At 46.9% G+C, this 127,500-nt stretch overlaps 8 protein-coding genes and 1 long non-coding RNA gene across 24 annotated transcripts in view; 4 read left to right on the top strand and 5 right to left on the bottom strand.

Annotated features, from left to right (window-relative positions):
- LOC134038300 (uncharacterized) overlaps positions 1-3,188 on the bottom strand; it is a 5,057-nt gene extending 1,869 nt beyond the window's left edge. Inside the window, exons 1-3 of the mRNA XM_062483767.1 lie at positions 3,032-3,188; positions 838-997; positions 484-532 (exon numbers count right to left, since the gene is read on the bottom strand). Of these exons, the coding sequence (XP_062339751.1) occupies positions 484-532; positions 838-992 (204 nt within the window). The 5' untranslated portion in view covers positions 993-997; positions 3,032-3,188. The remainder of the gene's footprint in view (positions 1-483; positions 533-837; positions 998-3,031) is intronic.
- Positions 3,189-14,027: 10,839 nt separating this feature from the next.
- On the bottom strand, positions 14,028-18,077 carry LOC134038316 (uncharacterized protein K02A2.6-like). Its single transcript, XM_062483768.1, has one exon. It carries the CDS (start codon positions 18,075-18,077, stop codon positions 14,028-14,030), a length of 4,050 nt encoding a protein of 1,349 aa, XP_062339752.1.
- Positions 18,078-20,970: 2,893 nt separating this feature from the next.
- Positions 20,971-64,765, top strand: LOC134014802 (nascent polypeptide-associated complex subunit alpha, muscle-specific form-like). Of its 4 annotated transcripts, XM_062454027.1 has the most exons (10): positions 20,971-22,164; positions 22,258-22,341; positions 22,662-22,846; positions 23,546-23,640; positions 23,719-23,828; positions 23,868-23,900; positions 24,217-24,397; positions 25,240-25,381; positions 25,885-25,958; positions 26,543-26,588. In XM_062454027.1, exons 1-10 carry the CDS (start codon positions 20,973-20,975, stop codon positions 26,565-26,567), a joined length of 2,121 nt encoding a protein of 706 aa, XP_062310011.1. In that variant the 5' UTR covers positions 20,971-20,972; the 3' UTR covers positions 26,568-26,588. The 4 variants fall into 4 exon arrangements, with proteins under 4 accessions (XP_062310011.1, XP_062310010.1, XP_062310009.1 ...); XM_062454026.1 differs by lacking the exon at positions 26,543-26,588 and adding an exon at positions 64,724-64,765 and having other exon boundaries at positions 23,719-23,900; XM_062454025.1 differs by lacking the exon at positions 26,543-26,588 and adding an exon at positions 48,030-48,068 and having other exon boundaries at positions 23,719-23,900.
- On the bottom strand, positions 26,642-34,510 carry LOC134014960 (CD9 antigen-like). 2 transcript variants are annotated; one of them, XM_062454184.1, is made up of 9 exons: positions 34,353-34,510; positions 33,938-34,074; positions 32,867-32,969; positions 32,389-32,486; positions 30,973-31,047; positions 29,651-29,755; positions 29,338-29,427; positions 28,604-28,687; positions 26,642-27,646 (listed from the first exon to the last, which is right to left on the bottom strand). In XM_062454184.1, the coding sequence occupies exons 2-9, from the start codon at positions 34,001-34,003 to the stop codon at positions 27,575-27,577; spliced, it is 693 nt and encodes a 230-aa protein (XP_062310168.1). In that variant the 5' UTR covers positions 34,004-34,074; positions 34,353-34,510; the 3' UTR covers positions 26,642-27,574. The 2 variants fall into 2 exon arrangements, with proteins under 2 accessions (XP_062310168.1, XP_062310158.1); XM_062454174.1 differs by lacking the exon at positions 26,642-27,646 and adding an exon at positions 27,657-28,241.
- On the bottom strand, positions 26,642-84,056 carry LOC134014944 (CD9 antigen-like). 3 transcript variants are annotated; one of them, XR_009929047.1, is made up of 10 exons: positions 83,901-84,055; positions 83,450-83,586; positions 82,420-82,522; positions 82,150-82,247; positions 81,426-81,500; positions 81,013-81,117; positions 80,683-80,772; positions 79,781-79,864; positions 78,225-79,480; positions 26,642-27,255 (listed from the first exon to the last, which is right to left on the bottom strand). XR_009929047.1 is itself a non-coding variant. In XM_062454161.1 (10 exons), exons 2-9 carry the CDS (start codon positions 83,513-83,515, stop codon positions 79,292-79,294), a joined length of 810 nt encoding a protein of 269 aa, XP_062310145.1. In that variant the 5' UTR covers positions 83,516-83,586; positions 83,901-84,056; the 3' UTR covers positions 49,305-49,366. The 3 variants fall into 3 exon arrangements, 2 of the variants coding, with proteins under 2 accessions (XP_062310145.1, XP_062310133.1); XM_062454161.1 differs by lacking the exon at positions 26,642-27,255 and adding an exon at positions 49,305-49,366 and having other exon boundaries at positions 79,292-79,480; positions 83,901-84,056; XM_062454149.1 differs by lacking the exon at positions 26,642-27,255 and having other exon boundaries at positions 77,788-79,480.
- On the bottom strand, positions 49,974-71,536 carry LOC134014928 (CD9 antigen-like). 4 transcript variants are annotated; one of them, XR_009929045.1, is made up of 10 exons: positions 71,404-71,535; positions 70,946-71,082; positions 69,830-69,932; positions 69,430-69,527; positions 68,184-68,258; positions 67,767-67,871; positions 67,443-67,532; positions 66,635-66,718; positions 66,014-66,262; positions 49,974-50,060 (listed from the first exon to the last, which is right to left on the bottom strand). XR_009929045.1 is itself a non-coding variant. In XM_062454115.1 (10 exons), the coding sequence occupies exons 2-10, from the start codon at positions 71,009-71,011 to the stop codon at positions 50,153-50,155; spliced, it is 828 nt and encodes a 275-aa protein (XP_062310099.1). In that variant the 5' UTR covers positions 71,012-71,082; positions 71,404-71,536; the 3' UTR covers positions 50,090-50,152. The 4 variants fall into 4 exon arrangements, 3 of the variants coding, with proteins under 3 accessions (XP_062310099.1, XP_062310120.1, XP_062310108.1); XM_062454115.1 differs by lacking the exon at positions 49,974-50,060 and adding an exon at positions 50,090-50,332 and having other exon boundaries at positions 66,236-66,262; positions 71,404-71,536; XM_062454136.1 differs by lacking the exons at positions 49,974-50,060; positions 66,014-66,262 and adding an exon at positions 64,823-65,665.
- Positions 84,057-85,354: 1,298 nt separating the features above from the next.
- Positions 85,355-97,220, top strand: LOC134014905 (E3 ubiquitin-protein ligase TRIM21-like). Of its 3 annotated transcripts, XM_062454102.1 has the most exons (10): positions 85,355-85,445; positions 89,776-89,841; positions 89,975-90,713; positions 90,994-91,116; positions 91,275-91,304; positions 92,298-92,321; positions 93,631-93,654; positions 94,997-95,023; positions 95,648-96,491; positions 96,531-97,220. In XM_062454102.1, exons 9-10 carry the CDS (start codon positions 95,691-95,693, stop codon positions 96,639-96,641), a joined length of 912 nt encoding a protein of 303 aa, XP_062310086.1. In that variant the 5' UTR covers positions 85,355-85,445; positions 89,776-89,841; positions 89,975-90,713; positions 90,994-91,116; positions 91,275-91,304; positions 92,298-92,321; positions 93,631-93,654; positions 94,997-95,023; positions 95,648-95,690; the 3' UTR covers positions 96,642-97,220. The 3 variants fall into 3 exon arrangements, with proteins under 3 accessions (XP_062310086.1, XP_062310072.1, XP_062310080.1); XM_062454088.1 differs by having other exon boundaries at positions 95,648-97,220; XM_062454096.1 differs by having other exon boundaries at positions 85,378-85,445; positions 89,744-89,841; positions 95,648-97,220.
- Positions 97,221-98,063: 843 nt separating this feature from the next.
- The window catches only part of LOC134014849 (RNA binding protein fox-1 homolog 2-like), a 36,645-nt gene continuing 7,208 nt past the window's right edge, over positions 98,064-127,500 (top strand). For 2 of the 5 annotated variants that reach the window (XM_062454028.1, XM_062454051.1), the window contains exons 1-7: positions 98,066-99,121; positions 117,015-117,222; positions 117,415-117,581; positions 118,628-118,681; positions 119,301-119,393; positions 126,328-126,415; positions 127,466-127,500. The exon at positions 127,466-127,500 is cut by the window's right edge and continues 22 nt beyond it. In XM_062454028.1, coding sequence (XP_062310012.1) covers positions 98,870-99,121; positions 117,015-117,222; positions 117,415-117,581; positions 118,628-118,681; positions 119,301-119,393; positions 126,328-126,415; positions 127,466-127,500 — 897 coding nt within the window. In that variant the 5' untranslated portion in view covers positions 98,066-98,869. Of the gene's footprint in view, positions 99,122-110,512; positions 110,611-117,014; positions 117,232-117,414; positions 117,582-118,627; positions 118,682-119,300; positions 119,394-126,327; positions 126,416-127,465 lie in introns of those variants that run through there. The other 3 variants (XM_062454043.1, XM_062454035.1, XM_062454058.1) reach the window with 3 other exon arrangements.
- LOC134014967 (uncharacterized) lies at positions 120,602-121,167 on the top strand. The gene is made up of 3 exons (XR_009929050.1): positions 120,602-120,922; positions 120,955-120,990; positions 121,027-121,167. It is a non-coding gene; the product is annotated as an uncharacterized LOC134014967 (long non-coding RNA).

The following is a 127,500-nucleotide window of genomic DNA, read 5'->3' on the forward strand; positions in this document are numbered from 1 at the left end:
TAGCCAATGAAATGCTGTACAACCACTCCATCAACAATAATCAATTTCAACAAGGTAAGAGATGTCCTGCGAACAAAGCAGAGGTAATTTATGGAGCCGGTTTATGTGCCCTGAAAGGCTATTCTGTCACAACATGTGTGAGGAAGGTTTTTGGGCCTGAGGACAGTGAGAAGATGGAATGAACATTGTTAGGATGTGAAGTCGACATTCCACCGGTGCTCAGGAATGTCTCTGTCACTAGAACCTTCTTGTTGAAAGAGAGGCTGGAATATAACGCACGCGGGGGTATGTCGGTGTGCAGGTGAGCTGTCACACAGGACGTGAAATACACAAGCGCAGGCTCTGACGTACACACACCACACACACACACAAACATACCTCAGAGACAGAATGATGACCCCCACGTGGGTCAACCTGGCTATCAGTCACCACAGCTTATGACAGACAGCTCAACAATGGGACCCAGACACAACAACCAATCACAGAGCTGAAGATCATCCGAGGAGCCAATAGCAGCAGTTCTAGTTCAACACTGCACACACATTCAGCAGGTATCAGGGTCTTGAGGATATTCACAGGTCCAACTTGCCTCAAATAAAATCAATATACTCCATCTGACCGTCACCACCCCAATTGTAGTGGAAATTACATTTAAATCCTTTTCAAATACGAATCTGGGCTTGGTTGTTCTTGTCAAAGGGCGGGGAAAATATTTTTTGGGCGCCTTCCCACCTAGCGCTAACATTCCTGACAGAAGTCAATGAAACGCTACATGATACTGCTCTGGTTGTAGAAATAGCGGCTGAATAGAATAATAAAATGATCTCTCCTACTCACTCTCTCAGTGTGTGTGGGTGATACGCTTGGAGGAAACAGGATGTGGGGAGGCAACGAATGTGATGTCGAGTACTTACATTGTCGATGGTGGCGACCAGCAGCAGGATAATGCCGGCGACGTGTAGGAGGAAAATGAGGGCTAGAAGGACCAACATGTTGACTGGGGGAGAGAGAGAGAGAGAGAGAGAGAGAGAGAGAGAGAGAGAGAGAGAGAGAGAAGAGAGAGAGAGAGAGAAGAGAGAGAGAGAGAGAGAGAGAGAGAGAGATGAGAGAGAGAGAGAGAGAGAGAGAGAGAGAAGAGAGAGAGAGAGAGAGAGAGAGAGAGAGAGAGAGGAGAGAGAGAGAGAGAGAGAGAGAGGGAGGTTTGTTATTAAAAGGCATGGAGAGAGGATATGGGAGAAAGAGAGCCTAAGTCAAAAGGAGCTTTTCAGGCCTTCTTGTCTTCTGTTTGGCACTGTGTGTGATAGTAGGTGAGGGGCATGGCCCAGACAGGGACACCAGGTTTAGTGTGGAAGCTAACATATACTCCAGTGTCAGACTGGGCTCCCGTCAGTTGCAGGACTGAGAGAGATGGACTTAACGACAACAAGATTTGTAGTATAAAACCCCCATACAAACACCCTATTGCCGCAGGCATCCTAAACCACACACACACACACACACCCTGAAAAGGTGGGTGGTGAGGTGCTAGATAGATATATATCATGGTTTTAGGGAAGAGAGATTAGTAAGAGTAGGTTGTTTGTAAGATAGTGATCCGTCACACCACAGGCTCTAAAAAAGAGAGACAAAAGGGATAGTGAGAAAGAGGAATAAAGAGTGAAGTAGTTGGTGGGTGGATGAGTTGGAACTTGTCTTCGGCTTGCTACAATCCGCGCCACTCCTTGAAATAACTACAGAGAATACCTAGCAATCCCCACCCAAACGCCATACCTCTTTGTGTTAACAAACACACACCAAACAAATCCTAACATAAGTAATGCAGAACAAACATTGTTTTTTTTTTGCACACAAAGGCATATCCACCAAATCCTATCGTTTTAAGGAAGTACAAACCAGACTTAGAGATAACTGGTTTCTTCATGCAGGCATGTTGGGAGAACAACTTTTTCCACTAGGATCATATGATTTAGGGGTTATGTTTATATACTAAACCTCATACTACGATGGAGTGGAACTGGGTGTGGAGGAGCAGAAGGAGGGGGTGGAGGAGAAGAGGGGTAGAGGGACAGAGCGGAGGGGTGGAGCAATGGAGAAGAGAAGGGATGGATGGAGGGAGGGAGAAAAAGGGCGGAGATGTGGGTGGAGGAAGGAGGTGGGGGTGGAGTTAGAATATCCGGTATGAACCAGACCTCTGGGACCAGGGAGTGGTCTGAGGGTCGTACAACTACTTCCCCAGGTGTGACCCCGCCTAAAACAGACCCCCCCCCCCCCCCCCGAACCAACACAGTCTCATATACATTTTAAATTACTGTAATTGCGAAGGCGCACTACTTAATTAACTCAGCTATGTTTAGATATTCTGTTTACACAAAAGGCATTCTGTGTCATTTCTCGCCTTTTGTAGTCCTGAGAGGACCAAACAAGTCGAGTTTCTGTCATACGCTTCTGAGATACTGGGAACTTTTTCATCAAATCTATTTATTACACCCTCCTAACCCTCCAGGACTTTCTCTGAATCGCACATATTTATATAATGTGGGATGCGGGCTAACTCACACACGCCCTCACACCCCCTCACACACCTTAAACACCGAAGCACATGACAAACTGGATGTCTCTATCTGCTGTCTACCATACCTTAAAAAGCTCAACTAACATGAGAAATTTGAGAATGATTCATTTTTTACTTGATGTAAAAATATTTAAAAAGTTTATAGCATCAACACACACAAGGATCTCAATTCACGATATACATTTTAAAAACAATTCCATCTTGAATGCCACCAGACATAAAACACTACATTATACAAACACATGTTATTGCTGACTATGGGTTCATTGTACCTTTCCAATCAACATACTGAACCTGATGGACATATAACATCACAAATCAATTAACAACCTTGTTTAACTGTGCACAACTTCAAGTTTCAAACTTCAAAGTTTGATTGAAAGTTTGATTCAAAGTTTGATTGATGTATATAACTTAAATTTAGAGAGGTTTTGGGAGAGAAGAGACATTTGTACTTACTTGTTTGATTCGCTGCCTGTCTGTTGAGAAGCCTTAGTCCTCCTTCTCTCTGGGTTCCACTTGTGCGACTCAGCCCGCCCCGTGCAGGAACGCACAAACACTCTCTCCACCACACCTCCACCCACTTCTGCTCCTCCCACCCCTCTCCTGTCCACACCCCAAAATATCTCACTCCTCTGTCTTCCTCTCTGCCCTCGCTTTCTCACACACACCCCACTCTCTCTCTCTCTCTCTCTCTCTCTCTCTCTCTCTCTCTCTCTCTCTCTCTCTCCCTCTCTCCCTCTCTCCCTCTCTCCCTCTCTCCCATGGAAGGACAGTCAGTATGAAAGAATGTTGCTGAGAGAGAGAGGGAGAGATATAGAGAGAGGTGGGAGTATTTGAGTGCAATGACTCCAGTCTGAAAGAGACAGAGAAAAAAAACTGAGAGAAAGAGAGATAAAGAATGACAGACACATAAAGAAGAAGACAGAAAGACAGAGGGAGAAAGCCATGAGCAGATTCTGCCTGTTATAAATCATGCTGGATGTGATTACTGGACTGTACTCCGCTAGTGGCAATGCTAGGCAGGACTAGACTACCACTTGGACACGTCTAGCCCATGTGCCCAAGGACGTCCCCAGAGCCAGAGACGACAATGATCCTCTGACACAATAGGACTCAATGGACCCCTCCCTCCACACCTGTGCTGCAGGGACAGGATGTCTGTCCCCAGAGGATTGTTGAAGGGTTCCTTCAGTAAAGAGTTTAACACCCAGAACATGACAGGAGGAGTGAGATAGGTGGGCCAGAAGGCAGTTTCAAAGAGTGCAGCTGCTGTTGCCTCAAGGGAGACGGCAGGCTAGCGTTAGCATAGCTGTTCTTTGTCAAGCACACAGGTCAAATCGCTGAAATGACTTGTAGGGAAGTCATCTTCTTGTTAAAGAGATGGTGTTTGGTTTAGTTATCTGTTTGTACCTGACAGACAGGGTCATTGGTTTCATGTTCCAGTACTAACTTTATCCGGTGCACCCTGTGTTTGTTTTTGTGTTGAATACCTGGGATTCACCTTGTACTGTGTTCGACTGGATTGGTGTCAGACCTGTCCTCTAGGCTAGTCTGTTGATTCTTGGCTTCACTGTACTAGATCAAGTGCACTTGATGGGTGCACTTGATCTAGTACAGTGTTTGGCAGTTTGGGCCAACTGTGATCTCCTCTCCAGCCAGTCACTGTGGGTGAATCTTGCCCACACTAACAGAATCTCAGGGGTTGGAGCCCAGACAGGAAATCTGTGGAGGACCATCGCACCAATGAGAGATGCTCTGAAAGACTGCCGGCCAATGGCCTCTGCCCTAGCCCCAAGGGGGAGGGGCATGAGTATGCTGACTTCCACAAAAGACAGTGACAGATGTGTAGCTCCTCAGTATAATGATCAAACATAAAGCATAACCATGGTAACCAATTGATTGCCAAACACTTGGTATGACTCAAACAAGCATTCACAACACGTAGCAACCAACCAGCAGGCAGGTCACCTCTCTCGCCAGCATAGCCATTCAATAATCGCTTTCAAATTATGAAAAACAAAAACAAAAAAAACATCAATATTTATTCAGTCAATCTTTCACTGTTTTATGATATACTGTATATATTTTATCATCAATCTTGGCAAACGTCTAGATACGAGATCCATAAATCACAACTGCCAGGCTGACACACCCATGTGAGACGTGAGGAGTGCGATAAGGAGAGAGACAGAGGAAGAGAGAGAGAGAGGAAGAGAGAGAGAGAGGAAGAGAGATGGGGGGGGGGGGAGAGGGGGGGGGACAAGAAATCTTGTCGAACCTGATTGTGTTCCAGCCTTGTGAGCCTCGCCCTTCAAGGTGTGGATGAGCCTGGTCCCAGCTCTGCCTCACACACACCTGGGCCTGAGAGCACCGTGGTGCAACATCACGTTCTCTGAGGTTTCCAACCGATAATCTTGCATTTCTGAGGTCAGTGGTCTCAACACTGGCTTGTGTACGTCTAGAACTTCCCCTCACCTCATCTGCACTAACATACTGTACTTTACTGAATAAGATTCATCTGCAACCTTACACCGAACTTGGATGTAGAACAGAGGGAGACTATCATCTACATTCGACAATTGTGAGAAATTAGTTCTGTTGTATTTCTATATGGATCTCAATGTGCTGCTGTTAATCACTACCGGGGCCATAGGAAGAGGCGGGGGAAGGGCGAACCCCAGGACTGGCCCAAACCCCAGGGCCTTGCGTCTCCAGACAGGATGGATCACATGCCCTGTGCAGCTTTAGAAGGGGAACCAATGGGCTGGCCTCTTCGACAATCCAGCCTTTGTCTGGCTGGTCTAATCAACACTGGAAAGACCAGCATGTAAAGAGAACCTCAGTGCAGTTGTGACAGAGTGTGAAATGTCAAGTGTTGTGTGCACAGTAATAAAGTGTCCTCCTCTGCTAAATAATCCCCGTCCTCTTTTCCGGCTAATCCGGTTCAGGGCGGTTCTGAATAAACGTGTCACCTTGCCCAGCGTGGGTCTCAGAGACTCGAGAAAGAGAGGTGTTCAGTTTAGGCATTGAGAAACGCCGGCCAGTCGACTGCGAGGATGTCCTGAGTCTGGGTGTCACAGGGACAGAGTATTTCCACAGGCCTGTGTGAAAAGGTGCCAGCGGCGTGCCCGCATGCCATTGGTGCCGACGTGAGCGCAGACACACACGCCTGCCGGTGCCCCTGCAGCTGGTCACGGTGCTTATGTGTTTGACTGGTCAATATGCTAACGTGGCTAACTGGTCACAATGCTAACATGACTTACTTGTCACGATGCTAACATGGCTAACTGGTCACAATGCTAACGTGGCTAACTGGTCACGATGCTAACGTGGCTAACTGGTCACTATGCTAACGTGGCTAACTGGTCATGATGCTAATGTGGCTAACAAGGTCTGTCTGCCTCTGTGGTTGACTGGCTTATTCTGTCTCATTCCCTCTGTGTCTGACATGTCTGAATCCTAGATTTTCCAAATAACCCAGACTTCATTATGGGATTTACTGGGTGGTTCTAAGCAAGGGGTGGGGTGGAAGGGGGAAAATGTCATCACATAGTTTGTGTGTAACAACATACCCACAGTAGACTAATTGTAAACCTCAGTGATCCAGCTGATCCTACCACTCCCATTTGGAACTGCTTTGTCGGTTTCTGTCCTAGGTATGTCACAGTGATTGCAACACACACACACACACTAACTTGTATTACAACATGCACAGGTTTAAGTATGCACGTGTGCACACACACGCACACACACACACACACATCAGTGTGTGGTGAGCTAGGCAAGCCACACCACAAGTAACAGATAGCATAGTAGACAAGAGAGGGAACAGGGATTGTTACAATTACCAAATGAAAGTGTCACTTTATGCAATTATTTATGTATCCAACATCCAATTGTATGCATGTCAAGTATTGATCAAAATCCAAAATATACTTTCAGAAACTGTATTACATTTAGTCATTTCAGTACATTTAGTCATTTGCAGACGCTCTTATCCAGAGCGACTTACAGTAAGTACAGGGACATTCTCCCCGAGGCAAGTAGGGTGAAATACCTTGCCCAAGGACACAACGTATTTATTTTTTGCACGGCCTGGAATCGAACCAGCAACCTTCTGATTGGTAGCCGGCTATCTGGTGGTTCCCAAATCTGGTGGTTCCCAAAATTAAGAAAAAAACAGCTGGAGGTAGGGCGTTCTCATATAGAGCGCCTCTTCTCTGGAATAAACTACCCGTCTCAATTAGGGAGTCTGATACTGTTTCGACTTTTAAAATTAGGTTAAAAACGTTATTGTTTAGTCAATTCTACGACTGTTAAAGGTAAGTATGTTACTAGTTGGAGGCAACGGGGGACGGGTTGTTTCCATCCTTATTCTTTAAGTATAACTTATTTTAGAGTTCTCTTCCCCTGGAACAGATTTCATGTTCCAAATGAGGGGGGCTGTCGCTGTCTTGGTGTGTGGGGTTGCATCAAATTCCCCTTTTTTGCTCTGTTAAATTGCTGCACCAGTCCACACTTGACCGGTGGGGATCTCATTCTATTATGACTGTAACTGTTAGCTGCTCCTGGCATTCTCTAATCCCTGCTCTCCTCTCTCTGTCCCCCCCCACACACATCCCTTGTGGTGTGGGGGGTTTGAGTTGTCAGCACCTGCCTGGTCGTCGGTCAGCCAACGCTGGACCTGGTCGCGAGTCTCCCGGTCCTGTCCTACATCTATAAAGTTGAATAATGGATTTTGGTGTTTTAAAAACCCATCGACACTGTATGACTATGTTTAGCCTGTGTTCTGCTCCTCTCTCCCACCAACCGTCTCTGGAGGAGGGGATCCCTCTCTGAATTGCTCCTCCCAAGGTTTCTTCCATTTTTTTTCTCCTGTTGAGTTTTTCCTTGTCTTCCTTGAGGGTTTAGGTTGGTTGAGGGGCAGTTCTATGGGCATATGTGAAGCCCTCTGTGACATGCTTGCGTGTAAAAAGGGCTATACAAATAAATTTGATTTTGTTTTGATTTAGCCCGATTCCCTAACCGCTCAGCCATCTGACCCCCAACGACAAATTCAGCCTAATAACATACATAACTGTAGAATGGCAAATTACCTAATCTGGATTTGACTTCAATGTCACTTCCATTTGAATAGCTGCTTGTTTGAATCACTCCATAATTCTGAATTTGATTGCCACTAAAGGTGGGTGGGTATTTGCATGTAACTTTCCCCCCAAGGTTACCTGAACAGAACCAAATACACTGTATATGAACCAAACCTGGGTCTGTAACAGAGATAAATCACATGAGAACATTTTAAAATCCCTGACGTATGTTTGAATCGTCTCCCAGTTGGCTCTTACTGAATCTGTTGGCTCAACTGCAGCGAGTGAGGTGAAACAAGCACACCCAAGTATTTGACAGGGAAAACAGTAATGGGCCAAATTGTGCTGTATTGTAGATGAAACCATGTACATTTCCTTGGATTTATTCAACAGTGGCTTCACATGAAATCATTTATGCTTAGTTCTCAGATGTTCACATGATAATTTAATACTCCACAGTTTGGTCACGAAATGCCTAGAACACAAACAGCTATGCTAACAGTTATATATTCAGTTTAAGAGTTCTCTTAATACTCTCTCAGACAGGGGGACTTCCAACACAGTTTTGTAAAACAAGTTGTTTTTCACTCTGGTGTTGGCAACTACATAGAAACCCCAAATGATGAAAGGAACAAATATGTGATTTGTCTAGTAGATGTGTTACCATGGCAATGTCGATCCTTGCCTGTCTGGTTTAATGAAGCTTGGGTCATACGGACTGCCTACTAACTTGCCTGGGCCTACGGTGTTGAAAGTAGCTGCAGATGGCAGCTGGCAGATGTGTTTCCACTAGATGTGATTATAACATCATGTTGTGAAAAGGCTATTCTAAGGTATTTTTCAGTTCAACCAGAAGGACGACTGTAAGTGAAAATGTGCGTCTGTATCGATGAGACTCTGGGTGTGACTAACCGTGTGCGCTTGTGCCTTTATTGTTGTGGCTTTCCAACCGCTGTTTGGATTCAACAAAAGAGACCGTCTCGCGTAGAAGTTGAGCCCGTTTCCATGGTGACCGGTCAGAGTTATTTTCTGGTCATTTCCCCTCCCTCACTTACTACTTCCCAGTCTGAGTCACTCTTTTTTTTAGACCTCGCATTTTTGCTGCGTTTAGCTCTTGTTGGCACATGATCTCTTCCTCTAGAAACTGTTTGAGCTGAGCCCTTCCCTGTCCAGGCCACCACCCCACCCGCCCACTAATGTAAGGGGCCCCTCCCCCTGGCTGTTTTCTCTGAATGAAACCCAGACAGGATGAATTTACTCCTGAAACAAAACATTGGAAAGAAAACAACTCTGCACTGTTACTAGGCAACTCCAAATGTGAGTCATCACTCTGCCGCGCCCATCAGTTGCAATCCCCCCCCCCCCCAGCCCCCCCGGTCCTTTCTACTATGAAGAGTGCTAAAGAGTTGGGTTGAGACATTCAGGAATTGTACCTGCCTATCTAGCCACCAATTTAGAATAGAACGTCTGCATACAGTATAAATATGTATATTTCTAGGAATTTAAATTCTCTCACCTTTATTGAGAAACTGGAATTATAGTTTGGCCATTGCGTAAGTAGTGCACCACAGAATGTGATGGAGGGCCTTGTGGATGGATGTGGACAGCCCACAGTGGGCCTAAAGATCACATGAACCCCACGTCGTAAGATCACATTTCGGCCCTGGTAGAGAGAAGAATTGAAGATCAACAACTACACCTTCACTGTAGGAGTGGCTTGGGCTGAGGCTTGATACAATGCTGCCCTCTAGTGGACAACACAGTCAAACTCAGGCATGATATTGCACTGTAGCTGCTGACCATGCAGCCTGTGAGATGAGATGGCCGTGACTGTCAGTATCACTCGACTTGCATAATAACAGGATTAATAAAGCACCCTTCCTGGATTAGACCTTTTGACCCCATACTTAACTGCATCATAGCATCTAATCCAGCTCTACATCTTTTAATGTCAAAAGTACTTAGTAACTCAACTATAACATTCCTATACTTTGGATTTATAGACTATTTACTCTCAATATACCAAAATATAATTGACATTTACATTAACATTACATTACATTTATTCATTTAGCAGATGCTTTTATCCAAAGCGACTTCCAAGAGAGAGCTTTACAAAGTGCATAGGTCACTGATAATAACAACAAGATAGCCCCAAAAACATTGCAAGTAGCCAAAACATGAAGCATATATTGTGAACAACCAAAAAAGTGCCAAAGGGAAGAACCATAAGAGCATGTAGTTAAAGAAGTTACAATTAAACAACATAAACCGCTATAAATGCAAGTGTACCTGTAGAAAAACAAGCAACAATAATAAAAACAATATATCACAGCGAGTACAAAAATTTAAATCAGTTACCACAAGAGCAACAAGTCTCTAAGCAAGAGTCATTGTGATCCTTGAGGAAACTAACATCGGGTCAAGCAAACCATTCCTAAGTACCGTTGTACTCCCGGAAAAAGTGCGTCTTGAGCCTTTTCTTGAAGGTGGAGAGACAGTCAGTGTCTCTGATGGAGGTGGGGAGTTGATTCCACCACTGGGGGGCCAGACAGGAGAAGAGCTTGTGTTGGGACCGGGCGGTCTTGAGCGGTGGGACCACCAGGCGGTTGTCTGAAGAAGACCGTAGGTGACGGGTGGGGGTGTAAGGCTGCAGGAGAGACTTGATGTCGTCGGGTGCAGTCCCGTTCACTGCTCGGAAGGTCCGTACCAGGGTCTTGAATCTGATACGGGCTGTGATAGGTAGCCAGTGGAGAGAGATGAGGAGCAGGGTAACATGGGAGCGTCTGGGTAGATTGTAGACCAGGCGGGCCGCTGCATTCTGAATCCTCTGAAGAGGGCGGGTTGCACATGCTGGGAGACCAGCGAGCAGCGAGTTGCAGTAGTGCAACTTGGAGAGGACAAGTGCTTGGGCTAGCAGCTGGGTGGAGTGCTCAGACAGGTATCTCCTGATCTTCCGGATGTTGTAGAGGGTGAATCTACACGACCGGGAGACTGCAGCAATGTGGGCCGTGAGGGAGAGTTCGTCATCCATGGTAACCCCAAGGTTCCAGGCAGAGGATGAAGGGGTCACCGTCACAGATCCCAGGGTGATTGAGAGATCGTGGGAGATGGAGGGTTTAGCCGGGATGATGGCTAGGTTGGGGCGAGGTTCAGCTGGAGGTGGTGCTCGGTCATCCAGGCGGAGATGTCTGTGAGGCAGGCCTCAATCCTTGCTGAGATCCCCGGATCGGTCGGGGGGAACGACAGGTACAGCTGCGTGTCATCAGCGTAGCAGTGGTAGGAGAAGCCATGGGAGGTGATGATTGGTCCAAGTGAGGTGGTGTACAGAGAGAAGAGAAGGGGTCCAAGGACGGAGCCCTGTGGGACACCAGTGGAGAGCTGGCGAGGGCCTGACAGTTTGCCTCCCCAGGAGACCTGGTAGGATCTTTCCGACAGGTAGGATGAGATCCACTGGAGTGCAGTGCCAGTGATGCCCATCTCAGAAAGTCTGGAGAGCAGGATCTGGTGGTTAACCATATCAAACGCTGCTGAAAGGTCCAGCAGAATGATGACGGATGACCTGGAAGCCGCTCTGGCAGACTGGAGGGCAGTGGTGACTGAAAGGAGGGCAGTCTCTTGAGAGTGGCCAGTCTTGAAGCCCGATTGATTGGGGTCAAGCAGGTTGTTCTGAGAGAGAAAGTTTGACAGTTGGTTAGATACAGCACGTTCAATTGTTTTTGAAAAGAAGGGTAACAGTGATACTGGTCTGTAGTTCTGGAGGATGGCAGGGTTAAGGGAGGGTTTTTTTGAGTAGAGGGGTAACTCTGGCCTGTTTGAAGGCAGAGGGAAAGGTGCCGGAGGTAAGAGAGGAGTTTAGGACATGGAGAAGAAAAGTTATGATGGAGGGGGAGATGGTTTGAAAGAGAGGGGAGGGGATAGGATCAAGGGGACAGGAGGTGGGGCGATGAGAGAGAATGAGGTCAGAGATCTCTGCCTCGGACAGGGGAGAGAGAGTTTAGACATATAGTTGGGTCAGTCATGGAGGGTGAGAGGGTAGGAAAGGTGGGTTTAGGGAACCGACTGCTAATGTCGGCGACTTTTTTCTCAAAGAAGGAGGAGAAGTCGTCTGCTGTCAGGGTGGAGGGGGAGGGTGGGGGAGGTGGGTTAAGAAGGGTGGAGAAGGTAGAAAAAAGGCTCATCCATGCTCTGTTCAACAGGATCAGACTGTGCATTCAGTTTTTACATTCATTACTCTCATCACTTCAGTGTACATTTTAAACTGACAATTACACCCAAGACTGTAAATAAAGTACATGGAGAGAGAACTATCATATATGTAGCTACCATATATGTAGGCCTCTCTGCAACCCCGTCTGTGGCAGCAGTCAATGTGTCCTCATCATCATCATCATCATCATCATCATCATCATCATCATCATCATCATCATCATCATCCTGTGATGAAAGGTATTGTTTCAGGATAGTCACCACTACTATGCATAATGGAGTATTGAGTGGCCTACTTACAAGTGGTACCGTTGTGCAAAGGCTTGCAGGAGGCTCAACCACTCGGATTACACCATCAGTGACTAGAAGTGGACCAGAGTGGAAAATGAAAACACATTCACACACATACTTACATCTTATGTAGGCACTTGTGTCCTGTGGGGTGATTGGCTCTGATGAGCTTCCTCCAGGGATGCCTTCAGCCACTGGACGGCCAATGTTGTGGCTCAGAGCCAGCTCTTCTGCAGAGGTCAGAGGTGCTGGTGGTGGCCCTCCACCCGTTTTGCGTGCCTCTGCCTTCTTTCTATTTGCTGAATTGAACTCAGTGTTAATTTAAGCAAGATATCAGGCGACAGGACATTGTGTGTTTCCGCCACTACAGGATAAAATAGGCAATGAGGAGATTCACTTTGTATGTCAAATATGATACCAAAGTGATGGAAGCTACAATCATGAACCTATAGGCCAAAAGGCTAAATATGCCTTACCTGTTTGTATTACGTTTTTATATTTCATTTTCAGTTGTTGCCAAGTGCGCTTCACGCCTGTGGGATTGCACCTATATGAACATTGTATTTGATTAAATTACAATTCCAACACTTTTTCACCTGTAATATTAACGGACATTAAATGTTCGATTTATGGACTAAATTCAAACTTACGCATTGACTCGATCAGCAATTCTTTCCCACGCCAATTGTCTGTCCTTCGCAGCTACAGCCGTATTACTTTTTTTCCGAAATATGTGCTCGGACTCGCCATACGCACGGATTAAAATTTCCAATTCCATTGCGGTGAAATAGGAAGCCCTTTTTTTGTCGCCTTTTTCCATGGTGAATCCTAGTATCGGAGCTCCATAGATGTTGGCTTTTAGTAGAACTCGTGCACGCGCTAAACTCAGAGTTGACGTACTCTGAGTCGAATTAACTAATTCATATCAGGTGTTCTAGAACCGAATTTTCGGAGTTTCCCATGTTAGAGTAACTCAACTCTGAGTTCAGGGTTAATCTCAGAGTTTGTTAAACCCGCTACCTGGAATACCCCCCTGATGTGTGTCCAAAGGGGTTGTTCGTTCACCAGTCCTCTAAACATCTTGAATCCCAGAATTAATCAGTCGAGATTAATTAAATAGTGGGCTTGTATTCAAAACTCTACGATAACTGTCATTGGATCTCCAGTAAACAATTAAATTCGCACAACTAGATAAAATAGTAAAGAGTAGGCTAAATGATGTCAGATCAGAGGCCACGATCATCTAGAATGTTGTAGGATCGGGGAGGATTGTATATGTGATAACGTAGTGTCCATTAAATGAGGATTCAATCCAGATGATCATGTTCAGTATTTAATATAAGAACTCACAGAGGTTGTAGATGACAGACATCACTCAGGTTGAGACTGCTTGATCTACTGTCAAGGTCTTGACCTTCAGGGTTAACTGTACCTCCTGCTGGAGTGGGGTGGTATTGCAATAGTATCTATATGAACCAGATCACGATACCACATTCCTCCCCCCTTAAGAGTAAACTACTCTGGTGAGCTTCAACATTAACTGTGACCTTAACTGCTCACTATATACTATAGACAGTAACAGTCTGAATATCCATCCTGTATGCTTTAACTATCAAAATAATCTACATAAAATCATAACACTATTGACTATCTTAAAATAGTGTTCCGATGTAACTCTTAATTGAAAAGTATAATTAGCCTATACATCAATGGCAATGTTTACAGGTGTTGTGCTTTGTTTTGTTTGTTTTTTTTGTTGTTTTTTTTTTAAACATCAGAAAACAATAACTAGGAAGGTGGGTGGACTACCATCCTTCCAGTGAGTGCCAGAGCGCATTCTTGCTCTTGCTTGAGGGAGCTCACTACTAGTTCACAAAGTCTCTCAGATGAGTTGGAGTCTTTTTTGTGCGCTCAGAGCGTCGCAGCACCGGTGGTGAGTCTGCACTCGTCTCTGGCGGATCAGCTGGAGGGTGAACCTGGGCTGTTTCAGTGGGCTCACTCCCTTCAGTGGGCTCACTCCCTTCTCCTCTCACTGACGCTGGAACAGCAGAGTCTCTGGTCAAAGCCTCCGCTGCGTTCTCTGGAACCTGAAGACTCATGGGCTCCAGTGTCATGTCCGGCATGGATGTCTCTGTCATCGACGGGTGACGTTTACGGATCTGGTCCACGTGACGTCTCATGACGCGTCCATCTCCTGTCTGCACTGTGTAGGAGACAGGCCCTGTGTTCATCTCAATGACGGCTGGGACCCACCTTGGTCCGTGACCATAGTTTCGGATGTACACGTCGTCACCAGGAGAGAAGCTTCTCCATTTGCCGTGTAAGTCATGTTGTGCTTTCTGTTTGAGTTGTTTCTTTTGAATCTTTGACTTCACATCGGGCAGCAGAAGATCCAGTGTGGACCGCAGTCTCCTAGACATCAGCATTTCAGATGGAGACAAGCCAGTCGTACTTTGGGGTGTTATTCTGTAATTGAACAGAAATCTTGCTATTTTGGTTTCCAAAGTATCTCCTTTTGTTTTCTTAATTCCTTGTTTGAACGTTTGCACGGCTCTTTCGGCTAGGCCATTTGATGCCGGGTGAAAGGGTGCAGATGTTATGTGCTGTATACCGTTCTGTTTCAGGAATGATTCAAACTCTTGGCTTGTGAAGCATGTGCCATTGTCAGATACTATTGTCTGAGGCAGGCCATGTGTGCTAAAGCACTGTCTGAGTTTTTCAATGGTGACTTGGCTTGTTGCATTACTTGTTGGATACACGTCAAGCCATTTTGAGTGTGCATCGATCACGATAAGAAACATCCTGCCTAAGTGAGGGCCGGCATAATCAACATGCAATCTACTCCAGGGTGTCTCTGGCCACTCCCAGGGATGGAGAGGAGCTGCAGCTGGAGCCTTTTTGTTTTCCTGGCATGTGTGGCAGGACTGTACTTCTCTTTCTATGTCAGCATCCATACCTGGCCACCACACGTATGAACGTGCCAAGCCCTTCATCCTGGAGATGCCTGGGTGTGTGTAGTGTAGATGTTTTAAAAGGGTGGCCCTCCCCTTCTTTGGAGCAACCACTCTCGCTCCCCAGAGCACACATCCATCTCTGACACTGAGTTCAAGCCTTCTCTGGCTGTAGGCCTTGAACATTGAAGCCACCTCCTTTGGCCAGCCATGCAAACACCACAACAGCACTTGTGATAATATTTCATCTTTCGCAGTCCACTGCTTCACTTGGGCTGTTGTGATTGGTGGGTCTTCCACCACATCCAGCATGAGGACCTGTCCTGTGTCATCCTCCTCTTCAATGTGTGGCAGTGGTAGCCTGCTCAATGCGTCTGCGTTTGTGTGGTCTTTGCCTGGCTTGTACACCATATTGTACTCGTACGCTCTCAGAAGTATTGCCCACCGTTGCACTCTTGGTGACCCCATCTGTGGCACCGGCTTCTTTTCATGGAAAAGCGAGATCAATGGCTTGTGATCAGTGCTGATCGTGAATCTTCGTCCATAGATATACTTGTGAAATCGCTTGATTCCGAATATGATGGCTAACCCCTCCTTGTCGAGCTGTGAGTAACGCTGTTCAGCTGGTGTCAGTGTGCGTGACATGAAGCCTATGGGTTTTTCACTTCCGTCTTCCATGATGTGTGACAGCACGGCGCCGACTCCGTACGGTGAGGCGTCGCATGCCAGCACAAGTTCTTTGTCTGCTGAATAGTGAGCCAGGACTTGTGCTGATTTCAGCAGCTGTTTAGACAAACAAAACACATCTTCTTGTTCTTTCTTCCAAGTCCACTGAATGTCTTTTCTTAACAATCTGTGTAATGGTGCTAGACGTGTGGCGAGATTAGGAAGGAACTTATTATAGTAGTTTAAAAGGCCAAGATATGCTTTCAGCTCAGTCACTGTGGTTGGAGGTGGAGCTTCCTCGATGGCTGTTACCTTGCTCAGCACTGGGTGCAGGCCTTCAGCATCAATCTTGTGACCCAAGTACTCAACCTGGTCTTGCAAGAATGCACACTTGCTTCTGCGCAGTCGCAGTCCTGCCTCTTCCAGTCGCCTGAGTACCTCCTCCAGCGTGCTCAAATGCTCTACAGTGTCTCTTCCAGTCAGTAAAATGTCGTCAAGGTAAACAGCTACTCCGGGCAGGCCTTGCAACAAACTCTCCATTGTTCTCTGAAATATGGCTGGAGCAGATGAAACTCCGAACGGGAGCCTATTGTAGGTGAAAAGGCCTCTGTGTGTGTTTATCGTTAGGTATTTCTTGGAGTCATCATCCATCACGATCTGCTGATAGGCGTGGCTTAAATCAAGTTTGGAGAACCGTGTCCCTCTTGCCAGTGTATTGAACAGGTCTTCTACACGAGGAATAGGGTATTGCTCTAGTGAGGAGGCGCTGTTTACTGTTAGTTTGTAATCGCCACATATTCTAATGGAGCCCTCCGGCTTCAACACCGGAACAATTGGCGCCGCCCACTCAGCGTACTTGACAGGTGTTATGATGTCCTCTTTCAGGAGCCTATCTATCTCCTCTTCTACTTTCGCCCTCATGGCATACGGAACTGAGCGGGGCCTATAGAACTTTGGACGGGCATTCGCAGACACACGGTTTGTTGCCTTCATGCCTTTTAACATGCCTAGTTCTTTTTTGAAAACATCCTCATGCTTTGACAGTACTTCCTGTAGCTCATGTGCATCTGTTTTTACATGTTTAATTTCATCCCACTTGAGCTTTAAAGCCTCCAGCCAGCCTCTACCTAACAAGCTAGGTCCAGTGCCCTTCACCACCACTAGGGGTAATGTCTTAACTTGCTGAGCATAGTTTACTTTTACTTCAGAAACTCCCACTACTTTGATTTTTTCTCCCGTGTATGACTTCAGAGACATTTTGCTTTCATTTAATTTGGGGCGTTTCTTTTCTTTCCACATCTCATTGAATTTATTTTCATTCATAATGCTCACACTGCATCCTGTGTCTATTTCGAAGTGTACTTTCTTTTTATTCACTTCCACGTTGACTTCGAATGGTTTAATTCTCTGCATGGAAGTTTCTGTATTCAGGCATGCCAGTATGAATGCTTCTTCGTCATCAGAGCTATCATCATCATTTTGTCTCTCACACACGTTGTGTGACCTGTGTGGACGGGGTTGAAAGCGTGCGCGCCGCTCTGCTCTGTGTGCTTTGGTTTCACTGGGACGGGCATCATCCTTACTTTTATTCCTACAAGCCTTAGCGATGTGCCCTACTCTCCCGCAGAAATTACACTTGGCATCTTTAAATCTACATTCGGCTGCACTGTGCCTTCCGTGACAACGATAACAATCTCTCTCTTTGTTTCTCCATTCTCCTCTTGTCTCATTTCCCTCCGTTTTCATGCTGTTACATGCTACGGCCGCCTTTTGTAGGTCTTGGGCATTTTTACTTGCAGTTTCTGCAGCTACTGCTATCTTAAATGCTTTTTCAAACGTCAGGTTTATTTCGGAGAGCAGACGTCTTTGAATCCGGTCGTCATTCATACCGCACACAAGACGATCTCTTAACCTTTGCTCCAGTGTAGTGCCAAAGTTACATTCATGAGCTAGTCGTCTGAGCTCCGCTACATATGCACTCACAGATTCCGTAGGCTGACGTGAACGCGAGTCAAACACATATCTCTGCACCATCTCGCTTGGTTTAGGATTGAAGTGCTCTTTCATTACTTGTTTTAACTGATCGAATGTTTTCGCAGATGGCTTATATGGACTCAGCAGGTTTCTCATGAGCTTGTACGTTGCTGGACCGACCACGCTGATTAGGATAGCCCTCTGTTTCTCTCCATCATCGATCCCATTAGCTTCAAAAAACTGATCAAGAACCTCGCAGTACTCTTCCCAAGTCTGCTCTTTTGCATCAAAAGTTGACAGGGTGCCTATCATCATCGTAGTCATCTTTCCGTTTTGCTCGTTACCTCCAGTCCAATAGCACTTTGCACGTTCCTACCGTCTGCTACCTGCGGTCATCCCGACGCATCCGACTTCAATCAGGCCCTTTTTTTCTCCATCCAGTATCCTCGTCGCCAATATGTGATAACGTAGTGTCCATTAAATGAGGATTCAATCCAGATGATCATGTTCAGTATTTAATATAAGAACTCACTGAGGTTGTAGATGACAGACGTCACTCAGGTTGGGACTGCTTGATCTACTGTCAAGGTCTTGACCTTCAGGGTTAACTGTACCTCCTGCTGGAGTGGGGTGGTATTGCAATAGTATCTATATGAACCAGATGATCACGATACCACAGTATAGCTACGGCCTCGTTAGACAATTAACTTACCAATTAGTCTACTAATTGAAGATGAGTGCCAGGTGTTTCCTGAGGTAGCCTAACAAACTGTACAAAATACTACTGCTTCCCATGATCTCGTCCCAGTGTATTGATACAGGAGATGAAACTGAATCTGACAATGAGATACGCTAAAGGTATCCTTCTCTTGCACATTCTTATTGTAACGCTGAGTGCACTAAATCATGTTCAATCCGCACAACATAACCCGCATTCAAACATTCAAAAGGTTACCCATTATAACAGATGGGATGAGGACACTCGTACGAAACAAATCATCAGATTTGACAAATCGAAGACAACTAATACAGGGATTCACAAGATGAAACCACCAAGAAGACTGTTCCAAGAGGCATGGTCAATTCCGACCCCCGGAGACTGTCAAAACGGCCAACACATGGCTAACGTAATTAGTCATGGCTCAAGAAAGTACAATCGAAAATCGGCATCCTTTGGTGACCAACCGTTCAACCGCGACAATCGAGGTAAGAGGAGTAAATTTAATTTCTTAGCAATTCAAAAGTGAATCGTAATAGTGGAAACATTGTGCAATTTAATCGATGTAGATTTGCCGAGACACCTTGGCACGAACGAACATAAATAATACTTTAATTCAGACTCGGCATCCTCACGTTGGTCTGGCTATATTAAATGTAGTTATTTTATTTATTTTTTCAGGGACATTGCACAATTAAAAGGTAATAGCACAAGTTTGCAGCAAAATCAACCCAGAGCAGCAAATGCCAATACACATAAAATACATGAAAGCCAATTAAGCCTTTAAACTGACGTTGCGTCTCCCTCTGTAGTGAGAACCTAACGCCATTTCTAAATTCGTTTTGAGAACGTAAAGCCATTTCTAAATTGCCAAGTGAGTTAGTTAAATGAATAAACACTTCAGTGTATACATCCAAATTACCGCAAGTCTGTTTTTGTTGTTGTTGTCTTTATTAAGGTAACCATGAAGTCTGGGTGCGAACCAACGACCAGACAAGCCACCCTGAGAAGAGAGGGCTAGGGCTGGAGCCACCTGTGGTGGAGTGTGGAGAGGATTCCATGACCCTGACAGTCAGAGGAGGCAGAGCCTCACTCATGGTAGACAGAGGTGAGAGGAGGAGAATAAGCAGCTGGCCAATGTTCAAACAATTCTTTGATGTTGATCAAAAGTCTCACTCCACATGACCTTCGGTATATTTCACTCATAGTTTATTCTCTCCTCTCTCTTGCTCCGCCATCTTTGAATCTCGCCATCCCACCACCTCTCGTCCTCTCCCTCCTCCACCTCCTTTGCTCGTTCGCCCCACCCCCACCCCCCTTCTCTCTGGCTCTCTTGCTTTCATCCTCTCGTTCAGCCAACACATCAGGCTTACCTCTCTCCCGGCTGCCTCCTCAGTGTGGTTACTCGGTGAAGACCAACTCGAGGGACCTGAGCTTCCAAGTGCCATACAACGCCTGCCACGTCCAACAAGAGGTTGTTGTTCCCCAATCCCATGTTTCCCCCCCTCCTACATAACCACGGTTTTCCCTCCTTTAATGAGCAGTGTATGTGCTGTAAACAGGACGGGAGGCATGTTCTTCCCCTTATCTGGAGGGGCATCCCAGTGGAGATGTCCTGCCCGGTCTCGGAGACCCAAACTCAGCCCCGCACCCGGCCGTCTCCCACCCTGGCCCATGTGGTCCAGTTCCTCAAGTCCTCGGTCTGCTGCGCCTCTCGTGGGTTGACCTTTACCCTCCCTGGACAAGGGGCTACAGCCGAGCTACAAGTCAAGGGTAGGACCGTTTATTCACAGTGTAGCGTATCAATATTGATCCGTAAATGGGTCAGACCAGGCAGTTTCCGCATTTCAACTGTCGGGTGTGTCAGCTTGGGGTGATCTCCTTCAGTGTTGTCATGTTCCCCTGCAGTGAGAGGGGAATGGCTCCCTCTGCTGCCTCTGGCCTGGCAGTGTGGCTACAGTCTCAACAGGCAGCATGGAGGAGAGATATTAGTGTCTGCTAGCTACACCGCCTGTGGTGTCCTAATCAAGGATGTCCAGCACACCCTGGCCCTTCGGATCAGAGAGGAAGTGGTGACCCTGGTCTGTCCTGCTGGTCTCTCAGACGAGGCACCTGCCATCCCGGTTCGCCAACACCCAAACATGGGGCCGTCCAACCCGTCCTCAGAGACATTGGTAGCCAGGGCCCAACCTTTCTACACCCACACCTCCAGCACTCCTCCCCTCCAACCTCGTCCCCACATCTATCACTTCTACCGTCAACATCAAAGGCCCCTCAGTGAGTCCTACTGGGCCTCCTACCCCACCAATGACCTACTCCCGCACCCTAGACCCGCCGTGGGTCCAGCTGGGGCAGAAACTGGTTTTAAGCCGCCCACCACTTCTCCTCCTACCCCTAGTCGAGACTCCTACCCTGAGGCCCACACCACACAGACATCCACCTCCATCCTGCACTCCTTCGCGCCAGTTCATCCCCGGTCCGCTCCCCTCCAGACCTCTGACATGGAGCTTCACCCTTACTATCCCTTTTACCATCACCCCAAAATCCCTGTCCCATTCCCAGAGCCAGACCCAGACCCAGCTGAAGAACCCGGACCTGGAAAAGAGGCCGTCCCCAGTAAAAGAGCAGTGTGGATCGACCCGCCTGCCCCCATCTCCAGCCCACCTACCTCCCGGACCGTGACCATCTCTTACCCCAACGTGCCTCGGCCCCGCCCCAAGGCGGGTCGGTTTGTCCCACCGCCTTCCCCCCAGCTCAACCACCCCCCCAGAGCAGACTTGCACAACCCCTTCCGCCCCCTGGGCAAACGGATTGAGGAATCCGCCCCTGCAGACGCAGGCTATGAGTCACGCCCGGGAGGCCGCCTCAGATGGTTGCCGTGGTTGCCAGATCCTCGTCTAGCCGGTCCGCCCCCCTCCTTTCCCCCCTCCTCTGATCCTCCCCAAATCCTAACTGGAACCTCTCCTCTCCCCTCTCCATCCCAACCCCTTGTCCCTCTATATCACCCCCCTCCTCCTCCCAACTACCTTAATTCCCCTCTCTCCAAATCAGCTACAAGTAACACCCCCCAGCAGGACCCGAACCCTGCGACACCCCCCCCTGCTCCCTCACCTGACTCCCTGCCTCCCCCCTACCCCTACATCTACCACCCCTACTACTACCATCACTACTACCATGGCGGTAATCCTTACAGGACACCCCTACCTGATGACATTCTCCCTCCTCCATCTACAACACCGGGGACAACTCCATCTCAGACCCCCGTCCCTACTGTTACCATGGCACCCCGTCACCATTCAGTCTCCCCACGATCTGACTATAAATCCAAAATGGCGTCCGGTGACTCTCATATTCCTCCAAGGGTTGGTCCTCTACCTGACAAACCTCTCCCCATGGAATCTCTGTTAGCTCCTGATATCCAACCTGATCATCCTCTGTACCCATACTACTACTACTACCACCAGTACTACCAGACCAGAGAACCTACACCTGACCAGGACCGGGGCAGTACACCGATGCCAGTGCTGGAGCTCTCTAAACCCCCCCTGGATCTTGACCAACCGGTCACCCCTCCCTCAGGTCCGAGCCTTAAAGGCATGTTGTATTCTCAGCCCAGCCCTCCCATGTCTCAACAGCCGCCTGCCAATCTTCACCCAAAGTTCCTAGGCGATGAGAAGGTTACTGGAAAGGCAGGTGAGCCGTGTTGACACAAAGCGAACAATAAACAAACATGTTCTTTGAAGAATTTCATGTTTTTCCTTATTCTCCATCTCGTCTTCTGTTCAGATTTCAGTTCCGTGTCTGACACACAGACTCCCTGTGGTCTTGGCTCCATCTGCAGTGGCCCTGTAGAGACTTACACTGTCAAAGGTGAGGCTCTTAACCACCGATCAATGGCATAACTTGACGCAAGAATACATACAGTCACAAAGTGGTGAGGGTCTACTTTTTTCATGAGGATATATGGAATAGACTGGAATACAGCAATACAGCTCAGTGTTGTTTAGTGAATACAGGCCTTGGTGGGTTTAGTATTAATGTGGTGTGGGGAGATGCAGCAGGACATGTGGTGGTAACTCCTGAGGGAGGAGGGCAGAGTTCAGAGGAACTGTAGCTTCTCTGCTCAGGCCTCAGCTTAGTATCTGGAGGGAATGTCAACCGTGTGTGTGTGTGTGTGTCCAAACCCTCAGGGTGTACAGCAGGACGTCACTTTGTCTTTGTGGTGCCTAGTACCCTGGTGGAGTCCACTGTGACCCCTCCCCTGTCCCTGAAGGCCAGTAACGTGTCATGCACCCCCCAGAGGGTGATGCGCACTGACTCCACCTTCTCTGACGTCTACACTGTACCCCTCCACGGCTGTGGAGTCCAGAAATATGTAAGACATTTACCAAGTTAGCTAGCTACCTAACCTAATTCCTGATCCCCTAATTGGCCTAACTCACCAACTTAATGAAGCCATTTCATCTAGACTGCTACCTTGCCTAAACTACCGAACCTTGCTAACTTAGCTAAGCAACTTCACCTTAATAGCAACATCACTAATGAGCTGTTTGTATAAATGGCTGCCTCATCCTATGATCTATGTTTCTAGTTGTTCACTGTATTTAATTGAGCCTACAGTTACAATTATTCATTGTATGACTATTGTAAGTAATTGGATACTTGCATGGTGGATTCTCCACACACAAAGCTAATATATTAAAGATCCCATGGCATGATGTTTTTGGATGCTTTTATGTAGGCCTTAGTGGTCCCCTCATACTGTATCTGAAGTCTCTTTCCCGAAATTCAGCCTTGGTGCAGAATTACAGCCACTACAAGCAGTCACACAATGAGCTTTCCTCAGGATGTGCCGTTTCAGCTTTCATTTTCTCTAAGGCGGAGAAGAATACCCAGGGCTTGGTTTACACCTATCACAATTTCTAGCCACTGGGGGACCAAAGGCAGGCTAGGGGAACTCGTATTAATGTTAAATAACCTCCTAAATTGAAGTTTTCATGTCATGGGACCTTTAATGCTAATCTGATGGTAAATTAAAATGTTGCCCTCTCGTGCACCTGCTGCTGACGGTTAGGAGGCAGGGCAGACGGTTGTCCACCTGTTGGAGGTCAGAGGTCTCCAGGCTCCGCCTACTGAGGCCGGCGGCACACACCAGGAAGCTCCTGTCAGGTACAGCAACGATCCTTCCTCCCGCACTCCGGTCCACAGGGATCCCCCACCAGAACTGTGTGTTTGTGTGTGTTCCAGACTGATGGTGGAGTGTATGGGGTCTCCCGGGTTCCCAGGGAAGATCACCATCAGGAGGATGAGCCCATCTCCGCCTCCTCCAGTCCAGACGCCGAGCAGGGCTAGCTTTAGCTCCATGGCTGTCCCGACTCCGAGCAGGGCTGGCTTAGGCTCCATGGCTGTCCAGCTGCGCATAGCCACAGGTACCATGTCTTTGGTGTTCATCTCAAAGCTCTTTGCGATGGCTGGTTGGACAGACTGGGTAAGCTGGGTCCTGGATCCCAGCCTCATGAGGTTGTCCAGAATTGTCACTGGAGCTCTAACGGTTATAACAATTCCCCCTGGTGATGAATAAAGTTACATTTACATTTAGTCAATTATCAGACGCTCTTATCCAGAGCGACTTACAGTAAGTACAGGGACATTCACCCCGAGGCAAAGTACTTACCTACTCTACCCTACCCTAAAATACTCTACCCTACCCCACTCCACACTACCCAACGCTTCCCTTCCCTACAGATGAGCACTATGACAGCTTCCTCCCAGAGCCCCACCTGCCCCTGGCTCTGCTCCTGGGCCGGCCCCTGTACCTGGAGCTGGTCTTGCTGAACCCCCCCGAGCCTGGCTCTGTGCTGCTCGTCCACCACTGCCTGGCCTACACACACTCTCCTCACACCGGCTGGATGCTCGTCTACGACGGGTGGGTGATCCTACCACAACCCAGATTTAGCTTGGGGTCCGGTCCCAATGGTCGTACTTGTAGGGGGTTAAATATTGGCCACACAACCAAAACTAATTCCCTTAAAGGAAGATGGGAATCTGAACAGTGTATTAACATGAACCAAATTATGCCAATACCAATGGAATTAGTTATTTGACTTTATGGGTTAAATCAGAGCAAGAATGGTCAAAGGTTAAAATGAAAAACGCATATAATAACATTGAAATCAATTACAAGGCAAACATTTTACAAAATGAAGGTTAACAACCCTTAATCGCTACCATGATTATTGTAAATCAGACGGCAAGAGGCGAGCAGAGAGAATGAGTACGAGGACAAGCCAGAGCTGAGGAGGTCTCAGGAGATCAAGGATCCACAGGACAATGCGTTACAATTCCCTTTATACACAAGGACAACCAATCAGACCACTTATTGATCCTTACTTACCAACATATGACGAGCAATGCTACAGGAAGTTACACAATGGAATGTGAGAGCCATCAAGTAGAGACCCCGTCCAGCGACTCCAGATTTTAGCATATGAGAGGTGGGGGCAGGGGGACAACCAGCCTTGCATACCTACCCTCGTTCTCTTGACTTGAGAGGAAATGCTTGATCTGACATGGTTGGAAGGGTGACAGCTGTGTGGCGAAGCAGACATTTTCAACCTTTCCAGTTGTGGTAGATCGAGTACAACCTGAAGGGATGAGGCACTGTTGAACTAGAACAACCGTTTGACATTTAAGAGTGCCGTAGGCTGTACTGGGAAGTGTACTAAACAGAACTATCCTGTTTGTTGTGTGTGTGTGTCCCATGTTTAGCTGTCCCAGAGACGGAGCACTCCCGGCCCCTCCCCCAAGCGACACCCGGAGGCTCACAGTCACCGCCTTCCAGGCCCTGTCCACACAGAGACCCCTCCCCCTCCAGACAGGAAGTACTACCCCCCACCCAGAGAACCCCGAGGTGAAAAGACTCCCAGCAGCATCTCCCCATGGGAGGACCAGTCTAGTGTAGACCCCATGGGAGGACCAGTCTAGTGTAGACCCCATGGGTGGACCAGTCTAGTGTAGACCCCATGGGTGGACCAGTCTAGTGTAGACCCCATGGGAGGACCAGTCTAGTGTAGACCCCATGGGAGGAGCAGTCTAGTGTAGACCCCATAGGTGGACCAGTCTAGTGTAGACCCCATGGGAGGAGCAGTCTAGTGTAGACCCCATGGGAGGACCAGTCTAGTGTAGACCCCATGGGAGGAGCAGTCTAGTGTAGACCCCATGGGAGGACCAGTCTAGTGTAGACCCCATGGGAGGACCAGTCTAGTATAGACCCCATGGGAGGACCAGTCTAGTGTAGACCCCATGGGAGGAGCAGTCTAGTGTCGACCCCATGGGAGGAGCAGTCTAGTGTCGACCCTATAGGATGGCCACTGGGTATATGCAGTGTTATATAACGGTCTCTCTCTGCCCCAGGTCCACTTCCTGTGCTCCACCGAGGTGTGTTCCCCCACAGACAGGGACTGCTCTGTGGGCTGCATCGCTGTCAGGTATGTGGAACATGGATTCTTTTAGGTGGCGTTGCAACTGATACTGGAATTTAACACCATTCATTGATAAGCATGTACTGAGTGGAGGAAACCATGTGACCACCTGACTTGTATGGTTATTGCTCTGACTGTTCCATTCTAAGGCCTCTGACTTGTATGGTTATTGCTCTGACTGTTCCATTCTAAGGCCTCTCTGACTTGTATGGTTATTGCTCTGACTGTTTCATTCTGAGGCCTCTCTGAAAACTGGATTTCAAGAACCTTCTATATGTCACAGATGGTAAAGGATCTCAAAGTTTGAATAACAAGGATGTAACTTGACAAGGGCCCAGTAATCTCCCTCCGGTTCTGAAATGACATCACCTGGTGATTGAGAATATTTTACTTAGATGGACGTAGAAGGCCCGTTACACAAACTGTCAGGATATAGTAAGCTTAATACCACCTCAGATAAATGCAACAATTACAATAAAATGTGGAATATATAAAACCTTCCACGGTTACCCCACACTACTGAGCATGTTTACTGTCCATGTCTTGAGGCTTAATGTGGTAATGCTGCCGTGTGTAATTTTGTTTTCTAGGACCAAAGCTGCACCGTTGAGCTGAATAAACAGTAAATTGATGATGTGTTAATGTGTTTTTACTGAAATATTCAGTCAAGAAATGAAGCAAGTCGGGGCTAAGAGAATTGTATTTTTATTTTGAACAGACTATGCATCAGACTCAGTAGTACAATGCATACAGTAGAAATACCTACAACAGTGCAAAAACAAGCTTTAGAACACGATATTCTACTCGACACTTGAACTTCCTTTGGTCGTTTCAGAGTAGAACCTCTGTCTCATCAGCAGTGAACAGTCTCAGGCCAACAAACACGGCCAGAGGGGAAATGATAATGGAGGTCAACAACTAAAGCCCCCTACCTGGTGTGACACTGCTTCTGTTCTGAGGGCCACACTTGGGGCTCCAGAGGCCCTTAACATGAAGTGTTTATTTAGTCAAACTCTCAGTTACGAGGCCGCTGGCCCAGCGCTTGGCCGTGGTCATTATGGGAATGAGGGAAAGAGATTCTCTGGAACAGAAGCCCTTGGGTTTGGTTTGGGTTCTGTAATGTGAGACTAGGCGTGCGTATGGAAGAGCATACATATGAATATTGAGGAGTTATGATGTTTAAAATGTAAGTAGCGTCAGATGGCTGAGCGGTTAGGGAACCTGGCTATTAGTCAGAAGGTTGCCGGTTCGATTCGGGCCGTGCCAAATGACGTTGTGTCCTTGGCCAAGGCACTTCATCCTACTTGCCTCAGGGAATTGTTTCTGTACTTACTGCAAGTCGCTCTGGATAAGAGCGTCTGCTAAATGACTAAATGTAAATATAAGTAAGCTAATATTAGCTTACTTATATTATTAGACTTGAATTGACTGCTATTCAAGTGGAGGGTACACAGGTGCTTTTGTTGAACATCCAAAACAATATAAAAGCAGACTCCTAGCCATCTATAACAGTTCACTTGTAACAAACAAATATACCAAAATATATTATACACTGCAGTACCTGTTTGGATCCATTTATATATGCATGCTTCCTGTATAGCAGCATCACAATCTGCATTACATTAGTAACTGGAGAACTGCTTTGTCCTTTTAATCTCCTTCACAAGGATAGAACTGCATACCAGCACTATGGCCTAGGAAAGGAGGGGGTGAAGGAAGGATGTTAGGAACAGGGTTTAGGAGGGGGAGGAGACCAGGAAGTGGTTAATGCCACATTTCATTTCAGGGTCTTAATGCAGGGTGGAAACTGGTCACAAAAATGGATGCCACTATAAACACGACCAGAGACGTGTGACGGTCGCAGGTGCAGATACACAACGCAGCCGAGACAATGCCACCAAACCCAGGATACATTTGTATCAAGTTAGTATTTCCCCTTGGGGACAATAAAGTCTAAAGTCTAGTAAGCACTGAAAGATCACCACGTTATTCCCACAGTTCACCTCCAGTCCTTTAATTCAGACTGGAGTAAAAGACAAGCAGGAAGACGAGTATATAAAGCAGACATACTGGAGAGAGAGAGAGTGAGTGCCTGCTTAGCAGCACACCGAGACATCAGCAGACGTGGCCAGTGTCAGAGGGGGGAAGACCACAGGGTCTTGGTATGGGTGGGGGTCAGGGTGGGGAGGGGAGGTTGGTGGAGGTAGACAGGATCGTGTAGGAGGGAGAGGGGGTTTGGGAGCGCTTGATTTCCTTGCGGAGTTGGGAGCTGCACCCCAGAGCCAGGAGCTGAGACGGAGGAGGGTTTAGAGGGACAGCAAACGAGAGCCAAAGGATTGGGTGCATTAGATATGAACCCCATGTGGTCAGGAGGGATTTAACACCAGAGGAGAAGTGGGGGAGGGAAGGAGGAGACATGGTTAAGTTCTCTGTCTGGTTTCACGCATCACATCCTCTACCATTACACAACACTCACTGTCCTCTGGACAAAAGGAGGAAGAGGGAACTAGCATGGGTCTGATGTGCCGTGTAGAGTAGTGTGTAGTGTGTATGTACAACACACCTCACAAAAAGGTTGTGCGTGTGTCTAAGTGGGACATGCCTATACCAGGAGTACTGTGTGTGGTTGGGGGAGGGGTGGGGATTCTTACCAGCAGAGCAGCTGTACCCAGGAACAGGCCCAAAACCAACGGAGCCTTGTCCTTAAACAGGTATACGATGGCTGGGGGACAGGCCTGGGGGAGGAGGGTGGAGGGAACATGTTAGGTTTCTCAGTTCAGAAGCTGAAAGTTTTTCACCCCCTAGCAGATACAACAGCATGTCCAGAAAGCCCGTTCAAATGATGGCACAGTCCAAACTAGAGCCCGACCGATTTATTGCCTGATATTAGGCATTTTCCAAACTATCGGTATCGACAAAACACTCTTCAACCATGTTATGAGTGTTGGCGTTGCATAGTTTGGGTCAGATGGCTGAGCGGTTAGGGAGTCGGGCTATTAATCAGAAAGTTGCCGGTTTGATTCCTGGCCGTGCAGACCCTACAACCAGGTGATCCAGCCAGAGTCGGGCAGTGTTAGGGAAATCTGTTTGTTTTGTTACGCGTTTCTGGATTATTTTTTGTTTGTTTGTTTTTAAAATGTATATCGGACAATATATCGGAATATCAAATCTCAAATATTTGTATCGATATCGGCCTTAAAAATTCTTTATCGGTCAGGCTTTAGTCCACACATGGTTTCAAATCACGGATGAGTACCAGGAGAACATTTCACTGTCCCAAGTGTCTCCTTCCAGAGCAAACTTTACTTGCACTACGAATGAGACATTCGAATTGGAGACCCAACATTCAATGACGTTTTCTACAGTGCATTACATTCATACTCACAGGCATAGTGAAGAATCCGGTGAAGCTGTGTTCGGGGCACGTCTTTTTGACCAGAATGTCCAGGGCTCCCACCAATCCACAGCACTGGAACTACGACGTGATGGAGCGGGACAGACAGACAGCATGTGTTACTGAGTTTTCCAACTCTTGAATATGCCAAAACTGCACATATTTCTATTGTATTCTAGATGCCAATCACACTGTACAGGTGATAATGTATACAGGAAGAATATTATTCAAATTTTTCTGTGAAGAGTAGGTTTGGAAGTGAAAGACAGAATTTTCGTATGTGTGTGACGGGATGTTTGTTTACCCAGTTCTGCATCAGGGTCAGAGTGACCGTCATGCTAGGGTCACCCCCCGTATTCAAATACTTTGCATACACCGTCGCGTAGAACATGGCCATCTGCTCCCCCACCTGGTACAGAGAAGTATCTTTACACACATAGCAACACTCTTCAGAAGGTAGACCAAGCCAATAATGTAGAACTGGAGCCTGTTCTCCGTACGTCGCTAACTCAGTTAGCTGGATTTGATTGTTGACGATTTGTCATTATCTGGGATTGTTCGGTTCTTCGAAGCTCATCCTGGACTTGCTGTCATAGCAACAGGTCCATAAGCTTAAACATGTAAACACGATTAGATTGAGGCTTTACAAGCAGAGGTGATACAGGAAGTCTGTCACAGACATGTCTTGTCCGTTTTTACTACAGGAACCTGTTGCAGAAGGTGCAAGAATAATTAGCAGAATTTAACATGAAACCGAATTAATTGCTCATTGCGTGATAGATAGGCTCCTTAAGCACAGCGTGATATGCTAGCCTATACTTTTTGAGAGGATAGCCTATCGTTTTTTGTGAGGATGTCATTTACATAATACATTTGTTGAAACCACATCATATGACATTAAAGATGATAAATGAAAATATGAAAGTATGAAAATAAAAAAAACATAGGCCTAGCTTACTGTAATAAGCGATAAAACGCGTGGTCACTCTACATTTAATTTGGTCTGCTACTTTTTGCCAGCCCTCTTTCTTGGATTTTGCAGACTTTGAGGTGTTCTCTGGCGTTCTGATAAAATCTTCAAATTCGGAGTAACCTTCGAGCAAGCTGTTGCTCTGTTGGCTCTCTTGCGGAAAAAACGGGGCGCTCATTTTGGCCACGGTGAGCAGCCATAGACTTATGTGAGCAGCCAATAGCAGCGTTGCTGATCAAGGTTTCTACTATCAATACATACCCCCTTTTAGACCAACGTATAACTCAATCCAGCTATACTAAGCATAAACAACAAGTGTGTTCGAAGAACCGAATTAGCCAGATCATGATAAGCAAGATGATGTCATCTTGGATGTGTCATTTGATCTCGGATGTAATAAGCGACGTACGGAGAACGGGCCCCTGGTCATCAATACAAAAGTATGTCTTGATTCCATCCCATGAAAGACCTGAACAAACGAAAGCTTTGGTTGCGAGTTGCGTCAATATTGAGCTCCAGCGCTGCAATAGTCAACAAAGGAATGCGTTCTGCATCCGTGTTGGGCTGTTTGCTCAACATGACCTCACTGTCTCCTACCCTCCTCCATCCTACCCTCCTCCATCCTACCCTCCCTCTCTTCTCTTTCTCCCACTCACCTCATCACTCCTTATGAAGGCAATCACTCCTGCTCCGATCACTAACCCACATACGATGGACAGAAAGATGGCAAACTGGGAAAGGGGGATAGAGAGAACTTCAGTATTGTGACAGAGAGCCATGGACACACACTCACGGGTCACCAGACCACTCCAATGTTTCACATGTGGTGAAGAGGTCTGTCATTAACCACTGATCCATTAAAAATAATTCAAGATTACAACTAATGATTACCTTTATACTGTTTTGAATGTTCTGAATATAATAAACAATGTTTGATCTACACCTCATGAGAACATGACCCTTGGTCATGTCCAAAAGAGAAGAGATCTATTGTGAGGGTTGTTTTATTATGTTCCTTTTTTGTTCGTCTTCTTTCTTTTGGTTTTGGTTCAGGTTCTAGTTTTCCACTGTCTAGTATGACGTTTCTTTGTCCCGTGTTGTTCTGGCTGTCATTTGGTTGTATTGATTTCACCTGTTAATCGTTAGCGTGCTTATTTGTCAGGCCCTTAGTTTGTTTCATTGTGAGGTATTGTTTGTGTTAGCGACATACTGAGAATATATATATTTGGATTGAATTAGTGTTATAGACCTTTGCCTTGTTTCTTTGACCTTGTGTTGTGCCTAGTCCTTTGGATTATTTCTGCCTTGTGGATTACTGACCTGTTTCAGTTTGACTACAATTTTTCCTTGTCCTTTGTGTGAAATAAACACCTTTTACTCTGCGTCTGGGTCCTCTTCCCTTTCTGGGATCTACCTGGGATCTACCTGGGATCGTGACATCTATGAATTATGTTGCTTGTGAGATGCGACTAGGAAATGTCTGTGACACTAGATTGTAGGTCAGAGAACACAATGTTACCAAAGTGTATAATGCCATGCAACTTTAAACAAGGAAAATTGGAGGAAAGTCAAGGCCATTTCTAGGAGCCCTATCTAAAGATTAAACAAAACTATGTAGCACCATGGATGTGGCCTCTTCTCTCTGTGCTTGCGAAGACTATGTTGACCCCCCTGAAGTTTCTAGTGAGAGTAAAACCTCCCATATTGTGATACTATTTAACTGCCCTTCATTCCTGTATTCTTTGTTCAGACCTCAGAGATGCTCAACTTCAGACACCTGCACCTTACAGATCTGTAATAAATACTTGGATTTTGTCTTGAACTTGTACTTGGCAACTGACTTCATTGACTTTCACAGGGTACAAAAGAGACTTCATCACTAGACACACAAACATCCATGAATCTCTCCTCTGTAAGACCTCCATGTTGACAGTAATGACAAGTAGCTAATCAGCCAATCACGCGCAGAACTCATGTGTTTTCTGGGGCAAAGTGTCGGTGTGTGCCTACGTGTGCAAACGATAATGTGAAGCTGCTGTGTGGCTGCAGCTGCTTGTCTGCTCTGGTCTCACCACTGTCAGGGCGCCGCTGTTCTCGCTGCAGGCGCCGCAGTCTCCAAACAAGGCCACCACCAGTATCACTGCACCCAGGACGATCAGCACAATCACACCTGAGAGGGAGAGACAGAGGTGGGAGAGAGAGAGAGGGAGACAGAAGGGGAGAGAGATGGAGAGAGAGAGAGGTGGAGAGGGGGAGGGAGAGATGGAGAGAGGGAGAGAGGTGGAGAGGGGGAGGGAGAGATGGAGAGGGGGATGGAGGGAGGGAGATAGATGGAGAGGGAGAGAGAGAGAGAGAGAAAAAGATGGAGAGAGAGGGGGGGATGGAGGGAGAAAGAGATGGAGAGAGGGGGGGGGGGAGGGGGGAGAGATAGAGAGAGAGAGAAAGATTGGAAAAACAAACCAGGTGGTTTCAAAGTCAAAATATACTTCAACTTCCTCTTTGCTGCATTTGATGTCCCCTTCTGTTAATACCGGAGTCCCAGTAACTCACCAATGACAAACTGCTGTGTGTTGAAGTTGTCGTCGAAGAGGCCTTGCGTGTCGGCGCCAAACCGCAGCCACAGACCCAGGCCCAGCATGGCAGCGCCAATCAGCTGCACCGCGGGGAAATAAAACCACTCAGATTCAAGTCTGTGCATGAGACATGGGTGTGTAAACCTCGCCACGTTTATTTTCCCAGGTTAACCCTTTCACAGTTCACAAGTCAACGACAATTAACAACGCCAGTGGGATAGGGAACCTAAGCTTATGAATCTATTTTTATTATTATATGTCAGTTTACAATGTGTTTGATAATGCGTGTGTCAAGATTTATAATCTGTTGCTCAATGCTGGCCACTGGCTTTAAACATGCACAGTTGACCCTGGCTTCAGATGTTGTGTGAAGCGTTAGGAATGCCATTTTACATAGAGGCTTGAGAAAGACAACAGCGTTTATAATGAGACATACTGACTTCCTAGTGAGCCAAACTTCCTTTAAAGTCTTTAGCAACAACCGGGGAGATGCAGTGTTAGGTGTTGAGTCAAGATGTTTAATACTATTCTCAATGTATTTAGAGACTGCAACGTTTGTTCAGGCTGTAGGGCTGACAATCAGCCATTCCATGAGTTCTGAAGTGAATAGGTTCCGTGTGTGGTTCTTAAAAGCAACCGAGAATATAAGAGAATACACCCGGATAGGTATGGGGGACGAAACCTGAGAATGTTGAATAGGACTTCCTTTTCAGAAGAAAAAGTGGCAGCAGAGAAGAATAAAAAATCCCACGGAGAGATCTCTGTGTGTGTGTTTGTATTATGGCAACCTCTGGGCCATGGAGCCCGAAACATCAGGAATGAAACCTAAGGAGAAACGAAACTGTTCCCACGTTGGCCCAACTCTAACCCAAAAAGATTCTGTAAACCAATAAGATACTTTGCAGTCTTGCAATGCATATTATAGTTGACACTTTAGCATTAAAAAAAATGTTGTTCGTGGACAAATGACTACAAACCCTCACTTTCCCCTTTCCCAAGCATGTGCGCATTTTGACAGTGAGAAACAAAATGACTGTAGCCTACTTACGGCGAACACGATGTTGAAGATGATGAGAATAACCTTGCACAGCTGTCCGCACAGATCCAGAGCCATGATGTCAATTTAACCCTAGATTTACTCAGAAAAACAGACGGGTAGACGGACTCTTCGCACAAGGTTACAGCCTGAGATATGGAACAACAAATAGCACAATGTTAAGGCTGTTACTTTACGGTTCATATAAAGGCATTTCGATCATAGATGCTGAAGCGCGATAACAGTCGGTTTTGGCATCATAATATATTGTAAAGCATCAACATGGACATTTGAAAAATCTAATAAACATTTTGATAGACTTAACTGTGTCGATTCTAATACTTATGTATGTACCCAGTCCATTACAAATGAGAAGCAAATGCTATACAAATAGCCTAAATGTGTAGTTATCTATGACATAGCCTACCGTCTATGCTCCGCGTTGAAATGCAACACGTTGAACTCCAAACTACGACTGGTATAACAGTTTCCAACAATAGAATTTCACTCTCTTACAGGACAATTATTTTGTATGAAAAGACCGACCCTTTAGATCGACCGGAGCAGTTCATTGGTTCATGGTATTGAGTGATGGGGAACAACTTCAATGGGAGCATACGGTCACACTTGCGCAATTAACGGAGTTTGAAGTGCAGAGAACCGATTTTACAGAAACGAAACTTAGGCTATTCAAAATAATTTCCATGAAAGCACATTGGACACAAAATCAGAATTTTGTCGTTTATTCATGACAAGAACACGGAATTACCTCTGTAATTAGGCCAGATAGCCTATAGTTAACTGGTTGTTAACAAGAAGATTAGTATAGAATAAAAGGAGAATTTCCCCTTGGAAGCAGGGATGCATTTATATTGATAATAGTATAATTTAAAAACACATGCAACCGAATGCAATAACCTTGTCATCTGGCTACAAGACCTAATGTTGTTTCTTTATTGGGTGAAAGTACTTTGTACCCCAGCACTCAACAACACACACATTCTAAGAACACATAGGCCTACACCAGAATGTACCCGGGTCTACCGGTACCCAACACGGTATTTCCCAACACAAAAACAAGAAGAGTTGTTTGTCTTTAATAATAAAGTTGTTCTTAAGTAGCCTACCTGAGGACCAGACAGAAGCCTACCTGAGGACCAGACAGACAGCAGCCTACCTGTGGACCAGACAGACAGCCTACCTGAGGACCAGACACAGTAGCCTACCTGAGGACCAGACAGACAGCAGCCTACCTGTGGACCAGACAGACAGCCTACCTGAGGACCAGACACAGTAGCCTACCTGAAGACCAGACAGACAGCAGCCTACCTGAGGACCAGATAGCAGCCTACCTGAGGACCAGATAGCAGCCTACCTGAGGACCAGATAGCAGCCTACCTGAGGACCAGACAGAGTAGCCTACCTGAGGACCAGACAGTAGCCTACCTGAGGACCAGACAGACAGCAGCCTACCTGAGGACTAGACACAGTAGCCTACCTGAGGACCAGGCAGACAGCCTACCTGAGGACCAGACAGCAGCCTACCTGAGGACCAGACAGACAGCAGCCTACCTGAGGACCAGACAGACAGCAGCCTACCTGAGGACCAGATAGCAGCCTACCTGAGGACCAGACAGCAGCCTACCTGAGGACCAGATAGCAGCCTACCTGAGGACCAGACAGCAGCCTACCTGAGGACCAGACAGCAGCCTACCTGAGGACCAGACACAGTAGCCTACCTGAGGACCAGATAGACAGCAGCCTACCTGAGGACCAGATAGCAGCCTACCTGAGGACCAGACAGCAGCCTACCTGAGGACCAGATAGCAGCCTACCTGAGGACCAGACAGCAGCCTACCTGAGGACCAGACAGCAGCCTACCTGAGGACCAGATAGCAGCCTACCTGAGGACCAGACAGCAGCCTACCTGAGGACCAGACAGCAGCCTACCTGAGGACCAGATAGCAGCCTACCTGAGGACCAGACAGCAGCCTACCTGAGGACCTGTTTTCTTTTTCAAATCTGAAGCAGCAAACGTGCTGAGGAATTTGGCAAAAAGTAGGCCATGCCTTCCTTTTTCAATGAACAAACTTTCGGCCGCATTGAAACAGACTTCCGGGTGCACTGAAAATCACCTCTCCCACCTTCTCTCTCCCCCACCTGTCGTTTTCTCTCTCTCTCCCCTTCTCTCTCTCTCCCCCACCTGTCGTTTTCTCTCTCTCCCCCCTTCTCTCTCTCCCCCACCTCTCGCTTTCTCTCTCTCCCCCTTCTCTCTCTCTTCTTCTCTCTCTTTCTCTGTCCTCCATACCTCTGTTGGTCCAGATCATTTTACTTTCTCTAATAAATGAATGAATTACTAATTAACGTTTCAAATGTTAATGTGTTTATTGTCATGACATCTGTATTCTAAAGCACAAATGATAACTGTATGTGTACAAGTGTTACATGGGGTAGCACAAGTGACGAGTTTATGTGTATGAACAGGTTTTTCAGTAGTTTCGCTCTAGATGGCCTCTCATATTTTCAGTATTTTCGCCCTAGACAGTCTCTCATACCGACAGTCTCTCATACCTCTCATAGGGAAACTCCCTTCCCTTTGAGAGGGACCTACCTCTGTTTCTCTCTGTCTTTCTCTCTCTTTCATCCCTTTCTCTACTTGACATACATGTTCCTCATCCCCTCCGTCTCTCTGTTCTCTGGTGATCCAGACCCCAGTCTGACTAACCCCCGAGAAAGAGAGCATAAACACCTGGTCTCAGAGGAGAGGAGGAGAGTGTTGTGGAAAAAAAACATCAATACTGTTGTAATTATGAAGATGGTTAATGATTATGGACTTAAAGATATTTGTAATCACTCTTTGGTATATGCTATATTATTGGAAACCATATTATTACAAGTTATATTATAGGAAACCAGATGCAAAGCTGTTTGCTGATTATTGTTATTCCTAAACAATAGTAGGAGACATGAAGCCCAAAAATAAGGTTTAAATAATTAAAGGAAGAGTGGGGGAGAGGAGCATGTGTATGCTTTCATAAAGGACCAGGACGCATAGCTGTAACTTATGAGACATATTTGTGGCCTTACGCCCAGAAGCCTAATGCAGCTGGCTGTTCAAGGTCAGAAAGAGCCTAATTGGAAGAATTGTCTATGTAGGGAAGTACCTGGTTTGAATCCCCTGAGACAAGGGATCCGCTTTGTAAGATTACCTAATGTCTACGAAACCAACAAATATCGTACCATATTAACATACAATGGGGAGAAGACTATATAAGTTAAATTGTCCGGAGAAAACTTCAGTCTGATCCCGGGATCAGGCTCACGTTCTATTGGGAATCTTTGTTACCTGAGAACCAATAAAACACTTTGCATCAACCCTGCTGAGTTCCAGTGCTGTTTTTAAATTCTGAGAATTGACTGAAGATGTACAGAACTTTTGTTTCATCAAGAGGAGGAAGAGAGGAGAGAGGAAAGAGGAGGAGAAAGGAGAGGAAAGAGGAGACAAGATAAGATATTCCTTTATTCGTCCCACAATGGGGAAATTCGGGCATTGGAGCAGCAAAGTGGATGAAGTATACATAGAAATTTACTAAGTTAGTACGAGATATAATAAAAAAGATATAAAAACACCAGTTGCATATGGAGGCCAAATATAAATAAACAAATATAAATATTGCACAGTAGTTATTGCAGTTTACACACAAAATCCTTACTTGTCACACAATTTCTGAAACCTGACACTCAAACACCAGAACCACACATCAAATCTGCAAAACCATACCCACATTTTTGGCCTTTGACTCAGTTTTCAATTTCATAAAACACTTTTTGCAAAACACAACACACAATTCTCCACGTAACACACAAAATTATAACAGGAAGCATCTTGATTTCCTTTTTCAAACACAACCAATCAAAATGCCATACTAATTCATCAGTGCCTCACACTAACTCCTCACATGTTCAAACACTCATTGCTTTACTCAACACCAACTAATCATGGCTTTAGAATAGGCCTATAAATAGCCTAATTTGAGTCGATTTACAGTGGTGGGTATAATTTGAACCTTTACTGTAGAAATGATAACAGGTATGTAACAATCTACTGTGATGTTCACATGTTCTAATGTACACATAATAGCTGTTTCAGCACAACACATGGTATACTATACACATATTTTACTGTAGCACCCATGCATCCATTGACTGCAGTGCACTGCATGATTGGTCACAGTCTGGTGGATTACTGTATCATACTGTGCAACAGTACAGTTCTGACAATATTTCTGACAATATTGTAGAAAATAGTATATATTACTGTATGCTACGGTTCATGGCACACACACACACCATTCCGTAATCACCTTTTTCAAAATTAGGTTTGGTTTCTGTCCTACTACACTTTCTTTCATTCTGTGTAATACTGTATTCACAACCACAAATGCTTACAGTAAAAAAAAAAGTTTGGTTTCAATCTTGTTTTTGTGTTTACCAATGAATTTTTCAACATCTCTGCCAATACAGAAATGTACATAGGAGCTCATGAAAAAAGACTTTTAGGTTTTGAATAACTGTGTGTATATAATATATCCAAAAATGTAACATTATGGCAAAGGTGTTTGCAACGTAAGACAAATGTTTGCTTTTGAAACGTGTTGGGATATTTTGAATGCAGTGCTTCATTTTGCAAGAGATGCGAGGCATTTTGCATTTTGTGTGTGCAAATCTTGGATTTGTGTGTAAAGTTTTGAAAAAAAGAGGAAAAGTTAAAAAAAGTGTGTCCATAAGTTATTTATTGTGTGTCCTGTGTGTGTTTGTGTGTGTTCTATTTAGAGCAGTGCCGGTTGTACAGTCTCACAGCACTTAGGGTGAAGGAGCCGGTCGCCAAAAAAGCTGCTCAGTGCAGAAACAGTGTCCTGCTAAGCGTTCCCTCAACAAAAATACAATGTTCTACCGTCAACATCAAAGGCCCCTCAGTGAGTCCTACTGGGCCCCCTACCCCACCAACGACCTACTCCAGCTGGGTCAGAAACTGGTTTTAAGCCGCCCACCACTTCTCCTCCTACCCCTAGTCGAGACTCCTACCCTGAGGCCCACACCACACAGACATCCACCTCCATCCTGCACTCCTTCGCACCAGTTCATCCCCGGTCCGCTCCCCTCCAGACCTCTGACATGGAGCTTCACCCTTACTATCCCTTTTACCATCACCACAGATGGTTGTCCACCTGTTGGAGGTCAGAGGTTTCCAGGCTCCGCCTACTGAGGCCGGTTGGTTGATCAGACTGGGTCCTGGATCCCAGCCTCATGAGGTTTTCCAGAATTGTCACTGGAGCTTTAACGGTTATAACAATTCCCCCTGGTGATGAATAAAGTACTTACCTATTCTACCCTACCCTACCCCACTTTACCCTAAAATACTCTACCCTACCCCACTCCACACTACCCAACGCTTCCCTTCCCTACAGATGAACACTATGACAGCTTCCTCCCAGAGCCCCACCTGCCCCTGGCTCTGCTCCTGGGCCGGCCCCTGTACCTGGAGCTGGTCCTGCTGAACCACCCCGAGCAGTGGCGGTTCTACATTGAATTACACCCAGGGCGAGACGCCCTTCGCGCCCCCCCCCCCCCCCCCCCATCAAATCAAAAGGCTGTTATGGTAAGACCGATTATGTTCTATACAGCTAAAACAGCCTGGGGTCAAAATGACACCAAACATAATAGGAGGGTTACATAAACATGCCCTTACACGCTAAATGTCTGTTATTACATGCTATATTAATATAACTTTTAGCTAGGAACACTTTTAGTTATGACGTTAAACTATACTTTGTCACGAAATATAGTTGTAGCAAATGTTCGTCTTTGAAATTTGAAAATTCCGTTGGCTAATTACAGGGCCTAACCTAAATAATGAAAATAAATAATAACTGAACTTGTAACAGTTTTGTTGCAAAGCAAACTATTATGGTGAAATGTTATCACGTGTTTGTTGAGTTAAAACCGAAATATTGTTGTTGCATAGCAAGCATCATAGCAAAAAGGCTAACAAACGTAAGAGTTAGCCTATACCCACCAATTAACATTAGCCCTTCATTCATGACATGGATACCGTAATAATCATACAGAGACATATTTGCATACCTTTATCTTCTTCTCGTTTCTCCTCTTCTTCTTTTCTTTTTTTTCGAAATTGGGCACCTAATGGCTTACTTGACCTTTTCCTGTCCATCTTCTTTGACAGTCAACAGATTTCCCATCCCCCCAACACTATCACTCACGACCAGAAGTCAAGACTAAACCAATTCTCCTTGGTGACCACAATCGTTTTGTGTTACATATTTGTGAGAATGCTGTTAAGCATTCTCACTATTGTTTTCCTGTTTCTCTTTATTATTGTGAGAATGCTGTTAAGCATTCTCACTATTGCTTTTCAACTTCTCAGTTCTTCCGCCGTCCATTCTCACTATTGCTTTTCAACTTCTCAGTTCTTCCGCCGTTTTTTGGCCTTTAACTCGTTCTGCGTACTTTAACCGATTCCTACAACTTTTGTATCAAAACGTTCAGCTCCTTCAGGAGATGATGGCTATGACTTTTGGTATTTCTCACTTTTATACTTTTTAAGACATTAAGGTTTTTGTGCAAATTATTCTCCCATTAAAAGTAATGGTAAATCCTTTCAAATCATTAAAAAGCTTCCTCCTCTTTCAAACGTAACTACTTCAGCTTACTTTCAGCTAGAGACACCATTCAACCTTTAAAATGTTCACAAGACATTCAGCTATTCACAAATGATTCAGCTTTTTCAAATGTTCAGCCAATTTTGAATTATGACAGTTTGAAATACATTAAAATGTTTGCTCCTTCTTGATTTTTATGAACAAGCAGCAAGCAGAGTGCTCTTTTTCTGATATTCAACTAATTTGTCAAACAAATTCCTCTAACGTTCATATAGTTTAACTTACAGAAACAAGTTATACCTTAAAATGTAGGAAAAATTGTCCTCTTTCAGCCAATGTAACTACTAAAGAGCTCACATTTACAGATTTTCAGCTATGAGCCTTGAAGCGAGAGCAGCCTTTCAAATTCTCTCACTAACTTCAATGGAGAGGTGAGTAAAATCAGTCAGAGAAAGCAAGAAGGAACAAGATTTTGAAACTGCCGATAGAGTCGTATTTCTGACCGCACAGACATATAAAGGACATCTCTGGTTTCGGCAGAGTCTTGGGTCTCGGAAAATATCCTTATATTTTGGATTGGACGTATAGTTTTGCGTCTAGGTCAACTTGTTTGAGGTGTGGATGCTAGGTAAATGTTCGTTTTTCTCTCTGCCTAGCTCGTTAGCTATCACAGCTGCGCCATCACCGTGGCAACCAAACAAACAAGCACCAGGAAAGCAAAAGGAACACGTTTTTGAAACTGCAGGTAGAGTCGTATTTCTGACTGCACAGACATATAAAGAATATCTCTGGTTTCGGCAGAGTCTTGGGTCTCGGAAAATATCCTTATATTTTGGATTGGACGTACAGTTTTGCGTCTAGGTTATCTTGTTTGAGGTGTGGATTCTAGCTACATTTCTCTTATTCTCTTCCTTCAGCGCGTTAGCAATCATAGCTGCACCATCACCGTAACGACAGACACGCACCACTCAGTCTCTCACACAGGTGATTGGTACGTTTACTTGACCATGAGAAACACGATTACTAGCAATTGTCGGTTTATGCCAATAATACGATTACTCCGTTTACATGTGTAATTAGTTATGCGATTACTCAATAAACACGTCTACATGATTCTTTTTTATTAATCGTTGTATGCTCCACGGACAAAACTTGCACCATCATCCTTCTGCAACAAAGTGTCGCCGTCTCTTCCTGTATGGCCCTACTGCTGTGTGTTCCATTCCATCAACACATTGAATCCAACTAAGAAAGCCGAGTAAACACACTCAATGGTAGGCTACATCTGCTACTGCTATTACTATCCCAACTATAATTTCATCTGTTAAAACGATAATATTCTTGTTACGACTAGCTAGCCTACTTCTTCTTCTGTTTAACAGTTCAGCTTTCAGCTTCTCCCACATTGTAGGCTATTTTAGCTCTTAGCTTTGTTAAGATGATGCAGTTCAGCTTCCACACTGCCTCTTTTGTGTCACTCACACATTTTTGAAATTAATTTCAGCTTGCGGGTATTTTCTCATTTCTCACTTTTATACTTTTTAAAATATTAAGGTTTTTGTGCAAATTATTCTCCCTTTAAAAGTAATGGTAAATCCTTTCAAATCATTGTTGGAATGCTGCTCCAGCCCCTTTCAAAAATACCTTTCGATTGCTTTGAAGCTTCAGCTTATAACTTTCTACTAAATTTTCACTATTTCAGCTTTTTTAGCATGGTCAGCTATCCCCATTCAGGTTTTCAGCATTCTCACTGCTGTTTCGCAGGAACAGCCTTTTCTAGTTGTGAGAATGCTGTTAAGCACTATTGCTTTTCAACTTCTCAGTTCTTCCGCCGTTTTTTGGCCTTTAACTCGTTCTGCATACTTTAACCGATTCCTACAACTTTTGTATCAAAACGTTCAGCTCCTTCAGGAGATGATGGCTATGACTTTTGGTATTTCTCACTTTTATACTTTTTAAGACATTAAGGTTTTTGTGCAAATTATTCTCCCATTAAAAGTAATGGTAAATCCTTTCAAATCATTAAAAAGCTTCCTCCTCTTTCAAACGTAACTACTTCAGCTTACTTTCAGCTAGAGACACCATTCAACCTTTAAAATGTTCACAAGACATTCAGCTATTCCCAAATGATTCAGCTTTTTCAAATGTTCAGCCAATTTTGAATTATGACAGTTTGAAATACATTAAAATGTTTGCTCCTTCTTGATTTTTATGAATGAGCAGCAAGCAGAGTGGCACACTCTGCTTGCTGCTCTTTTTCTGATATTCAACTAATTTGTCTCTAACGTTCATATAGTTTAACTTACAGAAACAAGTTATACCTTAAAATGTAGGAAAAATTGTCCTCTTTCAGTCAATTTAACTACTAAAGAGCTCACATTTACAGATTTTCAGCTATGAGCCTTGAAGCGAGAGCAGCCTTTCAAATTCTCTCACTAACTCCAATGGAGAGGTGAGTAAAATCAGTCAGAGAAAGCAAGAAGGAACAAGATTTTGAAACTGCCGATAGAGTCGTATTTCTGACCGCACAGACATATAAAGGACATCACTGGTTTCGGCAGAGTCTTGGGTCTCGGAAAATATCCTTATATTTTGGATTGGACGTATAGTTTTGCGTCTAGGTCAACTTGTTTGAGGTGTGGATGCTAGGTAAATGTTCGTTTTTCTCTCTGCCTAGCTCGTTAGCTATCACAGCTGCGCCATCACCGTGGCAACCAAACAAACAAGCACCAGGAAAGCAAAAGGAACACGTTTTTGAAACTGCAGGTAGAGTCGTATTTCTGACTGCACAGACATATAAAGAATATCTCTGGTTTCGGCAGAGTCTTGGGTCTCGGAAAATATCCTTATATTTTGGATTGGATGTACAGTTTTGCGTCTAGGTTATCTTGTTTGAGGTGTGGATTCTAGCTACATTTCTCTTATTCTCTGCCCTCAGCGCGTTAGCAATCATAGCTGCACCATCACTGTAACAGACACGCACCACTCAGTCTCTCACACAGGTGATTGGTACGTTTACTTGACCATGAGAAACACGATTACTAGCAATTGTCGGTTTATGCCAATAATACGATTACTCCGTTTACATGTGTAATTAGTTATGCGATTACTCAATAAACGCGTCTACATGATTCTTTTTTATTAATCGTTGTATGCTCCACGGACAAAACTTGCACCATCATCCTTCTGCAACAAAGTGTCGCCGTGTCTTCCTGTATCGGCCCTACTGCTGTATGTTTCATTCCATCAACACATTGAATCCAACTAAGAAAGCCGAGTAAACGCATAGGCTACATCTGCTACTGCTAATAGTATCCCAACTATAATTTAATCTGTTAAAACGATAATATTCTTGTTACGACTAGCTAGCCTACTTTTTCTTCTGTTTAGCAGTTCAGCTTTCAGCTTCTCCCACATTGTAGGCTATTTTAGCTCTTAGCCTTGTTAAGATGATGCAGTTCAGCTTCCACACTGCCTCTTTTGTGTCACTCACACATTTTTGAAATTCATTTCAGCTTGCGGGTATTTTCTCATTTCTCACTTTTATACTTTTTAAAATATAAAGGTTTTTGTGCAAATTATTCTCCCTTTAAAAGTAATGGTAAATCCTTTCAAATCATTGTTGGAATGCTGCTCCAGCCCCTTTCAAAAATACCTTTCGGTTGCTTTGAAGCTTCAGCTTATAACTTTCTACAAAATTTTCACTATTTTCAGCTTTTTTAGCATGGTCAGCTATCCCCATTCAGGTTTTCAGCATTCTCACTGCTGTTTCGCAGGAACAGCCGTTTCTAGTTTTATTAGCCATTTCACACAATTAAAAAAAACTAAAATGTGCAGGAACTTTAGGCCTATATTTATAATATTATGAATGAAATGTGCGTTATTTGGAAGAAAGTCGAGGTGCAACTGACTTTATCCCACTAATTTAGAGTATTGCACTATACAGTGGACCCCCCCCCCCCCCCTTGTCCGTTCCATTTGGGAGACCCAGTCAGATGAGCTGTCTGTCCCCCTCCCCTTTTTTCACACAGCTTCTGTGCACGGCACCTTCTCAGCAAGCAGGGGTGCCTGCAGCTGCCTGAAGGGGGCGCCAATTTGCCAATTCCCCACACAGTGAAATGATAGAAAAGACAAAACCGCTTCGCAGCGCAGAGATTTTTATTTATTTATTTTATGCTCGTGCGCCCCCCACGTGACATGAAAAAATGCCGCCCCGGGCAGCTGCCCAGTCCGCCCGTGCCTAAAACCGCCCCTGCCCCCGAGCCTGGCTCTGTGCTGCTCGTCCACCACTGCCTGGCCTACACACACTCTCCTCACACCGGCTGGATGCTCGTCTACAACGGGTGGGTGATCCTACCACAACCCAGATTTAGCTTGGGGTCCGTTCCCGATGGTCGTACCTGAGACCCCTCCCCCTCCAGACAGGAAGTACTACCCCCCACCCAGAGAACCCCGAGGTGAAAAGACTGGTTGAATCCCAGCAGCATCTCCCCATGGGAGGACCAGTCTAGTGTAGACCCCATGGGAGGACCAGTCTAGTGTAGACCCCATGGGAGGACCAGTCTAGTGTCGACCCCATGGGAGGACCAGTCTAGTGTAGACCCCATGGGAGGAGCAGTCTAGTGTAGACCCCATGGGAGGAGCAGTCTAGTGTAGACCCCATGGGAGGAGCAGTCTAGTGTAGACCCCATGGGAGGAGCAGTCTAGTGTAGACCCCATGGGAGGAGCAGTCTAGTGTAGACCCCATGGGAGGAGCAGTCTAGTGTCGACCTCATGGGAGGACCAGTCTAGTGTAGACCCCATGGGAGGAGCAGTCTAGTGTCGACCCCATGGGAGGACCAGTCTAGTGTAGACATTACATTACATTGTCATTTAGCAGACGCTCTTATCCAGAGCGACTGACATTTACATTTATGCATTTAGCAGACGCTTTTATCCAAAGCGACTTCCAAGAGAGAGCTTTACAAAAGAGCATCGGTCACTGATCATAACAACGAGATAGCCCCAAACATTGCGAGCAGCCAAAACATGAAGCATACATGGTGGAAAACCAAATAAGTGCCAAAGGGAAGAACCATAAGAGCATGCAGTTAAACAAGTTACAATTGAACAACATGAAACTCCCCACAAGAGTGCAAGTGTGTACCTGTAGAAAAAACAATCAACAGTAAAAATATTTCACAGCGAGTACAAGAATTTGAAACCGTTACAACTAACCAACAAGAGCAACAAGTCTCTCAATACGAGTCATTGTGATCCTGGAGGAAACTAACATCAGGTCCAGCCAAGCATTCCTAAGTGCCGTTGTATTACCGGAACAAGTGCGTCTTGAGCCTTTTCTTGAAGGTGGGGCGACAGTCAGTGTCCCTGATGGAGGTGGGGAGTTGATTCCACCATTGGGGGGCCAGACAGGAGAAGAGCTTGTGTTGGGACCGGGCGCTCTTGAGCGGTGGGACCACCAGACGGACCAGACTTACAGTAAGTACAGGGACATGGGCTACCAAATCTCACGCCAAGGTTTTTGGAAAAGTTGTCAGCCCTGATATACTCAGCTGAGTGGAGGAAACCATATGACCACCTGACTTGTATGGTTATTGCTCTGACTGTTTCATTCTGAGGCCTCTCTGAAACCTGGATTTCAAGAAGCTTCTATATGTCACAGAGAGGAAAGGATCTCAAAGTTTAAATAACAAGTATACAACTTGACAAGGGCCCAGTAATCTCCCTCTGGTTCTGAAATGGCACTCCCCGGTGGATGCAGTGAAAAATAGTTGACCCCTGACCTATACAGTAGACGCCAATGTAACTTTAAATGTGATTGAGAATATTTTACTTGAAGAGATGTGAAGGACGTAGAAGGCCCGTTACACAAACTGTCAGGATACAGTAAGCTTAGTACCACCTCAGATAAATGCAACAATTACAGTCAAATGTGGAATATATTCAAAAATCTTCCACGGGTACCCCACACTGCTGGGCATGTTTACTGTCCATCTCTTGAGGCTTAAAGATCCTGTAAAGAAAATTCCATGATTTGCTTCTCAGTACATTACATACGTGTGAAATGAGTTCCTGAAAGCATGTGCAAAGCACGAAAATTTTGTCGCACTGAAATGTGGAGTTATACCGTAGAACATTTTCTCTTCCGTTTCCAGCTCAGATTTTGTATAGGCGGAGCCAAAAAATGACCGATCTACGTCACTTTGACCGATCTACATCAGATCACTGCATGGCTCCTCTTCTCACCCGGTGAAATGGTATAAAACCCTGGAGCTCATTTGTACAAGAGGTCCTCCAACTCCACTTCAGTTATGACTCCTGCTGTATTGTTATTGTAGACTACATCAGCTAGCTAGCTAGCTAGCTTCAGGATGTCTCCCTCCACCTGCAACTGCATCTTACCTGGATGCAAGAACTTCAGCTGTGCTGCAACTCTATTTAATTTCCATAGTGATGAGGAAAGGAAAAATAGGTGGATTGATTTTGTGAATAGCCACGCTCATGGAAAGCTTCGGATAAACTCCAACAGCCGCCTCTGCACTGACCATTTCACAGCGGACAGTTTTAACATGGACCAGAGACAGACGGGGTTCACCAACACACGGCTTCTCTTGCAGCGCGGAGCCGTACCGAGCATCGCCCTCCCGGCCGTTCCTCCTCCGGTCGCACCTGGACCATCCACCGCCGCCAGCAGTTCATCACTCAGTTCTGTGTGCTTGTTATAATTATACTAGATAACTTTTCCAGAGGTATCTCTGCTATGAATTAGTGCAAACCGCTAACTTGATATTAGGCTACTTGGTGTAGAATGATGGTATTTTGGTGAAATGGTAGCCTAGCTAATGGGCTAGAAGTAGTTGGAGAGCTCACTGTCTGCTGTCTCTGGTGTCCATTTTTACTCCTGTGTTACAGCTCAAGGGAACAAGCTTCATTTATATGCATCTGTATGTTTCACTCATTGAACAAATGATCTGGGTCTTAGGTACTTGAGACGGGCGGCACCTTCCAGCGACATAACGTACTTGTCTGTGTTTTTTTTTTCAATCGAATTTGGATGGGTAGTTAACAACACGTTCTTTTGTGGTGTGATGAACTTAAAACTCGTTTTCAATTCCACTTTACAGGATCTTTAACCCTCGTGCTGCCTTCGGGTCACATGACCCAAAGGTTCATAACGAACCATCGTTGTGTTTACCCAATTTTACCCAATACAAAAACAAATTTAAATAATTTTCTTTTAACCATCGCAATGTGGGGGGTCTGAGACAGCCTAGCTGTTAAAATAAAATGCTTCACTTTGTCTTTGTATGCGGTAAATTTGTCGCAATACGACGGTGGGTCACAATGACTGATGGGTCAGAATGACCCGAAGATAACACAAGGGTTAATGTGGTAATGCTGCCGTGTGTAATTTTGTTTTCTAGGACCAAAGCTGCATCGTTGAGCTGAATAAACAGTAAATTCACAATGTGTTCATGTGTTTTTAATGACATATTCAGTCAAGAAATGAAGCAAGTCGGGGCTAAGGAAAAAGTGAATATTTTTAATGACTTTTTTAGACTCAGTAGTACAATGCATACAGTAGAAATACCTACAACAGTGCAAAAACAAGCTTTAGAACACGATATTCTACTCGACACTTGAACTTCCTTTGGTCGTTTCAGAGTAGAACCTCTGTCTCATCAGCAGTGAACAGTCTCAGGCCAACAAACACGGCCAGAGGGGAAATGATAATGGAGGTCAACAGTGGTGTAGTGTTAAAATTAGAGGTGGGTAAAATATGAACTTTATTATTTATTTATTATTACGTTTCATTAGGCCTATTTGAAGGTTGGCTTGTACCTGCAAAATCGTATTTGAAAGCACGTTATTAATAGTAGGCTAGCGTTTGTCCTTGTCTTACCAATGCGATGTTGTGTGAACCAAAACAATGTTTAAAAACGTGAATTGATCTTACTTATTTATTACTTATAACTTACTTATTTCGGGAGGTGCGTAAACGGCATTTACGTGTGTTTTGCCTCCACCACATCCCTGGAGGTCAACAACTAAAGCCCCCTACCTGGTGTGACACTGCTTCTGTTCTGAGGGCCACACTTGGGGCTCCAGAGGCCCTTAACATGAAGTGTTTATTTAGTCAAACGCTCAGTTACGAGGCCGCTGGCCCAGCACTTGGCCGTGGTCATTATGGGAATGAGTGAAAGAGATTCTCTGGAACAGAAGCCCTTGGGTTTGGTTTGGGTTCTGTAATGTGAGACTAGGCGTGCGTATGGAAGAGCATACATATCAATATTGAGGACTTATGATGTTTAAAATGTAAGTAAGCTAGTATTAGCTTGACTTGAATTGACTGCTATTCAAGTAGAGGGTACACAGGTGCTTTTGTTGAACATCCAAAACAAGGTAAAAGCAGACTCATGGCCATCTGTAACAGTTCATTTGTAACAAAGAAATATACCAAAATATATTATACACTGCAGTACCTGTTTGGATCTTTTTGGACCTTTTTTATGTGCATGCTTCCTGAATTCCTGAAAGAGCGTCTGCTAAATTAATAAATGAATAGCAACATCAAAATCTGCATTACATTAATAACTGGGTCCATTGAACAAGTAGTCCAGAAATAGAAAAAAAGAAAAGTCAAAATTACTTTATACCATGCTCATTAATGGGTACCAATCATTATAATATTGGAGGCCATATTCTGCTTTGTCCTTTTAATCTCCTTCACAAGGATAGAACTGCATACCAGCACTATGACCTAGGAAAGGAGACGGACGGGGCGAAGGAAGGAAGGATGTTAGGATGTTAGTGGTTAAAGCTCCATTTCATGTCAGAGTCTTCATGCAGGGTGGAATCAGAGGTCACAAAATGGATGCCACTAAAAACAGTGGCGGTTCTACACGGGGGCCTACAGGGGCCCCTGTAAAAATGTCCCTGCCCCCCCCTGAGCTGACTCAACAATAAATAAATAAAAATTATTTTACGTTGTTTTTCTTCTTCTAGTAGTCATCATGAAACAAGGAAGGGACATTGCAGCCTTTTTTGCCCCAGTAAATAAAAAAAGTGAGAGAAACATATCAAAGTATTGAGAGAGCTGGGAGCTGGAAGAGGGAGAGCCAGAGCCGTTTGTATGATTTTAATGTAAAGCAAAAGTAAAGTATTTTATGTTTAAATATAATTTGTTTTAAGTTTTTTAATGTGACCCTCTGATTAAACACTGGCCCCACCGTGGCCCCCCCAGTAACATTTGTCTAGAACCGCCACTGACTATAAACGACCAGAGACGGCGTGAGGGTAGCAGATGCAGATACAGATACACAACGCAGCCGAGACAATTCCACCAAACCCAGGATACATTTCTATAAAGTTAGTATTTCCCTTTGGGGACAATAAAGTTTAAAGTCTAGTAAGCACTGAAAGATCACCACGTTATTCTCACAGTTTCACCTCCAGTCCTTTAATTCAGACTGGAGTAAAAGACAAGCAGGAAGACGGGTATATAAAGCAGACATACTGGAGAGAGAGAGTGTGAGTGAGTGCCTGCTTAGCAGCACACCGAGACATCAGCAGACGTGGCCAGTGTCAGAGGGGGGAAGACCACAGGGTCTTCGTATGGGTGTGGGTCAGGGTGGGGGGTGGAGGGGAGGTTGGTGGAGGTAGACAGGATCATGTAGGAGGGAGAGGAGGGAGCGGGGGTTCGGGAGCACTTGATTTCCTTGCAGAGGTGGGAGCTGTCTAAATGGGACATGCCTATACCAGGAGTACTGTGTTTGTGTGGTTGGATTCTTACCAGCAGAGCAGCTGTACCCAGGAACAGGCCCAAAACCAACGGAGCCTTGCCCTTAAACAGGTCGACGATGGCGGTGGGACAGGCCTGGGGGAGGAGGGTGGAGGGAGGAAGGCGGGGAGGGAGAGGGGGGAGGGAAAATGTTAGGTTTCTTGGTTCAGAAGTTGAAAACTATTTTTTTCACCCCCTAGCAGATACAACAGCATGTCCAGGCAGCCCGTTCAAATGATGGCACAGTCCACACTTGATTTCAAATTGCGGATGAGAACAGGGTCGGGGACGACAGGAGAACATCTCACTGTCCCAAGTGTCTCCGTCCAGAGCGAACTCGACTTAAGTGCAACAACTGCCACTACGAATGAGTCATTCGAATTGGAGACCTAACATTCAGTGTCGTTTTCTACGGTGCATTACATTCATACTCACAGGCATAGTGAAGAATTCGGTGAAGCTGTGTTTGGGGCACGTCTTTTTGACCAGAACGTCCAGGGCTCCCACCAATCCACAGCACTGGAACTACGACGTGATGGAGCGGGACAGACAGACAGCATGTGTTACTGAGTTTTCCAACTCTTGAATATGCCAAAACTGCACATATTTCTATTGTATTCTAGATGCCAATCACACTGTACAGGTGATAATGTATACAGGAAGAATATTATTCAAATTTTTCTGTGAAGAGTAGGTTTGGAAGTGAAAGACAGTATTTTCGTATGTGTGTGACGCAATGTTTGTTTACCCAGTTATGCATCAGGGTCAGAGTGACCGTCATGCTAGGGTCACCCCCCGTATTCAAATACTTTGCATACACCGTCGCGTAGAACATGGCCATCTGCTCCCCCACCTGGTACAGAGAAGTATCGTTACACACATAGCAACACTCTTTACACACATAGCAACACTCTTCAGAAGGTAGACCAAGCCAATGATGTGGAACTGGTCATCAATACAAAAGTATGTCTTGATTCCATCCTATGAAAGACCTGAACAAACGAAAGCTTTGGTTGCGAGTTGCGTCAATATTAAGCTCCATTGCTGCAATAGTCAACAAAGGAATGCGTTCTGCAAGTGTTGGGCTGTTTGCTCAACATGACCTCACTGTCTCCTACCCTCCTCCCCCCACTCCCTCCCACTCACCTCATCACTCCTTGTGAAGGCGAGTACTCCTGCTGCAATCACTGACATCCATAGCATGGACAGAAAGACGGCAAACTGGGAAAGAGGGATAGAGAGAACTTCAGTATTGTGACAGAGAGCCATGGACACACACTCACGGGTCACCAGACCACTCCAATGTTTCACATGAACATACATGTCTACATTTTCTGTGTGGTGAAGAGGTCTGTCATTAACCACTGATCAATTGAAAAATAATTCAAGATTACAACTAATGATTACTTTTATACTGTTTTGAATGTTCTGAATATAATAAACAATGTTCGATCTATACCTCATGAGAACATGACCCGTGGTCATGTCCAAAAGAGAAATATGCCTATCTATTGTGAGGGTTTCTAGGAGCCCTCTAAATAATAAACAAAAGCTATTTAGCACCATGAATGCAGCATCTTCTGTCCGTGCTTGCGAAAGGGAGTTAGATTAACTAACTAAAGTTCGGGAGGAAGATAGCGCACCAAGACTCCTCCTATACTCCAATCAAGCAAATCGCAAAAGCACGGAAGAATGCGACCAAACTCCCGGTATCAATTACGAGGCTTGTATAAAGTGTCTTCCGTTGCTCTGATCCTTGTGCTAGCATGTTTTTGTCACCCTCCCTCCCCTTTTCCTCTGCTTCTCCCTGTCTATCCAGGCTCCCCGGGGGATCCGGTTGAGCCGCTGCTCGGCCGTGACCCTTAAGGACTCTCCGCCACACCCCGAGTCCATACCCAGTAACTATTCATGAACCATCCACATCACCTCCCCGGTAACTATACATGCACCATCCACATCACTTCCACCATCTCTGCATCCCCTAATCACACTCTCATCCTCCCAGGAACCCAGGCCCGGCTCTGCTACCGGCCTCCATCAGCACCAGGCTCGGCCCTGCTACCAGCCTCCACCAACCGCCTCAGGCTCGGCTCTGCTACCAGCCTACACCAACCACTCAAGGCTCGGCTCTGCTACCAGCCTCAGGCTCGGCTCTGCTACCAGCCTGCGACCCCCTGCATTAGGCTTGGCTCTGCTACCAGCCTCAGGCTTGGCTCTGCTACCAGCCTGTACCACAATGCATTAGGCTTGGCTTTGCTACCAGCCCAGCTTCAATAAAAGCTATCTATTCAATCGATGGTGTGATTACTGGACTCGTGAACACTATGTTGACCCCCCTGACGTTTCTAGTGAGAGTAAAACGTCTCATATTGTGATACTATTTAACTGCCATTCATTCCTGTATTCTTTGTCCAGTCCTCTGAGATGCTCAACTTCAGTGTATCAGACACCTGCACCTTACAGATCTGTAAGACCTCCATGTTTACAGTAACAAGTAGACAAGTAGCTAGTAGGTGAAAAGAAAGAAAACTACGCCCGCAGAACTCATGTTTTTTCTGGGGCAAAGCGTCGGCGTGTGCAAATGATCGTGTGAAGCAGCTGCGTGGCTGCTTGTCTGCTCTGATCTCACCACTGTCAGGGCGCCGCTGCTCTCGCTGCAGGCGCCGCAGACTCCGAACACGGCCACCACCAGCATCACTGCACCCAGGACGATCAGCACAATCACAGCTGGGAGGGAGGGAGAGGGATGGAGGGAGGGAGAGATGCAGAGGGGGGGAGCGAGAGAGGTAGCGAGAGGGGGGGAGGGAGCGAGAGAGAGTGAGAGGTAGAGAGAGAGGGGGGAGGGAGGGCAGAGAGAGAGAGAGAGAGAGAGAGAGAGAGAGAGAGAGAGAGAGAGAGAGAGAGAGAGAGGAAAAACAAAGCAGGTAGTTTAACAGTCAAAATATATTTAAAGGTCGCAATGAAAGTCGCTACATTAAGTTCAACTTCCTCTTTGCTGCACTCCAGTCACTCACCGATGGCAAACTGCTGTGTGTTGAAGTCAACGTCGAAGAGGCCTTGTGTGTCGGCGCCAAACCGCAGCCACAGACCCAGGCCCAGAATGGCAGCGCCAATCAGCTGCACCGCGGGGAAATATAACCACTCAGATTCAAGTCTGTGCGTGAGACATGGGTGTGTAAACCTCGCCTCGTTTATTTTCCCAGGTTAACCCTTTCACAGTCCACAAATCAATGACAATTAACAACGCCAGTGGGATAGGGAACCTAAGCTTATCAATCTATTATTATTATTATTATTATTATATGTCAGTTTACAATGTGTTTGATAATGCGTGAGCGTGCTCAAGCCATTAGGGATGAGAGACTTTGGATTTTGCAGGTGTCTAGGGTCAAAGAGAGAGAGAGGGAAGTTAGAGATGTTGCCACAAAGCAAAAGCTGACATTGGAGATCGGTAAGTATGGGGCTTGTGGACAACTTTAGATGAAATAGATGAGCAACTAGAGAGTTTAGGTGAGAGATCCAAACTGTTAGCTGCATCAGCACAGTTGAGATTTAGATGGGTGGTACTAGGGATGAAAAATGAGATTGGCGTCTTCAATTTAAGTAAGGACAGGAGAATATTTCCTTTAGAGACTCTCACTAGGAATCTTAGGAGTGTAGTTCAGTTGATGAGGATGGGACTAAAGTCTGGTACAGAGCCACAGTTATAGGGGAAAAGGAGGTTAATGGTAAGACCCTTTTCCATGTAAGATATGATAGGGAAAAGAGACTGTGGTGGTTTGATTTATGGTCGGATTTTCAGGAGGGGTATGTGGAGTTGTGTCAGGTATGTGTCAGTGCTTCAGACATGATAGACAGGAAAATTAAGCACATGTTCATAGATAGTGATGACGGGTTGGAGTGCCGGTATCCAGGTAGAGCAGTTGGCTGTAGCACAGGTAGAGCAGTGGGCTGTAGCACAGGTAGGGTAGTGGGCTGTAGCACAGGTAGAGCAGTGGGCTGTAGCACAGGTAGAGCAGTGGGCTGTAGCACAGGTAGGGTAGTGGGCTGTAGCACAGGTAGAGCAGTGGGCTGTAGCACAGGTAGAGCAGTGGGCTGTAGCACACGTAGAGTAGTGGGCTGTAGCACAGGTAAGGCAGTGGGCTGTAGCGCAGGTAGAGTAGTGGGCTGTAGCACAGGCAGGGTAGTGGGGCTGTAGCACAGGTAAGGCAGTGGGCTGTAGCACAGGTAGGGTAGTGGGCTGCAGCACACATAGTGAGCTGTAGCACAGGTAGTTTACTTGTTATAGAGTACAAGGGTGAGGACAAAGAGGAGGGGGTTTACGAATGTCCTCTTTTAGACGATTATTTAAATCATGCTCATGAGACATACTCAAGGGTATTTGCAGAACAATGACAACCGTTCTGTTCTAATTTAAGGTATGAAGAGAAAATGAAACAGCAGCAGCACATCCAGTTTGCAGTGAGGTTGTATAGTAAAAGGAAGTTTTCATCAATATGTTTATAGATGACAAGCATTTTTTTTTTCTCTCTTTTTCAGATAAACGTGCCTTCAATTAGCTACACATTTTCCAGGAGCTTGCTCGACCGCCTTTTTGCGAGGGTTCAGGGAATAATTTTCCAGTATGCTTGCATGTTAGATTGGAAATAAATACAGCACAGAAATAAATGTGGTGTTTGGAAATATACAGTGAGGAAAATAAGTATTTGAACACCCTGCTATTTTGCAAGTTCTCCCACTTAGAAATCATGGAGGGGTCTGAAATTGTCATCGTAGGTGCATGTCCACTGTGAGAGACACAATCTAAAAAAAAATCCAGAAATCACAATGTATGATTTTTATGAAACTATTTATTTGTATGATACAGATGCAAATAAGTATTTGAATACCTGAGAAAGTCAATGTTAATATTTGGTACAGTAGCCTTTGTTTGCAATTACAGAGGTCAAACGTTTCCTGTAGTTTTTTACCAGGTTTGGACACACTGCAGGAGGGATTTTGGCCCACTCCTCCACACAGATCTTCTCTAGATCAGTCAGGTTTCCGGCCTGTCGCTGAGAAACACGGAGTTTGAGCTCCCTCCAAAGATTCTCTATTGAGTTTAGGTCTGGAGACTGGCTAGGCCACGCCAGAACCTTGATATGCTTCTTACGGAGCCACTCCTTGGTTATCCTGGCTGTGTGCTTCGGGTCATTGTCATGTTGGAAGACCCAGCCTCGACCCATCTTTAACCCTTGTGTTATCTTCGGGTCATTCTGACCCATCAGTCATTGTGACCCACCTTCGTATTGCGACAGATTTACCGCATACAAAGACAAAGTGAAGCATATTCTTTTAACCGTTGGGCTGTCTCAGACCCCCCACATTGCAAAGGTTAAAAGAAAATTATTTTAATTTGTTTTTGTATTGGGTAAAATCGGGTAAACACAACGATGGTTCGTTATGAACCTTTGGGTCATGTGACCCGAAGGCAGCACGAGGGTTAATGCTCTAACTGAGGGAAGGAGGTTGTTCCCCAAAATCTCGCAATACATGGCCCCGGTCATCCTCTCCTTAATACAGTGCAGTCGCCCTGTCCCATGTGCAGAAAAACACCCCCAAAGCATGATGCTACCACCCCCATGTTTCACAGTAGGGATGGTGTTCTTAGGATGGTACTCATCATTCTTCTTCCTCCAAACACGTTTAGTGGAATTATGACCCCAAAGTTCTATTTTGGTCTCATCTGACCACATGACTTTCTCCCATGACTCCTCTGGATCATCCAAATGGTCATTGGCAAACTTAAGACGTGCCTGGACATGTGCTGGTTTAAGCAGGGGAACCTTCCGTGCCATGCATGATTTCAAACCATGACGTCTCAGTGTATTACCAACAGTAACCTTGGAAACTGTGGTCCCAGCTCTTTTCAGGTCATTGACCAGCTCCTCCCGTGTAGTTCTGGGCTGATTTCTCACCTTCCTTAGGATCATTGAAACCCCACGAGGTGAGATCTTGCATGGAGCCCCAGTCCAAGGGAGATTGACAGTCATGTTTAGCTTCTTCCATTTTCTAATGATTGCTCCAACAGTGGACCTTTTCTCACCAAGCTGCTTGGCAATTTCCCCGTAGCCCTTTCCAGCCTTGTGGAGGTGTACAATTTTGTCTCTAGTGTCTTTGGACAGCTCTTTGGTCTTGGCCATGTTAGTAGTTGGATTCTTACTGATTGTATGGGGTGGACAGGTGGCTTTATGCAGCTAAAGACCTCAAACAGGTGCATCTAATTTAGGATAATAAATGTAGTGGAGGTGGACATTTTAAAGGCAGACTAACAGGTCTTTGAGGGTCAGAATTCTAGCTGATAGACAGGTGTTCAAATACTTATTTGCAGCTGTATCATACAAATAAATAGTGAAAAAATCATACATTGTGATTTCTGGATTTTTTTTTAGATTATGTCTCTCACAGTGGACATGCACCTACGATGACAATTTCAGACCCCTCCATGATTTCTAAGTGGAAGAACTTGCAAAATAGCAGGGTGTTCAAATACTTATTTTCCTCACTGTATATGTGGTGGCAGGAAATAAAAGTCCCAAAAAATAAATAAATGTGGCATTAGGAAATAAAATAAAAGTCCTGTGAAATAAATAAATGTTGTCTTTCAAAAAATGTCATTTTGAAATAAGTAAATGTATTTATTTATGTAGGTAAATTGATTCAGCTATATAATTATATGAGGCTATATTTATTAACAGGAGTCAGGTGGCTGAGCGGTGAGGGAATCGGGCTAGTAATCTGAAGGTTGCCAGTTCGATTCCCGGTCTTGCCAACTGACGTTGTGTCCTTGGGCAAGGCACTTCACCCTACTTGCCTCGGGGGAATGTCCCTGTACTCACTGTAAGTCGCTCTGGATAAGAGCGTCTGCTAAATGACTAAATGTAAACATATTTTTTATTATTTCAGGGTTTATTTCATGGCCATATTCATTTATGTATTTATCTATTTATTTACCTATCTATTTATTTATTAAATTTTGACTGACACGGCATTCCATATTGTAGTGTCTTGTATGTGTTGATTTGTTCAAGTTCATGTTCATTGTGATGTATGTGGGCCTGTGTGCTGGTGTCCTTGCTCTCTGTCAGCAGCGGAAGCTCATGTGGGGGTTGCTAGGCACTACGGGGGGGGGGGGGGGGGGGCTGGCAGAGGAGCCGGGGGGCGGGGACACCTGAATAAGTAAATGTGTTTTCTGGTTGATGAGCCTCTTCGTGCTCACGGTTTAGTAGCAGTGATTTACGTGCATTGTTGTGAAGTAATAAAGTGCTCGTTCAAGAAAAACCTCTCTTCGTAGTGACTGAGATCGCTACAATATTTTAAAGTTGACATTGCTATTTACATACACATTTGCATAAAAAAACTTGGTATACTACGCTACGTCTCACAGGTGAAAATTGTTTTTCGTTGACAAATGACTACAAAGCGTGTGCGCAGTTTGACAATGAGAAACAAAATTACTGTAGCCTACTTACGGCGAACACGATGTTGAAGATGATGAGAATAACCTTGCACAGCTGTCCGCACAGATCCAGAGCCATGATGTCAATTTAACCCTAGATTTACTCAGAAAAACAGACGGGTAGACGGACTCTTCGCACAAGGCTTCAGCCTGCAATACGGAACAACATTACAATGTTAAGGCTGTTACTTTACGGTTCATTTAAAGGCATTTCATTTAATGCTTTGTTGACTGGTATGAAACTACAAAGACGGTCATAGATGCTGAAGCGCGATTACAGTCGGTTTTGGCATCACATGAAGTAAATCAAATCAAATTTATTTGTATAGCCCTTTTTACACGCAAGCATGTCACAGAGGGCTTCACATATGCCCATAGAACTGCCCCATCAACCAACCTAAACCCTCAAGGAAGACAAGGAAAAACTCCCCAAAAAACTCTCAACAGGAGAAAAAATTGAAGAAACCTTGGGAGGAGCAATTCAGAGAGGGATCCCCTCCTCCAGAGACGGTTGGTGAGAGAGAGGAGCAGAACACAGGCTAAACATAGTCATACAGTGTTGATGGGTTTTTAAAACACCAAAATCCATTATTCAACTTTATAGATGTAGGACAGGACCGGGAGACTCGCGGTAGCGAATATAGTAGCCTATATTGTAAAGCACCAGTCAACATAGACATTTGAAAAATCGAATTAACATTTTGATAGACTTCACTGTGTCGATCCTAATACTTATTTACCCAGTCGATTACTGAGAAGCAAATTAATGCTATACAAACAGCCTACACCCTAAATGTGTAGTTATCTATGACATAGCTTACCGGGCAATGGTCCGCGTTGAAATGCAACACGTTGAACTCCAAACTACCACTGGGATAACAATTTCCAGAATTTCACACTCCGACAGGACAATTATTTGATATAAAAAGCCCAACCCTTTAGATCGACCGGAGCAGTTGATTGGTTCATGGTGTTGAGTGATGGGGAACAACTTCAATGGGAGCAGACGGTCACACCTGCGAAATTAACGGAGTTTGTGCAGAGAACCGATTTTACAGAAACGAAACTTAGGATATTCAAAATGATTTCCATGAAAGCACATTGGACACACAACATCTGAGTTGACATCTGGGGACATTGTATTACCAGGTAATGGAGGAATAGAAGGTTCACAAACAGGCTCCACACAGTTACTCACAGAACGTTATTTAGGGTGACCAGATTTGAGTTTGTGAAAAAGAGGACAAGGGTGGTGGTGGGAGGGGGGTTGGGAGGTGGTAGTGGTAGTGTATTGCATGCTGCACCATGACCATATGTGAATGCATACAAACGTCACAAATGAAATGACACAAATGACATAGGCTATAAGATCATAAAAAAAAAGAATAGGCTATATGATCATTTATTTATTGAACCTTTACAAAATTGCAAAGTGCAAATGTAAAATAAATCTTTTTTTGTGGCATTTAGTCCAGTGCTTCTGTGGCTTTCAGTGGTTTCACAGCATGTCTATGCGACAGAGCTTACAGAAGGCATGATATTGATCTTTGCTGCTCTTAGTGGTAAAGTGGAGTTCTGAACTAGAGTCTGGAGTTTGGCATTTGAAAGCCTACTACAATTGGCACTTAAGCCCACGCAAGTGGTAAATTGCAACGGTGGGCATGAAAAATGAGGACAAAGGGGCGAAAATGAGGACACGCAACAGCGGTCACGACAAAGGGCTGGAAAACCGGACTGCCCCGACGACATCCGGACATCTGGTCACCCTATTTGCAGGAAGATTGAGGCATCTGAGAGATCAGAGAGGTAAGTGCCATATTATTGCACTATCAGGGCCAGAGTAAGCTTAATGAACTGCTGGTTATGGAAATATCAATTAAATGAGCAGATCAGTCGATGGTATTCAGGGTGTAGGTAGTCAGTGTGTAGGTAGCTATTGAGGGTAGTCAGAGTGTAGGTAGTCAGGGTGAAGGTAGGTGTGGAGGGTATCAGGGTGTAGCTATGGAGGGTAGTTACGGTGGTGCAGGATAGGTGAGGACAGAACAATGGCTCTAACTCTGACATCTGGTGAAAAGCTGAGTGACCTCAGTCATGCATTTGTCTGTATCTACAGATTTCCTTTCAAGACAGCTGGGTAAGGAGAAACCTTGGAGGAACGGAAAACATAATATTTTTGTTAAAACATGTTTGTTGGGTATGATAATTTTAAATGTGTCTAGTCTACAGTTGGCTCTGGTGGGTATTCCAGAAAACAGGTTTGGTGAAAACCCTGAGTTTGTTAACCCAGATATGAGACAAACTAGGATGGTAAACATTTCTAGGTTTGACAATTTCAAGATGGAGGAGAAACTTTTCGTATGTGTCTGCACACCCAGTTCTGTTCAGAACAAAGTTACTAATGTGACGAGCCTGAATTTAAAGATTACATTAAACTAATAATGCATGGTGCATGGTTGCCGATGTCGTCATTGTTCCTAGTGTGTTTTTATAGCCTACTTTTAAATGTAGTCGTCACATTACGTGACTGTTCTGTGCCACTGCTAGCTCGCTAGCCCAGCCTACAAACGACTGGTTGAGTGACCGGTGGCGTAACATGTATTCTACTGTAATCTTGCACTAGTTAAATCTTGCACTTACATAAATGTTGTGTAAAATTGGTATTTTGATCGATATTGTGAGTACATTAACCCAAATCTGCACGCTTGGCCATGACTACAACAGTGACCTTAGAGAACTACAACTCTGTATTAACTTGTCTAACACGCCCCCGAGCGTGGTGTACTGTGGGAAGGCAAGCGATGCAGAGCGTTAAAAAACGCTGCAGTGTGAACGCACTGTTAGTCGAGCGTGCCACTTATCAGCCAATCAAAAAAAAAGAAAGGGTCTCTACAATAGCCAATCGGAAAATAGCACCACTGTATCTGGGTAAGATCTAATGCAACAACCAATGGAAAAAAAGCATATCCTGTAATTTTTCGTGATTCTGCTACAACGTCTTCTGAAAGTTTTGTTCACCTACAAAGCAAACCACTGGAGCTCGAGCATCACTTTGAGCACAGTCATGATCTCCTGTTTTACTGTTACAACATATTCACAACTTGTTTGACACAAACAATGACAACTTGACTGCTGTTAGAAAGCGTTTAGGGAGTCAGGTGGCTGAGCGGTGAGGGAATCGGGCTAGTAATCCGAAGGTTGCCAGTTCGATTCCCGGTCATGCAAACTGACATTGTGTCCTTGGGCAAGGCACTTCACCCTACTTGCCTCGGGGGAATGTCCCTGTACTTACTGTAAGTCGCTCTGGATAAGAGCGACTGCTAAATGACTAAATGTAAACGTTTACCAGATAATTAGCATCAGTTTTTCATGAGTGTCTTAACCAACAGTTTTACAGCCTGTTCACTGACAACACCTGCTCAGAACAAGTAGTTCATAGATGTAGCCGGTGTGTATCGGTGAAACTCACTCCTCAGGTATGTAACAGGCCACCCGCATCAACGGATTGACAGCTTTTAGTTGGCAGTGGTGGCGCTGAGGATGTTAGAGGGGGCAAGTTCGAACCCAGTGCGGGACGAGCATAGGCCCGATACCTCTGACGGAGCTTGCAATACTTCGTCTGTTATATATAATTGGCCTAGTCTTATTTTCGTTATCACACGATGACTGACATATTGTCACATTATAAACATCTCTTTCCAAATAGGCGTAATAATTTTATTAGCACTAAATACATTTAAGTGTCTTGAATAGTCGATGTTATAGGTCACTTTTAAAATAATGTCATATTTTAAATCATATATTAATCATTGCTGCCTTTCAATGATGTCAGGTAAAAATCAATTAATTAATTAATTAATTTTGACCCCCTGACGACGGGGACGGGGACGACGGGGACGGGGGGGGGGGGGGGAATGTCACTCTTGCCTGTCTTCAAAACTTGAGAGCCCTGCAAAATGTACTAATGAGAAGGCTAACACTAGCATGGTAGTAGCATTGCTACGAGTATTATGCTAACTTATCCTCGAAGCTAACTAAAGCTAGGGGACTGTCGTGGAAGTTTTTGAGAGAATCAATCGTTAAGCTGAAGTCGGGTGTACAGAGTTAATGTTTATTTGACGTATGACGTATACATAATAACGTTACCAACATAACATCATCGACACAAACATAAGACAATAACACAAAGACAATTCCATACAGCTCCATCTAGCATTCTAGAATGGAACTGGAGAGTCCAGCAGACACCAGCACTACCCAGCTGATGGCCCTGAACCCCCCAGAACATCCAACAGACCACACAGCTCAGCTATACCAAATCTCTTCTGTTATTGGTTAACTCCTTAGAACAATACAGTTGAATCCACATTGTCTTCAGACCAACTGCTTCTTCCCCCCTAGGTTATAAGAACTCTTCAAGTCACCCAGACTTCACATCTCCTAGACTTCACATCTCCTAGTTAGGTGTCATAAAACTGCAGATGGCATCTCTGCCAAATGGAGTTGAATCAACATTCATTGTATCAAGCTTCTTAGCCAACTGTAAACTTCTTTTAAAACACATTCATTGTACATAAGCCCAGGGTGCGAATTGCGGGGGGGTTTGGGGGGATCTGACCCCCAAAATAGGTAAAAACAACAGGTCGGGGAGGTCGATACACGCCCTGGAAAATAAGTTTACCCCCCCCCCCCCCCCCCCCCGATTGTCATTGTATAATTTGCACTCTGTATAAGCCCAAAATGTCTTTCACAGGACCATCATACATTTTTTGAACTCACGCATCTAAAGGTACATATTAGTTAATTCCCGGGCAATAGAAAACATACATTACGCACTTACTTACTTTCAAAGTGTGTTACACAACGGCCTTCTGTAAGATCGCCTATACTCCTGCATTGCTTGGTATCATTGTTCCCATATCAAGTGTGGCAAATATTCCAGTGTGGTTTATACTCAGATTTACAAACACAAAGCTCCCATTCTGGTGGGGTGCGGTTTATCAAAAATGCGGCTTATTTTCCGAAAAATACGGTATGTTAATCGTTTTGTGGGAATGTAGGCCTATTCACCTGTGTGTTTAACTGTTCTATCGAGTGACAGTACTTTGTGCCCCAGCACTCAACACACTGGCTGCAGGATCAGTGGTGGGCTGCTCAGTTGGACGGCCATCCTGATGAAGACGCAGCTATTTAAAGCACTGGTAGGTGGCCATGAGGGTCCCACTGACTTAAGCAGAGTTGGAAGACTAGAGCAGCAGGATACTCGATATCGATATTGGCCTATTAGCCTGCGTGTAAATTAGCTACCCCAACGTTCTTGAGGCTAAAAATACATTTTAAATTGGCTTTCCCAAATAACTTCATGTGGTCCAGTTCCTCAAGTCCTCGGTCTGCTGCGCCTCTCGTGGGTTGACCTTTACCCTCCCTGGACAAGGGGCTACAGCCGAGCTACAAGTCAAGGGTAGGACCGTTTATTCACAGTGTAGCGTATCAATATTGATCCGTAGAAGGGTCAGAAATGCAGTTTGCGCATTTCACCTGTCGGGTGTGTCAGCTTGGTGTGCTCTCCGTCAGTGAACATGTTGTCATGTTCCCCTGCAGTGAGAGGGGAATGGCTCCCTCTGCTGCCTCTTGCCTGGCAGTGCGGCTACAGTCTAAACAGGCAGCATGGCGGAGAGGTGTTGGTGTCTGCTAGCTACACCGCCTGTGGTGTCCTAATAAAGGATGTCCAGCACACCCTGGCCCTTCGGATCAGAGAGGAAGTGGTGACCCTGGTCTGTCCTGCTGGTCTCTCAGATGAGGCACCTGCCATCCCGGTTCGCCAACACCCAACCATGGGGCCGTCCAACCCGTCCTCAGAGACATTGGTAGCGAAAGCCCAATCTTTCTACACCCACACCTCCAGCACTCCTCCCCGACCTGCCAGGTGGCAACCGCCTGATCCTCTAGCCGGTCCGCCCCCCTCCTTTCCCCCCTCTGATCCTCCCCAAATCCTAACTGGAACCTCTCCCCTCTCCATCCCAACCCCTTGTCCCTCTATTTCACCCCCCTCCTCCTCCCAACTACCTTAATTCCCCTCTCTCCAAATCAGCTACAAGTAACACCCCCCAGCAGGACCTGAACCCTGCGACACCCACCCCTGCTCCCTCACCTGACCCCCTGCCTCCCCCCTACCCCTACCCCTACATCTACCACCCCTACTACCATGACGGTAATCCTTACAGGACTTTTTTTTTTAAATATCATATCGGCCCCAAGTGCGTCGGCCCACCGGGCATTTGCCCGGTATGCCAGATTACCAGTCCAGGCCTGGTTGCAACCGATACTGGAATTGATCGCCATTTATTGATAAGCTTATACTGAATGGAGGAAACCATGTGACCACCTGACTTGTATGGTTATTGCTCCGACTGTTTCATTCTGAGGCCTCTCTGAAACCTGGATTTCAAGAAGCTTCTATATGTAACAGATGGTAAAGGATCTCAAAGTTTGAATAACAGGTATGAAACTTGACAATGGCCCAGTAATCTCCCTCCGGTTCTGAAATGGCACCCCCTGGTGGATGTAGTGAAGAATAGTTGACCCCTGACCTATACAGTAGATGCCAATGTAACTTTAAATGTGATTGAGATTATTTTACTTAAAGATATGTGAAGGACGTAGAAGGACCGTTACACAAACTGTCAGGGTACAGTAAGCTTAGAACCACCTCAGATAAATGCAGTCAAATGTGGAATATATTCAAAAACCTTCCACGGGTACCCCACACTACTGAACATGTTTACTGTCCATCTCTTGAGGCTTAATGTGGTAATGCTGCCGTGTGTAATTTTGTTTTCTAGGACCAAAGCTGCATCGTTGAGCTGAATAAACAGTATATTGATGATGTGTTAATGTGTTTTTACTGAAATATTCAGTCAAGAAATGAAGCAAGTCGGGCCTAAGGAAAAAGAAAAAAGTCAATATTTATTTTAACAAAGTATGCATCAGACTCAGTAGAACAATGCATACAATAGAAATACCTACAACAGTGCATTTCAGAGTAGGACCTCTTTCTCATCAGCAGTGAACAGTCTCAGGCCAACAAACACGGCCAGAGGGGAAATGATAATGGAGGTCAACAACTAAAGCCCCCTACCTGGTGTGACACTGCTTCTGTTCTGAGGGCCACACTTGGGGCTCCAGAGGCCCTTAACATGAAGTGTTTATTTAGTCAAACTCTCAGTTACGAGGCCGCTGGCCCAGCGCTTGCCCGTGGTCATTATGGGAATGAGGGAAAGAGATTGTCAGGAACAGAGGCCCTTGGGTTTGGTTTGGGTTCTGTAATGTGAGACTAGGCGTGCGTATGGAAGAGCATACATATCAATATTGAGGACTTATGATGTTTAAAATGTAAGTAAGCTAGTATTAGCTTGACTTGAATTGACTGCTATTCAAGTGGAGGGTACACAGGTGCTTTTGTTGAACATCCAAAACAAGGTAAAAGCAGACTCATGGCCATCTATAACAGTTCACTTGTAACAAAGAAATATACCAAAATATATTATACACTGCAGTACCTGTTTGGATCCCTTTTTATATGCATGCTTCCTGTATAGCAGCATCACAATCTGCATTACATTAGTAACTGGGTCCAATGAACAGTAGTCCAGAAATACTACATTGTCAAAATTACTTTATACCATGCTCATTATTGGTACCAATAATTATAGTATTGAGACCATATTCTGCTTTGTCGTTTTAATATCCTTCACAAGGATAGAACTGCATGCCAGCACTATGACCTAGGAAAGGAGCCGGTACGAAGGAAGGATGTTAGGAACAGGGTTTAGGAGTGGGAGGAGACCAGGAAGTGGTTAATGCCCCATTTCATGTCAGGGTCTTCATGCAGGGTGGAAACAGAGGTCACAAAAATGGACGCCACTATAAACACGACCAGAGACGGCGTGAGGGTAGCAGGTGCAGATACAGAACGCAGCCGAGACAATTCCACCAAGCCCAGGATACCTTTGTATCAAGTTAGTATTCCCCCTTGGGGACAATAAAGTCTAAAGTCTAGTAAGCACTGAAAGATCACCACCACGTTATTCCCACAGTTTCACCTCCAGTCCTTTAATTCAGACTGGAGAAAGAGACAAGCAGGAAGACAGGTATATAAAGCAGACATACTGGAGAGAGAGAGTGTGAGTGCCTGCTTAGCAGCACACCTAGACATCAGCAGACGTGGCCAGTGTCAGAGGGGGGAAGACCACAGGGTCTTCGTATGGGTGGGGAGTGGAGGGGAGGTTGGTGGAGGTAGACAGGATCATGTAGGAGGGAGAGGGGGTTCGGGAGCGCTTGATTTCCTTGCGGAGTTGGGAGCTGCACCCCAGAGCCAGGAGCTGAGACGGAGGAGGGTTTAGAGGGACAGCAAACGAGAGCCAAAGGATTGGGTGCATTAGATATGAACCCCATGTGGTCAGGAGGGATTTAACACCAGAGGAGAAGTGGGGGAAGAAAGGAGGAGACACATGGTTAAGTTCTCTGTCTAACTTCACACATCACATCCTCTACCATTACACAACACTCACTGTCCTCCTCTGCAAAAGGAGGAAGAGGGAACTAGCATGGGTCTGATGTGCCGTGTAGAGTAGTGTATAGTGTAGTGTGTATGTACAACACACCTCACAAAAAGGTTGTGTGTGTGTGTCTAAGTGGGACATGCCTATATCAGGAGTACTGTGTGTGGTTGGGGGAGGGGTGGGGATTCTTACCAGCAGAGCAGCTGTACCCAGGAACAGGCCCAAAACCAACGGAGCCTTGTCCTTAAACAGGTCTACGATGGCTGGGGGACAGGCCTGGGGGAGGGAATATGTTAGGTTTCTCGGTTCAGAAGCTGAAAACTATTTTTTCACCCCCTAGCAGATACAACAGCATGTCCAGAAAGCCCGTTCAAATGATGAAACAGTCCACACTAGAGCCAGACCGATTTATCGGTGGGCCGATATTATCGGCCGATATGAGACATTTTCCAAACAATCTGTATCGCCATTTATAATGGCCGATAAATGAATATATAAAAATAAAACAACAAAAAAATACAAAATAACGGACGAAACACCCTTCAACCATGTCATAAGTGTTGGCGTTGCATAGTTTGTCCACCATAGGGCACTCTACAACGTCCCTGTTGGCAACAGTTGTGTTTAGAACACCACAAACCCTACAACCAGATGATCCAGCCAGAGTCGGGCAGTGTTCGGGAAAACTGTTTGTTTTGTTACGCGTTTCTGGATTATTTTTTGTTTGTTTGTTTTTAAATTATATATCAGCCGATATATTGGAATATCAGATTTTTTTAGCACCAAATATTTGTATCGATATCGGCCTTAAAAATCCTTTATCAGTCCACACTTGATTTCAAATCGCGGATGAGTACCAGGAGAACATCTCACTGTCCCAAGTGTTTCCTTCCAGAGCGAACTCGGCTTAAGTGCAACAACTGCCACTATGAATGAGTCATTCGAATTGGAGACCTAACATTCAATTACGTTTTCTATGGTGCATTACATTCATACTCACAGGCATCGTGAAGAATCCGGTGAAGCTGTGTTCGGGGCACGTCTTTTTGACCAGAACGTCCAGGGCTCCCACCAATCCACAGCACTGGAACTACGACGTGATGGAGCGGGACAGACAGACAGCATGTGTTACTGAGTTTTCCAACTCTTGAATATGCCAAAACTGCATATATTTCTATTGTATTCTAGATGCCAATCACACTGTACAGGTGATAATGTATACAGGAAGAATATTATTGGAAAATTATTCGAATTGTGCTGTGAAGAGTAGGTTTGGAAGTGAAAGACAGTATTTTCGTATGTGTGTGACGGGATGTTTGTTTACCCAGTTCTGCATGACGGTCAGAGTGACCATCATGCTAGGGTCACCCCCCGTATTCAAATACTTTGCATACACCGTTGTGTAGAACATGGCCATCTGCTCCCCCACCTGGTACAGAGAAGTATCGTTACACACATAGCAACACTCTTTACACACATAGCAACTCTCTTCAGAAGGTAGACCAAGCCAATAATGTAGAACTGGTCATCAATACAAAAGTATGTCTCGATTCCATCCCATGAAAGACCTGAACAAACGAAAGCTTTGGTTGCGAGTTGCGTCAACATTGAGCTCCAGTGCTGCAATAGTCAACAAAGGAATGTGTTCTGCATCCGTGTTGGGCTGTTTGCTCAACATGACCTCAGTCTCCTAACCTCCTCCATCCTACCCTCCCTCTCCTCTTCTCTTTCTCCCACTCACCTCATCACTCCTTATGAAGGCGATCACTCCTGCTCCGATCACTAACCCACATACAATGGACAGAAAGACGGCAAACTGGGAAAGGGGCATAGAGAGAACTTCAGTATTGTGACAGAGAGCCATGGACACACTCTCACGGGTCACCAGATCACTCCAATGTTTCACATGAACATACATTTCTACATTTCCTGTGTGATGAAGAGGTCTGTCATTAACCACTGATCAATTTATTACTTTTATACTGTTTTGAATGTTCTGAATATAATAAACAATGTTTGACCTACACCCTGCAATATTAGCTCATGAGAACATGACCCTTGGTCATGTCCAAAAGAGAAATATGCCTATCTATGAATTATGTTGGTTGTGAGATGCGACTAGGAAATGTCTGTGACACTAGATTGTAGGTCAGAGGTCACAATGTTACCAAAGTGTATAATGCCATGCAACTTTGAACAAGGAAAATAGGAGGAACGTCAAGGCCATTTCTAGGAGCCCTATCTAAATATTAAACAAAAGCTATGAAGCACCATGAATGTGGCATCTTCTGTCCATGCTTGCGAAGACTATGTTAACCCCCCTGACGTTTCTAGTGAGAGTAAACCTTTTACAAAAACCTTGGAGTGAGATTTAGTATTTTGGGGGGCCAACCACAATTTTTCTGCAAAGCACCCCCCCCCCCCCCCCCGAGGTGAGCTTCCCCCCCCAGCAGAGTTTTCAGGGCTGTTAGCGCGTCTATGTTGCCTCGTCCGTTACTGTCCATTCTTTCCTCACTCGTGAACAAGACCCCGAGATACTTGAACTTCTCCGCTTGGGTCAAGATCTCCTCCCCGACCCGGAGATTGAACTCCACCCTTTTCCGGTCGATAACCATGGCCTCAGATTTGGAGGTGCTGATTCCCATCCCAGCCGTTTCGCATTCGGTTGCGAACCTCTCCAGTGAGAGCTGAAGGTCACGACCCGATGAAGCCATCAGGACCACATCATCCGCAAAAAGCAGCGACCCGATCCCCCGGACCCCCTCAACGCCCTGGCTGCGCCTAGAAATTCTGTCCATATAAGCTAATAATAATAAGCTATAATATCGGATTTTTAAAACACAAAATATTCGTATCAGTATCGGCCTTAAAAATCCTTTATCGGTCGGGCTCTAGTAGCTAATAGGTGAAAAGAAAGAAAACTACGTATGCAAACGATCATGTGATGTCGCGGCGTGGCTGCAGCTGCTTGTCTGCTCTGATCTCACCCCTGTCAGGGCGCCTCTGCTCTCGTTGCAGGCGCCGTAGTCTCCAAACACGGCCACCACCAGTATCACTGCACCCAGGACGATCAGCACCATCACACCTGAGAGGGAGTGAGAGAGAGAGAGAGAGAGAGAGAGAGAGAGAGAGAGAGAGAGAGAGAGAGAGAGAGAGAGAGAGAGAGAGAGAGAGAGAGAGAGAGAGAGAGAGAGAGAGAGAGAGAGAGAGAGAGAGAGAGAGAGAGAGGGAGAGGAAGATATGGGGAGAAAGAGAGAGAGGGAGAGAGAGATAGGAAAAACAAACCAGGTAGTTTCACAGTCAAAATATATTTAAACTTCGAGTTCAACTTCCTCTTTGCTGCATTTGATGTACCCTTCTGATAAGACTGGAGTCCCAGTAACTCACCAATGACAAACTGCTGTGTGTTGAAGTTGACGTCGAAGAGGCCTTGCGTGTTGGCGCCAAACCGCAGCCACAGACCAAGGCCCAGCATGGCAGCGCCAAGCAGCTGCAACGCAGGGAAATAAAACCACTCAGATTCAAGTCTGTGCATGAGTCGTGTGTAAACCTCGCCTTGTTTATTTTCCCAGGTTAACCCTTTCACAGTTCACAAGTCAACGACAATTAACAACGCCAGTGGGATAGGGAACCTAAGCTTATGAATCTATTATTATTATTATTATATGTCAGTTTACAATGTGTTTGATAATGTGTGTGTTAAGATCTATAATCTGTTGCTCAATGCTGGCCACTGGCTTTATACATGCACAGTTGACCCTGGCTTCAGATGTTGTGTGAAGCGTTAGGAATGCCATTTTACATAGAGGCTTGAGAAAGACAACAGCGTTTATAATGAGACATGCTGACTTCCTAGTGAGCAAAACTTCTTTTAAAGTCTTTAGCAACAACCGGGGAGATGCAGTGTTAGGTGTTGAGTCAAGATGTCAATACTATACATTTGCAGAACACGTTTTACATTTGCGGAACACGTTTTACATTTGTGGATTGTCCTATACGCATTTGCAATACTTTTGGCCCCGTTTTGAGCCCATAGGAATACAGGTATTAATTAATTAATGGTATTGGTGGCGAAACCTGACAATGTTGAATAGGACGTCCTTTTCAGAATACAAAATGGCAGCAGAGAAGAATCAAATATCCCACAGAAACATTGTGAACCCTCTCTCTGTGTGTGTGTTTGTATTCTGGCAACCTCTGGGCCATGGAGCCCGAAGCATCAGGAATGAAACCTAAGGAGAAACGAAACTGTTCCCACATTGCCCCAACTGTAACCCAAAAAGATTCTGTAAACCAATAAAATACTTTGCAGTCTTCCATCGCATATTATAGTTGACACTTTAGCTTAGAAAAACTGTCTAATAATACTGAAGAAAAATTTGGTATACTACGTCTCACACATGAAAATTGTTGTTCGTGGACAATTTACAACCTCCACTTTCCCCTTTGACAAACATGTGCGCATTTTGACAATTAGAAACAAAATTAGTGTAGCCTACTTACGGCGAACACGATGTTGAAGATGATGAGAATAACCTTGCACAGCTGTCCGCACAGATCCAGAGCCATGATGTCAATTTAATCCAAGATTTACTCAGAAAAACAGACGGGTAGACGGACTCTTCGCACAAGCTTCCAGCCTGCGATACGGAACAACAAATATCACAATGTTAAGGCTGTTACATTACGGTTCATATAAAGGCATTTCATTTCATGCTTTGTTGACTGGTATGAAACTACACAGACGATAGATGCTGAAGCGTCGGTTTTGGCATCATTCGAAGTAGGCTATATTGTAAAGCACCAGTCAACATTTGAAAAATCAAATAAACATTTTGATATACTTCACTGTGTCGATCCTTATACTTATATACACAGTTGATTACAAATGAGAACCAAAATTAACGCTATACAAATAGCCTATGCCCTAAATGTGTATATAAGGCTATGACATAGCCTACCGTCTATGCTCCGCGTTGAAATGCAACACGTTGAACTCCAAACTACGACTGGGATAACAATTTCCCAAAACAGAATTTCACACTCTTACAGTAAAATTATTTTGTATAAAAAGCCCAACCCTTTAGATCGACCGGAGCAGTTGATTGGTTCATAGTGTTGAGTGATGGGGAACAACGTCAATGGGAGCAGACGGTCACACCTGCGAAAGTAACGGAGTTTGAAGAGCAGAGAACCACTGATTTTACAGAAACGAAACTTATGATATTCAAAATGATTTCCATAAAAGCACATTGGACACAAAATCTGAGTTTTGGAAACGTTTATTCAAGACAAAAACACGGAATTACCCCTGTAATTAGACCTGATAGCCTATAGTTAACTATTGTTAACATGAAGATTATATTAGAATATAATAAAAGGATAATTTCCCCCTGGTAGCAGGGATGCATTTATAGTGATAATATTATAATCTAAGAACACATACAACCGAATGCAATAACATAATCATCTGTCTACAACATCTAATGTTGTTTATTGGGTTACACGTGGTAGCCTACCCTGGCTCTATACGGCACACTGAGATGTGCACAAGAAGCCGTGCCATGAGATACATTTATCCACCCGACGGCCATCCTGATGAAGACGCAGCTATTTAAAGCACTGGTAAAAGGTAGGTGGCCGTGAGGGTCCCACTGACTTAAGCAGAGTTGGAAGGCTAGATCTGCAGGATACTCCGTCCGATATTGCCTATTCACGAGTTCAGTAACACACCAGTGATTGAATAAGGATATGCTTTTATTGAAACTGGGCTGGTAGCAGAGCCAAGCCTGATGCAGTTTGGTAGAGGCTGGTAGCAGAGCCGAGCCTGGTGCGGTTGGTAGAGGCTGGTAGCAGAGCCAAGCCTGGTGCAGTTTGGTAGAGGCTGGTAGCAGAGCCAAGCCTGGTGCAGTTTGGTAGAGGCTGGTAGCAGAGCCAAGCCTGATGCAGTTTGGTAGAGGCTGGTAGCAGAGCCGAGCCTGATGCAGTTTGGTAGAGGCTGGTAGCAGAGCCGAGCCTGATGCAGTTTGGTAGAGGCTGGTAGCAGAGCCGAGCCTGATGCAGCTTGGTAGAGGCTGGTAGCAGAGCCAAGCCTGGTGCAGTTTGGTAGAGGCTGGTAGCAGAGCCGAGCCTGGAGCGGTTGGTGAAGGCTGGTAGCAGAGCCAAGCCTGATGCAGTTTGGTAGAGGCTGGTAGCAGAGCCGAGCCTGATGCAGTGAGGTAGAGGCTGGTAACAGAGCCGAGCTTGATGCAGTGAGGTAGAGGCTGGTAACAGAGCCGAGCCTGATGCAGTTTGGTAGAGGCTGGTAACAGAGCCGAGCCTGATGCAGTGAGGTAGAGAACAAAAGTGTGGTTACTGGGATGCGCAGAATGAATGATGTTGATGATGATGTGAAGGGTGCATGCATAGTTACCAGGCATTGAACTCAGGATGTGGCAGAGAGTCCTAGTGGGTCACTGCTTTCATTGGCATTACATCAGTAACAATTCTAAGGCACAAATGATACGTGTATGTGTACAAGTGTTTCATGGGGTAGCAGAGAGTGATGAGTTTATATGTATGAGCAGATGTTTCAGTAGTTTCACCCTAGATGGCCTCTCATATTTTCAGTATTTTCGCCCTAGACAGTCTCTCATACCGACAGTCTCTCATACCTCTCATAGGGAAACTCCCTTCCCTTTGAGAGGGACCTACCTCTGTTTCTCTCTGTCTTTCTCTCTCTTTTATCCCTTTCTCTACTTGACATACATGTTCCTCATCCCCTCCGTCTCTCTGTTCTCTGGTGATCCAGACCCCAGTCAGACTAATCCCCGGGAAAGATCCCTCGCTCTGGATAAGAGCGTCTGCTAAATGACTAAATGAAAGAGAGCATAAACACCTGGTCTCGGAGGAGAGGAGAGAGGAGAGGAGGAGAGGAAGAGAGACGAAAGAAGAGAGAGGATACGAGAGGAGAAAAGAGGAAAAGAGGCGAGCAGAGGAGAGGAGGGGAGGCCGTGAGAGGAAGTTGATGTTCTGACTTGTTTCACCGATCTGGATTACAGTTTCTGTCCGAAGTTATGAACTTTAAAATCTAGGTTATTATCTCCTTGTGGAGATTAATTGGCCTTACTGAGGGCTAGTTTGGAAACAATATGCAAATATAGTTACCGGATTGCAGGGCCCCCTCCCTGAGTCACCACCTTACCGCGGTGGAGGGGTTTGCGTGTCCTAATGATCCTGGAAGCTATGTTGTCGGGGGCTTTATGCCCCTGGTAGGGTCACCCAGGGCAAACAGGTTCCAGGTGAAAGACCAGACAAAGTGTGGATCAAAAAACCTACCATGAAGAAACACAACAATGGTTCCCAGCTGCCCTTGCCTGGACGTGGGTCACCGGGGTCCCCCCCTGGAGCCAGGCCCGGGGGTGGGGCCCGATGGCGAGCGCCTGGTGGTCGGGCCTTTTCCCATGGGGCCCGGCCAGGCTCAGCCCGAAGAAGCAACGAGGGACCCCCTTCCAGTGGGCTCACCACCTACAGGAGGGGTCATGGGGGTCGGGTGCAGTGTGAGACGGGCGGCGGCCGAAGTTGGGGGCCTTGGCGGTCCGATCATCGGCTACAGAAACTAGCTCTAGGGACGTGGAATGTCAACTCGCTGGCGGGAAAGGAGCCTGAGCTGGTGCGCGAGGTAGAGAGGTTCCGGCTAGATAGTCGGCCTCGCCTCGGCGCACAGCATCGGCTCCGGAACCAGTCTCCTTGAGTCTCCTTGAGGCTGGACTCTCTTCTACTCTGGAGTTGCCCTTGGTGAGAGGCGTCGAGCTGGGGTGGAAATACTTGTTTCCCCTCGGTTCAGCGCCTGTACGTTGGGGTTCACCCCGGTGGACGAGAGGGTAGCCTCCCTCCGCCTTCGGGTGGGGGGACGGGTCCTCACTGTTGTTTGTGCTTACGCACCAAACGGCAGCTCAGAGTACCCACCCTTTTTGGAGTCTCTGGGGGGGGTGCTGGAAAGCGCTCCTCCCGGAGATGCCCTCGTCCTCCTGGGGGACTTCAATGCTCATGTGGGCAACGACAGTGAGACCTGGAGGGGCGTGATTTGGAGGAACGCCCCCCCCGATCTGAAGCCGAGCGGTGTTTTGTTGTTGGACTTCTGTGCTAGACACGGCTTGTCCATAACAAACACCATGTTCAAGCATAAGGGTGTCCATATGTGCACTTGGCACCAGGACACCCGAGGTCTCAGTTCGATGATCGACTTTGTAGTCGTGTCGTCGGACCTGAGGCCGAATGTCTTGGACACTCGGGTGAGGAGAGGGGCGGAGCTGTCAACTGATCACCACCTGGTGGTGAGTTGGCTACGATGGTGGGGGAGGATGCCGGTCTGGCCTGACAGGCCCAAACATAATGTGAGGGTCTGCAGGGAACGGCTGGCAGAGTCCCCTGTCAGAAGGAGCTTCAACTCCCACCTCCGGGAGAGCTTTGATCATGTCTCGGGGGGGGCGGGGACATGGAGTCCGAATGGGCCATGTTCCGGGCCTCCATTGTTGAGGCGGCTGACCGGAGCTGCGGCCGCAAGGTGGTCGGTGCATGTCGCGGCGGTAACCCTCGAACCCGGTGGTGGATGCTGGAAGTGAGGGATGCCATCAAGCTGAAGAAGGAGGCCTATCGGACTTTATTGGCTGGTAGGACTCCAGAGGCAGCTGATGTGTACCGGCAGGCCAAGCGGAATGCGTATTTGGCGGTCGCGGAGGCAAAAACCCGGGCGTGGGAGGAGTTCGGCGAGGCCATGGAGAACGACTTCCAAACGGCTTCGAAAAGGTTATGGACCACCATCCGGTGACTCAGGAGGGGGAAGCAGTGCACTGTCAACGCTGTATATTGTGGGGATGGTGCGCTGCTGACCTCGACGGGGGACGTCCTGGATCGGTGGAAGGAATACTTTGAAGACCTCCTTAATCCCACCAACACGCGTTCCGATGTGGAGGCAGAGTCTGGGGACATTGGGGGGGGCCCCTTCTATCTCTGGGGCTGAGGTCGCCGAGGTGGTTGAAAAGCTCCGCGGTGGCAAGGCCCCTGGGGTGGATGAGGTCCGCCCGGAGTTCCTTAAGGCTCTGGATCTTGTAGGGCTGTCTTGGTTGGCACGACTCTGCAACATCGCGTGGACATCAGGGACAGTGCCTCTGGACTGGCGGACCGCACTCGCACTCCTCAGCCTCCCTGGGAAAGTCTATTCAGGGGTTCTGGAGAGGAGGGTCCATCGGATTGTCGAACCTCGGATTCTGGAGGAGCAATGTGGTTTTCGACCTGGCTGTGGAACTGTGGACCAGCTCTACACCCTCGGCAGGGTCCTGGAGGGTGCATGGGAGTTCGCCCAACCAGTCTACACATGTTTTGTGGATTTGGAAAAGGCGTTCGACCATGTCCCTCGGGGGCTCATGTGGGGGGTGCTCCGGGAGTACGGGGTACCAGATTCCCTGATCGGGGCTGTCCGGTCCCTGTACGACCGGTGCCAGAGTTTGGTCCGCATTGCCGGCAGTAAGTCGAAGGGTTGGACTCCGCCAGGGCTGCCCTTTGTCACCGATTCTGTTCGTAACTTATATGGACAGAATTTCTAGGCGCAGCCAGGGCGTTGAGGGGGTCCGGTTTGGTGACCTCAGGATCGGGTCGCTGCTTTTTGCGGATGATGTGGTCCTGATGGCTTCATCGGGCCGTGACCTTCAACTCTCACTGGAGCGGTTCGCAACCGAATGCGAAGCGGCTGGGATGGGATGGGAATCAGCACCTCCAAATCTGAGGCCATGGTTATCGACCGGAAAAGGGTGGAGTTCAATCTCCGGGTCGGGGAGATCTTGACCCAAGCGGAGAAGTTCAAGTATCTCGGGGTCTTGTTCACTAGTGAGGGAAGAATGGAGCGCGAGATCGACAGGCGGATCGGCGCGGCGTCCGCAGTGATGCGGGCTCTGCATCGGTCCGTCGTGGTGAAGAAGGAGCTGAGTCAAAAGGCGAAGCTCTCTATTTACCAGTCGATCTACGTTCCTACCCTCACTTATGGTCACAAACTGTGGGTAGTGACCGAAAGTGAAAATAACAAAACCAGTCAGTATGATGACTTGAGCGAAAATCATTCACGTCTTACTAAAACAGCGGCCACACGAAAGGGAATGAGGAAACTGTTTCCTACTAAAAAATACAATGCGGGTCATGTGAAAAAAGGATCCAAAGACTTGTAGAAAGACCGAGTCGGGAAATGAACGAATCGTTCGTTTCCTCCAGTACAGAGCCTATGCAGGTCACGTGAAAAATGATCCAAAGACTCGTACCCGAAGACCGAGTCGGGAAATGAACGAATCATTTCTGTTAACTTGGACGAGCCTATGCAACAGTCTCGATGCACGGCCACGAGAAAATGAACGAATCACTCTTTGAGATGACTCGTTACTCCCGAGTCCTTGTAAGGATTCGTTCAAAATGAACGAATCGTTCACGAACGACACCACTAGTAGCACCCAATTTTAAACGTGTACGGACGTTAAAAACGGCCGTGTACAGACGTCAAAACGTGTACAGACGTTAAAAACGGTTAAAATGTAACGTCTGTACACGAACGACAATTCAGACGTTTTGGCACAGTTGGCGTTCCATACACTGATGACAAAGACGTTCAAAAACAACAGAACGTTTTACGTTTAGGTTTATGTTTCTTTCAGACAATGTTCCCAACCAGCTGCATTCAGGGTCCAGCTGAGTTGAAGTTCCCTGTTATATGCTTTTGCAAAAAAACTTTCAGAATTCCCAAAATTCCAGAGCCAAAATTCCCGTGGAAACTTTCCGGAAATTTACCAAACTTGAGCGTGATCCCGGGATCAGAATGGTCTTATTTTCTCCGGGCAATACCTTATATACCATGTATTCTGTGGCCTTGGCTCCATCTGCAGTGGCCCTGTAGAATCTTACACTGTCAAAGGTGTTTAACCACCGATCAATGTCATAACTTGACGTAACAATACATAGTCACAAAGTGGTGGGAGGTCTACTTTTTTCAGTGTTGTTTGGTGAATACAGGCCTTGGTGGGTTTAGTATTAATGTGGTGTGGGGAGATGCAGCAGGACATGTGATGGTAACTCCAGAGGGAGGAGGGGAGAGTTCAGAGGAACTGGAGCTTCTCTGCTCAGGCCTCAGACTTTACACAATGGTACCCCACACTACTGAGCATGTTTACTGTCCATCTCTTGAGGATTAATGTGGTAATGCTGCCGTGTGTAATTTTGTTTTCTAGGACCAAAGCTGCATCGTTAAGCTGCATAAACAGTAAATTGATGATGTTTTAAGGTGTTTTTACTGAAATATTCAGTCAAGAAATGAAGCAAGTCGGGGCTAAGAAAAAATAATATTTATTTTGAACAGACTATGCATCACTCAGTAGTACAATGCATACAGTAGAAATACCTACAACAGTGCAAAAACAAGCTTTAGAACACGATATTCTACTCGACACTTGAACTTCCTTTGGTCGTTTCAGAGTAGAACCTCTGTCTCATCAGCAGTGAACAGTCTCAGTCCAACAAACACGGCCAGAGGGGAAATGATAATGGAGGTCAACAACTAAAGCCCCCTACCTGGTGTGACACTGCTTCTGTTCTGAGGGCCACACTTGGGGCTCCAGAGGCCCTTAACATGAAGTGTTTATTTAGTCAAACGCTCAGTTACGAGGCCGCTGGCCCAGCGCTTGGCCGTGGTCATTATGGGAATGAGTGAAAGAGATTCTCTGGAACAGAAGCCCTTGGGTTTGGTTTGGGTTCTGTAATGTGAGACTAGGCATGCGTATGGAAGAGTATACATATCAATATTGAGGACTTATGATGTTTAAAATGTAAGTAAGCTAGTATTAGCTTGACTTGAATTGACTGGTATTCAAGTGGAGGGTACACAGGTGCTTTTGTTGAACATCCAAAACAAGGTAAAAGCAGACACACGGCCATCTGTAACAGTTCATTTGTAACAAAGAAATATACCAACATATATTATACATTGCAGTACCTGTTTGGATCCCTTTATATATGCATGCTTCCTGAATAGGAGCACCACAATCTGCATTACATTAGTAACTGGGTCCAATGAACAGTAGTCCAGAAATACTACATTGTCAAAATTACTATATACCATGCTCATAATCTATTGGTACCAAAAATTATAGTATTGAGACCATATTCTGCTCTGTTCTATTCTTTGTCATTTTAATGTCCTTCACAAGGCTAGAACTGCATGCCAGCACTATGACTTAGGAAAGGACAGGGGGAGGGGGAGATAGCGAAGGAAGGATGTTAGGAACAAGGTTTAGGAGTGGGAGGAGACCAGGAAGTGGATAATGCCCCATTTCATGTCAGGGTCTTCATGAACGGTTGAAACAGAGGTCACAAAAATGGATGCCACTATAAACACGACCAGAGACGGCGTGAGGGTAGCAGGTGCAGAGGCACAACGCAGCAGAGACAATTCCACCAAACCCAGGATATCAAGTAGGGAGTCAGGTGGCTGAGCGGTTAGCGAATCAGGCTAGTAATCAGAAGGTCGCTGGGTCGATTCCCGGCCGTGTCAAATGACGTTGTGTCCTTGGGCAAGGCACTTCACCCTACTTGCCTCGGGGGGAATGTCCCTGTACTTCTGTAAGTCGCTCTGGATAAGACTAAATGTACATGTAAGTTAGTATTTCCCCTTGGGGACAAAGTCTGAAGTCTAGTAAGCACTGAAAGATCACCATGTTATTCTCAATTCACCTCCAGTCCTTTAATTCAGACTGGAGTAAAAGACAAGCAGGAAGACGGGTATATAAAGCAGACATACTGGAGAGAGAGAGTGTGAGTGCCTGCTTAGCAGCACACCTAGACATCAGTAGACGTCATGGCCAGTGTCGGAGGGGGGAAGACCACAGGGTCTTCGTATGGGTGGGGAGTAGAGGGGAGGTTGGTGGAGGTAGACAGGATCATCATGTAGGAGGGAGCGGAGGGAGCGGGTGTTCGGGTGCGCTTTATTTCCTTGCAGAGTTGGGAGCTGCACCCCAGAGCCAGGAGCTGAGACAGAAGAGGGGTTAGAGGGACAGCAAACGAGAGCCAAAGGATTGGGTACATTAGATTTGTCCCCCATGTGGTCAGGTAGGATTTAACACCAGAGGAGAAGTGGGGGAGGGAAGAAAGGAGGAGACACAGGGTGGGGGGTGGAGGGGAGGTTGGTGGAGGTAGACAGGATCATGTAGAAGGGAGAGGAGGAAGAGGGTGTTCGGGAGCACTTGATCTCCTTGCGGAGTTGGGAGCTGTCTAAATGGGACATGCCTATACCAGGAGTACTGTGTGTGTGTGTGGTTGCATTCTTACCAGCAGAGCAGCTGTACCCAGGAACAGGCCCAAAACCAACGGAGCCTTGTCCTTAAACAGGTCTACGATGGCTGGGGGACAGGCCTGGGGGAGGGAATATGTTAGGTTTCTCGCTTCAGAAGCTGAAAAAAACATTTTCACCCCCTAGATACAACAGCATGTCCAGAAAGCCCGTTCAAATGATGGCACAGTCCACACTAGAGCCCGACCGATTTATCGGCGGGCCGATATTAGACATTTTCCAAACAATTGGTATCGGCATTTATAATGACCAATACATTTATATTTATTTATATAAATATATAATATTTATTTTTTTAATAACGGAGGAAACACCCTCCTACCATGTTCTGAGTGTTGGCGTTGCATAGTTTGTCCACCAGAGGGCATTCTACAACGTCCCTGTTGGCAACACTTGTGTTTAGAACGCCACAAACCCTACAACCAGCGGATCCAGCCAGGCAGTGTTAGGGAAATCTGTTTATGTTTTGTTACGCGTTTCATATATATATAAATATTTGGTGATTTTAAAATCCGATATATACACCGGTGTGTGTGTGTGTATATATATATATATATATATATATATATATATATATGTGTATGTGTGTGTATGCACACACACACACACGTCAATATATCGGATTATCGGATTTTAAAATCACCAAATATTTGTATCGGCCTTAAAAATCCTTTATCGGTCGGGCTCTAGTCCACACTTGATTACAAATTGCGGATGAGTACAGGGTCGGGGACGACAGGAGAACGTATCGCTGTCCCAAGTGTCTCCGTCCAGAGCGAACTCGACTTAAGTGCAACAACTGCCACTACGAATGAGTCATTCGAAATTGGAGACCCAACATTCAATGACGTTTTCTACAGTGCATTACATTCATACTCACAGGCATAGTGAAGAATTCGGTGAAGCTGTGTTCGGGGCACGTCTTTTTGACCAGAATGTCCAGGGCTCCCACCAATCCACAGCACTGGATCTACGACGTGATGGAGCGGGACAGACAGACAGCATGTGTTACTGAGTTTTCCAACTCTTGAAAATGCCAAAACTGCACATATTTCTATTGCATTCGAAATGCCAATCACAGACTGTACAGGTGATAATGTATACAGGAATATGTAATATTATTGGAACATTATTCGAATTGTGCTGTGAAGAGTAGGTTTGGAAGTGAAAGACAGTATTTTCGTATGTGTGTGACGCAATGTTTGTTTACCCAGTTCTGCATCAGGGTCAGAGTGACCGTCATGCTAGGGTCACCCCCCGTATTCAAATACTTTGCATACACCGTCGTGTAGAACATGGTCATCTGCAGCCCCACCTGGTACAGAGAAGTATCTTTACACACATAACACGCTCTTCAGAAGGTAGACCAAGCCAATGATGTAGAACTGGTCATCAATACAAAAGTATGTCTTGATTCCATCCTATGAAAGACCTGAACAAACGAAAGCTTTGGTTGCGAGTTGCGTCAATATTGAGATCCATTTCTGCAATAGTCAACAAAGGAATGCGTTCTGCATCCGTGTTGGGCAGTTTGCTCAACATGACTTCACTGTCTCCTACCCTCCTCCATCCTAACCTCCTCCATCCTACCCTCCCTCTCCTCTTCCCTTTCTCCCACCTCACCCAATCACTCCTTATGAAGGCGATCACTCCTGCTCCGATCACTAACCCACATACGATGGACAGAAAGACGGCAAACTGGGAAAGGGGGATAGAGAGAACTTCAGTATTGTGACAGAGAGCCATGGACACACACTCACGGGTCACCAGACCACTCCAATGTTTCACATGTGGTGAAGAGGTCTGTCATTAACCACTGATCAATTGAAAAACAATTAAAGATTACAACTAATGATTGCTTTATTACTTTTATACTGTTTTGACTGTTCTGAATATAATAAACAATGTTTGATCTATACCTCATGAGAACATGACCCTTGGTTATGTCCAAAAGAGAAATATGCCTATCTATGAATCATGTTGCTTGTGAGATGCGACTAGGAAATGTCTGTGACACTAGACACTAGGTCAGAGGTCACAATGTTACGTGTATAATGTGTAAGTGTATAATGCCATGCAACTTTGAACAAGGAAAATAGGAGCAAAGTCAAGGCCATTTCTAGGAGCCCTATCTAAAGTTTAAAAAAAGCTATGTAGCACCATGAATTCTCTCCCCCTTAAGACCTCCATGTTGACAGTAATGACAAGTAGCTAGTAGGTGAAAAGAAAGAAAACTACGCCCGCAGAACTCATGTGTTTTCTGGGGCGAAGCGTCGGTGTGGGCCTACGTATGCAAACGATGTGATGTCGCGGCGTGGCTGCAGCTGCTTGTCTGCTCTGATCTCACCACTGTCAGGGCGCCTCTGCTCTCGTTGCAGGCGCCGTAGTCTCCAAACAAGGCCACCACCAGTATCACTGCACCCAGGACGATCAGCACCATCACACCTGAGAGAGAGAGGGAGAGGGGGAGAGAGGAAGAGATGGGGAGAAAGAGAGAGAGATTGGAAAAACAAACCAGGTAGTTTCACAGTCAAAATATATTTCAACTTCAAGTTCAACTTCCTCTTTGCTGCATTTGATGTACCCTTCTGATAAGACTGGAGTCCCAGTAACTCACCAATGACAAACTGCTGTGTGTTGAAGTTGACGTCGAAGAGGCCTTGTGTGAAGGCGCCAAACCGCAGCCACAGTCCCAGGCCCAGCATGGCAGCGCCAAGCAGCTGCACCGCGGGGAAATAAAACCACTCAGATTCAAGTCTGTGCATGAGACATGGGTGTGTAAACCTCGCCTTGTTTATTTTCTCAACGACAATTAACAATGCTAATGGGATAGGGAACCTAAGCGTAAGCTTATGAATCTATTATTATTATTATTATTATATGTCAGTTTACAATGTGTTTGATAATGCGTGTGTCAAGATTTATAATCTGTTGCTCAAAGCGCAATTAAACTTCATTTAAAGTCTTTTGCAACAACCGGGGAGATGCAGTGTTTGGTGTTGAGTCAAGATGTTAAAAACTATTCTCAATGTATTTAGAGACTGCAACATTTGTTCAGGCTGTAGGGCTGACAAACAGCCATTCCATGAGTTCTGAAGTGAACAGCCAGGTTCCGTGTGTGGTTCTTCAAAGCAACCGAGAATATGGGAGAATACACAGAACAATCTCTGTGCGTGTGTGTGTTTGTATTCTGGCAATATCCAAGGATCAAATCAAATTTATTTGTATAGCCCTTTTTACACGCAAGCATGTCACAGAGGGCTTCACATACGCCCATAGAACTGCCCCTCAACCAACCTAAACCCTCAAGGAAGACAAGGAAAAACTCCCAAAAAAACTCTCAACAGGAGAAAAAATGGAAGAAACCTGGGAGGAGCAATTCAGAGAGGGATCCCCTCCTCCAGAGACGGTTGGTGAGAGAGAGGAGCAGAACACAGGCTAGGTTCCCACGTTGGCCCAACTCTAACCCAAAAAGATTCTGTAAACCAATAAGATACTATGCAGTCTTGCAATGCATATTATAGTTGACACTTTAGCATTAAAAAAAATGGTTGTTCGTGGACAAATTACTACAAACCCTCACTTTCCCTTTCCCAAGCATGTGCGCATTTTGACAGTTAGAAACAAAATTACTGTAGCCTACTTACGGCGAACACGATGTTGAAGATGATGAGAATAACCTTGCACAGCTGTCCGCACAGATCCAGAGCCATAATGTCAATTTAACCCTAGATTTACTCTGAAAAACAGACGGGTAGACGGACTCTTCGCACAAGGTTTCAGCCTGCGATACGGAACAACAAATACTGTTACTTTACGGTTCATATGAAGGCATTTGATTTCATGCTTTGTTGACTGGTATGAAACTACACAGACGATCAAAGATGCTGAAGCGCGATTACAGTCGGTTTTGTCATCATACGAAGTATATTGTAAAGCACCAGTCAACATTTGAAAAATGAAATAAACATTTTGATAGACTTCACTGTGTCGATCCTAATACTTATATACACAGTCGATTACAAATGAGAAGCAAAATTAACGGTATACAAATAGCCTATATGCCCTAAATGTGTAGTTAACTATGACATAGTTTACCGTCTATGCTCCGCGTTGAAATGCAACACGTTGAATTCCAAACTACTACTGGGATAACAATTTCCTAAAACAGAATTTCACACTCCGATAGGACAATTATTTTGTATAAAAAGCCCAACCCTTTAGATCGACCGGAGCAGTTGATTGGTTCATGGTGTTGAGTGATGGGGAACAACTTCAATGGGAGCAGACGGTCACACCTGCGCAAGTAACGAAGTTTGAAGTGCAGAGAACCACTAATTTTACAGAAACGAAACTTAGGCTATTCAAAATGATTTCCATGAAAGCACATTGGACACAAAATCTGAGTTTTGGAAACGTTTATTCAAGACAAAAACACGGAATTACCCCTGTAATTAGACCTGATAGCCTATAGTTAACTATTGTTAACATGAAGATTATATTAGTATAGAATAAAAGGATAATTTCCCCCTGGTAGCAGGGATGCATTTATAGTGATAATATTATAATCTAAGAACACATACAAACGAATGCATTAACATAATAATCTGGCTACAAAATCTAATGTTGTTTCTTTATTGGGTTACACGTGGTCAGGGGCGGTCTTTCCTACAGGCGCCTAGGGCGCCACTCAGAGGGGGGCGCAAAAAAAATGCGGCCAGCAAAAAACAAAACAAAACAAGAATTCTTTTTTTTTTTGCTGGGCAGTTTCACATTCAATATCTCCAAACAATATTTTGACATTAAAAAAATAAATCCAACATTAGGGTAAAATGAGCCAAAAAACGAAAACGGAAGGGGTACATACCTCCTTGTGTTTCCATGTTCTGATAACACCAATTGTGTTTCCATGTTCTGATAACACCAATTGGTGTTAAGGCAAAGGCAAAAGGTAAATCCTTCAATTCTGTTCTTAGCCTAGAATGAATTCCAGATAAGAAAACGTTCATGAATGCGTGAATTGCCCCGGGCACTTTAGTGGAGTTAAGAAGAAAAGATGTACCTTATCATTGAAAGTGGCCATGTGACGCACACCATTTCACACCCTCTCACGCCACACCTTGTATATCTCACGCTGAGAAGGCAACGGCAACCATGTAGCCCTGCTAACATTGTAAACAGTAACGGACGAGGCAACATAGACGCGCTAACAGCCCTGAAAACTCTGCTGGGGGGGGAAGCTCACCTCGGGGGGGGGGGGGGGGGGGTGCTTTGCAGGAAAATTGTGGTTGGCCCCCCAAAATACAAAATCTCACTCCAAGGTTTTTGTAAAAGTTGGCAGCCCTGGGATTGTGAGGTGCATTCATTCAAACTGTCCTGGATGCCAGGTACTTCACAACCTAGTTGTTGCTTCCCGAAATGTATCGCACGCTGCAGTAATCGCCACGATCTTGCTTTTCTTGATTCTTCGGCCCTGTTAAGGCTGACTGAATGTGTATGAAAATGTTTCACTTAAGTATTTGTCATGTGACAGCCGCAAATGAGAAAGTGAAAATAAATCTCCAAATAAAGTTCCAAGTCTCCCTGCGTGGTGGTTCAAAGCTGGTTTATTTGAGCATTAAAAGAACGACAGACTTTGACAAGGTTTGTATACTGATCTTCAAGTTATTATTATTATTTTTTATTACTAAAAAGAATGTAAAATCCAATAATCTTAAGACTGTTAGTTTGATCTAGTTGACACCTTGTAACATTCACTTACCTTAATGAGCCTAGAACATGACAATCATCATTTATTTTTCTTGTTTAGGTGACGTAAAAACAAATGCTCAATCTGGAATCAATGGTGATTTACCTTATTACAAGGCAAGGCAGGACGGTCATGTCATGGTTTTAATGAAGTTCGGTTTACGTGCAAAACAAATCTGTAGTAGGCCCTACCTGTAAAACACGCAATGCAGGCTATTGTGACAATAGTTAGACTACTGTTAAATAAGTATTTTCTTAATACTTCCAATTAACAGTTTTTTTTTATTGTGGGTAATTATATTATATTTAGCACTGTCTTCACTTTTATTAGTGAAGTTGGTCTAGGCTACTAAATCATCAGTGTGCCTGACCATTTTGGTCTGGAAAGTCCCTCAAATGTAGGGGTGGGCGGATTGATCTAAAGTATTGATAGTATCAATAACAACGTTGGTATCAGTATTGATCGATTCTCGCGTGATGAGATGATCGATACTTAAAGTGGCTGTAAAGCAGAACTGAAAATTATTTTTAAGTTCATCACACCACAGAAGAATGTGTTTTTATCTACCCATCCAAATTCGAATGAAAAAAAACAAAGACAAGTATGTTAAATTAGGCTTTGAAATTGTGAGAAAATCAGCAGTCTTCTCTGTTTGATACTGGGGGGGCGTGTCGCCTGAAGGATTTGCATTGTACCAGCTGAGTAACAGAATGCAGGTTATATAAACCGTCTGAGATCTGACGTAGATAGGTTGGGTTTTGCCCCGCCTACAGATGATCCGATGATGGCTGCCTCGGTTGCTAGGTGCGCTCTGTTTTGTCTTGTTTTGTCTGTTAATTCAGTGTTCTGCCAAGATTTCCGGGGTTCTCTAACAAGAGAAGTACGTCTAAACTTCAGGACTACAACTCCTGTGGATTTGTTTCCCACTTTTCTGCTTCCAGCGGCAGATTTAGTGGGAATTCTAGCCAGTGCCGCGCTAGTCTTTGCTCATGCATTGAAACGCCGTAGAAGGGGAAAGCGAGCGGTAGCGTTAGTTCGGCTTCGCAGACGTGGAATCCGAACAGTGCTTCCAAGTTTTTTCCTCTCCAACGTACGTTCACTGTGCAATAAAATGGACGAACTTCAGCTACTGATGGTGAAAAACAGAGACTTTCTTTCATCTTTGGTTTTGTGCTTCACGGAGACATGGCTGTGCGATTTGATCCCGGACACTGCATTACATCTGGCAGGCTTTCAACTCGTGAGAGCTGACCGGGACACTGCACTCTCCGGCAAAACCAAAGGCGGTGGTATTTGTTTCTACATCAACAGTGGCTGGTGTGTAGATGTGACAGTGATTCTGCAACACTGTTCTCCGGATCTGGAATCATTTTTTATAAACTGTAAACCTTTTTACTCGCCACGAGAATTTGCGTCACTCATTTTGGTCGGCGTTTACATGGCACCGGGTCCACAGGTTAAAGAGGCCCAACGCATGCTCACCGACCAGATTCTGAGTGTGGAGCGAGCAAACCCGGATTCCCTTGTTATCGTACTCGGCGACTTTAACAAAGGTAATCTCAGCCACGAACTCCCTAAATACAGACAATTCATCAAATGCCCAACCAGAGAAGAGAACACTCTGGATCACTGCTACACTACAGTCAGTAGAGCCTACCATGCCGTCCCTCGTGCAGCACTGGGTCACTCTGACCATACCATGGTCCATCTGATTCCTGCATACAGGCAGAAATTAAAGCTCTGTAAACCTGTTGTGAGGACATCAAAACAGTGGACCAGTGAGGCTATGGAGGATCTGCGGGCGTGCTTGGACTGTACTGACTGGGATATGTTCACGACTGCAACCAATAGTCTGGATGAACTCACAGAGGCTGTGACATCAAACATCAGCTTCTGTGAGGACTGCTGTATTCCAACACGCACCAGGGTGAACTTCAACAACGACAAGCCCTGGTTCTCAGCAGAGCTCAGAAGGTTGAGGTCAGAGAAGGAGGAAGCATTTCGGGGTGGGGATAGAGACAGATTCAAGGAGTCGAAGAACAGGTTTAGCAAGGCGGTGAGAGAGGCTAAACGACTGTACTCAGAGAGACTGAAGCGTCAGTTCTCTGCTAACGACTCAGCTTCTGTCTGGAGAGGGCTCAGGCAGATCACCAACTACAAGCCCAGAGCCCCCCACTCCACTAACGACTCCCGTCTGGCCAACGACCTGAATGAGTTCTACTGTAGATTTGAAAGACAATTGGACTGTCCTGATCTACCCCTTCCCACCCACGGGGCCTCCTCCCTCACCCCCTCTACAGTGACAACTCTTTCCATTCAGGAGGGTGAAGTTAACAGACTTTTCAAGAGGCAGAACCCCCGCAAAGCTGGGGCTGGGCCGGACTCTGTCTCTCCTGCCACCCTCAAGCACTGCGCTGACCAGCTGTCTCCGGTGTTCACCTACATCTTTAACACCTCCCTGGAGACATGCCATGTGCCAGCCTGTCTCAAGTCCTCCACCATCATCCCTGTGCCCAAAAAGCCAAGGCCAACAGGACTCAATGACTACAGACCCGTCGCCCTGACCTCTGTGGTAATGAAGTCTTTTGAGCGCCTTGTGCTGGCACACCTCAAAGCCATCACAGACCCTTTCCTGGACCCACTGCAGTTTGCCTATAGAGCCAACAGATCTGTGGATGACGCCGTTAACATGGCCCTCCACTTCACCCTACAGCACCTGGACTCCCCAGCATCCTATGCCAGGATCCTGTTTGTGGACTTCAGCTCTGCCTTCAACACCATCCTCCCTGCCCTGCTTCAGGACAAGCTCTCCCAGCTGAACGTGCCCGACTCCACCTGCAGGTGGATCACAGACTTCCTGTCTGACAGGAAGCAGTGCGTTAAGCTGGGAACACAAGTCTCTGACTCCCGGTCCATCAGCACCGGATCTCCTCAGGGCTGCGTCCTTTCTCCTCTGCTCTTCTCCCTGTACACCAACAGCTGCACCTCCAGTCATCCGTCTGTCAAACTTCTGAAGTTTGCGGACGACACCACCCTCAATTGGGCTCATCTCTGACGGGGATGAGTCTGACTATAGGTGGGAAGCTGACAACCTGGTGACCTGGTGCAGCCAGAACAACTTGGAGCTCAATGCTCTTAAGACAGTGGAGATGGTTGTGGACTTCAGGAAGAATACAGCCCCACTCACCCCCATCACCCTGTGCGACTCCCCAGTCAACACTGTGGAGTCCTTCCGCTTCCTGGGCATCATCCCCTCCCAGGACCTCAAGTGGGAACTGAACATTAGCTCCCTCACCAAAAAAGCACAACAGAGGATGTACTTCCTACGGCAGCTGAAGAAATTCAACCTGCCAAAGACAATGATGGTGCACTTCTACACAGCCATCATTGAGTCCATCCTCACCTCTTCCATCACCGTCTGGTACGCTACTGCCAAGGACAAGAGCAGACTGCAGCGTATCATCCGCACTGCTGAGAAGGTGATCGGCTGCAATCTGCCTACCCTCGAGGACCTGCACACCTCGAGGACCCTGAGGCGTGCGAGGAAGATTGTGGCCGACCCTTCCCACCCTGGTCACTCCCTGTTCCAGCTACTCCCCTCTGGCAGAAGGCTGCGGTCCATCAGGACCAAAACCTCACGCCATAAGAACAGTTTCTTTCCATCTGCTACTGGCCTCTTCAACAAGGCCAAGGACTCCCATTGACATTCATTCACTTATTTAACTATTATAAGTCCATCTTATGGCAATTCAGTATGCATAAGCCACTTTATCTCAGTATCCGATTGCACTATGTTGACCATTCACGCTGCTCATTATTCTTATTTTTATATATATTTTATTTAATATTTAAATTGTTGTATTCTTAGATTTAGTTCTTAGAAATAGTTAAACTTTTGTACTTTTACTTAATTTAAGATCTGTATATGTTTAGTGTTTTGCACCTCCCTGCCACAGTAAATTACGTGTTTGTATAACATACATGGCGAATAAACCGAATTCTGATTCTGATTCTGATTATACAAAACCTGAGCTGAAAAACGGGTGAGAAGCTGTTCAATGGTCTAACTCCACATTTCAGTGCGACAAAGTTTTAGAGCTTTGCACATGCTTTCAGCAACTATTTCACCCGTATATAATGAACTGAGAAGCAAATCATGGAATTTTATTTTATGGATTCATTTCTTCCGCAGTTTTCAACTTTCCTGTACATCCTTTTCCTCAGGAAGGATGCTGAACCTGCCAGTCTGTGTCTGGGGGATCCTCCTGCTGCTCCACACAGCAGACTGTGGTGAGGGTTTTACCATCTTGTTATCCATAAGGTTGGGTTACTCACACTATATTGTAATCGTTTCAATGATTAATTAGGAAAGGAGCATTTTAATCTACTGAGACTAACCCATAGTCTGTTATCTCCTATTTAGGAAGGTTTGAAGTTATTAGTCCAAGTCCTCAAATCACAGCAGTTGCTGGTGAAAGACTCATTCTGCCATGCTACGTCAAACCCAGTATCAGTGCTGTGGACTTTACGGTGAAGTGGTTGAAACTCTTAGGAGACAGATACCAAGGCATTGTCCATCTATACAAAGACGGCAGAGATGACAATGACAATCAGAATCCCTCCTTCAAGGAGAGAACAGCTCTGTTTAAAGAGGAACTGAAGACAGGCAACACCTCGTTGAAGCTGCTCTGGGTTAGATGCACTGATGAAGGAACTTTCAAATGTTCTGTCAGGTCACCGATATCGTATGACAATTCCAACATTGAAGTCAATGTTAAATGTGAATTTAGTTTTCAAGTCTAGTTTTTTTTACTTGCTATTGTGCCTAAACCAAGGCCATCCTTCTAATAACATGATTGAATCTGTATCTGTGTGTTTGTAGCTGTGGTATCCCACTCAGTGGTCTCCATCGAGGGACACAGAGGGGCAGGGATGGGTCTGGTGTGTAAAACACAAGGCTGGTACCCTGAACCAGAGATGATGTGGCTGGACAGTGAAGGAGTCCCTCTCTCTGCTGGACCTTCAGAGACGACCAGAGACTCTGAGGGACTCTACACACTCAACCTGAGGGTCACTGTTCAGAAGACAGATGTAAACCTCTTCACCTGTACAGTTAAACATAAATACATGGAGAGAGAAGGTGGCAGAGCTTCATGTTCCTGGTGAGTTATTCAGCTTCATATCAGAGAAACATCCAGAAGGTTTTAGATGTGGGAGTTCCTGATGAGACAGCTACTATAAAATCAACCTAAAGTACTTTAATATCTACATGGTTTTTATGTCCATATTATGCAGAATAGGAAGGTTGTACGAAGTACTATGTCCCAAATATAATACGATTAAATTAATGTTGCATGCACCAGTATGTACTTTGTAAGGGCTGCTGCACTGCATACTAAAACAAATCATTCATATCAAACTCTACTTTAAATCATGTTTCAGATGAGCTGTTCTATCAAGATCACACATGGAAAGAGACCTTGATTTGGGTGCTTGTCTCTGCCGGTGTCCCTGCCGTCGCATTAGCTGTGTTAATTTGTGTCCTGCGGAAATGGCATCGCCAAGGTAATGGATGGAGGAATCGAAGGTTCACAAACAGGCTCCATTGAGTTACTCACAGAACGTTATTCTTCATAGTCTTATCCTCAGTCGTGAACATTTGACGTGTAAATGATTCAGGAGTGTTTGTCACATTAAGACTCTCCTCTGTGTTTCCTTTGCAGTAAGAGTGAGGCGTCTGAAAGAAGAGAGAGGTAAGCACCATATTATTGCACTGTCAGGGCAGGAGGAAGCTTAACAAACTGCTTGTTATAGAAATATCAATTAAATGAGCAGATCATTATTGTCTTTAATTTGCATTTGTTTGTATTGCTTAAAGATCATTTTAGCTGCATAAGTGGATAGTAGGTGCTGTACAGCTGCAAATACTAAATAAGTATTTTTAATGGACTTCCTGAGTGTTGGTGCTGTAGGTAGATGTGGAGGGTAGTAAGGGTGTAGGTAGGTGTGGACGGTAGTCAGGGTGTAGGTAGGTGTGGAGGGTAGTCAGGGTGTAGGTAGGTGTGGAGGGTAGTCAGGGTGTAGGTAGGTGTGGAGGGTAGTCAGGGTGTAGGTAGTCAGGGTGTAGGTAGGTGTGGAGGGTAGTCAGGGTGTAGGTAGGTGTGGAGGGTAGTAAGGGTGTAGGTAGGTGTGTAAGGTAGTCAGGGTGTAGGTAGGTGTGGAGGGGAGTCAGGGTGTAGGTAGGTGTGGAGGGTAGTAAGGGTGTAGGTAGGTGTGTAAGGTAGTCAGGGTGTACCTATGGAGGGTAGTCAGGGTGTAGCTGTGGAGGGTTGTCAGGGTGTAGTTGTGGTGGGTAGTTAGGGCGGTGCAGGATGGGTGAGGACAGAACAATGTTGGGTTCTAACTCTGAGATCTGGTGAAAAGCTGCTAGTGACCTCAGTCACGCATTTGTCTGTAGACAGTTGGGTAAGTAGAAACCTTGGAGGAACGGAAAACATAATATTTGTGTTAAAACATGTTTGTTGGGTATGATGTATATTGTTTTTAAAATTGTAATTATAAATGTGTCTACAGTTGGATCTGATGGGTACTGGATGGAGGAATGGAAGGTTCACAAACAGGCTCCATTCAGTTACTCACAGAACGTTATTCTTCATAGTCTTATCCTCAGTCATGTGAACATTTGACGTGTAAATGATTCAGGAGTGGTTCTCACAGTAAGACTCCCCTCTGTGTTTCCTTTGCAGAGAGGCGTCTGAGAGACGAGACAGGTAAGAACCATATTGTTCTACTGTCAGGGCAGGAGGAAGCTTAACTAACTGTTTAATATGGAAATATCAATTCAATGAGAAGATCATTATTGTCTTTAATTTGCATTTGTTTGTATTGCTTAAAGATCATTTTAGCTGCATAAGTGGATAGTAGGTACTGTACAGTTGCAAATACTGTATGAGTTTTGTTAATGGACTCCCTGAGTGTTGGGGCTGTAGGTAGGTGTGGAGGGTAGTCAGTGTGTAGGTAGTCAGGGTGTAGGTAGGTGTGGAGGGTAGTCAGGGTGTAGGTAGTCAGGGTGTAGGTAGATGTGGAGGGTAGTCAGGGTGTAGGTAGTCAGGGTGTAGGTAGATGTGGAGGGTAGTCAGGGTGTAGGTAGTCAGGGTGTAGGTAGGTGTGGAGGGTAGTCAGGGTGTAGGTAGTCAGGGTGTAGGTAGGTGTGGAGGGTAGTCAGGGTGTAGGTAGTCAGGGTGTAGGTAGTCAGGGTGTAGGTAGGTGTGGAGGGTAGTCAGGGTGTAGGTAGGTGTGGAGGGTAGTCAGGGTGTAGGTAGTCAGGGTGTAGGTAGGTGTGGAGGGTAGTCAGGGTGTAGGTAGGTGTGGAGGGTAGTCAGGGTGTAGGTAGGTGTGGAGGGTAGTCAGGGTGTAGGTAGGTGTGGAGGGTAGTCAGGGTGTAGGTAGTCAGGGTGTAGGTAGGTGTGGAGGGTAGTCAGGGTGTAGGTAGGTGTGGAGGGTAGTCAGGCTGTAGGTAGGTGTGGAGGGTAGTCAGGGTGTAGGTAGTCAGGGTGTAGGTAGGTGTGGAGGGTAGTCAGGGTGTAGGTAGTCAGGGTGTAGTCAGGGTGTAGGTAGTCAGGGTCTAGCTATGGAGGGTTGTCAGGGTGTAGCTGTGGTGGGTTGTCAGGGTGTAGTTGTGGTGGGTAGTTAGGGCGGTGCAGGATGGGTGAGGACAGAACAATGTCGGGTTCTAACTCTGAGATCTGGTGAAAAGCTGCTAGTGACCTCAGTCATGCATTTGTCTGTAGACAGCTGGGTAAGTAGAAACCTTGGAGGAACGGAAAACATAATACTTGTGTTAAAACATGTTTGTTGGGTATGATGTATATTGTTTTTAAAATTGTAATTATAAATGTGTCTACAGTTGGATCTGGTGGGTAATGGATGGAGGAATGGAAGGTTCACAAACAGGCTCCATTCAGTTACTCACAGAACGTTATTCTTCATAGTCTTATCCTCAGTCATGTGAAAATTTGACGTGTAAATGATTCAGGAGTGATTGTCACAGTAAGATTTCCCTCTGTGTTTCCTTTGCAGAGAGGCGTCAGAGAGAAGAGAGAGGTAAGCACCATATTATTGCATTTGTTTGTATTGCTTAAAGATCATTTTAGCTGCATAAGTGGATAGTAGGTGCTGTACACCTACAAATACTGTATGAGTTTTGTTAATGGTCTCCCTCAGTGTTGGTTCTGTAGGTAGGTGTATAGGGTAGTCAGAGTGTAGGTAGTCAGTGTGTAGGTATCTATGGAAAGTAGTCAGAGTGTAGGTAGACAGGTTCTAGGTAGATGTGGAGGGTAGTCAGGGTGTAGGTAGGTGTGGAGGGTAGTCAGGGTGTAGGTAGGTGTGGAGAGTAGTCAGGGTTTAGGTAGTCAGGGTGTAGGTATGTGTGGAGGGTAGTCAGGTTCTAGGTAGGTGCGTAGGGTAGTCAGAGTGTAGGTAGTCAGGGTGTAGGTAGCTATGGAGAGTAGTCAGTGTAGGTAGTCAGGGTGTAGGTAGATGTAGAGGGTAGTCAGGGTGTAGGTAGGTGTGGAGAGTAGCCAGGGTGTAGGTAGTCAGGGTGTAGGTAGATGTGGAGGGTAGTCAGGGTGTAGGTAGTCAGGGTGTAGGTAGATGTAGAGGGTAGTCAGGGTGTAGGTAGATGTGGAGGGTAGTCAGAGTGTAGGTAGGTGTGGAGGGGAGTCAGGGTGTAGGTAGGTGTGGAGGGTAGTAAGGGTGTAGGTAGGTGTGGAGGGTAGTCAGGGTGTAGGTAGATGTGGAGGGTAGTCAGGGTGTAGGTAGGTGTGGAGGGTAGTAAGGGTGTAGGTAGGTGTGGAGGGTAGTCAGGGTGTAGGTAGTCAGGGTGTAGGTAGATGTAGAGGGTAGTCAGGGTGTAGGTAGATGTGGAGGGTAGTCAGGGTGTAGGTAGATGTAGAGGGTAGTCAGGGTGTAGGTAGGTGTGGAGAGTAGCCAGGGTGTAGGTAGTCAGGGTGTAGGTAGATGTGGAGGGTAGTCAGGGTGTAGGTAGTCAGGGTGTAGGTAGATGTAGAGGGTAGTCAGGGTGTAGGTAGATGTGGAGGGTAGTCAGAGTGTAGGTAGGTGTGGAGGGGAGTCAGGGTGTAGGTAGGTGTGGAGGGTAGTAAGGGTGTAGGTAGGTGTGGAGGGTAGTCAGGGTGTAGGTAGTCAGGGTGTAGGTAGATGTAGAGGGTAGTCAGGGTGTAGGTAGATGTGGAGGGTAGTCAGGGTGTAGGTAGGTGTGGAGGGTAGTCAGGGTGTACCTATGGAGGGTTGTCAGGGTGTAGCTGTGGAGGATAGTTAGGGTGGTGCAGGATGGGTGAGGACAGAACAATTTTAAGCCTTTGACACAGGGGTATGTATTCAATTATTTACATTTTAAGATTTATTGAAAACAATCTCTATATTTCAGATGATGAAGCCGTCAGACAACATGCAGGTCAGTGTCTGTGTTCTGTGTGATTCTCAGTGTGCAGAGGTGAGACCTGGTATCAAGGACAACATCATAAATGTCTACAAACTAGATTGAACATTATATTAGCATGACTCAGACTATTTACTTATTGACAATACAGACAATTGTCAAGCTTTTGGACTGAAGTTTGAAGCCTACAGTGGGAAAGCACATTCCTGTCTGATCACCATTTTATTACATTTACATACCGTACAACACAATTGTTTGCGTTTGTACAGTCAGTGACCGTCAGAGGGAGTCAGATGGCTGAGCGGTGAGGGAGTCGGGCTAGTAATCTGAAGGTTGCCAGTTCGATTCCCAGCCGCGCCAAATGATGTTGTGTCCTTGGGCAAGGCACTTCACCCTACTTGCCTCGGGGAGAATGTCCCTGTACTTACTGTAAGTCGCTCTGGATAAGCGCGTCTGCTAAATGTAAATGTTTGACTTTTGTTTGCATTAGAATTCACCTAAATCTAGAACTAACCATTACCTTAACCGTAACCGTTAACATACAAATAATTAAAAATAGTTTTGCAGAGAAATGCAGTTAAAGATAATATGCTATCATAGTGTCTATGTGTTCACCATGGTGTATGTTTCTCTCCGCAGTGGATGTGACTTTAGACTCTGATACTGCATACCCTACCTCTTCATGTCTGATGACAGGAAGCAAGTGACATGTGGAGATGAACAACAGGACATTCCTGACACCGCAGAGAGGTTTGATGGGATCCCTTGTGTCCTTGGAAGACAGGGCTTCTCCTCAGGGAGGTTTTACTCTGAGGTGCAGGTGAAGGACAAAATTGAATGGACTTTAGGAGTAGCTAAAGAATCCTGCAAGAGGGAGGTGTATATGGCACTGGGATCAATATTTGGATACTGGACAATTAGACTGAGGGAAGGTAAATACGAGGCTCTGACTGACCATCAAGTCCCCCTCCACCTGAGCCAGAAGCCCCAGAAGGTGGGGGTGTTTGTGGACTATGAGGTGGGCAAAGTGTCCTTCTACAATGTGGAGGCCAGGTGTCATATCTACTCTTTCACTGACTGTTCCTTCACTGAGAGACTTCATCCATTCTTCAGCCCTGGCTCTCCAGTGGACTTCCATGTGAACATCGCTCCTCTGGTCATCTGTCCTGTAGAGGGTGTTGTACCTGAGTCCCCCAGTCTGGTGTCACAGTCCAGACCTGAGCCCTCCCAAGGGGTCCAGGCTGGGTCCAGTACAACTCTTCAGCTCACCAGTCTGAATCTCAAACATATGAATCTGATTCAGCTCACCAGTCTGAATCTCAAACATATGAATCTGATTCAGCTCACCAGTCTGAATCTCAAACATATGAATCTGATTCAGCTCACCAGTCTGAATCTCAAGCAGTTGAAACAGATTCAGGTCACCGGTCATTACTGGATCAAGGTCACCAGTCTGAATCTCAAACATATGAATCTGATTCAGGTAACCTGTCTGAAACTCAAACATATGAATCTGATTCAGGTCACCAGTCATTACTGGATCAAGGTCACCAGTCTGAATCAAGTGAGGAGACAATCGAGTCAGTGTCTTTACTGGGGCAGTCAGCTTCTTATAAAGTGTGATGTTTGTTAGAGCTTGTTATCAGAACAGTGTGTTTGTAAATAAATGAATGTAAAGACCATGTTCCCTCCTGCTGGGTCTGTAGTGTGGTATCTGCTTCACAGATCGCTATCCTGTCCAAACCCTCCCCATGTTTTATATACATGATTTCATTTCTGGAGGATGGATGTTACATTTTTATTGATAAAACCTGTATGTGTTGTGTTTCGTTGCATGTATGCATTTGTTTTCTGTCTTTTGTTTAACATTAGTTTTCTAACAACTCCCATGTGGCTCCCATACAGTGTGGATCATGTAGTGTGTGGATCGTGTAGTGTGTGGATCGTGTAGTGTGTGGATCGTGTAGTGTGTGGATTGTGTAGTGTGTGGATCGTGTAGTGTGTGGATCGTGTAGTGTGTGGATCGTGTAGTGTATGGATCATGTAGTCAGTGTATGGATCATGTAGTGTATGGATCATCTATATCTCCTTATGAGGCCAAGTCTCTCATCTTCTCCTTAACTGTCTTCACCTTCTCTCCAGATTCCCAAATATGAGGATGTTGATAATGCTCATTTATATACTTACAGCTTAATAAAATGTTTGTTACTATGATGTGTATAATGTCTTCATCTCGTCTCATTTCTTATACAGAAGGGGGGGGGGGGGGAGAACAACGAGGTATTGATTGATGTTTGAAGATGGATTGGGTTAGGCGACATAAAAAATACCAGAACAGGCTAATTGCTTCCTCACTACATTATTGATGCAGATGGGTTTTAATGATAGATCGTAGACAGCGCTCTAAAGCTCTTAAGTAGCTAAACTGGAACTCTGGACTGCACTTAGACACGATCTCCACTTGGTGTAGCAATATTACCGTAAACCTTAAAACCCTCAATCGGATCCTTTGTGGCAAGACATCAGATTTGGAATAAACTGGATATGGGCTACACAATTAATACCTGGGAGAAGATTTGGATCGTCCCCCTCACATTTTTGCCTATTGATTGATGTTTTTAGAGCGTTTATGTGGAGTAATTTATGTAACAAATAAAGGATTTGGTTTTCTTTGGTCAAGGCTCTCCACTTGATTAGACAAATCGTAAGCGTGGCTAGAGGCAGTCAGTTATGGTTTTGTAATAGCCTACAGACTGAGCCTATTGCTGAACATACAATTGGAGCATGATAGGCCTAGGCAGTAGGTCTATATTGCAAATAAAATAAAATAAACTGTTTAAATATAGCCTATTAACATAAAGCGCAATAAATGATGACTTGTGAATATTGTGTAAAGTCTCAAACGTATCAGACCATGGATAGGCCTATAAGCGTATGTTAAGCACCAACAGAATTGTGAAAAACAAACACAAACATGCCAAAGCCTTTGTGCTCAGGGAAGGAAGGTGACAGAGGAGGGGGAGAGCAGGATAGGGGGAACAGCCATCCTACTACGGGGAGGAAAAGAAGGATAGGCTAATATAGCCTACATCAGCACAGCCCCCTGACCAGTTGACTTTACACAAGCCTTGCTTGGGAGCGTAAACTGTAAAAACAAATCTGAACCCAGATCAGTATTCTGGGGTCGGATCCATACTACACCAATCGGGACGCAGGCGAAAGGAAATCGTGTTCCCGACTAGCCAGCCAGTTCACACGTTACCAAGATCTACCAGAACACAGACAGAGAAAATAACGGTGAAGAAAGAAGGGGACCTCAAGGAAAAGGTGTTGGACACGCACAAGGAGTTAGTTAGCTTCAATCGAAGTCGCATGTTGACAGAAGAAAGGATTTTCTTGTCTTGAAAGAGGCACGATTAATGCAATTTCCAACATTTTGCACAACCCACGGAGAGATATTTTAGCTAGCCAGCTACGAGATAGCGGAATGTGTAGCTAGCTAGATAATTAGCTTACGTTAGCTAGCTGAGCCGACATCTGCATTTTGGATTTGGGGTTTTCTTGCATTGGCCAAGCAGCTACGCATTTAATTTCGAGAGAAGCCGTTTTTCGTGTTGTGTGCTGGAGCCACGCATGGCCATGATGTTCTTTCTTGATTAGCTTTCCGAACAATAACAGAACCGTACTGCTTCGCTTTGTAGACTTTTAGCCAAGACGAGAGATCAACCTCACCTTATCAGGTATTTGCTAATTCAAAGAATAGTTCATCAAATTGTGGATATTACACGGGGCGGTAAGGTAAAAAAAGAAGAGAAAATAGCCAAATCTGAAAGACTCAAAACGGAGACTTTCTGCCGTCCAATGTTAATGTCGACCGACGTCGCATCTATAATGCTACCCGTTAATCGGGGAATAATGGACCTGGAAAGGGACATTGATACAGAAACCGGACCCCTTGCGAACACGACCGGGGGTCCAGCAGCAATACGTGGAATGAAACGAGGAGACCCAGAACCCGACGCTCAAACAGCTGCAGTGTTGACCGAATTAGCTGGGGCGGAGTGCAAACGGCCAAGGATAGACGGGTCCGTGGCCGTTGGTGACATTGGACAGGTAAGGACCACAACGTAAACAAATGTAGCAATTTGCCACACCGTGAGAAATTGTATCAAGGATTGCAGTCACACCGCCGAGGTTCGCTTGCTTGCTGCAAGGGAACTCCGCGTGAGGATTCTTTCTAGTGGCACGCTCCTTCTTTTGTTTCAAGAGCAGCAATGGTTCATGATGCTGTACTGACAGGCCTCTCTCTGATCTCATTAACACGCATCGTTGCAGCAGATAGTCTGTATTTAAAGAAGCAGAAACGTGAAACAGCATCTATAATTAGCACTCTGGTACAGAAACACAGCAGGAAATATGCCTGTGTTGTATCCCAGGGCTGGTGCGGCTATGTTGGGAGCCTCCATGTCCATTCTGGGAGAGACAAAGGTAATATGATCCAGCTGAGCAGCGATGGAGCAGCCAGCCAGACGCTGCCCCCCCCTCTCTCGCAGGGGACACCGCGTGCTTGCCCCCCGCATGAAGCCACCATGTGGCATATGCCACTGGGCTCCCTCTCTGTCGCACACAACACCTAACAACAGTATAAAAGCTGAAATCCCGACACCCGCTTGTGGAAGCTTAGACGTGTCAACCCCCTCCCCTATTTGTAGCTAGGTGTTAGAAAAGAGAGAGAGAGACGGATGGGGGGAGGGGTCATGAAGGGCGAGACAAAGAGCAGAACCCCTTCCCCAGGAGGAAGGAGCCCCGGGACTGGGGATAAATCCTGACAGCTCTCCAGATATGGGTCTCCCTCCTCCAGGAGCCGACTGCTGATGCAGCATAGCAACAGCCACTCAGAAAGAGCCTCTCTCTGGTTCACTGGTCTAACACACACACGTATGAACACACACACACATAAACACGTGTACACACACACAGCACGTGCAGATGCATAGGCAGACATGCTGGAACATAGATATGCACATACTAAAGCACTCTCGTATGTAATCATATCAAGGCACACACACACACACGCGCTCTGTACATAAGGCCAGTTGAATCTTGCTGACATCCGGTGTTTTGGACTGAAGCAGTGGTCCGACATGGTTCCAGGTCATCAGTGGATAATCGAATCCCGGGGCGCCAGGATTGTCTAAAAAAAAACCTCCAATGCTCCAGCAACTGACCTACTCCAATGACAAACAGGGGCGCTTAATGCGTCACGCCACCGAGAGAGGAGACTGATGGGAAAACGAGGTTATGACTGGCCCAGGACACAGATGATGTGATGGCGAGGGGTGGGCGGGCGCGTTAAGAGCGCTCGACTCATCACACGTATCGATCGCCGGTGTCTCTGGGTCAGGCTGGAAATACACCCACAGGAGGAGGAGGGAGAGATGCTGGGAGAGAGAGAGGGAGGGATGCTGGGAGAGAGAGAGGGATGCTGGGAGAGAGAGAGGGATGCTGGGAGAGAGAAAGAGAGAGAGGGATGCTGGGAGAGAGAGAGGGATGCTGGGAGAGAGATGGAGGGGGATGCTGGGAGAGAGAGAGAGGGATGATGTGGCCGTGGGTGCTTGTGAGTGAGTAGTCCTGAGTAAGATATGTTTTTAGAGAGGCTGGGTTGGCCTCCATCTCTGTCCCTATATTCCTCCGTCCCTCTATTATTCTATTCCTCTATCCCTCTTTTGTTCATCACCCTCTCTGTCTCCCCCCATATCCCTCTTCCTCCCTCCCCCTCCCTTTTCCCTCGGCTACACTCCCCCACCCCCCACCCCTGAGGCATATTTCCAGATTACTAATTGACTGGAGGTTCATAGGTTCAGAGTGTGCCAGTGAAACAGATCTCTCCCACCCCCTCCCTCGTTCCTCCTCTCTATACTTCCCGCTCCGCATCTCTCTGTTTCTCCACTCCCCATCTTGTTTAAAAAAAATCCATCTCTCTTCGTCTCTCCCGCTCAACCTCTTATCTTAGCTCCCCATCACTTCCATCTCTCTCTTCCTCCCTCTCTCTTTCTCTCACTCTTACTCGGTCTCTCCCTCTCTTTTTCCCTCTCTCCCTCTCTCTCTTCCAATTTCTAATCACCACTCATGTTCCACACACACTCTGCTTTTCAGACGAGTATTGATGGTGCACATTGATGAGAGGCAGAGGCCCTGTGTGTGTGTGTGTGTGTGTGTGTGTGTGTGTGTTAGTGGGAGTTTGAAAGAGAGAGGGTAGTGTCCAGTAGGCAGCAGGCTGCCTGCCTCGTCCAGCTCCGGTCTGGACGCGGTATGGTGCGGCTAGCCTGGACGAGAGGCGATTTGTCCTATCGTTGGCAGTAAAGAGGCTTTGTGTCGCACTAACGAGATCAAAGCTCATTTGGAGAGAGGGCATTAGGGAGACTGATCGCTACAACAGGGAGGGAGGGAGGGAGGGGGGCGAAAGGGCCAGGGAAGCGATGGATCGTGGGCTGGAGGTGGTGGGAGGGGGGTAGGTAGGATTAGGATAGTTACAATTTGGGGAAAGAGGGGGGGGGGGGGGGCGGAGGGTCTTTAGGATTAGGATAGTTAGTGGGGGGGGGCAGTACCATTTATGTTGATAGCGGCCGAACTGTCAGAATTGTACAAATGATAGTTAAGCCCAAGATAAGCTAGCCCCCCCCCCCCCCGACCCAATTATGTTGAGAAACTGGAGCCCCCCCACCTCAACCCTCCAGTCAGACCGACTCTTCCCGTCGCCAGAGCTTTTGTTTAATGATTGTAGGTGAACTTTGAACGGAACGCCACAGAGGTACCCTTGACTCATGAACCTACGGGCGATAAGCTCAACGTTCTACTCAAGATGTTGCTCAACTGCACCTCTCCCCCCTCCCCTCTCTCTTTCTTCCTGTCTTTGTCACTCTACCAATCCTTTGAATCTTACCCTCCCCACCTGTCTGGTATCTCCTTGTCCACAACCGTTCTCTCGTGGCCTCTGGCTTGATCCCTGGTCGCGTGTCTTTTCCCTGCCGCTTGCCCTCCCATCTTTGCATGCTTGCACACACACACACACAGACACGTACACACACATACACATTCATACACACACATAGTGTACAGTCAGGGCTTGGTGTAATCAGATGCAGGGTCTGACTCCTGACACGGACAGTGAAACGTTAACTCAAGCCACCGAAGGCGGATCGCCTCTGTCATCTTGTCGGACCCCCCCCCCCCCCCCCCACAGGCCCGCCCCCCCAGCTGCCCCCAAACTGTCATATGTACTCCTGTCTTTCCACCCCCCTCTTGACCTCCCTCTCTCCCCCTCTCTCTGTATCCCTCTAATGTTGATTCATCCTGTCTTCCACCTCTCCTTTTGTCCCACCCCTCCTTCCATCAACCCCCCCATAGCCCCCTCACTCTCGCTCTCCCATCCCCCCACTCTCTCCCCCCATCCCCCTGTTCCCCCCGCCCTCCCAGCTCGAACCATCTGCTGACCTCATGTCCTGCTGCCTTCCCTCTCTCCCCTCCTCGTCCTCCCTCCTTCCCCCTCTTTACTTCTCCAAGCCTTCCCTCCACCAACTCCTCTCCCAACTTCTTTACTTTTCCTAAAATAGCATGAGGGAGGGAGAGAAAACAAACAGAAAGACGCCCTCAAGTTTACAGGGACTGGCCGTGGCTGTCTGTACATTACTGGACCCTCCAGCCAACCAGCCGGCCAGCTAGCCAGCCAGCCAGCTAGTTTGTTTGTATTCAGTTAACCAATTAGCTAGTCAGCTAGCCAGCCAGTAAATCAGCTTGCCTGACAAACCAGTTAGCGAGTCAACCAGGCAGATCCGTTTTTTTCAGTCAGCAAGTGAGCCATCTACTCAGCCTGCAAGTCTGTCTTTAGGGCCCTCAGACATTTTCGATAGAGAACGCACGTTAGCCACACCTCAGCGAATGTGCCCCACCACTAAACAAGCGAGCTGTAATTACCAAGTGGATGGAGGCTGGTTAAAGAGCACTCTCGGAATCAAAATAGAAGAGCTTCTCGCCATGACCACTGCTTAGTGTAGTTCACTGTAGCAACGCAGACAGCTACAGTTGCAAATGCAGGCACGTGTAAGATACACCGCACCCTATAGCGAGGAAGGACTCTGTGTGTGTGAAGAAGCGTGTTTAAAGACTGGGTATCAAGTTTAGAGCCCATTCGCCCATCCCCCCCCTCCACCCCGTAAGGAAATATAGAAGTCACATGACATTCTTAGGTTATGAGTCATTGTCTCCACGTATTGGTTTTTCTCTCTCTCTTTTTTTTTCCGCCGTATTCCTCCGTCTACCGCCGGGCCGCTGCTCTCGTTCTAATCCCTGCATTCTTCCCCGTCTGTCCGCGCTCTTGTTTTCATCTCGGCCCTGTTGTTTTTTCTCTCTTTCTCCTCCCTTCCATCCCCCCATCCGTCCCTCTCCCCCTTTTCCCTTCTAGACAGATTGATTCCAGATGTTACCAAATTCTTCCCCCCCCCCTCCTCCCCCTGCCCCTCCTCCCCCCCCCCTGCCCCTCCTCCCCCCCCTTTTCAGCTCTAAACTCCTCCCTCCTTCATCTCTCCAGCCTGGTTGAGAGCAGAACAGATACGGTTCCGACTCCAGGCTCTCACGGAGGGAACCGCTCGGGTTCCGTCGTGGGTTTCTGGAGAACGTTTCCAAAGCGGAACGTGGTCAAGGACGACGTTCTGACGACGTTAGACGCTTCCACTCGGTCCATATTTTTTTCCCCTTCGAACCTGCATCTTTTGGTTGTACAACACACACACACACGCCCCCACGAGTTGGCTGGTGGCCGCGATCCCTGTTTTAACCACCCCGGTTGTGTTGCTGAATACGACTCTTATGCGTTTCTTAGAGCGGGCCCCAGGCTGCGGCGCGCAGAGGAGAGCCTTCCCTCGGGGGACGAAGCACGAGGGGAAATTGGTTCCAGATGAAACAGGATGGGGGAGAGAGGGGGAGACAAAGAGAGGGCTGTTATATGCAGGAGCACAGGGTTGAGGGAGCACACACACGCACACACACACGAACACACTCAACTACAGTCGCCTGGTTGAGCGTATATGTACGTTAGCCTAGACATTAAACATTCTCAGTTCCAGCTCGCCCCTCTTCTCTTCCCTCTGTGTGCCTTTCTAATATTGTCTCTCTGTCTAAGTGACCTCATCCCCCCTTTCCTTCCTCCTTTTCCTCCCCCGGTCTTCCAGCCACTCCTTCCCTCCTTCATTACCACGTCTGTTTTTGGTATTAGAACATTGACTGGTGAGACAGAATGCTGTGGTCGGGTCTGGTCTGATCCGGAACCAAGCTAAACTAGCGTAGCAGCACAGCATGGTTGTAGATGCTGAGATGACATGAGAGCAACACGCTAGCTAGCCACGAGGGAGGGAATGCACCCAAGACTGTCGCCATGACACCCTGAGTCAGGAAGCGGCCCTTCAAGCCCAGGCCAAGCAGAGGTCAGGTCAGCGGTTCAGGAAGTTAACCTTCCTAGTTGACCCTCTTCTGGCACTAGACTCCAGTACGGACCAAGTAAACACTGAATTATCTCTCCAAGTAGAGACCAAGTAGAAGGAAGTGGAGACGAGGCTATCTGGGAAAATAGTGACCAAGTCAGGCCAGAGTAGAGAGGGACTGTATGAGTAGCCTCAGAGAGGCTGGTTGTGTAATATAGATCTGTGGCTGAGTGCTGTGCTGGACGAGCACAGAGACATATTTAGGCCAGACTCCCCCAACCCCCCCCCCCCCCCCCCTCTAACACATGTGCAGAGTTGGTAGCAGTGCTCCCTGCTCTCCCTCTCCTCCCCCTCTCCTCCCCTCCCCCAATCCCCTTCTCCCATGTCGTCTGTTTGTGACTGAGAGGGCCTGAGTCTCGCCAGGCATGCCAGAATTCTTCCAACAGCAGCCTCCCAGACAGACAGACAGGGAGGTAGAGAGACGGGGAGGTAGAGAGACGGGGAGGTAGAGAGACGGGGAGGTAGAGAGACGGGGAGGTAGAGAGACGGGGAGGTAGAGAGACGGGGAGGTAGAGAGACAGACGGGAGGTAGAGAGACAGACGGGAGGTAGAGAGACAGACGGGGAGGTAGAGAGACAGACGGGGAGGTAGAGAGACAGACGGGGAGGTAGAGAGACAGACGGGGAGGTAGAGAGACAGACGGGGAGGTAGAGAGACGCAGACGGTGAGGTAGAGAGACGCAGACGGTGAGGTAGAGAGACGCAGACAGTGAGGTAGAGAGACAGACAGTGAGGTAGAGAGACAGGGAGGTAGAAGAGGCAGACAGAGAGGTTCGACACAGAGAGGAGGCCGGCAGGATGGCAAACAGGCAGCCTCTGGTGTCAAAATATCATAGTTTGGTTAACTTTCACATGGTTCCATCCCTCCCCCCGCTCCCCCTCTCCACTCTCCCCCTCTCCTCCCTCTCTTCTCTCTCTCCTCCGCCGCCACTGAGAACAATGGAGACTGCCGAGGGGAAATGATAGGGGGAGCAAAGAAAAGAGTGGGAGAACGACAGAAATAATTGAATTAAAAGTAATTACGGAGCAATTAACCACAACACACTGGGTTCTGGGAGCACCAGGGTGGATACAAGGGGAAGGAGGGAAGGGGGCTCTTGTCAACGGAGTGCAATTGTTTTAGTTTGCAGTTGGGGGAAGGGATTGAAGAGGGCATGTGTGTGTGTGTGGGGCCTAAATGCTTGTGTCTCGCACGTTTTTGGCGTGTGTGTGTTTGCAGGCTTCACAGAGTTGGGTCGTGTTAACTGTATGCCAGCGTTCAGTTTCTCTGACTGGAAAAGGCCAGATATCTCCACTTCACCTCCCTCTCCTACCCTATTGGCATGTTCATCCATGCTCCTTTTTGCATTACTTTGTTTTTGCTCTCTAAAGGACAGAAGGACAGTGAAGGTTTCTGTGAAATGCTGTTCTAGTTGCAAAGGGAAAGTGCACTTCAGCCGAACAGGTTTTTTTTCTACTGTCGAATTATATCCTGTCAAATTTCTAAATTCTCTCTCTCTCTCTCTCTCTCTCTCTCTCTCTCTCTCTCTCTCTCTCTCTCTCTCTCTCTCTCTCTCTCTCTCTCTCTCTCTCTCTCTCTCTCTCTCTCTCTCTCTCTCTCTCTGTCCCTCTGTCCCCCTCTCTGTCTCTTTCTCTCTCTGTCTCTTTCTCTCTGTGTGTGTCTCTCTTTCTCTGTCTCGTTGCCTTTTCAGAACAACGAGCCTTTAACCCCCCGGTTTCCATGGCTACCAGCCCCACAGTCAGTAAGATGACATGCTCACAACTACAAACCTGAGTGGAAATCGTCTGAGATCAGTGGAGAATGCGACTCTGTGCTCGCCTATAGGACCCAGCGAGCCCACAAAGCGTCCGCCTCACACCTGACACGCGGGGCGCCGATGAAGCAAACTGATGGCCCTCTTCTGCGTAATCAAAGTCCTCCAGATTTTTTCTCTCTCTCTCCCTTCTTTGCCTGCTCCCTGGCTGTACTTTTCACTCTCTTGCTCTTTATCTCTCTAACCCACCCCCCCTGCCTGTCTCTCTTCCTTTCTGGCTCCCTCTTCTCCTCGGTAATGAGCACCGTGTGATGAGCAGCGGCGGCCATCTCTGCCCCCCCCCCCCCCCCTCTTTTGTTCCTCTCCCTCCATCCCTCTTATCTGTCCCAGAGCAGAGAGCCGCTCAGACCGGCGCACAGCAGGGGAGAGGGGGGAGACATGGAGACCGAGAAGGAGAGAGAGGGGAAGAGACAGGGAGAGAGACAGGGAAGGAGAGAGAGGGGGAGAGACAGGGAAGGAGAGAGAGGGGGAGAGACAGGGAGAGAGACAGGGAAGGAGAGAGAGGGGGAGAGACAGGGAAGGAGAGAGAGGGGGAGAGACAGGGAAGGAGAGAGAGGGGGAGAGACAGGGAGAGAGACAGGGAAGGAGAGAGAGGGGGAGAGACAGGGAAGGAGAGAGAGGGGGAGAGACAGGGAAGGAGAGAGAGGGGGAGAGACAGGGAGAGAGACAGGGAAGGAGAGAGAGGGGGAGAGACAGGGAAGGAGAGAGAGGGGGAGAGACAGGGAAGGAGAGAGAGGGGGAGAGACAGGGAAGGAGAGAGAGGGGGAGAGACAGGGAGAGAGACAGGGAAGGAGAGAGAGGGGGGGAGACAGGGAAGGAGAGAGAGGGGGAGAGACAGGGAAGGAGAGAGAGGGGGAGAGACAGGGAGAGAGACAGGGAAGGAGAGAGAGGGGGAGAGACAGGGAAGGAGAGAGAGGGGGAGAGACAGGGAGAGAGACAGGGAAGGAGAGAGAGGGGGGGAGACAGGGAAGGAGAGAGAGGGGAGAGACAGGGAAGGAGAGAGAGGGGGAGAGACAGGGAAGGAGAGAGAGGGGGGGAGACAGGGAAGGAGAGAGAGGGGGGGAGACAGGGAAGGAGAGAGAGGGGGAGAGACAGGGAAGGAGAGAGAGGGAGAGAGACAGGGAAGGAGAGAGAGGGGGAGAGACGGGGAGAGAGACAGGGAAGGAGAGAAAGGGGGAGAGACAGGGAAGGAGAGAGAGGGAGAGAGACAGGGAAGGAGAGAGAGGGGGAGAGACGGGGAGAGGGAGAGACAGGCTGGCTCTGCTTCTGGGTCCAGACGAGGGTGAGGGTCCCGCTCCAAGCCGCAGTTCTCTGGCAGGACCACAGGAGGGTGCTGTCGCTCTCCATCCTCCACCTCCTGCCCTCTCTGCCCCCCTCCTCGGCCCCTCGCGCCTTTCACATCTGATTCACTGAGCAGGCGCTCTCGTCCGAGGCGACGCACGAGTAGTGCTTCGAGAAAGTACAGCGGGAAGGTCAAGGATCAGGAGTGCAGCTCTGCAGTGTTTCAGTTGTCAGTGGCAAGAACGGTCTGGATCTACTGGCTGCCACGTCCATCTCCCCTCCCGTCCCCTCCATTCTTGGAGCAAAAGAGGTGGACAGGAGGCAGGGATGAAGAGAGGGAAGGGGAGGGGTCGTTCGGACAAATCCAACCCCGTCGCCTTCACCCGCCCTGCCTGCTTGGTGTGTTTTGAAGGGGAAGGGCGTGCGCCGCACTCAGGAACAGCCCTCCTGTATGGAAGCCTAGGGGGCGGTAAAACGCACCTGTAGTCAAACACGCACACGTGATTTGGATGCATGAGAGTGTAGTAATGTGAATAATTTAACAAGTGTCTGACTCGGTGAGTACGTGTGTGTGTGTGTGTGTTTAACAGGTAATATATTCTGCCCCTGAGCACAAAGGAGTCCTGCAGGTTGCTACGCTAACGTGTGCGTTAGCCATGCTAATGTTTAGGAGCCCAGACGCTCAGTTTGGGTAGCAGTCCTGTTTGTGTGTGCCTCCAGCCTCCAGGCCCATCTCTGTCTGTGTTTATGCAAGGTACATCCATAGAGGCTGTCCTGCTCCGGGGGGGGGGATGTGTCCTCTGCAGGTGTCTACTTGTGTGTGTGTGGAGATGTGTGTGGAGGTGGAGGTGTGTGTGTGTGTGTGTGGATGTGTGTGTGTGTGTGGAGATGTGTGTGTGTGTGTGTGATGTGTGTGCTTGTGTGTGGAGATGTGTGTGTGTGTGTGTGTGGAGATGTGTGTGTGTGGAGATATGTGTGTCCTCTGCAGGTGTCTACGTGTGTGTGTTTAACAAGCCCAACTTCTGCAGTCCTGCCTGAATCTGTTTTCCCTTCGCTGTGGGCGTAGTCAGGATGGCCACAGTATGGTGATCACACGTGTGTGTGTGTGTGTGTGTACTGCATGTCAGCTCACTTTGTGTGAAGCCGGTGTGAGGTGTACAGTCAGTGAAGGTTTGCCATCTGTCATTTGAAAGCACCCAATCAGAGGGCATTGTAGTCTGAAAGGCTGTGATGTTTACCGGCGCCCGCGAATTTCTATTCCGTTCCAGTAAAGCATTTATGACTATAGTTGAGTAGCTCAACTCACATATGACGTGTGGGACTTGGAGTGTAAGTTTTTTGTGTTTGTGTGTGTGCTTTCGCACTGTTTAGGAGTGAGTTTGAGCTTGTGATAGAGATGGGCTATCTACAAAGTATTTGTTTGTGTGTGTGTGTGTGTGTGTGTGTGTGTGTGTGTGTGTGTGTGTGTGTGTGTGTGTGTGTGTGATTTAGGACGCCTGTGTCAGTAGAGCATCAGCGTGTTTATCAGTGTGTTCAGGCGCCGTGCTTTAATCCCCCGATCATCCCCTATTCATCCTCTCATCCTCCTCACTTACATCGTAATCCCCTCATCCCTCGCTCTTTTCACCCCCTCCCTCCCTCAGCCTCTCTATCCTATCTCTTTCCCGCTATCTCTCACTCGCATCCACGTCCCCCTTTTTCCTCCACCACCACCCGCTCTCCCCGTTATTATGACTCCTCCCTTGCGCCTCTCTCCCCCTGTCCCCCTCTACCTCCTCCTATACATCTCCTCCCCCCCCCCCCCCCCCCGCCTCCTCCTGTCCGTCCGTCCCTTCCCCCCCCTCCGGCATGCGCACGTCTCCAGCAGCATTCTGGCGCCGACGCCATGCAGGCAGAATGGAAGATGGGAAGGAGAGAGAGAATGGAAGATGGGAAGGAGAGAGAGAGAGAGGGAGGGAGAGCCTTTACTGCAGTAGTGCGAACGGCACCGCTCGTTGCAGAGGAGCAGGGAATGGAACACGCACACATGGTTGAGGTGAGGAGGGGAGGGGAGACGTTGGGGGAGGGGAGTTTGTGGGGGCTGCCTACTGGTGGGGTTGACAAGCTGCCATCCAATAAATAAATGAAAATTAAAAAAAAGCGCTGCAGTGCGGTGTGGTACAGTCAGGGGAAGGGAGGGAGGGAGGGACGGAGGGAGGGAGGCGAAGTGAAGTAGAGAAGAAGCTAGTTTCTTCTCTCTGGTCAGAGAGCCAGTTACTGCAGCTTCTTAACGAGAAGAAAACAACAGATGGAGAGAAGGACGAACTGGTCGGGTAGAAGAGGAGGGACTGAGAGAAGAAACCTAGCCACTCAAGCGTCACCTTGGTCCTACTTCAACAGCTTATGTTTATGAACGGGTCATAATATCAACTCATCCAGCTCAGTGTATCCTTAGCCGAGTGTGTCACAGACACGTACGAGGTGAACCTCCCCCCCTTCCCCCGACCACCAAGAGGGTGTGGCCCACACGGTGTGAAGAGGGCCATACAGTTCAGTTGTTCCAACAGGTTAGAAGGGACCCTCCTCCATCCCCTATATCAGCATTTTGGGGGAAGATGCAAAGTCCGGGAAGCCATGTGGCAGTGAGTCAGGCACCCTCCCTAATTCAGCCCGACGCCTCCGTCCGAGGAAGGAGGGGAAAACCCGGAAAGAAGGGAGGTAGAATTTGAACGAGTGTGTGTGAGAGAGAGAGAGAAAGAGAGAGAGAGAGCAGGAGAGGCAGACAGACGGAGGGAGCTGCAGAGCGGACACACGTACGAGAGGAGAGTGGGAGGAGAGTAGCGGACGGGGAGAGAGGGAGAGAAATAGGTAGAGAGAGAGAGAGAGGTAGGGAGGGAGGGGGACAGAGAGAGAGGAGAAGAGAGGGAGCAGCTTTCTCCTTCCCTCAGCACAGACAGACCATGATGGGTTTGTACTGTGCTGCAGTCCGACAGGTGAGTAGCGCGCGGGCTTCCTGTCATTTCTCTGCTTAGTCGCTCTGGGGTTCTAACGGGGGTCGTCTAAATGCTCAGCACTTCTCCCCCGCTCCTTGTGTAAGGATCGGTGATTGATTCGTTTGGTCTACATGTCTGTGTCTTAGGCCAAATACATGACTGGGCTGTAGGCCCGTAGGCCTCAGTCAGTTTGCTGTGACTAGTGCTGCACCTGCCTACCTTCATTCTGACTGCAAACGCACACACACACCCTGGTGCCGTGTATGCGTGGTGTAATGGGTCCTTATCTGCAGTGAATATGGTGTTGCCGTTTGACGAGAGCGCCGGGAGAGGGTTAAATGTTTACATTTTTACATTAGGTGTGTGTGTGTACCTGAGTTGTGCTACGTTCGAACATGTTCCTCTGTGCTGCCGAGGTACCACTGGAGCCTTCAGGGTGTGTGTGTGTGTGTGAAAGAGAGTTTCTGTGTGCTTGTGTATCTAGACCATATGTCAAAGTACCCTGGTGTTCATGTGCACTTGCAGAGGCGTGTGCTTGTGTGTGTATTCTCTGGCTTTTCCACATGCACAGAGATTGGCACAGTGCCATGCTGCAGAGAACATAATGTCACACTTAAACAGCGCGCGTGCTTGCGCGCTCGTGCGCGCGTGTGTGTGTGGGGATCGGGTGAAGTGATCCTTTGTTGTGGTTCCAGCTGTCCCAGTAGGCGTACCCTCATCTGTCTTGGAGTGATACAGACAGGTGCCAACTAACGGTCGTTGCCTCTACTGTCCCTTCTGTGCAACCCCCCCCCCACCCCCTCACACACACACACACTCGCGCAGAGAGGTCAACGTGCGAATCGCGTTGATTGTCAGTTAGAGGATATTTCTCCAGCTCTTTCAACTCTTTTCAATGATCTCACTCTCCCTCGACTCACCCCTACGTACTCCCTCGACTCACCCCTACGTACTCCCTCGCTCGCTCCTTCCGTCCTGCGTTTCTCTCCCCTCCAGGCCGTAGCAGCTGTTACCTAAACACGCGTTGCTCCTTAAAGGGCACAGGCAGCTGGGGGATATGGGAGTGGAAGGAGGCCGTGAAGGGCGAGAGGGTTTCGAAGGCGACACCACACGCCACTGACTGTCCCATGAAAGACACGGAATGGAGAGGGAGAGGCGGAGGATCGGTGAAGATAACTAAAGTTATGTTCCTGATTGTGTCTGCCTAGCATGCTGGCATGTGTGTGCGTGAACTTGTGTTGTGTGTGTGTGTGTTTGTTTGTTTGTGTGTGTGTCTACCCGTGTGTGTACCTGTCTGTGTGTGTGCACGCCCCTTGAGTTCCCATGTGTGGCTGGTGTTGGGGTAAACACATCACATACTCCTCGTCCCTCCTGTCAGAGGGGAGGTTTGATGCAGCACTCACACACACACACACACAGGTCCACACACAGGTAGACACACACGCCACGGGTGACTGACAGGTGAAGCGTGTTTGGGTCTTTACACGTACCCACATAAACACATACAGAGAGACACATCCACACGTACGCACACACACACACACTTTCACCTTCCTGGGCCTTCCTGTTGACAGGGCACACACACACATTGCCATAACCAGGCCCGGTTTTTCGCTCACTTAGGTAGCGGGGGAAATGAGACATTTTGCATTTGAGCACTTTAAAGCGTCAATTTCGTGCATTCTGAGAGAGCCTTTGGATTCGCTAAAACCAGCAAGGTGAACAGTGCAAGCTAGAGAACCGGACGCGAGTGTTGCTGCAGCTGTGTGGGTTAGCGAGATGTGATACAGAAGCAAATTGCCTCTCATGTGCAACAGCCTATAATCCAACAACCTTAACCGCCCCCTCTCCCAAAAAGCAAAACGAAACACAAAACAAATGTAGAAATGCAAATGAATTTTAAAACCAAAAATGTCAAATGCTTTTCTCCTTGTTTCGCTCAAAGACTCAAAACACAATTCAGCTAGCTTACGCACCATATGTGACACGACAGCCTTTAGTGGGTCTAGAACTTACATCCTACAGTCTTTATATAGATGCTGTATTTACACTTATCTGTCAAACAAACTGAACTCTAGGTAAATATGTTTAGACTCCCTGGCCATTCGTTTTGTATTACGTATTTTTGACATGTTTTTCCATTGTGTTTTTTTTGCTGGTGTTGCCTGCAGGCTGTGAGCCAATGATCACAGTGTTCCAGGCAGGGGCAGGCTTTAGAATGATTTGATTGGTCTGCAGGAAGTTATTGTGGCAGGCACACACTGAGGACCATATAAGGATTTGGAGGGCGGTCCCTGCAACGTGGTGTGTGTGTTTGTGTGTGTGTGTGTGTGTGTGTGTGTGGCTTGGGCTCCATGGTTGGAGGTAAATAACTTTGTCTGGATTCCATCAAGCCAGGTCGGGAGGGAGGTCGGGAGGGAGGGGGAGGGGGAGAGAATATACTGTGTGTGTGACTGACGTGTGTGTATGTATGTATATATATATATATTTTGTAATCAATCCTAAGGTTATGTTAAAGTTCTCTTGCTTTAATCTTTCAACTGAATTTGCCATGTTAGGTTGTTATCGGATTATTTGGTAACATTAATAGTATACCGATGTCCACAGTAATGGGATGAATACTGTTTCTGTGGCTCCACCGTTGCTTTGGCAATATGAACATTTGTTTCTGAATGCTAATAAAGCCAATTGAATTGAGAGAGCGAGAGCGAGAGTGAGAGAGAGAGAGAGAGAGAGACCAAAGTGAAGTGTTTAATTTTGGAACGCCGTCTCTGTGTAAAGAGTTGAGAAGATGCGTCCCTCATCCTTTCTTTGACTTGATTTGTCTTTCTTTCTCTCTTCATCCACCCCTCCCGCCCTCACCGTCTCCCCCCCCTCTCCCTGTTGCCCCGCCCTCACCGTCTCCCCCCCCCCTCCCTGTTGCCCCCCCCCTCCCGCCCTCACCGTCCCCCCCCCCCCCCCCTCCCTGTTGCCCCCCCCCCCCCCCCCCCCCACCGTCTCCCCCCCCATCTGTCTGGGCTCTGTCTGTGAGATGCTACCATGTAGGGCCTTCAGCCAGCCTGCACACAGAGGAGCAGGAATGTCCAGGCTGACTAATGGGCCTGTCTGCAGCCAGACGCACACACACACACATATGCACATACACACACGCACACACACACAACCACACACACATGCACACACATATGGACACACATGCACACACATATACGCACACACACACACGCACGCACACTTACACATCTACGCACACACACAGAGCCGCATATACTGACTGCTGTTACAGTACACCAAAGCCATATGTTCCGTTAACCTACTGCTACATATACATCCTTACCACTTTACCTTACCACTGCCTGCAAAAGCGCGGAACAACCACAGAGAGAACCCCCCCCCCCCCCTCAGCCCCCCCCTCAGTCGTCGTCCCTCAGTCGTCGTCCCCCTCAGCCCCCCCCTCAGTCGTCCCCCCCTCAGTCGTCGTCCCCCCCAGTCGTCCCCCCACCTCAGCCCCCCCCCTCAGTCCCCCCCCCCCCCTCAGTCGTCCCCCCCTCAGCCCCCCCCCTCAGTCGTCCCCCCCCCCCCTCAGTCGTCCCCCCCTCAGCCCGCCCCCCCCCCCTCATTGGTTTTCTGTTTGTCTGAGAGTCTTTCTCTCCCTTTCTCACAAACTCTGACTCACAAACACACACTAGTCCAATGTGAGTCACTGTGTGGTAGGTAGATGGGGTCCCACTCTCTAGAGGCTGGCTGGCTGGCTGACTGGTTAGCTGGCTGACTGATTGGTTAGCTAACTGGCTAGCTGGCTGACTGGTTAGCTGGCTGACTGGTTAGCTGGCTGACTGACTGGTTAGCTAACTGGCTAGCTGGCTGACTGGTTAGCTGACTGACTGGTTAGCTGGCTGACTGGTTAGCTTGCTGACTGACTGGTTAGCTAACTGGCTAGCTGGCTGACGGCTGACTGATTAGCTGGCTGACTGACTGGTTAGCTGGCTGACTGACTAGTTAGCTAACTAGCTAGCTGGCTGACTGGTTAGCTGGCTGACTGACTGGTTAGCTAACTGGCTAGCTGGCTGACTGGTTAGCTGACTGACTGGTTAGCTGACTGACTGGTTAGCTGGCTGACTGACTGGTTAGCTGGCTGACTGACTGGTTAGCTGGCTGACTGACTGGTTAGTTGACTGACTGGTTAGCTGGCTGACTGGTTAGCTGGCTGACTGACTGGTTAGCTAATTGGCTAGCTGGCTGACTCGTTGGCTTGCTGGTTGGCTGGCTGGCGACAGGCCGGTGCATGTTAGCAGTGAACTTGTTCTAACAGGAGTGTTGCAATAGCCGTGTATATCTGTGAGCCGTGAGCATATCTGTTTCTAATACCCTCTGTTGCTGCTGGCTAGACCTGGCTGGAGCCCAATATTATAATCACTAGTACAAATAACTCTGAATGCAGAGTTAGGACTGATCAGGCCCTAGGCTGTGGATGAAACATCCAGCGTACTGGTTCACTCTGATTCACACCCCAGAACCTTCCATCCCTGTCTCAACTCCACAGTGACGCTGCCCAAGTCCCCAGACATACAGCCCCCACCCCGCCCGCCCGCCCGCCCCTCCCCCCCACCCCTCCCCAACGCCCCTCCCCTCCCCCCCTCTGTCATTTGCTTCATCTCTCTGTTTTGCTCCTTCTTTCTCTGTCTCGTTCCATCTCCCTGATCATCCATCTTAAAGGGGTCCTTGGGGGTTGTTTTTCTACAGTCCCTTTGAGCTTTCAGAGAACATTTGACAGAAATTCTGTTCATTTCAATCAAGTCGAATCTTCCTGTGTCAGCTTGCTCTCTGGTGTATTATGATGACTTCAAGCGGAGCATAGTTGGCATTCAAAATGTTGTGTGTGTGTGTGTTGGCTCTGGAGAGAGTGGTGTTTGGCTTAACAGAACCACCGTCTCGTCTCCTTCTCTGGATGCTCTTCCCTCCAGCCACACCTCTCTCCTCATCCTCCCCCAACCTTCTCCACCTTCCTTCTCTTCTCTACACAAGACTGGATGGATGGCTGGCTGACTGACTTGCTGGTTAACTGGCTGGCTGAGTGACTTGCTGACTGGCTGGCTCTGATTGGCTGACTGGTTGGCTGAGTGACTGGCTGGCTCTGATTGGCTGGCTGACTGGCTGGCTGTCTGAGTGACTGGCTGGCTCTGATTGGCTGGCTGGCTGCTGGCTGAGTGACTGGCTGGCTGGCTGGCTGACTGGCTGGTTGGCTGAGTGACTGGCTGGCTCTGATTGGCTGGCTGACTGGCTGGCTGTCTGAGTGACTGGCTGGCTCTGATTGGCTGGCTGGCTGGCTGACTGGCTGGCTGAGTGACTGGCTGGCACAGTGACTAGGTCTCCCCCCTCCCAGTCCTGTCCCCCCATGTCTCCCGCTCCCAGAGGAAGGTTGTCTGGGTGTTTGGAAACTTGTTACTGCTGTCCTTGACAGGAGGCTGGGTGTGTGTGACGTGTGTGATATCGGTGTCATGCCTGCTTGCCCCCAACATACACCCCCCCCCCCCTCTTTCTTTCTCTCTCTAACCACACACACACACACACACACACACAGTCTCTCTCGCTCTCTTACCGCTTACACACACCACATAGTCTACCTCCAGAAGTAAGCTTCATACTGGATGCTGACTTGCATTGCATAAGCTCATTCAGGATTCACATACGTAGGGATTAGTAATGGGAGCATATATTCATACATGCATTATTAACAGTAAGTTTCATAGTAGTAGTTTGGGTGACTTAATAATGGCCTATTGTTTTAGGAATTGGTGGTAGAAGTACTTCTGTTACCGTTACAGGGTTATTGTAGCAGTACATTGAGGGTGATTTCCACAGGATCGTCGGGTGACATTGCAGGTTTTCAAGGTTTTCGCTCCTGGTTCGATGTGTAGCCACAGTTTTATAGGGAGCATCTCTGTGTCAGAAACTAGATCAGATTATCTGTTTGATTCAATAATGGATGTGTTTGCTGTGAATATTTCATGTGTTGCTGACAGAAATGCTGCAGCCAGATATGGAGAGAGAGAGGGAGAGCGAGAGGGTAGGGTTGGAGGGAGTCTGAGGGAGGACTGAAATTGGATAGCTGTTTTTAACCTACCTCTGTCCCTCTCTCTCTCTCTCTCTCTCTCTCTCTCTCTCTCTCTCTCTCTCTCTCTCTCTCTCTCTCTCTCTCTCTCTCTCCCTCTCTCTCTCTCTGTCCCTCTCTCCCTCTGTCTCTCCCTCTCTCCCTCTCTCTCTCTCTCTCCCTCTTCTCTTCTCTCTCTCTCTCTCTCTCTCTCTCTCTCTCTCCTCTCTCTCTCTCTCTCTCTCTCTCTCTCTCTCTCTCTCTCTCTCCCTCTTTCTCTCTCTCTCTCTGTCTCTCTCTCTCTCCCCCTCAGGCTCCACAAGACTCAGCGGGGGGTCCGGACAGCCTGGGGGCCCCTCCTCCCTTCACCGCCTTCCCGCCTCCGCCCCCGCCCCAGAACGGCCTGGCGGCGTCCGAGTTTGGCGGAGCGATCTTCTCCGCGGGGGGCCAGGGGCCGGTGGAGGAGGGCTCAGGGCCCAACGGCGCCACGCCCACACCCGTCCACGTCATCACGCCAGTGAGTCTGCCCTCTCTGTCGTCACCGGCGACATGAGAAGGCCCCGCCACTCAAGCACTCTGCTGACCGTGTCCAATTCACACTGGTCTCACCTATTGGTCTCTCCCCGTCTGTCTCCATCTCTCCCTCTGTTTCATCATCCCATCCTTATACATGTTTTCTGCCCCTCCATTTCTTCCTCCTCCCCCCCCAGCAGGCAGAGGGCCACCCCAGGGTGAGGTGCTGGCCCAGTGTGGGACGGTGGTGTCCAGCGCTGGGGGATCTGGTGGCGAGTCCCCCGAGGCCAAGGGCTCCCCCAAGCGCCTCCACGTCTCCAACATCCCCTTCCGCTTCCGAGACCCCGACCTGCGCCAGATGTTTGGGGTAAGACACCCGCCCCCCCCCCCCCGCTTTGACGGCTCAGTCCGAACGCAAACATTGGGTCATTCTTAGAGAGATGTCCTGAACAGATATCGATTCATTGTTGTGTGGGGTTAGTGGTTCAGTGTGTAGAAGTGTCAAGAAGAAGCAGGGAGCTATGAATTAGTTCAGGGTAAAACTAGCAGAGACAATGTGAGGGGGGAGGGTTTTTTTTCTAGAACCTTCCTGAGCACTCCTTTTATGATGCTTCATCAATCTGTCTTTTCCTTCTGGACAATGCTCTTTACTATGTGTGTGTGTGTATGTTTGTGTATCTGTGTAGGTGTGTGTGTATGTGTGTGGGTGTGACAAAGGGGATGTTAAGGAGAATAAAGGCCAGGAGAATCACAAATGGGGCGACACCCCTGGCCTTTAATCATGTCTTTTTATTTCTCTCTGCCTCTCCGGTCAGGAGAGAGGGATGGGGGGGGGGGGAGCTAAAAGAGGGAATGGACGAGGGAAGGAACATGTGTAATGTGCCGTGTGTTAAAAGAGAAAGAGAGAAAAGGGGGTAGGTGACAGGAGATTGTTCCGGAAAGTTTCCTGTTGTTGAATACTGCCCTCTTGTGTAGAGTTGTAGTTCATCCCCAACAACAAGGCTATGTTTGTGCACATCTACACATGTTTGTTTTTTAAGATATTTTGTTTTGGCATTTGTGTTTTATTTTGATAATGATAGTGTGTAGAGAGACAGGAAAGGCAAGGGAGAGAGCTAGGGGATGAGATGCAGTAAATGGCCCGGGCCGGAATCGAACCCGGGCCGCTGCGGTAAGGACTTACGTGGTACGCATTCCACCAGGTGAGCCATTCCACATCTACATATTTGCTATACACAGGGGTCAGGTCAGATACCCAAACAGGAAGTGTGTCAGTCCTATGTAGGAGTGCTCTGTAATTAGAATGTACTCAGGGATTTAATTTTTTCAGTTTATTATATATTTGTAAATATATTATGTTTATATTCTTTTGCTTCTGAGGGTGTTTAATCTTTCTTCTCCCTCTGTTTTCAGCAATTTGGCAAGATTCTCGATGTGGAGATCATTTTCAATGAGAGGGGTTCTAAGGTGAGTGACACCGCCTTCACTACACATGGAGAGCTCAAATAACAATACTACTTATGTATCATAAATCAATTACAGTACATGTAGACTGACAACCACACACACACAATACATCAAATCATTGTCATGAATGTTACATTATCACACGGTCAAGGTGAGGACCACTGAACTCCATTTCCCACGTTCCCCTGTGTTCCATTGGTGTGCCTGCTCCTATCACTGCTGGCTCAATGGAAATACATAATTATGACCCACGGCCCCCTCTTATCAGTAGCAGCAAAACACCAGGAGAGCCCTGCCTATAGCGGGGACGTCGTTCTAAGTCAATGTTTAATGAGTGGATCTGGCAGAGGCTGGAATACTTTGAATGTCTTGCCTGCTGGTTTGTCCCCCCGAAATGAAACCCTCCCCACCCCCCCAAAAAATGTGTTAGGATTTTAAAGACCAAAGCCAAGTCTAATGTGGAATGAATGGAAATACTTCCAGACCAGTCTTTAAGTCTGGACGGGAAACAGATTTGTGTATCTGGGGAGAAGCCAACGTTTATGAAGAGGAAAATGCACATGCTCCTTACGAGTCGACCCTGGTCGCGCCCCTCTAACCCCCCTGCCCCCCCTTCCAGGGCTTTGGCTTTGTGACGTTTGAGACGAGTGCGGACGCAGAGAAGGCCAGGGAGAGGCTGCATGGTACTCTGGTGGAGGGACGCAAGATCGAGGTAACTTTCTCTCTTCTCTTTCTCTCTTTTGCTCTGCCTGTCGTCACTGACTCTGCTAGCTAGCACCCATCCTTCCACACTGACATGCTCTGGTCTGGTCTATGCTGGTTCCCATGATCAATGGTTGTTGTTTTAGTTTTTTTTGTATTAGAATTATTTTGAAAGTTTTTGTCTTGTTTTAGTTTTTATTTGTTTCCCTAATTTATTTTTGGGGATGTGAGAGTTTGGGGTGCAAGGACACAACACAAGGCATGCTGGGTAGTCTCCTCTGCAAATTCTTTTTTTTAATTCAAGGTTTTGTGTTTTATGCACTGATGTCCCAGCCTAGCTTCTCCAGTTTTAGGGATATGTCACCCAAAAATTCAAAATCACCTATTTTCTTTCCGTTGCCTGGTTAAATTGCATTTTGATTGCGATCAAGGGTGAGAAGGGAAGAAATAGGTCATTCTGAAATTTGAACGAACTGTCCCTTTAACACGAGCCAATCAACACCGCACTTGTCCGCGATTGGCTCGGTCAAGGGGAGAAGACAGAGGTGGCGGCGACGAAACCACGCTGCATGAGCGCAACCACCCGTCGGACAACCCTCTCTGTCGCCCGTCCGCCTACGCAGACCGATCTTTCTCATCCCGCACGGGGCGCCAAGTTTTGGTGACGTGGCGCTTTCGGGCTCCGAGCGCAGGCGAGCATGCTGGACACCCTTTACCTAAGCCGTGCATGAGCGTGGGCTCTCTTTCGAGCGTGGCTTCTCTTCTGCACCTTCGCCACACGCCCCCCCCCCCCCCCGTCTGTCTGTGTCCATCTGGATGCGAAGCCCCACTTCCTGTCTTGTCTATGTACGCCGGCGTTTCTGTGTTGTCCCGAGGCGTTTGGGACGGCGGCATGCGGTTGTTTTTCTTTTGCCGTTCCACCTCGCGTTGCGTGTCAGCCGGCGCGTGGTGCAACCTAACCTTCTCACCAAGGGGGGGGGGGGGGGGGCTGGAGAGGCGGGGGGGGTGGCATGGTGTGGTGGTTTGCCATGGACCCGTCCCCGTCTCCAGTCCTCGGTCACTACCTCTAAGCCATGATTGGGATGACACCTGTCCTGCAGCCTAAGTCCATCACGGACCCACCTCACCCCCCTCCATACCCCCCCCCCCTCTCTCTCTTCTCCCCTTCCTCCCTCCTGCTCACTTTACCCTCAGTCAATCAGCCAGTTGAGTGGATGCAGGTGGGGAACGCTTGCGTGTATGTGGTTGTAGAACTGTCCTAGTCCATGCAAGTGAATTCAGCCTGTCTACCCGTAACCCTGTCTGTCTTCTGTGCACGAGACTGTATGTAGGACCCCCTCCTCCCATCCCGTCTCTCCTCCCCTTCTCTCTCTATCTCCTCTCATCCCTTCTTCCCTCCTTCTACCCCTCCTCTCCCCTCCCCAGCCAGTGTTGTCAGTGTTTGTCGAGCTCTGGCCCTGGCTTGTCTGTCACCCATGTGGTGATCCTCAGTGCAGGTCTGTTCGAGGTATGTGTGTATGCATGCGTGTGTGTATGTGTGTGTGTGTATGCATGCGTGTGTGTGTGCTTAGGCTTGTGTGTGTGCATGCGTCTGTCTGTCTGTGTGTGTGTGTGTGTACCGCAGACAGTGTGATCCGGCACAGCTCCTTTTTGCTTTTTAATGGCTGCCCATCAGCCCAGTCCCTGACCAGACCACTCCAGAGTTTGGGTCGGCTAAAGAGAGTCCATACAATCAGGCCATTCTGTTCTAAACAGGTCCATTCTAAAGATCAACCGGCTCCCTCCCCCCCGCCACCAACCAGAGTTATATTAATCTCTCAGCATGTCTCCATAAATTAGGAGATGGCTCCCGTGAAACGGTGCGTAATCTGTAGAAACCTGTATCCGAAATTGGTGAATGTCTGCAGGTTTGTTCGCTAGACCAAGTGATGGCTGGTGCCAGCGATGTGGCTCTGGCGATGTCTGTGTCGTCCTGCATGGCTTCCTGGAGGTCCTGCCCTACTGTGTGTGTGTGTGTGTGTGTGTGTGTGTGTCTGTTTGTTTGTTCATGTCCTCTGGACTGGCTTTCGGGTCTGCCTGCCTGGGTTTGGTGTCTGGCACCCCTGCATGAAAGACTGAGAGAGTTCCGCGGGTGAAGCTGTGTGTGTGTGTGTGTGTGTTCAGTATGTATGCATGTGTCTTTGACGAAGGGCGAGAATTGTCGGGGGGAGAGGGAGATTTGTCACTTAACCCACTTCCAGCCCTCACTCTTTCCCCCCCAACTTGACTCTTCTCTCTCTCTCTCTCTCTCTCTCTCTCTCTCTCTCTCTCTCTCTCTCTCTCTCTCTCTCTCTCTCCTTCTCTCCATGCCTTCTTCCACTCTCACGCCAGTCGAGTTTGTCGCCTGTCTCGTTTTCTTCGCACCCTGTCTGATCCCCTTTGTCACCTAACAGCCCTGCTTTGAAGGACACCTCATCCTCCTGTCTGTCTGTCTGCCTGTCTGTCTGTCACTGTATTGTCTGTCTGTCTCTCATTGAAGGCTACTTTCCCCTGTCAAATGTACCTCTACTGTCCCCCCCCCAAACAATAACTCTCTCTCCTCTTTCTCTCTCTCTCTCCTCTTTCTTTCTCTCTCCGTCTCTATTTATCTATTCTTGATTTATTTGGGAACCCTGTAATAAAGGGGGGTATCATTTGTAATTAAACTACTGGGTATGGAAGTATACACACACCTGTACCCCCCCCACACACACACACACTCCAAACACCCCCCCCCCCACACACACACACACACAGATGAGGCCCTGCTCTTCACAATGTCATCAAAGCTGTATCTCATCCACAACTATAATTGTAATGTTCGATTGAAGCCAATGACATTGGAATGAGCTCACATGACTGTGGGAGACCTGTTTCAGGCGACCCCACCTACCCAATCTGGATTGATTTTCTCTCGCCTGTTTACCACCCCTCCTCATCTAGTCTCTTCCTGTCTGTTTCCCTCCTCCTCCCTCCTCCTTCCCCTCTTCCTCCTCCTCCTTCAGGAGAACGGACCAGATGAAACTAGGCTTCAGTAGGAATTAAGATCTCTGATACAAGGATTCCTTCCCCTCTCCTTCTCTTTCTCTCTCCGTCTCTCTCTTTCTCACCCTTTCTCTCATCTTCCTGGCTCACCTTCCCTCCCCCCTTCCCCCCCTCCCCCCTTCTCTGTAACAACTTCTTCCCCTCTTGTTTTTAGTTATGTGCATAGGGGGGGGCTTTTATTTTGCTTTACCAGGTTATCTGTCGGTTCATTTATTGGTTATTATATTTTTTCTGTTTCCCTGATGACTTCTATGTGTGTTGTTGTCAGTCTCCACGGTAACCACTCGCGTGTCCTCACGCTGTTTCCCCGGCAACGGTAAGTTGTGTACAAATGACATAATCGCTGATCTGACCCCCTTACCCTCACCCTACACACTACAGATAGTAGATTGTTTTGGCCTTTCATCGAAATTCAACTGTTTTAAATATAGAGAATTTATTATATGAATATAATACAGCATTCATGAGTGTAATTTTGTAATCACCATAGCTTGTACTACTACCACGTTGCATTACAAAGTACGGTGATATGATAGGCTGTCCTTCCATAGTACTGAGGTTTATCTTGGTACAGAATAGTCATTCAGGTCCTTTTGTAAGTAGATGATGTTTAGAATTGCGGGCCATGTCTACCAGACCAGAACCCGCCACCACACCCACCCACCCACACTCACAGAGCGCAGCATTGACAAGCACAGTAGCTTTAATGTCCGGTACGCCCCCGCTCCTCTCTTCTCTAACCCCTCCAGGGAGTGAGCTAACGCACCCCCCCTCCACCCCTGACACACACCTCGTCTAATTTGACCTCTGGCCTACTATGTATGTATGTACTGGAATAGCGCTAATCATGCCCGGATTCATTGACGGTTATCACCAGCATTGATATTATTAACCCCTTGATCCAAAGACCATGGCCTGTGTCTCCTGTGCTGGCTTGGGTGGGGGTGACAGTAGGTGGGGGAGCCTTAAAGACGATGGTAGAAAAAGGATTTCTTGATTTCACGTATTTTTCCGACATATTCCCTCATGTTTAGCCAGCGTAGGCCGAGTGGTTTTATTTCAACAAAGGCTGTCGTTTATTTTGATGAATCAGACTGATATCGTAGCCATCACCCGCTTTAGACCGTCTCACACACTCATTTCTAGGAAACTCTGCTTTGTGGCAGCAAGACCTTCAATCCTCCCTCACATTGTGGAGAGTTCAGTTCCCATTCTGGCACACTCCTGTTTACTTGACCAAGGGTGTTTCAGATTAGCCATATAGTGTAGCTTGGAATTTGTTTACTTAAAAAAAAAACAATATATATATATATGTGTATATTTGTATATATACTGTATATAAATATAAACTGGCTGATCTACAGGGTCTCTCTCTCTTTCCTACCCCCCTGTTTTTTCTTTCTCCCTTTGGTTTGGTTTCCCTGTATGGAGCAGTGTGTGTACAGTAGTAGTAGTAGTGGTCTGTGTACTAGTCTTAGTCTGTGACACACATTGACTATGCCTGGCAACGTTGTCTCTTGTGCCCCGTTTCATTTCTCTACTTTTATTGGGTGTAAGGTTTGCTCTCCTCTCACTCTCACCCTCCCTCTCTCACCCGCCATCTATGTCTCTCTCCCTGCCTCTCTCTTTGTCTCTCTCCCTCTTTCTTACTCTCTCTCTCCCTCTCGCGCTCTCTCTTTCTCTCTCCGTCCTTGGGTCTCTCTTTCTCTTCTCACATAAAATGAGATTGGTAGAAGAATGATCACTGAATCTAATTGCTGTTTTGAAACGAATGACGCACCTTGGTATCTGTTGTTGTTTTTGTTGTTGTTTTTTTTAAAGAAAAAATGATTTAGTTTCTTTTTTTGGTGTTTGCTTATGAAGACAATGTCTCTCTCTTCTCCCTCCATCATCTTTGTGTTTCCCTGTTTTTGTATGTGGACTGGCTCTGTCCCTCTCTCCTCCACTTGCATCCCTCTCTCCATCACCCATCCCTCTCTCTCTCTGTTTGATATGGGAGTGCTGCGATTGTTTCGATTGGTCTCTATGCTGCATCCGACGCTTGCTGATTGGCTGAAGTTTTGTTTTTTGGTTCTCTACCCTCACTCTCGGTCATGTGATGCGCCCATATTTGGCTGTGTGTAATTTCTGTGCCCCGAGAAATTATTCATTTTGTCCGACAATGGTTTTTGCACCCCTCTTTCTCTCCCCTCCTCTTTTGAATGTATTAATGATTATGATATTATTTTGTAGGTATGCCAACACGTTTTTATTTAAGGAGGGTGGGGTGGAGGGAACAGCATTGGCCATCATTTAGTCCAGTTCTGTCAGAGAAACTGGACAGTCGGGATGAGGGTTGGAATGTATAGTAACCCATCCAGGACTGTCTGCAACATCAGCCTCTGTATGATTTGCATGTCAATCTGTCAGTGAGTCAAATTGCAATTCACTTGAACATGCCACCACAGATACAAACACACACACACACAATAGCCAAAATAGCCGTAAACAAAGAAAAGAAATCCTGCACAATGACATAATGCTGCAAAGGACGTAAACCAAAATACAAAGATATATATATATACATATACACATATTTACTGTATAAATATAATATAATATATATATTTAATTGGATCACTATCGTTGTCGGCAGAGCCAGCCCATTAGCTTGTGGCGTTCTAGAAACATTTTCGCTGTCAATGCGGCATCCCTGTTTTGTCTACTCGCGACTCACCCACCAGTTCCTTTCCCCCTCCCTCCCCCCTCCCAATCAACAACACAGACCCCCGCCCAGTGAAAGGAGAGAGAGAGAGCAGTGAAAGGAGAGCGAGAGAGAGAGCAGTGAGAGGAGAGGGAGAAAGAGAGAGGGAGAGCAGGATGAGTCAAACCCCAAACTCTGACCAAAATGGCCGCCTTAATGTGAGCTCGTCTCATAAAGCTCTCCCGGGCCACAATTAGCTCTCACATCATTAATCCGTGCAGGCTAATCTATCCCCGACCTGACAGCATACACACACACGCATACCAACTAGGCAATTAGACAGTCCTACACAAACCCCATCACAGGAGATTAGGATGATGAGAGAGAGATTAGGAGATTGGAAGGTAGGAGTGGGAAGAAGATAAGCCGTTTTGGCCTTGGAGCGTCAGATGGAACGTGACAGCATGAAAACTCACACACACACACACACCCTGCTGTGTCCCTGCTAATTTCTTCAACATCCCCTCTCTCTCTCTTGTCTCCCCCCCCCCCCCATATTTCTCCTTTCTCTCCTTTGTCTGGCTTTCTTTCTCTCTCTTATCTCAGCCATTTACCTTCCTTCTGAGTCTCTTCCCTTTTCCTCTCTCCCTCTCTCCTTCTCCGTGTCCTCCTCTCTTTCCCACTCTCTCCTCAGACACAGCAGGGCACAGCCATCTTCCCAGAGTGAGTCATCACACTCTCTCTCTCTCTCCTGCTTGACGGCACACATTTTTTGTTTTTAAATTGCATGCAACCCCCCCCCCTCCCCACTCCTCTACCCCTAACAACTTTACACCCACTCATGAACACACACACACACACACACACCGAGGGCTCCCTCAGCATAACCGATGTTGTCAGCGGTTACATCGTCTGTGTGGATAACAGCCTCGCGGGCCAGAACTGGTGTTGAGGGACATCTTTGTCGAGTCGCGATTCATGCGGCTGAATGTTAGAAATGCAATGTCATTCCTGTGATTTATCAGTTGACTCCTATGCGTGCGCGTGTTGATTGGAAGTGAGTGTCAGATTGTGTGTGTGTGTGTGTGTGTGTGTGTGTGTGCATGTCATTGAGTGTGTGTGTGTTTCCTCCATAGAAAAGGAGAGAATCTTACAGTGTTAAGCTCACTAGTGCCCCCCCACACACACACACACACAGGTGAACAATGCTACAGCCAGGGTGATGACCAATAAGAAGATGGTCAGTCCTTATCCCAACGGAGAAGCCCTCAGCACCCTGCCATACGGTAACACACACACACACACACACCACACACACACACACACACACACACACACACACACACACACCACACACACACACACCACATACACACACCACATACACACACCACATACACACACACACACACACACACACCACACACACACACACACACACACACACACACACACACACACACACACACACACCACTTACACACAACACACACACACACACACCACATACACACACCACACACACACACACCACATACACACACCACACACACACACCACATACACACACCACATACACACACACACACACCACATACACACACACACACCACATACACACACCACACACACACACCACATACACACACCACACACACACACCACACACACACACCACACACACACACACACACACACACCACACACACACACCACACACACACACCACATACACACAACCACACACACACACACCACATACACACACACCGATACATTTATATATCGTGCTTACCTGTAATCGTAAATATTACTTTACGCCCTGGAGAAGAAGTTGACCCCCTCGATTGTCATTGTATAATTCGCACTCTGCTTTTACTATTACTTTTAGTAGTGAGTTGTGGAAACAGGTCGCCATCTTTCTTATGGTTTAAAGTGGATTTTTCGCTAGCTTCATTTCTCTGTGGACACTTTCGAGAAGTTTGAAGTGCTGTTTTTGGCTGTAGATAATATTTTGTTGGGGTACAGTGAATTCATGCAGTAACTTGGACAAGTAACGCACATTACTTAAATAAGTAACTGTAATAATATTACTCAATGTCAAAAAGTAACGCGTTATATTATTTACTTATATTACATAACGCGTTACCCCCAACACTGCACGCCACACTCGCACATACTACACACTGCACCACCTCAGTAATGGGTCTACCATATATTTGGAAGCAAATTAAGAGATGAAGCCCAGTTTAAAGGCTGAACAGAACTGATGTCTGTTGTGTGTGTGCTACGCCTGCTGTAAAATAACACCATGTCTCTGTGTGTGTGTGTCCTAGCCGGGTGGAAGTTGAGTCCCATGATGGGGGCCATG

Source organism: Osmerus eperlanus, chromosome 2 (genome assembly GCF_963692335.1).
Source record: "Osmerus eperlanus chromosome 2, fOsmEpe2.1, whole genome shotgun sequence".
NCBI classification, from domain to species: Eukaryota; Metazoa; Chordata; class Actinopteri; order Osmeriformes; family Osmeridae; genus Osmerus; species Osmerus eperlanus.

Excerpts from the sequence above, each read along its gene's own strand:
- LOC134038316 (XM_062483768.1), bottom strand. The coding sequence starts at position 18,077 with ATGACTACGATGATGATAGGCACCCTGTCAACTTTTGATGCAAAAGAG.
- LOC134014802 (XM_062454026.1), top strand. The coding sequence starts at position 20,973 with ATGGAGCTTCACCCTTACTATCCCTTTTACCATCACCCCAAAATCCCT. Across the intron at positions 22,165-22,257 it reads GAAGGTTACTGGAAAGGCAG|ATTTCAGTTCCGTGTCTGAC; the intron begins GTGAGCCGTGTT and ends TCTTCTGTTCAG. Across the intron at positions 22,342-22,661 it reads AGAGACTTACACTGTCAAAG|GGTGTACAGCAGGACGTCAC; the intron begins GTGAGGCTCTTA and ends CCAAACCCTCAG.
- LOC134014960 (XM_062454174.1), bottom strand. The coding sequence starts at position 34,003 with ATGGCTCTGGATCTGTGCGGACAGCTGTGCAAGGTTATTCTCATCATC. Across the intron at positions 32,970-33,937 it reads TCTTCAACATCGTGTTCGCC|CTGATTGGCGCTGCCATGCT; the intron begins GTAAGTAGGCTA and ends CCCGCGGTGCAG. Across the intron at positions 28,688-29,337 it reads CCGGATTCTTCACTATGCCT|GCCTGTCCCCCAGCCATCGT; the intron begins GTGAGTATGAAT and ends CTCCTCCCCCAG.
- LOC134014928 (XM_062454115.1), bottom strand. The coding sequence starts at position 71,011 with ATGGCTCTGGATCTGTGCGGACAGCTGTGCAAGGTTATTCTCATCATC. Across the intron at positions 67,872-68,183 it reads CCTTCATAAGGAGTGATGAG|GTGGGGGAGCAGATGGCCAT; the intron begins GTGAGTGGGAGA and ends TCTCTGTACCAG. Across the intron at positions 66,719-67,442 it reads CCGGATTCTTCACGATGCCT|GCCTGTCCCCCAGCCATCGT; the intron begins GTGAGTATGAAT and ends TCCCTCCCCCAG.
- LOC134014944 (XM_062454161.1), bottom strand. The coding sequence starts at position 83,515 with ATGGCTCTGGATCTGTGCGGACAGCTGTGCAAGGTTATTCTCATCATC. Across the intron at positions 82,523-83,449 it reads TCTTCAACATCGTGTTCGCC|CTGCTTGGCGCTGCCATGCT; the intron begins GTAAGTAGGCTA and ends CCCGCGGTGCAG. Across the intron at positions 82,248-82,419 it reads CACACAGCAGTTTGTCATTG|GTGTGATGGTGCTGATCGTC; the intron begins GTGAGTTACTGG and ends TCTCTCTCTCAG.
- LOC134014905 (XM_062454088.1), top strand. The coding sequence starts at position 95,691 with ATGTCTGATGACAGGAAGCAAGTGACATGTGGAGATGAACAACAGGAC.